This window comes from Hyla sarda, chromosome 2 (assembly GCF_029499605.1).
Source record: "Hyla sarda isolate aHylSar1 chromosome 2, aHylSar1.hap1, whole genome shotgun sequence".
NCBI classification, from domain to species: domain Eukaryota; kingdom Metazoa; phylum Chordata; class Amphibia; order Anura; family Hylidae; genus Hyla; species Hyla sarda.
In genome coordinates this window covers 258,117,491-258,261,669 of record NC_079190.1, presented here as the reverse complement: position 1 = coordinate 258,261,669, position 144,179 = coordinate 258,117,491, and the positions used below count along the sequence as shown (strand labels likewise).

Sequence of the window (144,179 nt, the reverse complement as noted above, 5' to 3'; positions counted from 1 at the left end):
GTTTACTAATATCTAATTGATATTCATTTGCATATATCATTGTGTTTATTACTCTTACTTGTTTATAATCTTATAACCAATAAGTCTGCATACTTTTATAATACCTGTGCATTATTGTATATTGCAAAACTACATCCTTAAGCATTAAAAGGGTACTCCGGCCCAAAGACATCTTATCTCCTATCCAAAGGATAGGGGATAAGATGCCTGACCGCGGGGGTCCCAACGCTGGGGACCCCCTGTGATCATGCACGCTGCACCCCGTTATAATTAGTCCCCGGGGCATGTCCGCTCCGGGACTGATTAGTGGCGATCAGGGGGGCCGGAGCATTGTGATGTCACGGCCCCACCCCCATGTGACATCACGCTCCGCCCCCTGAATGCAAGCCTATGTGAGGGGCGCAACGTCACAATGCTCCGGCCCCTGTGATCACCAGTAATCAGACCCGGAGCGAACATGGGGACTGATTATAACGGGGTGCAGCGTGCATGATCACGGGGGCCCCCAGCGGTGGGCCCCCCGCGATCAGGCATTTTATGCCCTATCCTTTGGATAGGGGATAAGATGTCTTAGCGCTGGAGTACCCCTTTAATGTCATAACGTCATAAAAAGAACTTGTTGATATCTGAGGAAATAGTCAGACTCAGATGTGAATTGTATTGATTAGCTTTGTCTACAATTCACCAGGTCATAATTTTGATATTTTTGATCATTTTCATAATTTTTTGTTTTTTATGACCATAATTCATAATTGAGTTATTACCACATGACACAACAGCTGGAGGCACCCTGTTCAGGAAACACTGATCTATGCTCTATCTATTTATCTATCTATCTAGAAGCAAGGTAGATCAGCACTTCCGAAAAGTGTCAAAGTAATATGGGTGCCACATATGAGGAAATAAACAAAACTGCTTTTCACCATAAATTGGAGTGCTGTGGGATGCTTTCTACTTGTATCTATCTATCTATCTATCTATCTATCTAACTATCTTTATCAGTGTTTGCTAACTCTGTGTTTCCCATACACCCCCCCCCCCCCCCACACACACACACACACACATACACACACCATCTCTGCCTCCCCTCTTTCCAGCACTATCCCTGTAACCACCATCCCCTTCCCACCCCTCTTCCTTACCAGGGTGCCTCCAGCTGTTGCAAAACTACAACTCCCAGCATGCTGGAGTCACCTTGGTTAGGAAACATTGATCTATGTACCATATCTATTCCCTATCTATCTATCTCATATGTCAGTGATTCCCAACCGGGGTGACTCCAGCATGCTGGGTGTTGCAGTTTTGCAACAGGTGGAGGCACCCTGTTCAGGAAAGACTGATATATGCCCTATCTATCTATCTATCTATCTATCTATCTACTTATCTATCGCAGTGAGAGATACAAGATCACTAATCCTCCATGTACCCGCATTGTTTTGATAACTGTTGCCCTTGGTTACGACCCACTATGGCGACCCACTGTGTTAACACATGCTCAGTTCACCTGCAGTCTGCTGAAGGTAATGGCAGTTTGTCTCCACTCTGCATATAAGCAAGGGGGATTGTGGGAAATTGTGTGCTCTGTTGCCTGGCAATAGGAGAGTTAGAGCTCATAGAGGAAACTAGGTAATCAGATCCATTGGGGAGAGGAACTCTACAGGGATATAAGTTATTTTCCTTAAAAACAGCATATTTGTTCCCCTTTACATATATGTATGGGACACACATCTGATTTTACCAAATTAGCTCTGTGGGACAAATTCAATGCATGCATTTCTTATTATGATTCAGTATTAATAGTCATCCTTAAAAATCCAGCATTATAATAGTGAAATATACATTATTTCAGCCAACATTTTTATTTTAGGTTATAACAGGAGGTGATGTTGAAGGTCAGAGATCTCTTATATGACTTCCCTGTTACCCCCATTAGTAGGTCACATATACTGAACATATAGGTTTGTTTTAGACATTTAGGTGCTTTTCCCTTTTTATGTATAGAAAACTATACATATAGGGGAGAATTATCAAAACCAGTGTAGAGGAAAAGTTTACCAGTTGCCCATAGCAACCAGTAAGATTGTAATAAGAAAAAAAGCTTCTAAAAACTGAAAGAAGCGATCTTATTGGTTGCTATATGCAACTGCTCCACTCTTCCTCTACACAGATTTTGATGATTCTCCCCCATAGACTTAAAGGGGTACTCCGGTGAAAACCTTTTTTCTTTTAAATCAACTGGTGGCAGAAAGTTAAACATATTTGTAAATTACTTCTATTAAAAAAAATCTTAATCCTTCCAGTACTTATTAGCTGCTGAATGCTACAGAGGAAATTCCTTTCTTTTTGGAACACTGATGACATCACAAACACAGTGCTCTCTGCTGACATCTCTGTCCATTTTAGCAACCATGCATAGCAGATGCATGCTAAGGGCAGCATGGTGGCTTAGTGGTTAGCACTGCTGCCTTGTAGTGCTGGGAACTTGAGTTCAAATCCCACTAAGGGCAACTGTTATTATAATAACGTCAGCAGAGAGAACTGTGCTTGTGATGTCATCAGAGAGCATTCCGCAAATAATGTCCTCTGTAGTATTCAGCAGTTGATTTAAAAGAAAAAAGGTTTTCACCGGAGTACCCCTTTAATATTTCCATACATTACTTACAACCCCCCAACTCTATATGTAATAGAATTGAATAAACAGTATATACTTGGTCATTTGGGAACATCAGCAAAGTGTCTAGTTAAATAATTAGATTTAATACAATTTACATTATTATATTTAATAGATATAGTCATCATTTGCAAGTCTAGTCTATCATTTGCAAGTGTATTCTGACCAATATTTAGGATTTATGTACCTCTCCTGTGTCATCTTGTCCTCTTCCTCATCTCCTGCTCTTCATGTGAGCTCCCTCTGATTACTAAGACCTGAACTGTACTAGTGTCTGGTAGAAATAGCTCCAAACACTTGATGATGTCACATGTATGATGTCATAATGGAAGATTAACAAAGAAAGCCAGTAAGGCCACTGTATGATTTTATATTGTTAGTTTTAATGGGATCTGTTAGGCTTCCATTGTGATATCTAACATTTTACAAGACAAAATATTAACCTGTTGGGGACTGAGGGTGTCCAGGTACAACCTCGCGTCCCTGTACCTAAGGACGTGAGTGTGGTGATCGGAACGGGACTACTGCTGATATCTATCAGCAGCCATTCCAGCACATCGTCTCTGGGGGTCCTGAGACCGTGATTGCCATGATCCATGGTTTTCCCAAGCCAATTGGGACTCTGGTGACCTGATGGCTCGGAAAATAAGGGTGATCGGGGGGTTCCACCTCCTCCTATCCCCTATTGTTAGTCGGTCAGGACTGATCGACCAATGACAGGAGGGAGCAGGAGGGAATAAAGTTCCTAGCAGGCGGTGGCAGACAGCAAGCAACAAATTAGAGAAGTGGCGGCAGCAGAGGAGGCTGCGGGCGACAGTGAAGGTCACCTTTCGTGAGTGATCTTCACTGTGGCCTGCTAGAAGTTACAAAACTACAACTCCCAGCATGCCTTTGGCTGACTGTTCAGGCATGCTGGGAACTGTAGTTCTGCAACATCTGAAGGTCCAGATGTTACAGAACTACAACTCCCAGCATTCCTGGACTGTCTTGGCATGCTGGGAGTTGTAGTTTTGAAACATCTGGAGGAGCACAGTTTGGAGACCACTATACAATGGTCTCTAAACTATAAATGTCCAGAGGTTGCAAAACTACAATTCCCAGCATGCCCAGACAGTCAGGCATGCTGGGAGTTGTAGTCCTGTAACATCTGGCCCTTCAGATGTTGCAGAACTAAAACTCCCAGCATGCCTGGATAGTCTTGGCATGATGGGAGTTGTAGTTTTGCAACATCTGGAGGGGCACAGTTTGGAGACCACTATACAGTGCTCTCCAAACTCTAGACCTCCAGATGTTGCAAAACTACAATTCCCAGCATGCCCAGACAGTCAGGCATGCTGGGCGTTGTAGTTCTCCAACATCTGGCCTTTCAGATGTTGTCGAACTATAACTGCCATCATGCCTGGACAGTTGTAGTAGTAGTTTTGCAACATCTGGAGGTTTACAGTTTGTAGACCAATACACAGTGCTCTCCAAACTGTTCTCCTTCAGTTGTTGCATAACTACAACTCCCAGCATGCCCTTTGGCTGTCAGTGCATGCTGGGTGTTGTAGTTTTGCAACAGCTGTAGGCACACTGTTTGGGAAACACTGAATTAGACTCTGTTTCCTAACTCCAAGTTTCCCAACTGTGTGCCTCCAGCTGTTGCAAAACTACAACTCCCAGCATGCACTGACAGACCATGCATGCTGGGAGTTGCAGTTTTGCAACAGCTGGAGGCACACTGGTGGGGAAGCACTGAGTTAGCCTGTTACCTAATTCGGTGTTTCCCCACCAGTGTGCCTATAGCTGTGGCAAAACTACAAATTGGTCTGTCAATGCATGCTAGGAGTTGTAGTTTTGTAACAGATGGAGGTTTGCGCACTAACTAACCCCTGCCCCATGTGACTGTACAGGGTGCATTCACACAGGTGGGGGTTACAGTGAGTTTCCCACCACAAGTTTGAGCTGCAACAAATTTACAGCTGCAGCTCAAACTCCCAGCGGGAAACTCGCCACCGGTGTGAATGTACCCTAAAAATACTACACTACACTTTAATTACATGAAATAAGGAGTAAAACACTACATATGCACACACCATTACACTGTCCCCCCAATGAACAGCCTCCAGCTGTTGCAAAACAACAACAACCAGCATTGCTAGACAGCCATTGACTGTCCTGGCATGCTGGCAGTTTTGCAATAGCTGGAGGCACTTTGTTTGGGAAACACTGCCGTAGGTTATTGTTGGTGAAGGAGGCAATTATAACACTTGTATCCAGGTCGGCACCTGTGCAAATCCCTAATTTAGGCCTCAAATGCACATGGCGCTCTCACTGTGGAGCCCTGTCATATTTTAAGGCAACAGTTTATTGCAACATATGGGGTATTTCCGTACTCGGGAAAAATTTAGTTACATAATTTGAGGTGCTTTTTCTCCTTTTACCCTTTATGAAAAGGAAACGTTGGGGGCTACACCAGCATGTTAGTGTAAAAAAAAAAAAAAAAAAATTTACACTAAAATGCTGGTGTTGCCCTATACTTTTTATTTTCACAAGAGGTAAAAGGAGAAAAAGACCCTAAAACTTTGTAATGCAATTTCTCCTGAGTACAGAAATATCCCATATGTGGGCGTAAAATGCTCTGCGGGCGAACAACAGGAGTGAGAGCGCACCATGTACATTTGAGGCCTAAATTGGTGATTTGCACAGGGGTGGCTGACAAACGCAAAAAAGAAAACACCCACATGTGACCCCATTTTGGAAACTACACCCATCAAGGAACATAATAAGGGGTACAGTTAGCTTAATACCCCACAGGTCTTTGATGAATTTTTGTTAAAGTTGGAAGTGAAAATGAAAATTCGATTTTTTTCACTGAAATGCTTGTGTTACCCCAAATTTTTCATTTTCACAAGGGGTAATAGATGCAAAAGCCACGCAAAATTTGTATCCCCATTTCTTCTTAGTAAGAATATACCCAATATGTGGATATAAAGTGCTCTGCGGGCACACTACAGGGCTCAGAAGAGAAGGAGCTAAATTTGTTTGTTTAAGAGAGAATTAATCTGGAGTTGTCTGTAAAAATTTAAAATTTAATTGTTCCAAAAAGATCTGTCAAATGCCAGTGGGGTGTAAATGCTTACTGCACCCCTTATTACATTCCGTCATGCCCCCTCGCATAGACTTGCATAGTGGGGGCAGGGGGTAACGCCACACGGGGGCGGAGTTGTGACGTCACGATACTCCGGCCCCGTGGTAGCCACCCGGCTGTTTGTGAGCTGGCACCACGGCATGCAGCTCAAACAGGTTGGTGGAGAATACAAGATTGCGGGGGTCCCAATTTTTAAGACCCACTGTAACAAAAAATCTGCAAACACCAATTTGGTGTTATTACTCACTCTATCCCTTGTTACGTTCCTTCAGGGTGCAGTTTCCAAAAGGGTGTCCCATGTGGGGGGTTTCTGCTGTTCTGGCACCATGGGAGCTTTGTAAAAGCCACAGGTCCCCTGACTTCAATTCCAGCCAAATCCTCTCTCCAAAATCCCAAAGTTCCTCCTTCCCTGCTGAGCCTTGTGTTGCATCCAAACAACACTTTACATCCACATATAGGGTATTTCCAGAATCGGGAAAACAAAAAACACCTGGCAAACACCTAGGGGATGTGAATACTCACTGTACCCCTTGTAACATTCTTTGAGGGTTGTAGTTTCCAAAATAATGGCTGGAATAATTAAATTCCAGCCAAATGCTCTCTCCAAAATCCCAAAGTTGCTCCTTCCCTCCTGAGCTATATTATGTGTCCTTATGACATTTTACATCCACATATGGAGTATATCCAGAATCAGGAGAAATTAGGTCGCAAATTGTTTGGTTCTTTTTCTCATTTAACCCTTTGTAAAAACAACAACATGCTAGTGTAAAAAATGCTAGGCGTTTCACAGGAATTTGCTGCTATTCCTGTGAAACACCTAAATGGTGAACAAACTTTCTGAATGTAATTTTGAATACTTTTCTTACAAAAAGCCCCCTCAAATCTACTTCCAACTGAACTAGTCCTTAAAAAATTCAGATTTTGAAATTGTCATGAAAATTTGGAAAATTTCTACAAAATTTTGAAGCCCTCTAATGTCTTCAAAAAGTAAAAACATATCTATTTTATGCTACCAACATATAAATAAATATGTCATTTATTTGGCATAACATTTTCCTTAACCCCTTAAGGACCGGGGGGTTTTCCATTTTTGCATTTTCGTTTTTTTACTCCTTGCCTTTAAAAAAATCATAACTCTTTCAATTTTGCACCTAAAAATCCATATGATGGCTTATTTTTTGCGCCACCAATTCTACTTTGTAATAACATCAGTCATTTTGCCCAAAAATCTACGGTGAAACGGAAAAAAAAATCATTGTGCGACAATGATCATTGTTTTTTGGGGGCTTCCGTTTCTACGTAGTACATTTTTCGGTAAAAATGACACCTTATCTTTATTCTGTAGGTCCATACGATTAAAATGATACCCTACTTATATAGGTTTAATTTTGTCGGACTTCTGGAAAAAATCATAACTACATGCAGGAAAATTAATACGTTTAAAATTGTCATCTTCTGACCCCTATAACTTTTTTATTTTTCCGTGTATGGGGCGGTATGAGGGCTAATTTTTTGCGCCGTGATCTGAAGTTTTTAACGGTACCATTTTTGCATTGATAGGACTTATTAAATGATATAAAAAGTGACCAAAAATGCACTATTTTGGACTTTGGAATTTTTTTGCGCGCACGCCATTGACCGAGCGGTTTAATTAATGATATATTTTTTATACTTCGGACATTTCCGCACGTGGTGATACCATATATGTTTATTTTTATTTACACTGTGTTTTTTTTATGGGAAAAGGGGGGTGATTCAAACTTTTAATAGGGGAGGAGTTAAATGATCTTTATTTTTTCACTTTTTTTTTGCAGTGTTATAGGTCCCATAGGGACCTATAACACTGCACACACTGATCTTCATCATTGATCACTGGTTTCTCATAGGAAACCAGTGATCGACGATTCTGCCGTATGACTGCTCATGCCTGGATCTCAGGCACTGAGCAGTCATTCGGCGATCGGACAGCGAGGAGGCAGGTAGGGGCCCTCCCGCTGTCCTGTAAGCTGTTCGGGATGCCGCAATTTCGCCGCGGCTATCCCGAACAGCCCACTGAGTTAACCGGCAGCTTTCACTTTCGGTTTTAGCCGCGCGGCTCAGCTCTGAGCGCACGGCTAAAGGGTTAATAGCGCGCGGTGCCGCAATCAACGCTGCACGCTATTAGCGGCGGGTCCCGGCTTCACTGTGACGCCGGGCCCGCCGTGATATGATGTGGGGTTACCGTGTAACCCCGCGTGATATCAGGAGAGCAGGACCAAGGACGTACCGGTACGTCCTTGGTCCTTAAGGGGTTAAAAGCAGAGCATTACATTTTTTTTTCAAATCAACTGGTGCCAGAAAGTTAAATAGATTTATAAATTACTTCTATTAAAACATCTTAATTAGAGATGAGCGAACTTTTGAAAAATTTGATTCGGCCGATTCGCCAAATTTTCCGAAAAAGTTTGTTTCGATACGAACTTTTTCGCTGCAAATCTATATTAAAAATGGCTATTTCTAGCCTACATACAGCCTCTATAGGGGTATAGAACACTTTGCTGTGTTCTAAAACACATATGGAGTGTGCTTTGGGCGTGAAATAATACTGTTATTCAGAATAACATGCAGATTACTGGCATCGCTTTTAGAATCACTGCCGCACAGCAGCACAATGACAGAGCCTGGTGGTGGCATCAGTGTCAGGAGACCATATAGTGACTGAATGACACAGTGTGGAGGTGTTGGCAGCATGAGGAGACCATATAGTGACTGAAAGGCACAGCGTGGAGGTGTTGACAGCATGAGGACACCATATAGTGGCTGAATGACACAGCTTGGATGAGGCTGAAGCATGAGGACACCATGTAGTGGCTGAATGACACAACGTGGAGGTGTTGGAAGCATGAGGACACCATATAGTGGATGAATGGCACAGCCCGGAGTTACCAGCAGCATGAGTAGGCACTAGGCCTTCACAATCCCTAAGAGTAAAAGATGAATTAAGAAATTTAAACTGAAGATTTTGGATAGCGGGTGCTACCTATGAGAAAATTAGAAATTCCCAGACCCAGGCCCCACAGCGGCATCAGTAAACCATATATTGCCTGAATGACACAGCCTGTAGTTGGCTGATGCATGAGTACACAGCAGGGCTTCACAATCCCCCCCCCCCCCCATAAAACACAACAATTTTAGACATTTTTCAAAGAGATTTTGGATAGTGGGTGCTACCTGTGAGAAAATTTGAAATTCCCAGACCCAGGCCCAGCAGTGCCATCAGTAAACCATATATTGCCTGAATGACACAACCTGGAGTTGGCTGATGCATGAGTACACACCAGGGCATCACAATACCCCCAAAAACACACAACAATTTTAGAAATTTATGAAGAAGATTTTGGATAGCGGGTGCTATCTAAGAGAAAATTTGAAATTCCCAGTCCCAGGCCCAGCAGCGGCATCAGTAAACCATATATTGCCTGAATGACACAGCCTGTAGTTGGCTGATGCACGAGTACACAGCAGGGCTTCACATTCCCCCCCCCCCCCCCCCCCAAAAAAAAACACAACAATTTTAGAAATTTTTTCATGCTACCTATGAGAAAATTTGAAATTCCCAGACACAGGCCCAGCAGCACCATCATTTTTTTATTTGAAATTTAAATCAAACTTTGAGTGTCCCGGACCCCAGCGTGTGGGTACGAAGGACCAAATATAACAAGCCCCCACAGGGCTCATGTGGCCGTGAGATGTAGGTGCAACGTCGCCATTGCCCTGACCGGCCATTGTTTCCAAGACTTTTCGACAAGGCAAACCATGTGAAGAACAGCGTGACACCGCCGTGCCCTGCACACATGGCATGCTGAAGGGCCACTGAGACTTGTCTGGGCATGTTGATTCGGAGGATGTTGAGGCGGAGTAGCACACTGTCACAGAACCAACGGGATGACAGAGTGTAGCAGGAAGCAGCATGGAATACACACCAGGGCTTCACAATCCCAAAGAAAAAACAACCATTTTTTAAATTTTTGAAGAAGATTTAGGACAGCGGGTGCTACCTATATGTTGCCTGAATGACACAGCCTAGAGTTGGCTGATGCATGAGTACACAGCAGGGCTTCACAATCCCCCCCAAAAAACACCACCATTTTAGAAATTTTTGAAAAAGATTTTGGATAGCGGGTGCTACCTATGAGAAAATGTTAAATTCCCAGACCCAGGCCCAGCAGCGACATCAGTAAACCATATATTGCCTGAATGACACAGCCTGGAGTTGGCTGATGCACGAGTACACAGCAGGGCTTCACAATCCCCCCCCAAAAGACACAACAATTTTAGAATTTTTTGAAAAAGATTTTTGATAGCAGGTGCTATGTATGAGAAAATTTGAAATTCCCAGACCCAGGCCCAGAAGCGGCATCAGTATACCATATATTGCCTGAATGACACAGCCTGGAGTTGGCTGATGCATGAGTACACAGCAGGGCTTCACAATCCTCCACAAAAACACCACAATTTTAGAAATTTTTGAAAAAGATTTTGGATAGCGGTTGCTACCTATGAGAAAATTTGAAATTCCCAGACCCAGGCCCAGCAGCGCCATCAGAAAACCATATATTGCCTGAATGACACAGCTTGGAGTTGGCTGATGCACGAGTACACAGCAGGGCTTCACAATTCCCCCCCAAAAACACCACAATTTTAGAATTTTTTAAAAAAGATTTTGGATAGCAGGTGCTACCTATGAGAAAATTTGAAATTCCCAGACCCAGGCCCAGCAGCGGTATCAGTAAACAATATTGCCTGAATGACACAGCTTGGAGTTGGCTGATGCATGAGTACACACCAGGGCTTCACAATCCCCCCCAAAAAAACACAACAATTGTAGAAATTTATGAAGAAGACTTTTGGATAGCCGGTGCTACCAATGAGAACATTTAAATTCCCAGACCCATGCCCAGCAGCGGCATCAGTAAACCATATATTGACTGAATGACACAGCCTGGAGTTGGCTGATGCATGAGGCGACCATTGAAATGTGTGATTTTTTCATTTGAAATTTAAATCAAACTTTGATGGTCCCGGACCCCAGCGTGTGGGTACGAAGGACAAAATCCAACAAGCCCCCACAGGGCTCATGTGCCCGTGAGATGTAGGCGCAATGTCTCCATTGCCCTGACCGGACCTTTTTTTTTTTTTTTGTACCCTTGTTTAAGAAGAAGTGCATATCCAAGATTCCAGAATACTCTATAATGCAGGACGGTGGACCACACAAAGACATTCTTCTCTAAAGTAATGTTTTCTGAAATAAAGAAGAAGAGTTCATCCATCTCCATATTATTTTTGACAATTTTAATTAAAGAATCACACACAACAAGCATTCAATGGTGTAGTGGCTATTATTCTTGAAAATTCAAGTTTATTACTGAGAAAATTATCATAAAATTTGCCAAAATTTTTACCCAAGAGGGTTTAATAACCCCATACATTGCACCATAAATGTTGAAATTTTAATTAAGCATGTATGTATCTATTTCACCAATCATAAAATTAAAGGCCCAAGTAGAAGCATCATGCCTAGAAGCATCATGAAGGCAAGTAGTTCCTGAAAGCCACAGGAGCAGTCAGGAGTAGGCATCAGCAGTACCCAAGAGGCTTTCATAACCCCTTACATTGCACGATCAATCGCAAGATCAAGCAATAACAGGTGTGTGATGCCCTCAGATGTCAGGGGCTGCACGCGCACTAGACATGTGCAATTCGGTTCGGCACGAATGTCTAAATTAACGAATTTTACCGTTTTCGTGCATTCGGACCGATCCGAATGCACGAAAACATATTTTGAACATTCCCGAATAGCCACGATAATACGAATAGTAAAGTAACGAATACATTCGTTATTTCCCGTCCACAATGCTGTAAATAACGAATGCATTCGTTATCTGTAAACGAACGTGAAGAATTCATTCTGATAACAAATATAATAAAAAGGATATAGATAGTTTGATTTTTCGGATACATTCGGTATTCGGGTACATTCGGTAAATCTTTTTATTCTTTTTTTGGACTTTAGCGATCCTAAAAAATTATGGAGATACCTTTTTTATAAAAATTTCGTAGGGTATCATAAAAAAATCATAATAAAAAAGATACAGTGGTGATGGAAAAAATTGTATCTAATGAAATGTATCTTTTTTATTATGAAATGTTTATTCATTTTTAAACAGGGATCAATTTATGTGAGCGGGTAAAGCACTAAAAATGTAGCCGACAATAATGAAAATGTAGTGTGTGCTTGTTTTTCACTTTTTTTTATAAACATTTTTTAGGTAGTACTACTACTCCCAGCATGGAACACACTCTTCCATGCTGGGAGTAGTAGTTACCTGTACTAATTGACAGATCGCAGGGGTCCCTTGCGATCCTCTTGTATAATGTATAGATGCGGCGGCTGCTCTTCTATGGTCCCCTGCACTCACGTATATGTACACATATTCATATTTCCCGCAGAGCTGTGATTGGCCAGATGGTTCCAGCCAATCACAGCTCTCTGTGAGAAATAGGAATATGTGTATATATACGGCCGTGCAGGGGACCATAGAAGAGCGGCCGCCGCATTCATACATTATACTGGAGGATTGCAGCGGGCGTCAGGAGTGATACCTGCAGTGATCTTTCCTTTACTACAAGTACTAATACTCCCAACATGGAGTACACTCTGCTCCATGCTGGGAACTGTAGTACCTGTATTAATAGACAGATCGCAGCGGTTACACTCGCTGCCATATGTCTATTAATGCAGGTACTACAGCTCCCAGCATGGAGCAGAGTGTGCTCCATGTTGGGAGTATTAGTACCTGCAGTAAGGGACAGATCCCAGGGATGTCACTTCTCCTGACACCCGCTGCGATCCTCCTGATATCAATGTCGGGATCAGCTGTTCTCAGGGCTACAGAGCCAGGAGAACAGCTGACGCTGAGCCGTAGGTATACATCGTATATCTACTGCCCAGCAAGAACTTACAGTGAGCTTGCAATGTGTATACAGTATACACATTGCTGGCTCACTTAACCCCTTGCTGAGCTGTGCGCTATGCGCAAGCCCAGCAAGGGAAGAGTTAACTTACACTGCTGGACAGTGTAGGTTAACCCTTTGGGCGGTATACACTATATACAGCTATCTATAGATAGCTGTATACAGTGTATACAGAAGACGAAGTCCAGCTTACTTCCCTCGAGTCCCGGGCGGGGTTCGTGTAGCTCCGCCCCCTAGTGATGACGTCATTAGGGGGCGGAGCTACAGAAGGGAACAAGGCTAATTAATATGAAGCTCTGTTCACATTGTACGTTTTGTATAATGTGAACAGACCCTTCTGGCAGTGTCTACCCAGACAGGGAGACTCCAGCTGTTGCTAAACTACAACTCCCAGCATGCCCAGACAGCCAAAGGCTGTCTGGGCATGCTGGGAGTTATAGTTTTGCACCAATTGGTGGCTCCCTGTTTGGGTAGACATTGCATCATGGATGCTCTCCCCAGCGGACAGCGCCAAAAATGTCATAACCAATTTTTTGTGTTTTTTTCTTCTCGTTTCAGATCCGTGTATGCAGAGGATTACTGCGGATTCGATGGATTACGGCGGATTATTTATTTTTTCCTTTAATAAAATGGTTAACGAGGGCTGTGGGGGAGTGTTTTTTTAAATAAAATAATTTTTCCAATGTGTTGTGTTTTTTTTTTTATTGAATTTTCAAGGTTAGTAGTGGACGCTGTCTTATTGACGGAATCCATTACTAGGCCAGGGCTTAGTGCTAGCCCCAAAAACAGCTAGCGCTAACCCCCAATTATTACCCCGGTACCCACCGCCACAGGGGTGCCGGGAAGAGCCGGTACCAACAGGCCCGGAGCGTCAAAAATGGCGCTCCTGGACCTAGGCGGTAACAGGCTGGCGTTATTTAGGCTGGGGAGGGCCAGTAACAATGGTCCTCACCCACCCTGGTAACGTCAGGCTGTTGCTGTTTGGTTGGTATCTGGCTGAGAATGAAAATACGGGGAACCCTATGCGTTTTTTTTTAAATTTTTTTATTTAAATTTAAAAAAAAAAACGCATAGGGTTCCCCGTATTTTCATTCTCAGCACAATACCAACCAAACAGCAACAGCCTGACGTTACCAGGGTGGGTGAGGACCATTGTTACTGGCCCTCCCCAGCCTAAATAACGCCAGCCTGTTACCGCCTAGGTCCAGGAGCGCCATTTTTGACGCTCCGGGCCTGTTGGTACCGGCTCTTCCCGGCACCCCTGTGGCGGTGGGTACCGGGGTAATAATTGGGGGTTAGCGCTAGCTGTTTTTGGGGCTAGCACTAAGCCCTGGCCTAGTAATGGATTCCGTCAATAAGACAGCTTCCGCTACTAACCCTGAAAATTCAATAAAAATAAAAAAAAAACACAACACATTGGAAAAATTATTTTATTTAAAAAAACACTCCCCCACAGCCCTCGTTAACCATTTTATTAAAGGGAAAAAAAATAATCCGCCGTAATCCATCGAATCCGCAGTAATCCTCTGCATACACGGATCTGAAACGAGAAGAAAAAAAAAACACAAAAAATTGGTTATGACATTTTTGGCGCTGTCCGCTGGGGAGAGCATCCATGATGCAATGTCTACCCAAACAGGGAGCCACCAATTGGTGCAAAACTACAACTCCCAGCATGCCCAGACAGCCTTTAGCTGTCTGGGCATGCTGGGAGTTGTAGTTTAGCAACAGCTGGAGTCTCCCTGTCTGGGTGGACACTGCCAGAAGGGTCTGTTCACATTATACAAAACGTACAATGTGAACAGAGCTTCAGATAAACTAGCCTTGTTCCCTTCTGTAGCTCCGCCCCCTAATGACGTCATCACTAGGGGGCGGAGCTACACGAACCCCGCCCGGGACTCGAGGGAAGTAAGCTGGACTTCGTCTTCTGTATACACTGTATACAGCTATCTATAGATAGCTGTATAAAGTGTATACCGCCCAAAGGGTTAACCTACACTGTCCAGCAGTGTAAGTTAACTCTTACCTTGCTGGGCTTGCGCATAGCGCACAGCTCAGCAAGGGGTTAAGTGAGCCAGCAATGTGTATACTGTATATACACATTGCAGGCTCACTGTAAGTTCTTGCTGGGCAGTAGATATACAATGTATACCTACGGCTCAGCGTCAGCTGTTCTCCCGGCTCTGTAGCCCTGAGAACAGCTGATCCCGACATTCACATCAGGAGGATCGCAGCAGGTGTCAGGAGAAGTGACATCCCTGGGATCTGTCCCTTACTGCAGGTACTAATACTCCCAACATGGAGCACACTCTGCTCCATGCTGGGAGCTGTAGTACCTGCATTAATAGACATATGGCAGCGAGTGTAACCGCTGTGATCTGTCTATTAATACAGGTACTACAGTTCCCAGCATGGAGCAGAGTGTACTCCATGTTGGGAGTATTAGTACTTGTAGTAAAGGAAAGATCACTGCAGGTATCACTCCTGACGCCCGCTGCGATCCTCCAGTATAATGTATGAATGCGGCGGCCACTCTCCTATGGTCCCCTGCACGGCCGTATATATACACATATTCCTATTTCTCACAGAGAGCTGTGATTGGCTGGAACCATCTGGCCAATCACAGCTCTGCGGGAAATATGAATATGTGTACATATACGTGAGTGCAGGGGACCATAGAAGAGCAGCCGGCGCATCTATACATTATACAAGATGATCGCAAGGGACCCCTGCGATCTGTCAATTAGTACAGGTAACTACTACTCCCATCATGGAAGAGTGTGTTCCATGCTGAGAGTAGTAGTACTACCTAAAAAATGTTTTTAAAAAAAGTGAAAAACACGCACACACTACATTTTCATTATTGTCGGCTACATTTTTAGTGCTTTACCCGCTCACATAAATTGATCCCTGTTTAAAAATGAATAAACATTTCATAATAAAAATCATACATTTCGTTAGATACAATTTTTTTCATCACCACTGTATCTTTTTTATTATGATTTTTTTATGATACCCTGCGAAATTTTAATAAAAAAGGTATCTCCATCATTTATTAGGATCGCTAAAGTCCAAAAAAAGACTAAAAAGATTTACCGAATGTACCCGAATACCGAATGTATCCGAAAAAAACAACACGAATACCCGAATACCGAATGTATCCGAAAAATCTAAACCGAAAATATTGCCGAACCGAAATTTTTTTCCAAAACGAAAAAACGAAATGAAATTAAACGAAAATTTTTCTAGTGCACAAGTCTAACGCGCACTACACTGAACGGACCAGCGTGTGTCTATCCTTCACCGACAAGTGCGGGTAACCCACTCAACCCCGTTCGTGATAGGGATCGGGAATTGCAATTATTTGCCATGAAAGAAGAATTCCAACTAAGTGCGGGTCATAAGCTCGGGTTCATTAAAGGGGTACTCCGCCCCTAGACATCTTATCCCCTATCCAAAGGATAGGGGATAAGATGTCAGATCGCCGCAGTCCCGTAGCTGGGGAGCCCTGGGATCCCCGCTGCGGCACTGCGCTATCATTACAGCACAGAGCGAGTCCGCTCTGCACGTAATGACGGGCAATACAGGGGCCGGAGCATCGTTACATCATAGCTCCGCCCCTCATGACGTCACGGCCCGCCCCTTTCAATACAAGTCTATGGGAGGGGGCGTGGCAGCCCCCTCCCATAGACTTGCATTAAGGGGACGGGCCGTGATGTCATGAGGGGCGAAGCCATGACGTCCCGCTGCTCCGTCCCCCGTATCGCCCGTCATTACGCACAGAGCGGGGATCCTGGGGCTCCGCAGCAGCGGGACCGCGGCGATCTGACATCTTATCCCCTATCCTTTGGATAGGGGATAAGATGTCTAGGGGCGGAGTACCCCTTTAAGTCCCTGGCCTTTGTACACACTGCCTGTCTCTACTACCGATTGGATGGTTTAGTGAGGTGCTCGGATCAGGCGACGGCCCTGTCAGAGCGCCGAGAATTTAAAGATCATTGTTGAAATTAGCATTAAGCATGTATTTAGCTACTGCTAAACATCCAAAAATTAAAGGGCCAAGGCCCGAAGCATCTGTGAGGCAAGTAGTTCCTGAAAGACACAGGATGAGCCAGGAGCAGGCAATCACAGTACCAAGAGGGTTTCATAACCCTAAATGATAACCCAAGAGGGTTTCATAACCATAATTGGGAAGTGTTGGTGTAGCAGCATGGTCAATCTACTCTGAGGCATCTGGCATTGGTGGCTGGAAATCCTGGCTGATCCATCACTGATTCATCTTGACAAAGATCAGTCTCTCCACATTTTTCGTGGACAGACGAGTTCGCCTTGGGGTGACTGTGGCCCCGGCCGCACTAAATACCCGCTCTGATGGCACACTACTGGCCGGGCAGGACAGCTTTTCCAGGGCAAACTCTCCTAGTTGCGGCCATAAATCAAGTTTGGCTGCCCAGAAGTCCAGCGGATCTTCAAAGTTTGTTGGCATGGCCATGTCAAGATATGCCACCACCTGCTGGTTCAGGTCCTGCTCCATGTCTACCTGCTGCTGATGAGTTGCTTCACTATGCGGGTAAAGAAAGCTACTCATCAGCGACTGTAGACTCAGGCTGCTGCTGATTGAGCTGGTACTGCTCCTGCCACCCCTCCCCTCCCCAGCAGCCATGGCAGTGGAAGGTGAGCGCAGAGGGCCCCCCGAGTCAGACCTGCAAGTGGATGGACCATGTGGCCGACTGACTACGTAGAATCTCTCTGTAGTTAGTCAGTTTGTCCTCCCTCTCAGTGGGTCTAAAAAAGGCCCACATTCTTGGACGGTAGCGATGGTCTAATAAGGTGGAGATCCAGAAGTCATCTCGCTGACGAATTTTGACAATTCGGGGGTCACTACACAAGCAACTGAGCATGCATTGTGCCATTTGCGCCAGTGACTCGGAGGGACTACCTGCCTCCATCTCCACTGCATACTGTCACGGTGTGTCTGGGTCCTCTGTCTCGCCTTCCTCATAACCCTCCAGCTCCTCTGGCTGCTCCTGCTCTTCCTCTCCTGTCCGATGACTAGAAACACCGGCCATTTCATCCAACCTAACCTGTGCTCCGCTCTGCCCCTCATCCTCCTCCTCCAGTTCAGCCCCCACAAGGCTCATGTTGTCTTGAGATGTAGGCGCAACGTCTCCATTGCCGTGACCAGCCATCGTTTCAATCATTTGTTGTAGAAAATGTAGGAGTGGAATTACGTCGTTCATGGCGTAATCCAGGCGTCTTACAAATAATGTGGCTTCCTCGGGCCTCAGCAAACGGCAGGTGTCACGTATGAGCTGCCACTCGTTCACATTGAAGTTACAAAGGGGAGTACTCCTATCTGCTTGGATCATCAAGAAATCGGTGATGGCTTGTCTTTGTTCGTATAGTCTGTCCAACATATGGAGGGTGGAATTCCAATGTGTGGCAACGTCACAAATAAGGCTATGTTGTGGGATACCGTTCTGACGCTGCAGCTCAAGGAAGGTGTGCTTGGCAGTGTACAAGTGGCTGAAGTGCATGCACAGTTGCCTTGCCATTTTCAGGATGTTTTGCAAATGGGGTGAAGACTTGAGGAAGTGCTTGACAACCAGATTAAACACGTGTGCCATGCAAGGCGCATGTTTCACACTTCCTTGTGGCAGTGCGGACACAATGTTCTTCCCGTTGTCGGTCACCATGGCTCCCAGTTCCAGATTTCGTGGAGTAAGCCATACTCGGATTTCTTTACGAATGAATTTTAGCAGTTCCTCCCCTGTGGGACTCCGTTCGCCAAGGCAAACCATGTGAAGAACAGCTTGACACCGCCGTGCCCTACACACATGGTACGATGAAGGGCCACCGAGATTTGGACGTGCAGTGGAGGCCGAGGACACGGTGGAGGATGAGGAGGCGGCGTTGCACACTGTAACAGGACCAACTGTCTGAGAGCGAGAGCATGGAGGAGGAAGCGGTGGGACCTGTCCAAATTGCTGTTGTGGCTGTGCAGGAACCACATTTACCCAGTGGGCCGTAAAAGAGAAGTATTGTCCATGCCTACAGTTACAGCTCCACACGTCGGCGCTGCCGTGCAGTTTTGAACACACCGAAAGGCTCAAGGACTGGCCCACCTTCTCTTGTACAAACTTATACAGGGCTGGTACTGCCTTCTTCGCAAAGAAATGACGGCTTGGGACTCTCCACCTCGGCTCGGCACAAGTCATCAATTCTCTGAAAGGTGCAGAGTCCACCACTTGAAAAGGGAGGGACTGCAGCACCAGCAACTTGGACAGGAGCACATTCAACTTCTGCGCAGTTGGATGAGTGGGCGCATACTGTTGTCTCTTGGACATGGCTTTGCCGATGGATTGTTGGCGGATTGGCTGAATAAAAGCGGGAAAAGCAGGAGCATCTGAAGCGACAGAAGGAGGGTTTGACACACAGCTCCCTTCGGCTGAGGTGGTGGAGCCTTGGCTGGATGAAGGAGGGAGCGGATGGCCACTGGGTGATGCAGCAGGCTAGACCACTACATCGGAGCCAAGGTTCTCCCAGGCCGCTTTATGGTGGCGAAGCATGTGTTGACGCAGGGCCGTGGTGCCGACATTGGGACCCTGGCCACGCTTCATCTTCTGCCGACAGATCTTGCATGTGGCTACGTGAACCTTCTTCGGATGCCGGATGAAAAACTTCCACACCGCCGAGTAGCTGATTTTCCCACCTACAGTCCGCACTAATTGACTGTTACTGGCGCCGTCTCCAGGAACCCCTGTTCCACTACCTCCCAGAAAGGTAGGCTGCCGCGAAGCAGGTGGTCTCCCCCGGGCACGTTTGGCTCCTGAATTTCCACTCCTGCCACCACGCTGACTGCCAACCGTGCTACCGCCTTGCTGCCTCAAGGGCAACCTGCAACTCTCTTCTCGATGAAGCCCCTTCTGCACCCTGCTCCCAATTCGGCTTCATCATCAACAGGTGTGTGCATGTCACTGATGTCCTCCTCAGGTTCCCCAACATTGTCTGCTTCAGGACCCTGAACCCTTGCAACACCGCCTCCCACGTCACTCTCCGCATCACTACTTGGCCGCCTAGCGGAGCAAGTGGTGCATGTCTCCTCCCCTTCTTGGCTGGCCAGTAGCTGCTGACTGTCCTCTATTAGATCGTCCTCAGTAAATAGTGGAGCTGAACCCACAGCATAAGATACTTCTCTAGGAGAGGCATAGGACAAAGGCAATGGGAGGACAGGGACTGCTCCCGGGCCATGCCAACTGATGGTTGTGTCTGAGGAGCCCACTGACTGTTGACTGGGGGTGTCAGATGTCACTTGTGATGATGTGGATGAGCGTTTTAACCAATCGACGACGGCAAATGGTCGAGTTGCTGGTCGAGACACGACCGCTGGCTGATAGTGGGAGCTCAGGCCTCTCGCTGCGACTCCTGCTGCCACTCGCCCCTAGTCTGCTGCCAACTCTGCCTGAACTATTTAGGCCTCTGCCACTCCTCTGTGCATGTCCTGGCACTTCTGTGCCTGACATACTTAGTGCATATATGAGGGTATTACAATACACTACACTACTCTTTAAACAGTATTGTCTAGAACAGCAGCAGGTGATTACTTACGGCTGTCCTTTCACAGTATGTAGGCCCTTGACAGTTTAACAGGTACAAGATGGTACACTACTTGGATGTACGTATGCGATATGCACTGATGAGTGCAGAAATATGGGAAACAATACGCAGAAAAAAATCTGTATTTTTCTAAAACACCAGCCGGTGAATACTATTGTTTGGACTTTGACAGTTTGTAGCCCCTTGACAGATTAACAGGTACAAAATGGTACAATACTTGGATGTACCTATGCGGTGTGCACTGATGAGGGCATTAATATGCGCAACTATATGCAGAAAAAAAATCTTTTTTTTTTTTTTTTTTTTAAACACCAGCCGGTGTTTTGGCGACATTACAGTTCAAAGCTCATGGGCAATTAAACCACTGTTGAACCCAACCTGGAGGCCATATAATGAGTGAGCTGCAGATGATGCAGCCATTTAGAGAAGGGAAGGCAGCAAGGAGAGGGTACAAGGGTCAACCACATCAGCACAACTGGAGCACCATTGCTGGACCATACCAAACCAGCCGGGAGGTCAGGATGAAATAGAAAGGACTGCATAGGGGAGGAGAAGGAAGAAAGTCGATATTTCTTAGACAAGTATCCCCACACATAACAAGACACACATACTGGGGTAGAAATAGGTGTAGGACTCCAGAGAAGGGACTTGAGATGCACAGGGGCCAACCAGAGCTTTCCAAGTTCCATCCATCTGCTATAAGCATGATAGAAGGACCATGCCACCAGATGGTGGAGGTGAGCAGCCCAATAATACTTGGTCACATCTGGGACAGCCAACTCCCCGCAGATCTATTTGCCATCATGACGGAAATACCACCTATTCTCGCTTAATTATTTCTGTACAAGTCTTCGCTTGTATCAATGTACAAAGGCAAGAGAAAGGACATCACTGCAGGCAATATGCACACCCAATCATAAATATGCAAACAAATAGATTTTATTAAGTATCCACGACATACAATAAAAGTTAAAAGCACTTAAAAGGTGCCCTGTAGAAAAGGGACACCAGGACAAACTGGAGTATGGATGTGTAACAATGAAAAAATCAATAACCGAGAAACAGGGAGAATGACATATGATAAAAAAAAATAAGGCACACATACAATGCTAAAGTATCCAATGAATATATAGAAGAGGATAAGTAAACCATGAAATAGCTGTAACATCTAGGCAGATACTAGCAGAGTGTGTGTAAAGTGCATCGTGATGAGACAAGGTACCCTGTATCTACCCAGCAGGTACAAAAAATTCCATGCTCCACCAGACCCTACGCGTTCCGTTGCTCAGGGCAACTTCCTGGCTACATTGTCTCTCCCCAGGGCCTGCAGATGGATCCAGATAAATTATCTGCAGTATTGGATTGGCCTCGTACTTCGGGCCTACGTGCTAGTCAACACTTTCTGGGATTCGCAAATTATTATCGTCAATTTATCCCACATTTTTCATCCCTGGTTGCTCCAATTGTGGCTCTCACTAAGAAGGCATCTAATCCTAAGTCTTCTTAGTCTTCTTAGCCTTCTCCCGTTTAACCAGTTTAGGACCCAGGGCGTACCTGTACGCCCATGGGAATTTCGGTCCCCGCCGCGCACTGGGTGGGGACCAGACTGGGGTGACTGCTGATAAAGATCAGCAGGCACCCCACGCAAATGCCCAGGGGTGTCAACAAACCTCCCAATGTCGGCGATCTCCGCAAATCGCCGGTGAATTCACACCAGCGATTTGCGGTGATTCTGGGTCATACAGGTCTCCGGTGACACGGTGACACGGAAAATAAGGGGGATCGGGGATGTCCAAAAATCCCACGATCCTCCTGAAGGTATAGGAGTGAGGTGGCAGGGGTGCATTAAGAAGCGAGGACCAATAGCAGATCGGGGGCGGGGGGGTTAACTTTCGGTTCCCCCAGTGTGCCCACCCACAGTAGGCTGGGCAGAATGGGGAAACCGACAGGGACCAGCGGCAGCGGGCGGTGATCGTCAACAGCTGGAGAGCTGCAGTTCGGAGATCACTGTGCAGTGGTCTCTAAACTGTGGCCCTCTAGATCTTGCAAAACTACAACTCCTAGCATGCCCACACAGTAGTTTATTATCTGGGCATGCTGGGATTTGTAGTTTTGCAACATCTGGAGGGCCACAGTTTGGAGATCACTGTGCAGTGGTCTCTAAACTGTAGCCCTCCAGATATTGCAAAACTGCTAATCCCAGCATGCCCAAACAGCAAACAGCTGTCTCGGCATGCTGGGAGTTGTAGTTGCGTACCTCCAGCTGTTGCATAACTACATCTCCCAGCATGCCCTTCAGCGATCAGTACATGCTGGGAGTTGTAGTTTTGCAACAGCTGGAGGCACACTGGTTGCTAAAATACTGAGTTAGGTAACAGAACCTAACTGAAGGTTTTCCAACCAGTGTGCCTCCAGCTGTTGCAAAAGTACAACTCCCAGCATGCACGGTATGTCAGTACATGCTGGGAGTTGTAGTTTTGAAACAGCTGGAGGTTTGCCTCCCCATGTGAATGTACAGGGTACATTCACACGGATGGGTTTACAGTAAGTTTCCTACTTGAAGTTTGAGCTGCGGCAAATTTTTCGCAGCAGTGCAAACTCCTAGCGGGAAACTCACCATTACCCCCGCCAGTGCGAGTGTACCCTAAAAACACTACACTACACAAACAAATAATAAAGGGTAAAACACTACATATACACCCCCTTATACTGCCCCCCCCCCCAATAAAAATGAAAAACGTATCGTATGCCAGAGTTTCCAAAGCGGAGCCTCCAGCAGTTGAAAAAAAATAAACTCCCAGCATTTCCAGACAGCCACTGACTGTCCAGTCATGCTGGGAGTTTAGCAACAGCTGGAGGCACCCTGTTCGGGAATCACTGGTGTAGAATACCCCTATGTCCACCCCTATGCAATCCCTAATTTAGTCCTCAAATGCACATGGCGCTCTCTCACTTCAGAGCCCTGTCGTATTTCAAGGAAACAGTTGAGGGCCACATATGGGGTATTTCCGTACTCGGGAGAAATTGAACCACAAATTATGGAGGGCTTTTTCTCCTTTTACCCCTTCAAATTTTTTTACAATAACATGCTGGTGTTGCCCCATACTTTTTATTTTCACAAGCGGTAAAAGGGAAAAAAACACCCAAAATTCTCCTGAGTACAGAAATACCCTATATGTGTGCGTAAAATGCTCTGCGGGCGCACAACAAGGCTCAGGAGTGAGAGCGCACTATGTACATTTGAGGCCGAAATTGGTGATTTGCACAGGGGTTGCTGATTTTACAGCGCTTCTGACTAGAGATGAGCGAACTTTTCAAAAATTTGTTTCGGCCGATTAACCGAATTTTCCGAAAAAGTTTGTTTCGATCCGAATTTTTTTGCGGCAAATCGATATTAAAAATGGCTATTTCTAGCCTACAGACAGCCTCAATAGGGGTATAAAACACTTTGCTGTGTTCTAAAACGCATATGGAGTGTGCTGGGGTTGTGAAATAATACTGTTATTCAGAATAACATGCAGATTACCGGCATCGCTTTTAGAATCACTGCCGCAGAGCAGCACAATGACAGAGCCTGGTGGTGGCATCAGTGTGAGAAGACCATATAGTGGTTGAATGACACAGTGTGGATGAGGCTGAAGCATGAGGACACCATATAGTGGCTGAATGACACAGCGTGGAGGTGTTGGCAGCATGAGGAGACCATATAGTGGCTGAATGGCACAGCGTGGAGGTGATAGCAGCATGAGGAGACCATATAATGGCTGAATGACACAGCTTGGAGGTGTTGGCAGCATGAGGAGACCATAAGGTGGCTGAATGACAAAGCGTGGAGGTGTTGGCAGCATGTGGACACCATATAGTGGCTGAATGACGCAGCATGGAGATGTTGGCAGCATGAGGAGACCATATAGTCGCTGAATGACACAGCTTGGATGAGGCTGAAGCATGAGGACACCCTATAGTGGCTGAATGACAAAGCGTGGAGGTGTTGGCAGCATGAGGACACCCTATAGTGGCTGAATGACACAGCATGGAGGTGTTGGCAGCATGAGGAGACCATATAGTGGCTGAATGGCACAGCGTGGAAGTGTTGGCAGCATGAGGAGACCATATGGTGGCTGAATGACACAGCGTGGAGGTGTTGGCAGCATGAGGAGACCATATCGTGGCTGAATGACAAAGCGTGGAGGTGTTGGCAGCATGAGGACACCATATAGTGGCTGAATGACACAGCGTGGAGGTGTTGGCAGCATGAGGAGACGATATAGTGGCTGAATGGCACAGCGTGGAGGTGTTGGCAGCATGAGGAAACCATATAGTGGCTGAATGACACAGCGTGGAGGTGTTGGCAGCATGAGGAGACCATATAGTGGCTGAATGACACAGCTTGGAGGTGTTGGCAGCATGGGTAGGCACTAGGCCTTCACAATCCCTAAGATTAAAAGATGAATTTCGAAATTTAAACCAAAGATTTTGGACAGCGGGTGCTACCTATAATAAAATTTGAATTTCCCAGACCCAGGCCCAGCAGCGGCATCAGTAAACCATATATTGCCTGAATGACACAGCCTGGAGTTGGCTGATGCATGAGTACACACCAGGGCTTCACAGTCCCTAAAATAAAACACAACAATTTTTGAAATTTTTGAAGAAGATTTTGGATAGCGGGTGCTACCTATGATAAAATGTGAATTTTCCAGACCAGGGCCCAGCAGCGGACAGTAAACCATATGTTGCCTGAATGACACAGCCTGGAGTTGGCTGAAGCATGAGTACACACCAGGGCTTCACATTCCCTAAAATAAAACACAACAATTTTAGAAATTTATGAAGAAGATTTTGGATAGCGGGTGCTACCTGTGATAAAATTTGAATTTCCCAGACTCAGGCGCAGCAGCGGCATCAGTAAACCATATATTGTCTGGATGACACAGCCTGGATTGGCTGATGCACGAGTACACACCAGGGCTTCACAATCCCCCACAAAAAATACAACAATTTTTGATGAAGATTTTGTTTAGCCGGTGCCTACTATGATAAAATATGTGTTTCCCAGACCCAGGCCCAGCAGCGGCATCAGTAAACCATATATTGCCTTAATGACACATACTGGAGTTGGCTGATGCATGAGTACACACCAGGGCTTCACAATACCTAAGATAAAACACTACAATATTTGAAATTTTTTGAAGAAGATTTTGGATAGCGGGTGCTACCCAGGCCCAGCAGTGGCATCAGTAAACCATATATTGCCTGAAAGACACAGCCTGGAGTTGGCTGATGCTTGAGTACACACAGGGCTTCACAATCCCTAAAATAAAACACAACAATTTTTTAAGAAGATTTTGGATATCGGGTGCTACCTATGATAAAATTTGTATTTCCCAGACCCAGGCCCAGCAGCGGCATCAGTAAACCATATATTGCCTGAATGACACAGCCTGGAGTTGGCTGATGCATGAGTACACACCAGGGCTTCACAATCCCTAAGAAAACACAACAATTTTTGAAATTTTTGAAGAAGATTTTGGATAGCGGGTGCTACCTATGATAACATTTTTATTTCCCAGACCAAGGCCCAGCAGCAGCATCAGTAAACAATATATTGCCTGAATGACACAGCCTGGAGTTGGCTGATGCATGAGTACACACCAGGGCTTCACAATCCCTAAGAAAAAACACAATTTTTGAAATTTTTTAAGAAGATTTTGGATAGCGGGTGCTACCTATGATAAAATTTGAATTTCCCAGACTCAGGCGCAGCAGCGGCATCAGTAAACCATATATTGTCTGAATGACACAGCCTGGAGTTGGCTGATGCAAGAGTACACACCAGGGCTTCACAATCCCCCCAAAAAAACACAACAATTTTTTAAGAAGATTTTGTATAGTGGGTGCTATCTATGATAAAATTTGAATTTCCCAGACCCAGGCCCAGCAGCGGCATCAGTAAACCATATATTGCCTGAATGACACAGCCTGGAGTGTGCGGATGCATGAGTACACACCAGGGCTTCACAATCCCTAAGAAAAAACACAATTTTTGAAATTTTTAAAGAAGATTTTGGATAGCGGGTGCTACCTATGATAAAATTTGAATTTGCCAGACTCAGGCGCAGCAGCGGCATCAGTAAACCATATATTGTCTGGATGACACAGCCTGGAGTTGGCTGATGCACGAGTACACACCAGGGCTTCACAATCCCCCCAGAAAAACACAACAATTTTTGAAGAAGATTTTGTATAGCGGGTGCTAACTATGATAAAATTTGAATTTCCCAGACCCAGGCCCAGCAGCAGCATCAGTAAACCATATATTGCCTTAATGACACAGCCTGGAGTTGGCTGATGCTTGAGTACACACAGGGCTTCACAATCCCCCCCAAAAAACACAACAATTTTTGAAGAAGATTTTGTATAGCGGGTGCTAACTATGATAAAATTTGAATTTCCCAGACCCAGGCCCAGCAGCGGCATCAGTAAACCATATATTGCCTTAATGACATAGCCTGGAGTTGGCTGATGCATGAGTACACACCAGGGCTTCACAATACCTAAGATAAAACACTACAATATTTGAAATTTTTTGAAGAAGATTTTGGATAGCGGGTGCTACCCAGGCCCAGCAGTGGCATCAGTAAACCATATATTGCCTGAAAGACACAGCCTGGAGTTGGCTGATGCTTGAGTACACACAGGGCTTCACAATCCCTAAAATAAAGCACAACAATTTTTGAAGAAGATTTTGGATATCGGGTGCTACCTATGATAACATTTGAATTTCCCAGATCCAGGCCCAGTAGCGGCATCAGTAAACCATATATTGCCTGAATGACACAGCCTGGAGTTGGCCGATGCATGAGTACACACCAGGGCTTCACAATCTCTAAAATAAAACACAACAATTTTTTTAATTTTTAAAGAAGATTTTGGATAGTGGGTGCTACCTATGATAAAATTTGAATTTCCCAGACCCAGGCCCAGCAGCGGCATCAGTAAACCATATATTGCCTGAATGACACAGCCTGGAGTTGGCTGATGCATGAGTGCATACCAGGGCTTCACAATCCCTAAAATAAAACACAACAATTTTTGAAATTTTTGAAGAAGATTTTGGATAGCGGGTGCTACCTATGATAAAATTTGAATTCCCAGACCCAGGCCCAGCAGCGGCATCCGTAAACCATATGCTGCCTGAATGACACAGCCTGGAGTTGGCTGAAGCATGAGGAGACCATTGAAATGTCAGATTTTTTTTATTTTAATGGCCCCAGCGTGTGGGTACAAAGGACCAAATTTAACAAGCCCCCACAGGGCTCATGTGGCCGTGAGATGTAGGCGCAACGTCTCCATTGCCCTGACCAGCCATTGTTTCCAAGACTTTTCGCCAAGGCAAAATTTAAGGCCCAAGCCCAGAAGCATCAGTAAGCCAAGTAATTCCTGAAAGACACAGGCGCAGGCATCAGCAGTACACTCGAGGGTTTCATAACCCCTTTACATTGCAAGATCAATGTTGAAATTTGCATTAAGCATGTATTTAGCTACTGCTAAACATCCAAAAATTAAGGCCCGAAGCATCAGTGAGGCAAGTAGTTCCTGAAAGAGAAACAGGATGAGTCAGGCGCAGGCATTCGCAGTACCCGAGAGGGTTTCATAACCCCTTACATTTAAAGATCAATGTTGAAATTTGCATTAAGCATGTATTTAGCTACTTCTAAAAATCCAAAAATTAAAGGCACAAGGCCAGAAGCATCAGTGGGGCAAGTAGTTCCTGAAAGAGACACCGGATGAATCAGGAGCAGGCATTCGCAGTACGCAAGAGGGTTTCATAACCGCTTACATTTAAAGATCAATGTTGAAATTTGCATTAAGCATGTATTTAGCTACTGCTAAACATCCAAAAATTAAAGGCCCAAGGCCCGAAGCATCCGTGAGGCAAGAAGTTCCTGAAAGACACCGGATGAGTCAGGAGCAGGCATTAGCAGCACCCAAGAGGCTTTCATAACCCTAATTGATAACCCAAGAGGGTTTCATAACCATAATTGGGAAGTGTTGGTGTAGCAGCATGGTCAATCTACTCTGAGGCATCTGGCATTGGGGGCTGGAAATCCTGGCTGATCCATCCCTGATTCATCTTGACAAAGGTCAGTCTCTCCACATTTTTCGTGGACACACGAGTTCGCCTTGGGGTGACAATGGCAGGACAGCTTTTCCAGGGCAAGCTGCTAGTTGCGGCCATAAATCAAGTTTGGCTGCCCAGAACTCCAGCAGATCTTCAATGTTTGTTGGCATGGCCATGTCAAGGTATGCCACTACCTGCTGGTTCAGGTCCTGCTTCATGTCTACCTGCTGCTGATGAGTTGCTTCACTTATGCGGGTGAAGAAAGCTACTCATCAGCGACTGTAGACTCAGGCTGCTGCTGATTGAGCTGGTAGAGAAAAAAGCAAAAAAGTGAAGATCAGCTCACCAAAGTCCATATGAATTAAGCATCTGTCAATGGTCCCGGAGCATGGGTGCAGGGAGCTGCCACTCCCCGTAGCATATGGAAAAGAAGTTTGTAGCAAGGGTCCAGCTCCTGGGTGTGCAAAAATCAATAAAACTTAGCCTTTAATCGTGCACATAAAAACATGGAAAAATCGCCACTCGGTGGCAAGTGACATGTCACTTAAAAGAAGGGTGAAACGCCGACACGTTTCGAGCTATTGCTCTTAGTCATGACTAAGAGCAATAGCTCGAAACGCCTCAGCGTTTCACCCTTCTCTTAAGTGACATGTGTTGTGAACAGTTAATAGGTGGAGAAATTAAACGAGAACGGTCCTTTTTAGCAACAATAGTTTTGGCTCTGTTCTCGTTTAATTTCTCCACCTATTAACTGTTCACAACACAGTCGCTCTAATTTTCAGAACAAACCGGTCATAGCACTCACTTATTCTCCCCAATTTACACAGGTCAAGAACATTATCAATAGACACCTCCATTTCCTGAGACAGGATGAAACTGTAGCAAAAATATTATCTAAAGGTTGTCACATAGTCCCAAAAAAGGCAAAAACCCTGGGAGATATTCTTTCCCCTAGCTTGGTATTGTCCAACACAGTTAATAGAAATAACTGGTTGAGTAATAGAGGATTTTTTAAATGTGGCGGTAGGATTTGTAGAACTTGTAATTATGCTAAATTATGCACACAATTTTCCAATGCAGAGCAAACCAAAAATTATCAGATAAAAGATTATATTAATTGTAACCACCACAATGTAGTCTATGTCATTGAGTGTTCGCAGTGCCAACTTAAATACGTAGGCTCCACTTCTAGGAAACTTAGGGTCAGAGCGCTGGAACATCTCAATGACATAACCAGCAATGCCGTAAGAAACCGATCGGCAGCATCTTTACATTTTAAAACTGTACATGGTGGCCACATTAACTATTTTCAAATTTATGCTATAGAACGTGTTCACATAGGACCCCGTGGTGGTTGTGTGCGGCGAAAATTGTTGGAACATGAGGCATTTTGGCAATTCACTTTGGGCACCAGTGCACCCAAAGGTCTGAATTTAAAGAGAGAATTGCTGTTCCATTATTAGCGCCGCAGTCACACACACACGTTTGTTCCATTTTCACAGCGGATTATAACTGGTGTACATTTTATGTTTTTTTTTTTCATATCACCATGTTATTTTCCTGTGTTGTACAAGCCATTTGTGCAAAATTGCATATTAGTGTATTGTTTTTAGCTTCTTGTACTTTTACTAACATTTTGTCCATGTTTTGTATTAGTATCCTCCTCTGCACTGTTGTCAGCGGTCCAAGTGTAGTTTAATTGGTGGTTAACTCTCCACCCACTACCTGGTCGGTATTTAACTGACACCTGTGCAGATGGATGACATCACTGACGAAGGGCGCATGCGCCTGAAACGCGTCTGATCTGCTGGTTGCTTTTACTGCTTTTACTGTGAGTTCTAATAAAGTCTGGATTTCTATTGACCCACGCTGGATCATCTCCTCTTCTTGTTTGAATCTATGTGCACCGGGCTGGGTGCGGATCCGTGTCGGGGGCGCATTGGTGGAGCGAGCTGGATTTTTCTGAACTATACTTGCCAAGTTCTACAGCCATTCCGTGCTCACCACCTTCCAGAGAACTTCACAGGATTATAAGCAAGGTACTGTGTGCAACCCAGTTCACTATTGCGTTTTGTAGTCATGGCTAACTTGAACCGTTCTGCCAAAGCAGCCAACTTATTTGCTGCTACAGGATCCCAGGAACCTAATCTGGTGAACCTTAAAGTATGCATGCATAATCTTGAACGCCTGCAATTCCAGGAAATGAAGTTATGGTGGGATCACACCACTCTTACGAATTATATTACTAAAGAAATTATTCCGAGAGGTCTACGGATCCGGAAAATTCCTAATGTTGTTTATTGTGATGAAATGCTGAATGAGTGGAATGAGGCTCTTACCATTTGTTCCAAAAGTATCATGAGGACTATTACTAAATTCGAGTCTCTCAGATTGGAGACCCTCACAGAGGACATTGATAAATTTAAGAGTGAAGCTGAATTGTATAAGGATTTACCTGAATATAAAGATTTCTTGGATAAAATAAATGAGCGCATTAATAAAATGGAAACCCACATCATGGAAACCAAAAAAATCAAGTTACAGCGGGACATGCGGGACTATGAAACCAATCAAGTCTATGCGTGGGGCAAATGGGAATCAAGTGAACCCAAATCCATTCTCAAAAATAAAAATAAAAATTATAGAAGTAGGAATCGCAACCGCAAACCGAAAGTTACATTCAGCTCATCTGAGTATGAAACGGAAGCCAATGGAGATAGCACAGAATCGGACACTTCACAGTCTTCAGCTGTTCCACAGCGTCATCTTTCAAAAAACTCCAAGCGCAAAGGAAACCCTCCCGGAGGGGGGGAAGAAAACACAACAGACGTGGCCACTCCCAGATTGAGGAGCCAAGTGACGAGAAATTAACAGTGTTAAATTTATCTACTAGGACACTCACTCCTGACCAAATCAGTGTCCTTAGTAGGGGAATGAATTTCTCCCCATCTAACGATTTGCAAATTTTTAAAATGTTATGTGAAATTAACAAGTTTGTACGAAATTTGACAATCAAAAAAAATTTTTTCGCAGATGTTGTTATGGATTATAATGTACCTATCTCTCGTAATAACTATGTTAACGAATTTTGTGGATTACATTTCTCGGAGCAGGTAGCCTTATGCACACTACAAGATTTAGCTGGAGAGCAATCAGATGCAGCTACCAATAGCAACCCTGCTCATAGAAATGCTAACCCTTATTTTTATCCTCTTCAATCTAGAACCAATGGTATGGATTTATTCCAAAATGCAGTGGAGGTGGATTTAATTGCATTGGGTAACAGTCGATCAGGACTGCCCAACAAACATCGCAACCTTTCGCACAGTGAAAATGCCGCTCTTAATGAACTTAGTATTGCAGATGACATAGTCATTAAAATGTCTGACAAGGGCGGCACAGTCACTGTGATGGATAAGGCGATTTATATGCAACAAATTAATGATCTACTTTTGGATACAAATGTGTACAAAAAATTGGATTTTGATCCTACCGCCAAGTTCAAAAATGAGTTGGATAAACTACTTAGTGAGGGGGTTAGTTTGGGTGTCATTTCAAACAGGGATAAGGAATACATGCTGGTGGATGAACCCATTATCCCCATCATGTATGGCCTACCCAAAACCCATAAACTAATTTTACCCCCCCCTATGAGACCGATTGTATCTTCTTGCGGCTCCCTTTCAGAAAAACTATCCATATGGACTGATCAAATGCTTCAGCCCATGGTCCAAAGGGTCCCTGGGTATCTTAAAGATTCTAGAGATGTTCTTAGAGCTTTCGAACACCTAATATGGAGGCCAGAGCATAGTTGGTTAACCTGTGATGTTGTCTCATTGTACACCAGTATTCCCTGGCATGTTGCCATGGAGGCACTGGTGTACCATTTGGACAACCACAGTGACTATACCTCTGATTTAAAAGAATTTATTAAAATGAGCACATGGTATCTTATGACACATAACTTTTTTTCTTTTGACCGCATGTTCTTCATTCAAACTAGTGGCGTTTCCATGGGCGCCAGACATTCACCCTCTTTAGCCAATCTGACTATGTCATATTGGGAATCCAAGTACCTCTTTTCCACATCCAATCCATTTGTTTCCCACGTGCAGTGGTATGGCAGATTCATAGATGATCTCCTCCTGATTTGGAGGGGTGATATGTCTGCCATACCACTGTTCCTGGAATACATTAATGACAATTCCTACAATCTTAAATTCACTCATCATTCACACCCATCTAGCATTTCCTTCCTTGACCTTGAATTCAGCTCAGTACCAGATCATATCATTTCTGTTTCAACGTTCCGCAAACCCACTGCAGGTAACACCATTCTTAGAGCTGATAGTAATCATCCGCCACATACCATCAGGGCCATTCCAGTAGGAGAATTTACACGGATTAAAAGAAATTGTAGTGGCCCCTCCACTTGCGAGTCCCAAATTAGTGAGGCTTCACGCAGGCTCGCGAATAGAGGCTACACTAAACGTACTTTATCCAGAGCCAAAACTATTGTTGCTGAAAAGGACCGTTCTCGTTTAATTTCTCCACCTATTAACTGTTCACAACACAGTCGCTCTAATTTTCAGAACAAACCGGTCATAGCACTCACTTATTCTCCCCAATTTACACAGGTCAAGAACATTATCAATAGACACCTCCATTTCCTGAGACAGGATGAAACTGTAGCAAAAATATTATCTAAAGGTTGTCACATAGTCCCAAAAAAGGCAAAAACCCTGGGAGATATTCTTTCCCCTAGCTTGGTATTGTCCAACACAGTTAATAGAAATAACTGGTTGAGTAATAGAGGATTTTTTAAATGTGGCGGTAGGATTTGTAGAACTTGTAATTATGCTAAATTATGCACACAATTTTCCAATGCAGAGCAAACCAAAAATTATCAGATAAAAGATTATATTAATTGTAACCACCACAATGTAGTCTATGTCATTGAGTGTTCGCAGTGCCAACTTAAATACGTAGGCTCCACTTCTAGGAAACTTAGGGTCAGAGCGCTGGAACATCTCAATGACATAACCAGCAATGCCGTAAGAAACCGATCGGCAGCATCTTTACATTTTAAAACTGTACATGGTGGCCACATTAACTATTTTCAAATTTATGCTATAGAACGTGTTCACATAGGACCCCGTGGTGGTTGTGTGCGGCGAAAATTGTTGGAACGTGAGGCATTTTGGCAATTCACTTTGGGCACCAGTGCACCCAAAGGTCTGAATTTAAAGAGAGAATTGCTGTTCCATTATTAGCGCCGCAGTCACACACACACGTTTGTTCCATTTTCACAGCGGATTATAACTGGTGTACATTTTATGTTTTTTTTTTTCATATCACCATGTTATTTTCCTGTGTTGTACAAGCCATTTGTGCAAAATTGCATATTAGTGTATTGTTTTTAGCTTCTTGTACTTTTACTAACATTTTGTCCATGTTTTGTATTAGTATCCTCCTCTGCACTGTTGTCAGCGGTCCAAGTGTAGTTTAATTGGTGGTTAACTCTCCACCCACTACCTGGTCGGTATTTAACTGACACCTGTGCAGATGGATGACATCACTGACGAAGGGCGCATGCGCCTGAAACGCGTCTGATCTGCTGGTTGCTTTTACTGCTTTTACTGTGAGTTCTAATAAAGTCTGGATTTCTATTGACTCACGCTGGATCATCTCCTCTTCTTGTTTGAATCTATGTGCACCGGGCTGGGTGCGGATCCGTGTCGGGGGCGCATTGGTGGAGCGAGCTGGATTTTTCTGAACTATACTTACAAACTTCTTTTCCATGATTGAGCTGGTACTGCTTCTGCCACCCCTCCCCAGCAGCCATTGCAGTGGAAGGGGCAGAGGGCCCCCGAGTCAGACCTGCGAGTGGATGGACCATGTGGCCCATAGGCATCGGCCAACTGACTATGTAGGATCTCTCTGTAGTAGGTCAGTTTGTCCTCCCTCTCAGTGGGTGTAAAAAAGGCCCCCCATTCTGGGACGGTAGCGAGGGTCTAATAAGGTGGAGATCCAGAAGTCATCCCGATGACGAATTTTGACAATTCGGGAGTCACTACGCAAGCAACTGAGCATGCATCATGCCATTTGCGCCAGTGACTCGGAGGGACTACCTGCCTCCATCTCCACTGCATACAGCCACGGTGTGTCTGGGTCCTCTGTCTCGCCTTCCTCATAACCCTCTAGCTCCTCTGCCTGCTCCTGCTCCTCCCCTCCTGTCTGATGACTAGAAACACCGGCCAACCTAAACTGTGCTCCACTCTGCCCCTCATCCTCCTCCTCCAGTTCAGCCCCCACAGGGCTCATGTAGCCTTGAGATGTAGGCGCAAAGTCTCCATTGAAGTGACCAGCCATCATTTCAATCATTTGTTGTAGCAAATGTAGGAGTGGAATTACGTCGTTCATACTGTAATCCAGGCTACTTACAAATAATGCGGCTTCCTCAGAGGGCCTCAGCAAACGACAGGTGTCACGTATGAGCTGCCACATTGAAGTTACACACGGGAGTATCATCAAGAAATCGGTGATGGCTTTTCTTTGTTCGTATAGTCTGTCCTACCTATGGAGGGTGGAATTCCAACGTGTGGCAACGTCACAAATAAGACTATGTTGTGGGATACCGTTCTGACGCTGCAATGCATGCACAGTTTCCTTGCCATTGTCAGAATGTTTTGCAAATGGGGTGAAGACTTCAGGAAGTGCTTGACAACCAGATTCCACACATGTGCCATGCAGAGCGCATGTTTCACATTTTCACAGCGCGGACACAATGTTCTTCCCGTTGTCGGTCACCATGGTTTCCATTTCCAGATTTTGTGGAGTAAGCCATACTCGGATTTCTTGCCGAATGAATTTTAGCAGTTCCACCCCTATGTGACTCAGTTAGCCAAGGCAAACCATGTGAAGAACAGCTTGACACCGCCGTGCCCTACACTGGGGGATGCAGCAGGCTAGACCACTACATCGGAGCCACGGTTCTCCCAGTCCGCTTTATGGTGGCGAAGCATGTGTTGACGCAGGGCCGTGGTGCCGACATTGGGACCCTGGCCACGCTTCACCTTTTGCCGACTTATCTTGCATGTGGCTACGTGAACCTCCTCCGGATGCCTGCTGAAAAACTTCCACACCGCCGAGTAGCTGATTTTCCCACCTACAGTCCGCACTAATTGACTGCTACTGGTGCCGTCTCCAGGAACCCCTGTTCCACTACCTCCCGGAAAGGTAGGCTGCCGCAAAGCAGGTGGTCTCCCCCGGGCACGTTTGGCTCCAGAATTTCTACTCCTGCCTCCATGCTGACTGCCAACCATGCTACCGCTTTGCTGGCTCAGCTGCTGCCTCAAGGACAACCTGCAACTCTCTTCTGCTGCTGATGATGAATCCCCTTCTGCACCCGGCTCCCAATTGCGATCGGCTTCATCATCATCAACCGGTGTCTGCATGTCACTGATGTCCTCCTCAGGTTCCCCAACAGTGTTTGCTTCAGGACCGTGAACCCTGGCAACACCGCCTCCCACGTCACTCTCCGCATCACTACTTGGCCGCCTAGTGGAGCAAGCGGCGCATGTCTCCTCATCCTCAGTGAATAGTGGAGCTAAACCCACAGCATAAGATACTTCTCTAGGAGAGGGAACAGCATAGGACAAAGGCAATGGGAGGACAGGGACTGCTCCCGGGCCATGCCAACTGAGGGTTGTGTCTGAGGAACCCACCGACTGTTGACTGGGGGTGTCAGATGTCACTTGTGATGAAGTGGATGAGCGTGTTAACCAATCGACGGCGGCAGATGGGTTGCTGGTCGAGACACGACCGCTGGCTGATAACGGGAGCTCAGGCCACTCGCCCCTAGTCTGCTGCCAACTCTGCCTGAACTATTTAGGCCTCTGCCACTCCTCTGTGCACGTCCTGGCACTTCTCTGCCTGACATACTCAGAGCGTATATGAGGGTATTACAATACGCTTCACTACTCTTTAAACAGTATTTGTCTAGAACAGCAGCAGGTGATTACTTTTGGCTGTCCTTTCACAGTATGTAGGCCATTGAAAGATTAACAGGTACAAAATGGTACACTACTTGGATGTACGTATGCGGTATGCACTGATAAAGGCACAAAATGCGCAACAATACGCAGAAAAAATCTGTATTTTTGTAAAACACCAGCCAGTGAGTACTAATGTTTGGACTTTCCCAGAATGTAGGCCCTTGACAGATTAACAGGTATAAAATGGTAAACTACTTTGATGTACGTATGCGGTATGCACTGATGAGGGCAGAAAAATGCGCAACAATACGCAGAAAAAAATCTGTATTTTTGTAAAACACCAGCCGGTGAGTACTATTGTTATCTTTCACAGTATGTAGGCCCTTGACAGATTAACAGGTACAAAATGTTACACTACTTGGATGTACGTAGCCGGTATGCACTGATGATGGCAGAAAAATGCGCAACAATACGCAGAAAAATATCAGCATTTTTGTAAAATTCCAGCCGGTGAGTACTATTGTTTGGACTTTCACAGTATGTAGGCCCTTGACAGATTAACAGGTACAAAATGGTACATTACTTGGATGTATGTATGCGGTATGCACTGATGAGTGCAGAAAAAATGTGCAACAATACGCAGAAAAAAATCTTTATTTTTGTAAAACACCAGCCGGTGAGTACTATTGTTTGGACTTTCACAGTATGTAGGCCCTTGACAGATTAACAGGTACAAAATGGTAAATTCCTTGGATGTATGTATGCGGTATGCACTGATGAGGGCAGAAAAATGCGCAAAAATCCGCAGAAAAAATCTGTAATTTTTGTAAAACACCAGCCGGTGAGTACTATTGTTTGGACTTTCACAGTATGTAGGCCCTTGACAGATTAACAGGTATAAAATGGTAAACTACTTGGATGTACGTATGCGGTATGCACTGATGAGGGCAGAAAAATGCGCAACAATACGCAGAAAAATCAGTATTTTTGTAAAACACCAGCCAGTGAGTACCATTGTTTGGACTTTCACAGTATGTAGGCCCTTGACAGATTAAAAGGTACAAAATGGTACGCTACTTGGATGTACGTTTGCGGTATGCACTGATGAGGGCAGAAAAATGCGCTTCAATGAGCCTAAAAACTCTGTAATTTTTGTAAAACACCAGTCGGTGAGTACTATTGTTTGGACTTTCACAGTATGGAGGCCCTTTACAGATTAACAGGTACAAGATGGTACACTATTTGGATGTACGTATGCGGTATGAACTGATGAGGGCAGAAAAATGTGCAACAATACGCAGAAAAAATCAGTATTTTTGTAAAACACCAGTCGGTGAGTACTATTGTTTGGACTTTCACAGTATGTAGGCCCTTGACAGATTAACAGGTACAAAATGGTACACTACTTGGATGTACGTATGCGGTATGCACTGATGAGGGCAGAAAAATGCGCAACAATACGCAGAAAAAAATCTGTATTTTTGTAAAACACCAGTCGGTGAGTACTATTGTTTGGACTTTCACAGTATGTAGGCCCTTGACAGATTAACAGGTACAAAATGGGACACTACTTGGATGTACGTATGCGGTATGCACTGATGAGGGCAGAGAAATGCGCTTCAATGAGCCTAAAAACTCTGTAATTTTTGTAAAACACCAGTCAGTGAATACTATTGTTTGAACTTTCACAGTATGTAGGCCCTTGACAGATTAACAGGTACAAAATGGTACTCTACTTGGATGTACATATGCGGTATGCACTGATGAGGGCAGAAAAATGCGCTTCAATGAGCCTAGAAACTCTGTAATTTTTGTAAAACACCAGCCGGTGAGTACTATTGTTTGGACCTTCACAGTATGTAGGCCCTTGACAGATTAACAGGAAAAAAAATTGTAAAATACTTGTATATACGTATGCGGTATGCACTGATGAGGGCAGAAAAAATGTGCAACAATACGCAGAAAAAATCAGTATTTTTGTAAAACACAAGTCGGTGAGTACTATTGTTTGGACTTTCACAGTATGTAGGCCCTTGACAGATTAACAGGTACAAAATGGTACACTACTTGGATGTACGTATGCGGTATGCACTGGTGAGGGCAAAAAAATGCGCAACAATACGCAGAAAAAAATCAGTATTTTTGTAAAACACCAGCCAATGAGTACTATTGTTTGGACTTTCACAGTATGTAGGCCCTTGACAGATTAACAGGTACAAAATGGTACACTACTTGGATTTACGTTGGCGGTATGCACTGATGAGGGCAGAAAAATGCGCAACAATACGCAGAAAACAATCTCTATTTTTGTAAAACACCAGCCGGTGATTACTTTTGCCAGGACTTTCCCTGTATCTAGACTTGTTACAGATACAAAATAGTAGACTGCTTTGATGTAGGCATGTGGTATGCACGTATGAGGGCAGACAAATGCACTACAGTCCGCTGAAAAAACCTATTTGTGAACAGCAGCAAGACACAACAGTGCAGCACCACAAAAAAAAAAAAAACATGGATTAACCCCTTAAGGACTTAGCCCTTTTTCACCTGAAGGACTCGGCCGTTTTTTGCAATTCTGACCACTGTCACTTTAAACATTAATAACTCTGGCATGCTTTTACTTATAATTCTGATTCCGAGATTATTTTTTCGTGACATATTCTACTTTAACATAGTGGTAAAATTTTATGGTAACTTGCATCCTTTCTTGGTGAAAAATCCCAAAATGTGATGAAAAAAATGAAAATTTAGCATTTTTCTAACTTTGAAGCTCTCTGCTTGTTAGGAAAATGGATATTCAAAATAATAATTTTTTGGTTCACATATACAATATGTCAACTTTATATTTGCATCATAAAATGTATGAGTTTTTACTTTTGGAAGACACCAAAGGGCTTCAAAGTTCAGCAGCAATTTTCCAATTTTTCACAAAATTTTCAAACTCAATATTTTTCAGGGACCAGTTCAGTTTTGAAGTGGATTTGAAGGGTCTTCATATTAGAAATACCCCATAAATTACCCCATTATAAAAACTACACCCCCCAAAGAATTCAAAAGGACATTCAGTCAGTGTTTTAACCCTTTAGGTGTTTCACAGGAATAGCAGCAAAGGGAAATTCAAAATCTTCATTTTTTACACTCGCATGTTCTTGTAGACCCAATTTCTTAATTTTTGCAAGTGGTAAAACGAGAAAATGTTTACTTCTATTTGTAACCCAATTTCTCTCGAGTAAGCACATACCTCATATGTCTATGTAAAGTGTTCGGTGGGCACAGTAGAGGGCTCAGAAGGGAAGGAGCGACAAGGGGATTTTGGAGAGAACATTTTTCTGAAATGGTTTTTGGGGGGCATGTCACCTTTAGGAAGCCCCTAGGGTGTCAAAACAGCAAAAAAAACAAAAAAAAAAAAAACACATGGCATACCATTTTGGAAACTAGACCCCTCGGGAAATGCAACATAGGATAAAGTGAGCCTTAATACCCCACAGGTGTTTCATGACTTTTGCAAATGTAAAAAAAAAAAAATTTACCTAAAATGCTTGTTTTCCCAAAAATTTTACATTTTTAAAAAGAGTAATAGCAGAAAATACCCCCCAAAATTTGAAGCCCAATTTCTCCTGATTCAGAAAACACCCCATATGGGGGTGAAAAGTGCTATGCTGGCGCACTAGAGGTCTCAGAAGAGGAGTAGTCACATTTTGCTTTTTGGAAGCAAATATTGCTCGGGGGGCATGTTGCATTTAGGAAGCCCCTATGGTGCCAGGACAGCAAAAAAAAAAAAAAAACACATGGCATACTATTTTGGAAACTAGACCCCGTAATAAGGGGTTAAGTGAACCTTTATACCCCACAGGTATTTCACGACTTTTGCATATGTAAAAGAAAAATAATTTTTTTTACCTAAAATGCTTGTTTTCCCAAGAATTTAACATTTTTAAAAAGGGTAAAAGCAGAAAATACCCCCAAAAAATTGTAACACAATTTCTCCCGAGTACGGCGATACCCCATATGTGACCCTAAACTGTTGCCTTGAAATACGACAGGGCTCCAAGGTGAGAGCGCCATGCCGATTTGAGGCCTAAATTAGGGATTGCATAGGGGTGGACATAGGGGTATTCTACGTCAGTGATTCCCAAACAGGGTGCCTCCAGCTGTTGTAAAACTCCCAGCATGCCTGGACTGTCAGTGGCTGTCTGGTAATACTGGGAGTAGTTGATTTGAAACAGCTGGAGGCTCCGTTTTGGAAACAGTGGCGTACCAGACGTTTTTCATTTTTATTGGGGAGGGGAGGGGGGCTGTGTAGGAGTGTATATGTAGTGTTTTTTTTACTTTTTATTTAATTTTGTGTTAGTGTAGTGTTTTTAGGGTACAGTCACATGGGCAGGAGTTCACAGTAGTTTCTCGCTGGCAGTTTGAGCTGCGGCAGAAAATTTGCCGCAGCTCAAACTTGCAGCCGGATACTTACTGTAAACCTCCGGCCATGTGAGTGTACCCTGTACGTTCACATTGGGGAGGGGGGGGGGAACATCCAGCTGTTGCAAAACTACAACTCCCAGCATGCGCTGACAGACTGTACATGCTGAGAGTTTTAGTTTTGCAACAGCTGTAGGCACACTGGTTATGTATCACTGAGTTTGTGACCTAACTCAGTGTTTCACAACCAGTGTGCCTTAAGCCGTTGCAAAACTACAACTCCCAGCATGTACGGTGCATGCTGGGAGTTGTAGTTTGCAACAGCTGGAGGCACACCGGTCATGAAACACTGAGTTAGGTAAAAAAAAACTCTGAGTTTCACAACCAGTGTGCCTTCAGCTGTTGCTAAACTACAACTCTCAGCAGTCACCGACAGCCAACGGGCATGCTGGGAGTTGTAGTTATGCAACCAGCAGATGCACCACTACAACTCCCAGCATGCACTTTAGCTGTTTGTGCAAGCTGGGAGTTGTAGTTATACAACAGCTGAAGGTACACTTTTCCATAGAAAAAATGTGCCTCCAGCTGTTGCAAATAAGGGAATGCTGGGAGTTGTGGTGGTCTGCCTCCTGCTGTTGCATAACTACAGCTACCAGCATGCCCTTTTTGCATGCTGGGAGCTGTTGCTAAGCAACAGCAGGAGGCTGTCAATCATCTCCAACTGCTACTCCACGCCGCCGTACACAGGTCAGTCCCTCGCCGCCGCCGCTCCTGGGACCCCGATCCAAACAGGGACGCCGGGTATCGGGGTCCCCAGCTGCCGGGGTCCTCTTCCCGCACCCGATCACGTCCTCCGGAAGAGGGGCATAGCGGGTTGCGGGAGTGACACCCGCAGCAGGTGCCCTGATTGGTCGGCCGGTAAACCAGCCGACGAATCAGGGCGATCGTGAGGTGGCACCAGTGCCACCTCACCCCTGCTGGCTATGGCTGTTCGGGGCCGTCAGAGCCAGTAATTCCGGGTCACCGGGTCACTGGAGACTCGATTGACCCGGAATCGCCGCAGATCGCTGGGCTGAATTGTCCAGCGATCTGCGGGGGGACATAATGACCCCCCTGGGCGATATGCCGCGATGCCTGCTGAACGATTTCAGCAGGCATCCGGCTCCGGTCCCCAACCGGCTAGCGGTGGGGACTGGAATTCCCACGGGCGTATGGATACGCCCTGCGTCCTTAAGGACTCGGAATGCAGGGCGTATCCATACGCCCTGCGTCCTGAAGAGGTTAAACCCTAATTTGCACTCTGTCACAGAGTGTTAAGAATGGTGTACACAGGTTTTTATACAGTCTACACACAATTCTAAGCAGCAAATGATTTGTGGAGCAGCAAATGATTTGAAGTGGATTTGAAGGGCTTTCTTATTAAAAAATACCCCATAAATGACCTCATTATATAGACTGCACCCCTCAAAGTATTCAAAATGACATTCAGTAAGTGTGTTAACCCTTTAGGTGTTTCACAGGAATAGCAGTAAAGTGAAGGAGAAAATTCCAAATAATAATTTTTTACACTCGCATGTTCTTGTTGACATAGTTTTTTAATTTTTACAAGGGTTAAAAGTCCTCTCAAAATTTGTAACCCAATTTCTCTCAAGTAAGGAAATACCTCATATGTGTATGTGAAGTGCTCTGTGGGTGCACGAGAGGGCTCAGAAGGGAAGAAGCGACAATGAGTTTTTCTGAAATGGTTTTTGGAGGGCATGTCACATTTAGGAAGCCCCTATGGTGCCAGAACAGCAGAAAACCCCTACATGGCATAGTATTTTGGAAACTAGAACCCTCAAGACACGTAACAAGGGGTCCAGTGAGCCTTAACACCCACAGGTGTTTGACGACTTTTCGTTAAAATCGGATGTGTAAATGAAAAAAAAGAATTTCCACTAAAGTGCAGTTTTTTTTCCAAAATTTACCATTTTTACAAAGGATAATGGAAGAAAATGAAAATGCCCCCCAAAACTTGTAACCCCATCTCTTCTGAGTATGGAAATACCCCATGATAGGACGTAAAATGCTCTGCGGGCAAACTACAATGCTCAGAAGAGGAGTCCCATTTGGCTTTTGGAAAGCAAATTTTGCTGAAAAGGTTTTTGGGGGGCATGTCGCATTTAGGAAGCCCCTATGGTTCCAGAACAGTAAATAAAAACCACATGGCATACTATTTTGGAAACTATACCCCTCAAGGAACGTAACAAGGGGTACATTGAGCCTTAACACCTCACAGGTGTTTGATGACTTTTTGCTAAAGTTGGATGTGTAAATGAAAGAAAATTTCACTAAAATAGTGGTTTTTCCCAAAATTTTAAATTTTTACAAGGGGTAATAGGAGAAAATTACCCCCAAAATTTGTAACCCCATTTCTTCTGAGTATGGAAATACCCCATGTGTGGACGTCAAGTGCTCTGCTGGTGCACTACAATGCTCAGAAGAGGAGGAGTCACATTGAGCTTTTGGAAAAAGAATTTGTTTGGATTGGAAGTCAGGGGCCATTTGCATTTACAAAGCCCGCCGTTGTGCCACAACAGTGGACCCCCCCCACATGTGACCCCATTTTGGAAATTACACCCCTCACAGAATTTATTAAGGGGTGCAGTGAGTATTTACACCCCACTGGTGTTTGACAGATCTTTGGAACAGTGGGCTGTGCAAATGAAAAATGTAATTTTTCATTTTCACGGACCACTGTTACAAAAATATGTCAGATACCTGTGGGGTGTAAATGCTCACTGTACCGCTTATTACATTACATGAGGGGTGTAGTTTCCAAAAGGGCGGTCACATGTGGGAGGGGGGGTCCATTGTTCTGGCACTATGGGGGCTTTGTAAACACACGTGGCCTTCAATTCCGGACAAATTTTCTCTCCAAAAGCCCAATGGTGCTCCCTCTCATCTGAGCATTGTAGTGCACCCACAGAGCACTTTACATCCACATATGGGGTATGTTCTTACTCAGAAGATATGGGATTACAAATTTTGGGGGGCTTTTTTCCTATTTTCCCTTGTGAAAATGAAAAATTTAGGGTAACACCAGCATTTTAGTGAAATTTTTTTTTTTTCATTTTCCCATCCAACTTTAATGAAAATTCGTCAAACACCTGTGGGGTGTTAAGGCTCACTATACCGCTTGTTACATTCCGTGAGGGGTATAGTTGCCAAAATGGGGTCACATGTGGGTATTTATTTTTTTGCGTTTATGTCAGAACCGCTGTAAAATCAGCCACCCCTGTGCAAATCACCAATTTAGGCCTCAAATGTACATAGTGCGCTCTCAGTCCTGAGCCTTGTTGTGCGCCCGCAGAGCATTTTATGCCCACAGATGGGGTATTTCTGTACTCCAGAAGAGAAATTGTGTTCAAAATTTTGGGGGTATTCTTTTCCTTTTACCTCTTGTGAAAATAAAAAGTATGGGGCAACACCAGCTTGTCAGTGTAAATTTTTTTTATTTTGTTACACTAACAGGCTGGTGTAGCCCCCAACTTTTCCTTTTCAGAAGCGGAAAATGAGAAAAATCCCCCCAAAATTTTTAGTGCAATTTCTCCCGAGTCCGGAAATACCCCATATGTGGCCCTAAACTGTTTCCTTGAGATACGACAGGGCTCCGAAGTGAGAGAGCGCCAGGACTAAATTAGGGATTGCAAAGGGGTGGACATAGGGGTATTCTACGCCAGGGATTCCCAAAACAGGGTGCCTCCAGCTGTTGCTAAACTCCCAGCATGCCTGGACAGTCAGTGGCTGTCCAGAAATGCTGGGAGTTGTTGTTTTGCAACAGCTGGAGTCTCCGTTTTGGAAACACTGCTGTACGATACGTTTTCATTTTTATTCGGGGGGGGGGGGGGACACAGTGTAAGGGGGTGTATATGTAGTGTTTTGCCCTTTATTATGTGTTAGTGTAGTGTAGTGTTTTCAGGGTACATTCACACTGGCGGAGGTTTACAGTGAGTTTCCCGCTAGGAGTTTGCACTGTGGCGAAAAATTTGCCGCAGCTCAAACTTCAAGTGGGAAACTCACTGTAAACCTGCCCATGTGAATGTACCCTGTACATTCACATGGGGGGGGGGGGGAAACCTCCAGCTGTTTCAAAACTACAACTCCCAGCATGCTCTGACAGACTGTGCATGCTGGGAGATGTACTTTTGCAACAGCTGGAGGCACACTGGTTGGAAAACCGTTAGTTAGGTTATGTTACCTAACTCAGTATTTTCCAACCAGCGTGCCTCCAGCTGGTGCAAAACTACAACTCCCAGCATGTACTGATCGCCAAAGGACATGCTGGGAGATGTAGTTATGCAACAGCTGGAGGTATGCAACTACATCTCCCAGCATGCCGAGACAGCTGTTTGCTGTTTGGGCATGCTGGGATTTGCAGTTTTGCAACATCTGGAGGGCTACAGTTTAGAGACCACTGCACAGTGATCTCCAAACTGTGACCCTCCAGCTGATGCAAAACTACAAATCCTAGCATGCCCACACAGGTTCAGCTGTCTGGGCATGCTGGGAGTTGTCATTTTGCCACATCTGGAGGGCTACAGTTTAGAGACTACTGTATAATGGTCTCAGACTGTAGCCCTCCAGATGTTGCTAGGCAACTCACCGGCTTCCATAGGATCCAGGGAGCCGTATCACCGTCCTCTTCTGCCGCCGATCACCGCCGATGGGTAAGTGGACTTCGGTGCCTGTCCCTTTCGGTTTCCGCGTTCTTCCCAGCCTATTGTGGGTGGGCAGAACAGGGAAACCGAAAATTAACCCTCCCGCTCCCAATCTGCTATTGGTCGTCGCTTCTTGACGACCAATAGCAGGGATAGGAGGGGTGGCACCCCACTCCTATCCCTTCAGGGGGATTGGGGGTGTCTTGGATAACCCAGATCCCCCTTATTTTCCGGGTCACCGGAGACCCGTGTGACCTGGAATCGCGCAAATCGCCGACATGTGGGGGTCTGATGACCCCCCTAGGCATTTGCACGGGGTGCCTGCTGATCGATATTAGCAGTCATCCCGGTCCGGTCCCCACCCGGTGCGCGGCAGGGACCGAAATTCCCACAGACGTGTACGTCATGGGTCCTTAAAGGGGTAGTCCAGTGGTGAAAAACGTATCCCCTATCCTAAGGATAGGGGATAAGTTTGAGATCGCGGGGGGTCCGACCGCTGGGGCCCCCTGCGATCTCTCTGTACGGGCCCCGGCTCTCCGCCGAGATAGCGGGTGTCGACCCCCGCACGAGGCGGCGGCCGACACGCCCCCTCAATACATCTCTATGGCAGAGCCGGAGATTGCCGAAGGCAGCGCTTCGGCTCTGCCATAGAGTTGTATTGAGGGGGCGTGTCGGCCGCCGCCTCGTGCGGAGGTCGACACGCCCCCTTCCCGCGGGCTGTCGGGGCTCCGTACAGGAGATCGCAGGGGGCCCCAGGATAGGGGATAAGTTGCTCACCACTGAATCACCACTGGACTACTCCTTTAACTACCAGGTAGTTAGGATGTACGCGTACGTCCTTGGTCCTTAAGGGGTTAAGGCAAATGGAATACAGGCACTGCAGTTTTTGAGCCAAAGCCAGAAGTGTATTCAAAAGGAATAGGACATATAAAGGAAGGACTTCTCCTTTCTTATGGATCCACTTCTGACTTTGGCTCAAAAACTGCAGTGGCAGTATTCCAAAAACTGCCAGAAAAAAAAACAAGTGGAAAATTAGCCTAAGGGGTTAATTGATCACCGATAAAACAATTGGCCAACTTATCAATCATAAAAATTAAAAAAAAATCCTTAGTTGGAGCCCTATAATTATTGGTGGAAAAGATGAACCCTAGCAACAGTAGTAAATGCCATGTATTTTTGGGGAAATGGTGGACACGTGACGTCATGGGGCCCCCATCAGAATTCATGACAACAATGGAGTTGCTATAATCCTCTATAGCAGTGTTTCCCAACCAGGATGACTCAAGCTGTTGCGAAATTACAACTCCCAGCATGCCCGGACAGCCAAAGGCTGTCCGGGCATGCTGGGAGTTGTAGTTTTGCAACAGCTGTAGACACCCTGGTTGGGAAACAGTGTAGGCTCTAGCCATTCTCGTACTACGTATCCCATGAGCCATTGCGCGCCACCGCCCTTCCCAATCGGAACCAATCAGAGAGCACGGTGCGCCTTATAAAAAGCCGGAGGGCGCTGTTGGGTGTTCTCTTTGTGCTCGGACATGGCGGCGATGTGTAGCCTGCTGTGTGGTGCAATCCCCGTCCATCCTCCCACGCTGGATGCCGGTGTCCCTCGAACGCCTCCCGGAGCCCTCCGGTGACTTATCCCGGAGATGACCCGGTGGGTATTAGTCGGGGTTGTTGTGCACAGGCCCTGATCGAAGCCGGGTCAGAAGCTCCTGTATCTGACGCGGTCAAACAGAGGCCAATATAAAGGTTTTCTTCCGACGGTCGCTGCTCCGGCTCCGGTGCTGGTGCTGGCAACACTTATGGGGAAATACAGCTGCAGTGTAGTGCTAGCCGGGTGTGTGCACGGTGCTAATGTCTACTGTTGTCTTCTAGGTGGAAACCGAAGGGCCCAGACCCCTGGCGGGAAGCCTCCGGAAGTATCGCGGTAAGTGGCAGCGTGAATGGGATTCCTGCGGCTCTAATCCAAGCTGTGACAGCCCCCACTCATGGGTGTCACGGTTATTCCGAGCCCAGAGAGACGGCTCCTGACGGTCGCTCTTCAGGCTTATACTTCTGCCTAATAGCAACATAATGGGAGCCGACATGTGCCCTCTTCTAGGGGGCGCTGTTTCTTCATAGACCTTCTTAATTTTTATGAACTGGTGCTAGAATGTTAAATTACTTCCCTTCAAAAATCACAATGGTTTCAGTACTTATTAGCAGCTGTTTGCTACAGAAGACATTCTTTTTCTCTTTGAATGTCTGTGTTTTCCACAGTGATCTCCGCTGATGCCTGTATCAGGAACTTTCCAGGGTAGTATAGGTTTGCAATGGGGATTTTCTCCTGCTCTGGACAGTTCCTGATATGGGTGTCTGCAGAGAGCACTGGACAAGACAAAGTGTTTTCTGTAGCATACAGCTGCTAATAAGTACTGGATGGGTAAAGATTTAATAGAAGTAATTTACAAATCCTGTAAACTTTCTGGCACCGGTCTTGAGTTTTCCACTGTATTACCCCGGGGGGGGGGGGGGTAGTGAGGGGCCTGGGCAGAACCACCAATGTTGCAGTATAACTGTCCTTGGTACTTAATCATACTGCATTGTGGTGCAGCTCCATTCTCTTCCCCAAGTCTCCTTTCTACAACATGGCGTCCTATGGGGAGCATGTGACATCAGCACTCTGCTTTCTCATAGCAGTACACTGGTCAGAGTGCAGGGATGGAAAGGTCACTTGCTCTTTCATATGGGGCCAGTGGAGCCACAACATTTTAGAGAACAGGGATAAAGTTCAGTGTATACATGTTAGGGGGCTGCTGATATCTAGGTGTTGGAATGGCTCCCTTATGACCTAGCTATAGGATATTAGGTTGGGGTCTGGTATTGGGAACCCTCTGATCAGCTGGTTAGGGTACATAGGTTTGAACACTGCCCTCTATGTATCATACACAGCTCTGCACATTCAATGTCTGCCTTTAGTCACAGCTTTTTCTGTGGGATGAACCCCATACCAGGTGCAGCCACTAGCACTGCAGAGGTGTCTGTTAAATAGACTGCATTGCTCACAATGTGGCATTCAGTCAACCCCTCCATCAGTGTGATATTGATTACACAACTTATCAGACATGTATTCCCTATCCACAGGACTCAATCCTAGGGTGCTGATGGGTCACATTCAGCTGAAGGCCTCAGTACCTGCCATAGGGAGATTTAGTTCTGGCTGCCTATATATTTTAATGTCAAAGAACATCAGTTTTAATGAACAAAAAACGACATCCCTTAAAGAGTAACTTCAGTACAGAACATGTTAATCCCGATCATTGATCCTGTTGATGGGGGGAGAAGTGTCTGACTGCTGGTACCCTGGCACACTCTATGCATGGAGTGGCCTCTGCTCTGACATGGCATAAAGCAGTGGCTGACACTCCCGTATGTGGGAGAGCCAGATACACAAATGCTGTTTGTACCATGCATGAGAGCCAGGGTGCCAGGCAGAAGGTCACAGAGTTACAGCCATCAGACCCCTTGTGATCAGTCACTTATCCCATATCTACAGGATCCTGTGGCTAGGGGACATGTTCTGGATCAGTTCCCCTTTAAGCTGCATAATTTTTCAAATTTAGCTATATTGTATTGCAGTACCTTTTAAGGTAAAAACAAAGGGTATTGTAGCTCTGTAGGTTAAAAAGTTGTGGCTCTCCTAAGAGGGGTGCAAATATGAAATTGCTGACTAGGAAAGGTGGTAATGTTCATATCTAGTGGTCGGCCAGAAGGGGAAATAAGACAAAGTACAAGACTTCTTAAAAAGTTTTTTGTTTAGCCTTGTTGGACTCTATAATTCCTTTCATTGTTTCTTTTTTTTTTTTTTAATCAGGTATGGGATGTGAAGATAAAGTAACCCTTTCAAGGTAACTATTTTGATAGCTTCATCTTTTTTAAAGCCTGCTGCATGTTTTGGACACAGATCAATTTCATGGCTCAGGTTATTGAAGACTGTACATACTTGGCTTACCTGAACAGATGTTCTCTTCATGACATCCTGTTTTACAATCTCTTTATTGGGTTTTTCAAAACAAACAGAACAGACCTTTATAACAGAGTTAAACAGTCATGACATCTCTTACATGGGGGATCCGTCACATAATATAATATACATGCATATTACAAGGCTATTGCAAGATTATGCGTATGTGACAATCAACCCTTCAATAGTAAGTTATGTAGAACAAGGAACTATTGAGTCTAAGGTAGGACTAGAGTAATGATGGAAACATAGGGTCGTAGCATTGCACTTTTTTTTTTTAGCAGTCATCATATTTTACTTCAGTAAAGCTGCCTCTATGCATTAATTTTAACTTTGTCATGTGTCACCAGACCACCAAAATTCCTGTAATGCTTCTTAGGCTACATGACAGTATAGGTGTCGGTGTAATGTTTGCTTTAATGTATAGGTTCTGAAGCATGCTAACCGAGGGCTGCAGCTAGCATTGTAGCAGCAGCTTCTCCAACAGCATGCAACAAAAACTGAGGGGCTTTGACAGGTTGGGTCTTCCACCTGGTGCCACAAGCTGTCACTCAACCCTCTTACAAAGCTGCATGGCCATTATCTTGTCTATTACACTGGATGAGCAGTTGGCAGTGCAAGTCAAGGAAAATGTCTATTCATGGGTGCTTTGGTGTATTTACATGGACTGTTTCCCCCAAATCTTTTAGCTAATGATTGATCTCTATTTCAGGAGTGCCTCCAGAAGAATTAATAACCAGTGGCTGAATGTCACTTGAATGGTAAGGGCTCTTAAAATTGTAAATTTAGATTGCTTTTCTGTAAATCTATTTGTTGGTGTAGTGGGCGTTAGCTGGTCTGTGATGAATCTTATATTTGGAGACTGTTGGATGACTCCTGCGGATATGGGACTGAGGCCAGTGAAGGTCAATCCCTAAAGGACATTGTGGGAGGTTTATCAAACTGTCAAGAGGAAAATTTGCTGAGTTGCCCATAGCAACCAATTAGCCTTTGTTTTAAAAAGGCCAGCAAGTTTTCCTAGGGATAGATCTCCCCAATGGGTATACTTTAGGGTCAGCATCTCTTCATAATGGGGTTACAAGAAATGTTTGGGTCCTACTAGAACTAACAGTACAGACATGTGGATCACGTGCCTTGATCGCAGATTAAAACTTGATCATGGGACATTGCTGTACAATAAAGGAGCCTCCTGAATTGGGAGAACTGTCCTGGACTCTTTAATCAGGAATTGTTGCTTATAGTCAACATGTAAAGAGGGCCTGTAAGACCACAAGGGTAAATTCACACAGTGGAAATGCTGCAGGATTTGCACATGTAAAATGAAATCTTATAGCCCTACAAATGTTTCAGTATATTGAAGATAATTTTATGGTATGTGGATTTTTAATTGGAAAAATGTGTAGCTTTAAAGGGGTTGTCCAGAAATAGAGAACTAGAGACAAATTTAAAGACACCCCTGTACTTTGTGGTGGTGCAGCTGTCTTATTGAAGTCATTCATTGGAGAAGTTCTAATACCACACACTACCTGGAGACAGGTGGTGTGGGTTTTGAAAATCTTTAGTTTTCTATTCCTTAACACTTCACAAGCTCAATACTTACACTAGTTACTAATGTGGTTACTGACCACTGCCTTGTCTTTGAAAAACCAAATGGCACTTTAAAATTTCTAAGTGGCTTTACTAACAAAGGAAATTTAAATTTTTCAGGCAAACCTCACACAGCCTTCGGAAATGATGGTAAGCTAAAGAAATGTAACCATTTAACTGTTGCATTTATATAGGGATGCACAACCAAAAACTACCCTTAAATAAGGTTCTCTCCCTTCCTGAATACTGAGGGTTTTAAATTGAATGTGGTGCATTCCCCCTATTGCTTGAAAGGACTTGATGGTGATTACCAGGATACATGATGAAAACTAAACAAAATAGCTGGAATTACCGGCTGAAACTTCTTGTTGAGAACTGTTTTCTGACAACATCCTGGCTATAGACTAAGGCACTGTACTAAAAGCAATCTGCAAAACTAACCTGTGCAATGTTTTCACTTTCAGGGACAATGTGTTATCAGGCTGGGAGTCCTGCACGCACTAGGTATGTGTTGGTTATGCATCTGAGTGAGTGCTACATGCTGGACTGTAATATGATGAGACTCTGGAATAGGAAGTGCCGTCAGATGCGATAACTGACGATAACATTCCACTCTGACTTGCAGTCTCTGGTCACACTACTTCTAGAATATTCATAATCTACTAGCCAAGAGCTTTGTTCTGTGAGCAGACCTGTATTAGAGCAGAGATTAAGTATGTTAATGTATTGGTAACACTTTTTAGTCCTTAAGGCGTTAAACTTTTACACTATCAACTTTGATAGCGGCATATAAAGTGTTAATGTCGGACATCAGCCTGATTGGTGATGTCTGGCATTAGCCGAGGGTTCTAGCTAATTTATAAAGCAGTGGGAGCAGGCACTGTGCGTACACATACGCCTTGTGTCCTTACGTCTCATTTACACTGCGGATCCCCCGACAATGGACCCTACAGTGCAGCCTCCATCTGTGCCTGCTCAAAACATCAATCCTCCGCTACGAGCAGACACGCTTTGATCTGTATACTCGCACACATCACAGCTGCTCTCGGCCTAGCTCAGACCAGGAGGAGCGGCCATGATGTGTGCGAGTATACACATCAAAGCGTGTCTGCTCGTAGTGGCGGATTGCCGTTATGAGCAGGCACAGATGGAGGCAGCACTGTAGGGTCCATTGTCGGTGGATCTGCAGCATAAAATACACTGTGGATCCACCCCTGAATGAGCCCTTAGGGTACGTTCACACGTACAGGATCTGCTGTATATTTTCTGCAGCTGATTTTATTACCTAAAATCGGCTGCACAAAATATGCAGCAGATCCTGTACATGTGAATGTACCCTTGAGGGGTTAATGATAAACTAGCAGTGTTCACATGTTGTCCTTCCAGAGGGGTCACTTTCCCTCCTCCAGTGTCCACATGTCACATTACCAGAACAATTTATGGAAAAATTGCTGCAAAAATTGTGCTGTTTACGCAAGTTACAAAAAATCGCAGTAAAAGCGCACAATTCTTCCCAAAAAATTGTTGTGATAATGTGGCCTGTTGGTGACCTGTGGACACTGGTGGAGGGAAAGTGACCCCTCTGGACTGCTACCATACACATTATACTGCTGATCAGGGGGGAGAGGGAGGACACGGACATCACTCGCCTCACATGAAGTGGCCGCTCTGCTGTGTGATCTGTCAGCTCTCGGCCTGTCCTCTCCTGTGCTGGGGGCAGAGCCATCAATGTATCAGGACATCCCTATTCTAAATTGGGGGGCACGGCCTGATCTAGGGGGGCCATGGCCCCCTCTGGCCTCCTAGTGACGCCACTGAGGGTGGAATGGAAAATACAGTGCCACTCCACCTTGTTTTTATGGCATGCATACATTTCAGACTTCACTGGCACAGCAATAGTGTTATATAAACTAGATTTTATTTTAATCTGCCATTGCTTGGCACCTGGCAGAAATGCAATGGGTATTATGATTATGTGACAGACCACCGTATTGATGAGGGGAGAGACACCACAGCCCAAAGGACTGAGTAAAGAGTCCACTTTTTAACCCTCACTGCAATTAATTAAAAAACTTTTAATAAATTATAAATAAACGTGAGCTGTAGGTGAACTAAAAACCCAGCACATTGTGCACTGATGTCTTAACGTGAATTAGCATCCTCCAGGACTGCCTTAACTTTAATGGCACATCTGCAGTGTCTGTGCTGTATTAAACTCTTCACAGAGCCCCCCCTAACATGTCTCATCACAGATGTGGCTTCTTCAGAGGTTATGGGGCAAAAAACGACCACCATATTTATCACAAACTGGCATCAAAGGGGCTTAATGGCCAGGCTCAAGGCTTTCTGGTTACAGCTAATTGGGTAAAGATCTAGTTTGCTTAGGTGTGGGATGTAAGTGGACAACTGCCTTTAGTAAAGGTACATGTGTGGTCATGGGACTGGGACACTATCCTGCTACTAGGTTAAGCATCAGTGTCTATAAATCTGGTTCTTTTAACTCAAAGTTGCCACTAGAGTTGTCTCAATTTGCAGTTCCATACAGTAAAATGAACTTTTTATTTTGCGCAGGTCTGACTACGCATGGACTACTCAGGTGAGTTAGTGTCACCCTTACATCTGACATTAGAGTGCATTCACACCTTTCTGCAATACAGTTCCTGGATCAGGTTTAACTGGATTCCTCCAAACCAGAAACTATCAATACGTGTACAAATGTGAACCCATATACGGCTTGAAAAATGTCCAGTTGCATCAGTATAAAAAATAAGCATTAACTTCATTATGAATAGTTTCACTTGTTTGAAATTTCAAGGAAACTGCAGTCAAAAACCATATGGTGCAAACTGGGTGGAACTGTTAGAACTAGAGATGAGCGAACTTAGAGTGAATTCGATTCGTCACAAACTTCTCAGCTCAGCAGTTTTCTTTTCCTGCATAAATTAGTTCAGCCTTCAGGTGCTCCGGTGGGCTGGAAAAGGTGTATACAATCCTAGGAGACTCTTTCCTAGTAATGTATCCACCTTTTCCAGCCCACCAGAGCACCTGAAGGCTGAACTAATTTACGCAGGAAAAGTCAACTGCTGAGCCAAGAAGCTCGTGACGAATCAAATTTACTGTAAGTTTGCTCATCTCTAGTAAGAACATATGGTTCCCAATGACTCCCATGTTAAAGTGTACAGTTTTTCACCTGGACCAAAAAAACAGTGGTAGACTACAGTTTTGGGTACAGGAAAACTGGACAAAACCATAAGACTCAAAACAGATGCATTGTTTGACATACAGATTTCAATGGAGTCAATGCATACATACAGTTTACAATATGGTTCTCACATTGGAAACATACAGGAACTGTATTGCAGAAACTTGGCATGACTGCTGCCTTAGAATGGTCAGTGATGATGCCATAATTAGTCATGGACAGAGTGGATGAGAGCTGCGGATATGGGACTGAGACCAGCCATGTCATGTGATCATTCGTGTAAATACAACTTTATATATAAAAAAAAAAAATGTTTTTTGTTTTTTAGCTTGAATGGAGGATGCTCATCTCGGTGCATGGTGACAAGAGGAAAGTGCTGTCAGATGGAATTATTTTGTGATAAGACTCAATACTTCTATGAAGTTTGGATAACTCCCTTTAACTAGCTAAAAGCTCTGTATTGACTAAGTTTCATATTTACTGTAACTTAAGTGACCTAACACACCTGGCAAACTGCTGTAAATAAAGGAAACTACTGTTTATCTGCTTACTTTGTTTCCCATCTGGTTTCTATTTGCCAAATAAACAGCAAACTGGGTATTATGCCAACTGTACAGCTCTGTATCTGAAATGCTTCCTGTCACAATATCAACCAATGCTGTGTACACCACATGGTCTTAGGCTTTAAACTGGCTCTACTGTAAATGTACAGCACTCTAATCCCTTGCAGACAGAACACATTATGACCCTAAGGACAGGAGATTTTTCATGACATTCTAATTTGATAGTGTAAACTTTCCTCTATTTGCATTTCTTGGTGAAAAAATTCAAAAATTTCTGGAAAACTAAGCATTTTTCTAACTTTGAAGCACTCTGCTTGTCAGGAAAAGACATGTCAAATTACACATTGCTTCATATATACTATATTAACTTTATGTTGGCATCATAAAGTTGACATGTTTTTCTTTATGAAGAAATCAGAATTCCCAGTGTGCCTACATCTGTTGCAAAACTACAACTCCCAGCATGCACTGACAGCCAAAAGGCATGCTAGCATTTGTAGTTATGCAACAACTGGGGAAGAAAAGTTTGGAGACCGAAGTAGTGGTCTCCAAACTGTAGCCCTCCAGATGTGGCAAAACTACAACTCCAAGCATACCGACTGTCCAGGCATGCTGGGAGTTGTAGTTCTGCAAAATCTGTAGAGCCAGATATTGCAGAACTACACTGCCCAGCATCCCTGACTGGGCATGCTGGGAGTTGTAGTTTTGCAACTTTTAGGCCACATTGAAGATTACTTACCAGCGATCTTCACTGCGGCCTCCTTCACTGCCACACTTTCCAGCCACACTCCTCCTGCCGCCTCAGGTAAGCTGGCCATTTTACTTATGAATTTGATTCCGAGTTTTTTTTGTGACATATTCTACTTTGACATAGTGGAAAATTTTCATGGATACTTGCATAATTTCTTGGTAAATTACCAAAATGTCATGAAAATATAGCATTTTTCTAACTTTGAAACTCTGCTTGAAAGGAAAATAGACATTCCAAATTATATTAATTCACATACAATATGTCTACTTTATGTTGGCATCATAAAGTTGACATGTTTTTACTTTTTGAAGATATCAGGGCTTAAAATTCTAGCAATTTTTCAGGAAAATTTCAAAATGGGAATTTTTCAAGAACCAGTTCAGTTTTGAAGTGAATTTTAGGGTCTTTTTGTTAAAAATACCCCATAATGCACCCCTCAAAGTATTCAAAATGTTTGTTAACCCTTTAGGTGTTTCGCAGGAATAGCAGCAAAGTAGAGGAGAAAATTCAAAATCAGATTTTTTTTTTTATACTAACATGTTCTTGTAGCCCTACTTTTTTCATTTTTACAAGGGATAAAAAGGTGAGAAAGAACCCCCAAAATTTGTAAAACCAATTCATCTCAAGTAAGGAAATATCTCATATGTGGATGTAAAGTGATCTGCGAGTGCACTACAGGGCTCAGAAGGGAAGGAGTGACAATGGGATTTTGGAGAGCAAATTTTGCTGAAATAGTTTTTGGGGGGCATGTCGCATTTAGCAAGCCCCCATGGTTCAAGAACAGCAAAAAAAAACACATGGAGGAACGTAACAAGGGGTACAGTGAGCCTTAACATCCCACAGGTGATTGATGAGCTGTTTTAAGTGGGACGTGAGAATGAAAAAAAAAAATTTCACAAAAATGCTGTTACCCTAAATGTTTAATTTTCATAAGGGGTAAGAGGAGAAAAAGCCCCCCAAAATTTGTAACCCCATTCCTTCTGAATAAGAACATACCCCATATGTGGATGTAAAGTGCTCGGTGGGCAAACTACATTGCTCAAAGTGAAGGACCGCCATTGGGCTTTTGAAGAGAGAATTTGGTTGGAATGGAAGTCAGGGGCCATGTGCTTTGCAAAGCCCCCTGTGGTGCCAGAACAGTGGACCCCCCCCCCCCACATGTGACCCCCATTTCGGAAACGACACCCCTCACGAAATGTAATAAGTGGTGCAGTGAGCATTTACACCCCACTGGCGTTTAAGAGATCTTTGGAACAAGTGGGCTGTGCAAATGAGTATTTATTTTTTCATTTTTACGGACCACTGTTCCAAAAATTTGTCAGACACATGTGGGGTGTAAATAATCACTGCCCCCCTTATTACATTCCATGAGGGGTGCAGTTTCCAAAATGGGGTCACATGTGGGAGGTTCACTGTTCTGGCACCATGGGGCTTTGTAAACGCACATGGCCTTCAATTCCAGACAAATTCTCTCTCAAAAAAACTATTTTGCTCCTTCTCTTATGAGCATTGAAATTCACCCACAGAGCACTTTACATCCACATATGGGGTATGTTCTTACTCAGAAGGAATGGGATTACAAATTTTGGTGGGGAATTTTCTTCTATCTCTTGTAAAAATGAAACATTTGGGGTAACACCAGCATTTTAGTGAACAAAAATCAAATTTTTCATTTTCGCGTCCAACTTTAACGACAACTTGTCAATCACCTGTGGGGTGTAAATTCTTACTGTAACCCTTATTACGTTCCTTGAGGGGCGTTGTTTCCAAAATGGGGTCACATGTGGGTGTTTTTTTTTTTTTTTTTTGCGTTTGTCAGAATCGCTGTAACTATGAACCAACCCTGTGCAAACCACCAATTTAGGCCTCAAATGTACATGGTGCGCTCTCACTCCTGAGCCATGTTGTGGGCTCGCAGAGCACTTTGCGTCCACATATGGGCTATTTCTGTACTCAGCAGAAATTGTGTTACAAATTTTGGGGGTCTTTTCTCCTTTTACCTCTTGTGAGAATGAAAAGTAAGGGGCAAAACCAGCATGTTGGTGTAAAAAAAATTTTTTTTTTTACACCAACATGCTGGTGTAGACCCCAACTTTTTCTTAAGGGGTAAAAGGAGAAAAAGCCCCTCCAAAATTAGTAACATAATTTCTCCTGAGTACAGAAATACCCCATATGTGGCCCCTAACTGTTGATTTGAAATACGACAGGGCTCTGGAGTGAGAGCGCCATGTGCATTTAAGGGCCTAAATTAGGGATTTGCATTGGTGCGGACCCGGATGTTTCCCAAACAGGGTGCCTCCAGTTCTTGCAAAACTCCCAGCATGCCTGGGCAGTCAATGTCTGTCTGACAATACTGGGAGGCACAGTTTTGAAAACGGTGCCGTACTTGACGTTTATCATTTTTTTTTTTTTTTTTTTTTTTTTTTTTGGGGGGGGGGGGGGGGGGGGTGTCACTGTGTAGGGGTATGTGTATCTGTAGTGGTTTACCCTTTAAACTCACTGTAGACCTGCCTGTGTGAATGTACCCTGTACATACACATGGGGGGGGCAAACCTCCAGCTGTTGCAAAACTACAACTCCCAGCATGCACGGACCATGCATGCTAGGAGTTGTCGTTTTGCAACAGCTTAAGGCACACAGGTTCTCAGTGTGCCTCTACTAGTGTGCCTCCGTCTGTTGCAAAACTACAACTCCCAGCATGTGCTGACAGCTGAAGGGCATACTGGGAGTTGTAGTTATGCAACAGATGGAGGCACACTAGTGGGAAAACACTGAGAGCCCGTGTGTCTTCAGCTGTTGCAAAACTAGAACTCCCAGCATGCCCAGACTTTCTAGGCATGCTAGAAATTGTAGTTTTGCAACATCTGGAGGGTCACAGTTTGGAGATCACTGTTTAGCGGTCTCCAAACTGTGTGCCCGGACCACAATTGGTGGGCAGAGTGGGGGAGCTAACCTTTGAACCCCCCCCATCAGCTATTGGTCGGTCACTTGCGACCGACCAATGGCAGGGGATAGGAGGAGGTGGCACCCCTGCCACCTAGCTCCTATCCTTCAGGATGATCATCCTTATTTTTTGGGCGATCGGGTCACCAGAGACCCGATCAGCCCAGAAAAACAATGATTTGCCGGTCAGACCCCACCCTAGGCATTGCCATGGGATGTCTGCTGAATGATTTCAGCAGGCATCCCGTTCGGATCACCGTCCAGCAAGCAGCAGTGATCGGAAATACGGAGGCCGTACAGGTACGCCCTCCGTCCTTAAAGTGTAGCTCCCACCAAGTTATATATAATCTAATATGTCCCTACCTATTAGTAATCTAGCCCTAACCCCCTATCTGGCTTTAAAAACATTTTAAATCGCTTTAATAGAGCAGATTTAGTGCTTCTAAATCTGCTCTATCAAGCAGGGCAGGAAGCAGCGCTTCCCAGCAGGCACGACGTCACTGATGCCTTGCCGGGCGCTTGCTTCCGCCCTCAGATCGTCTATGCAGCGCTCCTGTCAGGAGCGCGCATAGATGATCTACCAATAGCACGGCAGGCAGCTCCGGGGTCTCCTCCTCCCTGTTTAGCTGTGCATGTGCTATCCAGGGAGGAGGAGTAGAGGAGCAACGCCGGCCTGCCGTGCACGATAATACTGCCGGCTAATATAAGACTTCAGATCAGACTTACCCATCCGGAGGATCAGCGCAGCAATGAGTGCTCGCGCTGCCTCCGGACAGGGTAACGGGGGCGGGCGGGGCCGCGCGCAAGGCCAGTGTTGCTGGCCAATGCGCGCAGCCCCAGCTATCAGCGTGCTCGTTCTTGCCTGTTTGATTGACAGGCGGGAGCGAGCACAGCAGTGCCTGAATTTCGACTCATTGCCAGGCTGAAATGAGTCGAAATTCAGTGGTGACGTCACCGCTGAATGCATTCGGCCACTAGGAGGGCGACCCCTAGTGGCCGAATTTAAAAGTAATTTTAAACTTGATTTTAAACTAGTACTTAAGTACTACAACATATCAATTTTTGTACTTCATGACAGTGCCCATTTAAGTACCGAGACGCGAGGGTGTAACTATACGCCCTCCGTCCCCAACAGGTTAAGAGGTTAATAAAACCCTATCCTCTGCATTGCGGCCACCATCTTGGAGAGAAAGCAGTGTGTGCAGATGAACTACTGATCCCAGAAAGCCTTCACAAATCCAAAAGAAAGCAAGCAAAACCTGTTACCTGCATTGCTGTATACAGTGCGCTGCAAATATCAGCAGTCTGACCGCAGAACAAGCCCCCCCCCCCCCCCCCAATACATAGGAAATTAACCTCTTCAGGACGCAGGGCGTATACATACACCTTGCATCCTGAGTCCTTAAGGGCCTGTGGGAATTTCGGTCGGGGACCGGACCGGGATGCCCCCCGATGTCGGCAATCGCAGGTCAATTCAGACCGGTGATCTGCGGCGATTACGTGTTTCCGGTGACTCGGAAAATAAGGGGGATCAGGGGTGCCACCCCTCCTATCCCTGCTATTGGTCAGAAGTGAATGACCAATAGCAGATCGGGGGCGGGGGGGGGTTAAAGTTCGGTTCCCCCCCTCTGCTCCTACCCATTGTAGTCCGGGCAGAGCAGGGGAACCGTGATGTGAGCGGTGGTGAAGGTCCCTTGCCGGGCGGCAGTGGGCGCGATCCTCCAGCTTGCGCGGCGATCCGATCCTGACTGACTACGGCAGTCGGTGAGTTGTTGCCTATGCAGGGGTCTCTAAACTGTAGCCCTCCAGATGCTGCAAAACTACAACTCCCAGCATGCCCAGACAGCTGTTTGTTGTTTGGGCATGCTGGGATTTGTAGTTTTGAAAGATTTAGAGGGGTACAGTTTGGAGATCACTGTGCAGTGGTCTCTAAACTGTGGCCCCCTAGATCTTGCAAAAACTACAACTACCAGCATGCCCACACAGCAGTTTGCTGTCTGGGCATGCTGGGATTTGTAGTTTTGCAACATCTGGAGCCACAGTTTGGAGATCACTGTGCAGTGGTCTCTAAACCGTGGCCCTCTAAATCTTGCAAAACTACAACACCCAGCATGCGCAAACAGCAGAGGGCTGTCTCGGCATGCTGGGAGTTGTAGTTGCGTGCCTCCAGCTGTTGCATAACTATAACTCCCAGCATGCCCTTTGGTGATCAGTACATGCTGGGTTTTGCAACAGCTGGAGGCACACTGTTTGGAAAATACTGAGTTAGGTAACAGAACCTAACTGAAGGTTTTCCAACCAGTGTGTCTCCAGCTGTTGCAAAAGTGCAACTCCCAGCATGCACAGTCTGTCAGTGCATGCTGGGAGTTGTAGTTTTGCAACAGCTGGAGGTTTGCCCCCCAATGTGAATGTTCAGGGTACATTCACATGAGCGGGTTTCCTGCTTCAATTTTTAGCTGCCGCAAATTTTCTGCCGTAGTGCAAACTCACCGTAAACCCCAGCTTATGCGATTGTACCCAAAAAACACTACAGTAACCCATAATAAAGGGTAAAACACTACATATACACCCCCTTGCACTGTCCCCCCCAATGAAAATGAAAAACGTATCGTACGGCAATTTCCAAAACAGCCTCCAGCTGTTGCAAAACAACAACTTCCAGCATTTCCGGACAGCCACTGACTGTCCAGGCATGCTGGGAATTTAGCAACAGCTGGAGGCACCCCGTTCGGGTATCACTGGCGTAGAATATTTTAGATAGCGGAGCCAATTGTAACGCTTGCATCCGAGTCCACCCCTATGCAATCCCTAATTTAGGCCTCAAATGCACATGGCGCTCTCTCAATTTGGAGCCCTGTCGTATTTCAAGGAAACAGTTTAGGGCCTCATATGGGCTATTTCCCTACTCGGAAGCAATTGTGTTACAAATTTTGGAGAGCTTTTTCTCTTTTTACCCCATATGAAAATGAAAAGTTGAGGTCTACACCAGCCTGTTAGTGTAAAAAAATATATATATTTTTACGCTAACATGCTGGTGTTGCCCCATACTTTTCATTTTCATAAGAGGTAAAAGGAAAACAAAGACCCCCAAAATCTGTAACGCAAATGAGTACGGAAATACCCCATATGTGGGCGTAAAATGCTCTGCAGGCGCACAACAAGGCTCAGGAGTGAGAGCGCCATGTACATTTGAGGCGTAAATTGGTGATTTGTACAGGGGGGGTTGATTTTACAGCCATTCTGACATAAACACAAAAAATTTATATCCACATGTGACCCCACTTTGGAAACTACACCCCTCACGGAATGTAACAAGGAGTATAGTGAGCCTTAAACCTCACAGGTGTTTGATGAATTTTTGTTAAAGTTGGATGGGAAAATGAAAAAATAATTTTCACTAAAATGCTGATGTTACCCTTTTTCATGAAATGAAAAAAAATATATATTTTCACTAGGGAAAATAGGAAAAAAGCCCCCCAGAATTTGTATCCCCATTTCTTCTGAGTAAGAACATACCCCATATGTGGATATAAAGTGCTCTGCGGGGGAATTACAATGCTCAGAAGAGAAGGAGCGCCATTGGGCTTTTGGAGAGAAAATTTGTCTGGAATTGAAGGCCACATGTGTTTACAAAGCCCCCATGGTGCAAGAACAATGCCCCCCCCCCCCCACGTGACCCCATTTTGGAAACTGCAACCCTCACGTAATGTAATAAGGGGTGCAGTGAGCATTTATGCCCCACAGGTGTATGACAGATTTTTGGAACAGTGGTCCGTGAACATGAAAAATGTACTTTTTCATTTGCACAGTCCACTGTTCCAAAGATCTGTCAAACGCCAGTGGGGTGTAAATGCTCACTGCACCCCTTATTAAATTCTGTGAGGGGTGTAGTTTCTAAAATGGGGTCACATGTGGGGGGGGGGGGTCCACTGTTCTGGCACCAATGGGGGCTTTGTAAATGCACATGACCCCTGACTTCAATTCCAAACAAATTCTCTCTCCAAAAGCCCAATGGTGCTCCTTCTCTTCTGAGCATTGTAGTGCGCCAGCAGAACACTTGACATCCACACATGGGGTATTTCCATACTCAGAAGAAATGGGGTTACAAATTTTGGGGGGCATTTTCTCCTATTACCCCTTGTAAAAATGTGAAACTTGTGGAAAAACCAGCATTTTAGTGAAAAAAAATTAATTTACACATCCGAATTTAAGGAAAATTTGTTAAAAACACCTGTGGGGTGTTAAGGCTCACTGTACCCCTTGTTACATTCGTCGAGGGGTGTAGTTTCCAAAATAGTGTGCCATGTGTGTTTTTTTTTTTGTTTTTTTTGCTGTTTTGGCACCATAGGGGCTTCCTAAATGCGACATGCCCCCCAAAAACCATTTCAGCAAAATTCACTCTCCAAAATCCCATTGTCGCTCCTTCCCTTCTGAGCCTGGTAGCGCACCCACGGAGCACTTTACATCTACATATGAGGTATTTTCTTACTCGAGAGAAATGGGGTTACAAATTTTCAGGGGATTTCTCTCCTTTTACCCCTTGTAAAAATTTAAAAAAATGGTTCTACAAGAACATCCGAGTGTAAAAAATGAAGATTTTGAATTTTCTCCTTCACTTTGCTGCTATTCCTGTGAAACACCTAAAGGATTAACAAACTTTCTGAATGTCATTTTGAATACTTTGAGGGGTGCAGCATTTATAATGGGGTATTTATGGTGTATTTCTAACATGAAAGCCCCTCAAATCCACTTCAAATTGAACTGGTCCCTGAAAAATTCCAATTTCGAAATTTTCGTGAAAAATGTGAAAATTGCTGCTGAACTTTGAAGCCCTCTAATGTTTTCAAACTGTAAAAACATGCCAACTTTATGATGCCAACAGAATGTATATTTGAATCAATATATAATGTATTTGGAATATCCATTTTCCTTACAAGCAGAGAGTTTCAAAGTTAGAAAAATGCTACATTTTCATAAAATTTTTTGATTTTTCACCAAGAAAGGATGCAAGTAACAACAAAAATTTAACACTATGTTAAAGTAGAATAGTCACGAAAAAACTATCTCGGGATCAGAATGAAAGGTAAAAGCATCCCAGAGTTATTAATATATAAAGTGACAGTGGTCAGAGTTGCAAAAAAGAGTCCTTAAGGTGAAAATAAGCTGTGTGCTTAAGGGGTTAAGCAACACAGTCGGCTGACCTGTATTTTAACATAAATACACATTAACCCCTTAAGGACTCAGGGTTTTTCCGTTTTTGCACTTTCGTTTTTTCCTCCTTACCTTTTAAAAATCATAACCCTTTCAATTTTCCACCTAAAAATCCATATTCTGGCTTATTTTTTGCGTCGCCAATTCTACTTTGCAGTGACATTAGTCATTTTACCCAAAAATGCACGGCGAAACGGAAAAAAAAATCATTGTGCGACAAAGTCGAAAAAAAACACGCCAATTTGTAACTTTTGGGGGCTTCCGTTTCTACGCAGTGCATATTTCGGTAAAAATTACACCTTATCATTATTCTGTAGGTCCATACGGTTAAAAGGATACCCTACTTATATAGGTTTGATTTTGTCGCACTTCTGGAAAAAAAAATAACTACATGCAGGAAAATTTATACGTTTAAAAATGTCATCTTCTGACCCCTATAACTTTTTTATTTTTCCACGTACGGGGCGGTATGAGGACTCATTTTTTGCGCCGTGATCTGAAGTTTTTATTGGTATGATTTTTGTTTTGATCTGACTTTTTGATCACTTTTTATTCATTTTTTAATGTTATAAATAGTTACCAAAATACGCTTTTTTGGACTTTGGAATTTTTTTGCGCGTACGCCATTGACCGTACGGCTTAATTAATGATATATTTTTATAGTTCGGACATTTATGCACGCGGCGATACCACATATGTTTATTTTTTTTTTTTTTTACACAGTTTTTTTTTTTTTATGGGAAAAGGGGGGTGATTCAAACTTTTATTAGGGAAGGGGTTAAATGACCTTTATAGGTCCCATAGGGACCTATAACACTGCACACACTGATCTCTCATCCTGATCACAGGCATGTATTAACACGCCTGTGATCAGCATTATCGGCGCTTGACTGCTCCTGTCTGGATCTCAGGCACGGAGCAGTCATTCGTCGATCGGACACCGAGGAGGCAGGTAAGAGCCCTCCCGGTGTCCGATCAGCTGTTCGGGACGCCGCGATTTCACAGCGGCGGTCCCGAACAGCCCGACTGAGCAGCCGGGATACTTTCAGTTTCACTTTAGAAGCGGCGGTCAGCTTTGACCGCCGCTTCTAAAGGGTTAATACCGCACATCGCCGCGATCGGCGATGTGTGGTATTAGCCGCGGGTCCCGGCCGTTGATTAGCGCCGGGACCGACGCGATATGATGCGGGATCGCGGCGCGATCCCGCTTCATATCGCGGGAGCCGGCGCAGGACGTAAATATATGTCCTGCGTCGTTAAGGGGTTAAAGGGGTTATCCAGGCAAAAACTTTATTTTTACATATCAACTGGCTCCAGAAAGTTAAACAGATTTGTAAATTACTTCTATAAAAAATTCTTCATCCTTTCAGTACTTATGAGCTTCTGAAGTTGAGTTGTTCTTTTCTGTCTAAGTTCTCTCTGATGACACGTGCCTCGGAAACCACCCAGTTTAGAAACAGATCCCCATAGCAAACCTCTTCTACTCTGTGCAGTTCTCGAGACAAGCAGAGATGTCAGCAGAGAGCACTGTTGCCAGACAGAAAACAACAACTTAACTTCAGCAGCTGATAATTATTGAAGGGATTAAGATTTTTTAATAGAAGTAATTTACAAATCTGTTTAACTTTCTGGAGCCAGTTGATATAAAGTTTTTTCCTGGAATAGCCCTTTAAGAATGAACACAGAATAGGCACCTATAGCGAAGTTATGTTTATTTTCTGTGTTTGTTTAAACGTTGCATTTTTACCTGGGTTTAACATAAACATGCTTTAGTGTGCATTCACACGGGCGTATTTGTCAGCGGATCCGCAGCTGCGGATCCGCTGACAAAGGCCCCTAAAGTGCTGCCCTCTTTGTGCCTGCCAATAGCGGCAATCCGCCGCTACCAGCAGACACACTGCGATGTGTGCGAGTTATCCTGCAGTGTACTCACACACATCGCGGCCGCTCTCTGTGTAGCTCAGGGAGCCGGGGGAGCGTGCGGGATGTGCGGCTACACTGCGACTCGTACTTCACAGTGTGTCTGCTGGTAGCGGTGGATTGTCGCTATTAGCAGGCATAAAGAGGGCAGTAATTTAGGGGCCTTTGTCAGCGGATCTGCAGCTGCGGATCCACTGACAAATACGCCCGGGTGAATGCACCCTTAAAAGCGCTGAGAGCGAAGGTGAAATAGATATCTAAGGCCAAGTTAAGTGTATTTTTTGAGTTTAACCCTTCAAGGACAGGGTTTTTCCATTTTTGCACTTTAGTTTTTTCCTCATCACCTTCTAAAAATCATAATGCTTTCAATTTTGCACATACATACCCATATGAGGGCTTTTTTATTGCGACACCAATTGTACTTTATAATGACATTATTTATGGCGAAACCAGAAAAAAAGATATTTGTGGGGCAAGATTGGGAAAAAAAATGCCATTTTGTAACTTTTGGGGCTTCTTTGCAGTGCACTTTTCAGTAAAAATGACACCATATTGTTATTCTGTAGGTCCATATGGTTACAAGGATACCTAAGTTTTATAGGCTTTGTTTAATTTTACTACTTTAAACAAATTATAACTGCCGTATTCTTCGCTCCATAAGACGCACTTTTTCCTCCCCCAAATATGGGAATGAAATGTTTGTGGTCTTATGGAGCAAATATGTGTGCCGAAGTGCAGGGAAGGCTGCAGAGGGGAGGCTGCTAAGCTTACCTGCTCCTGGGTCTGTACGGCGAAGTGCTCCGCTGCCTCTGATTCACGCCGCTGCCGCAGTCCTGTTCTCCTGTCCGCATAATGGAGTGACGTCCGGAGGAAGCAGAGTGACGTGTGTGTCACATGCTCCTCCATAGACTCCATTATGCGGACGACAGAACAGGGCAGCGGTAGTGATAAGTACCGGTAAGCAACTACAAGGGGGATCCTGCTGGCCACAAGGGGGGTTTGGTTCAGAATATTGGTTCAGAATATTTTTTTTTCTTGTTCTCCTCCTGTAAAACCTAGGTGCGTCTTATGGTCAGGTGCGTCTTATGTACAGGTGCGTCTTATGGTCAGGTGCGTCTTATGGAGTGAAAAATACGGTACATGCTTGCACAACCATATGTACTTTGTAATGACACCTTTCATTTTACAATAAAATGTATGGCAAACCCAAAAAAAAATTTCAGTGAGGAAGTTTAAATGAAAACCGCAATTTAGCAAATTTTTACGCTGTACACTTTACGGTAAAAATGACATGTTTTCTTTATTCTGTGGGCTTAAAATGATACCCTTGATTATATACTTTTTTATTATTGTGCCACTTTAAAAAAAGCTCAAACTTTTTTTTACCAAATCAGTATGTTTAAAATCACCCTATTTTGACCACCTATAACTTTTTAATTTTTCTTTGTATGGGAATGTGTGAGGGCAAATTTTTTGCATCATGATCTGTAGTTTTATTTAGTACCACATTTGTGTATATGTGACTATTTGATCACTTTTTATAAATGATTTTTGTGAATGTGAAGTGACCCAAAATATTTTTTTTAAGCTTTTTGAGTAAAGTGGGGAAAATGGTGATTAAAATTTTAATTGGTGGAGGGGATTTTTCAAATTAGTTTTTTTTTTACTTTTTTTTTACTTTTATTTGTAACCTATTATGTCCCAATAGGGGACTATCTATAGCAACCATTAGACTGCTAATACTGTTCAGTATTATCGGTGAACTTCTGTTCTGGTCTGCCTTAAGGCAGATTAGTGCAGAAGACCCCGGGAGAGCGGCGGAAGCAGGTGAGGGGACTTCTGGCCATCACCTTAGCCGATTTGATCCCCACGGCCGTGCCGCGGGTGATCAGTTCAGCTATTACAATAGGCACAGATGCTGTGATCTGTATTGATCATTGCATATGAGGGGTTAATGGAAGACATCAGCACGATCGCTGATGTCCGCCATTAACGGCGGGTCCCCGGCTGCTCATAGCAGCCAGGACCTGCAGTGCATGATGCAAGCACCGTTCCTGTGCTCGCTTTCATGTACAGGACGTAAATGTACGTCCTGGTGCAGTAAGTACCAGCGGACCAGGATGTACATTTACATCCATTGTCATTAAGGGGTTAAAAAGTACAATTGGTCAAGCAAAAAACTAGCCATAATAAGGCTCTGTAGATGGAAAAATAAGAGTTATGTCTCTTAAAAGGCAAGAAGGAAAAAAAGAAAAATGCAAATATGAAAATTGGCTGTGTCCTCAAGGCCAAAATGGGCTGTGTCCTTAACCCATTTATGACCCGGGGTTTTTCCATTTGTGCACTTTCGTTTTTTCCTCCTTACCATTAAAAAATCATAACTCTTTAAATTTTGTACCTAAAAATCCATATGATGGCTTATTTTTTTTGCGCCACCAATTCTACTTTGTAATGACATCAGACATTTTACCCAAAAATCTACGGCGAACCAGGAAAAAAAATCAATGTGCGACAAAATTGAAGAAAAAAAACCTATTTTGTAAATTTTGGGGGCTTTCATTTCTGCGCAGTACATTTGTCGGTAAAAATGACACCTTCTCTTTATTTTGTAGGTCCATATGATTAAAATGATACCCTACTTATATAGGTTTGATTTTGTCGTACTTCTGGAATAAATCATAACTACATGCAGGAAAATTTATATGTTTAAAATTGTCATCTTCTGACCCCTATAACTTTTATTTTTCCTTGTATGGGGCGGTATGAGGGCTCATTTTTTGTGCCATGATCTGAAGTTTTTAGCAGTACCATTTTTGTATTGATTGGACTTTTTGATAGTTTTTTAACTTATTTTTTCATGATTTAAAAAGTGACAAAAAATACGCTATTTTGGACTTTTGCAATTTTTTTGCACGTACACCATTGACTGTGCGGTTTAATTAATGGTATATTTTTAGAATTTGGAAATTTCCGCATGCGACGATACCACATATGTTTATTTTTATTTTCACTGTTTTTGTTTTTAAATGGAAAAGGAGGGTGATTCTTACTTTTATTAGGGAAGGGGTTAAATGATCTTTATAAAGGTTTTTTTTTCACTTTTTTGGGGGGGAATGTTATAGCCCCCATAGGGGACTATAACATGCAGTACATTGATCTCTCATACTGTTCAATGCTATGCCATAACATAGCATTGATCAGTGTTTCTGTCGCTTAACTTCTCATGCCTGGATCTCAGGCACAGAGCAGTCATTCGGCAATCGGACACTGAAGAGGAAGGTAAGGCACCCTCCTCGTGTCCTCCAGCTGTTCGGGATGCCGCAATTTCACCACGGCGGTCCCTAACAGCCCAGTGAGCTAACCGGCACTGATTAGCTTTCACTTAAGAAGTGGTAATCAACTTTGAACGCCGCGTCTAAAGGGTTAATAGCAAGCTGCACAGCGATCAGTGCCACGTGCTATTAGCCATGGGACCTGGCTGTGGCTAGGTGCCAGGCCCAACCCACTATGACGGAAGGATTAAGATAAAAAAAATATATATAATTTACAAATCTGTTTAACTTTCTGGCACTAGTTGATTTAAAAAAAAAAAAAAAGTTTTCCATCTAAGTACCCCTTTAAAAGGATTCTCCACCATAAGGTGATTTTAGTACGTACCTGACAGACAGTAATGGACATGCTTAGGAAGGATCTGCGCTTGTCTTGGGGCTAAATGGCTATGTTGTGAGATTACCATAACACTGTGGCTAGCTTTTTGTGAACTGGTATTTCCTGTTTGACTTTTCTTCTTTACCTACAAATCCCACAATTCCATTTTCCTCCCTCCCACACATCAGCCACCCCACCCATTGAAACATAAATGAGCTGCATCCATCAAAAGACCTGTGGTTTTCAATCAGGGTGCATACAGCTGTTGCATTAGTTGAAGATTGATCTCTCTCTCACCAAGCGATCGCTCCACCCACTGAAGCAGACAGGTTCCCTGTCATCAGCTGACTAGTGATGTCAGATCTCGGCCACGTTGCAACCTGGGAAAAATCTGAGACAACAGTAATTTTATATGCTGTTAAAAATAAATATTAGAGTGAAAATCACAGAAGAATCATCACACACAGGTACAAACACTATATTATGAACTACACTAACTTTACAGCCCCTGTAGCATAGTCAAATAAAAAACAATTCCTGGAATACCCCTTTAAGGGGTTAGCCATCTATATTATAAAGTAATCCTGAAATCTTGCAGTTTTATTCTGGCCACTAAGCCTAAAACTAAGCTGAGAATTCCTATTTTGTTAATGATGATAATGAGGAGGTTGATGGAAAGTGATCAGTACAGAATGACAGTGAAAGGTGGCAACGGTATGTAGATGAGACAAAATAAGGTCAGCCTCCCCCACTCTGCACAGGTCACAGAGCATGCTTACATATATGACCCATACACAGAATAGGGTTGGGAGAGTTTCACTACACCTATGCCAGTGGTGTGCCACTATAGTGAGTAGTGGCAGAGCCACGGGTGTTGCAGTGAGTGGTGGGATCAGATGTTATTAACCCTGGGGGTCAGACGGTATTAACCCCTATGTGTTCGTGACGCCAGTGTGGTTTTTGGGTCCGGAACACCACATGCCTGGATTCTCCGCTATCCCACGGGCTAGTAGTGAATAAAGAGTCCACAACCAGTTGTAGGTAAACGGAGGCTTTACTGAACTGAAGACAGTTGTAATTATCTTCACTGCTATGGCCAGATTGTCCCAGAGATGTGACCAGTACCCAGAGGACCTCGCAGCTTGCTGAACTAATACTTGACTGGCTAGACTAGACTTGACTGTTATTAGACTGGACTTGACTATGTGCAGGACTTGACTAAATTCCGTGACAGCAGACATAGACTTGACTTACTGGGGAGTTTTAGCTTTGTGGTACTCCAGATGCTGAAAACTGTCCTGAGATTCTCTGGTAGTTGCTTCAGCAAAGGCTTTGATGTTGTAGCTATGAGCACATAACTCAAAGAGAGTGAATTAAAGATGGCTGCCCCTTATATAGTGAGGGGGCTGGACTATAGCCCATTGGTCAAGCTGTGGGTCATAGGTTAAACCTGGTGATCTCTGGGAGTACATGTTGCAACAAATCCTATAACAGTATAACATAACATTTGATCAGGCACATAGACGAAAGCGAACAGCAGTCTTCTTCCCTCCCAATTCAACACCTTCCTTATGTACTTTTGAGTTTAACACTTCTACCTTCAACCCTTTGTGTATTAACACACTTACCCCTCTAGAATAACAAGTATGTGTTGAGTGAAATTGCGTTGCAATCCACCTTCTCTGTAAAATCTGAATTTTATCCTTTATTAAATGTGTCTATAATAGACAAATAATACTTGGTAGATGTTTATCTATTACTTTAGACCGCCGTCCGCCTCACCCTATCCGACAGCCGCCAAACTAATACTCATTCGAGTATTAGGAGAGAAGAAAAAAAAAAACTCTACCCCCTTCTGCAATCCCCCCCCCCTCCCTTGAAATTGCCAAAAACATTTTCAGACAATTCATCTATCTCGAGCACCCCACACGGCCAGCGATCTTATCCATTTCTCCCCTTAAATTACATCAGTATATTTAATTATTTATTTACAGAGGAGATTAGTTTATTACATTTTACCTGATCCCTTCCTTTTCCAGCCCCTCATTTACTTCCTATACTGAGGCAAAAAAACATGACATATCTTTATATACCACCCTAAGTTTGGAAATAATAATGAATACCTGATATTTGCTTCTCTTAACCTCTTTTTGACATGTATAAAATGTAAGCTCGCCTGCTGTGTTGCCCTTGAATAGTCTGCATATAACATTATTTTATTACCATCAATTTCTTTATCTGCTCCTCTGGCTGCCCTCAAAATTACATCTGCCGCTGATAGCAACCTGACTAGAATTGTTCTCGGATGGGCCCCTGGTGGAGGAGGTTTTGACGGCACCCTGTGCGCCCTTTCTACTTCAAATAGATTAGATAGACTTTGTTTATCAACATTTTTCAATATCCAGCGTTTAACAAACCCTCAGCAATCTTCTAATTTTTCTGGGATCCCAACTATCCTTACATTTGAGCATCTTCCTCTATCCTCTAGATCTCTCACTTTGGCATTCAGTTCCTGACACATCCCTGACAATCTGCCCACCTCTCTCTCTAGCTCATCTGTCTTGTGTTCTATCCCTTTGGCTTTATCTTCTACCTCATTCAACCTTTCTCTACTTTTTTTTTGGAAGTCCTGTCTTAATATTACAGTGTCCTGCCTTACTTCCCCTATCTGGTTTTGAACCTCCCTTATTGCTTCATTTGTTTTTTCTACCCCCTCAAATATTTTACTGAGCATTGCCTTAGTTCCTTCTTCTTCCTGATTATCTTCTTCTATCTCTTCTTCAGAATTTTCCACTACTATTATTTTTCCTTTCCAACTCTTGTTGATTCACTTTCCCCCCTTAATCCCTGGAGATCTAAAGGATTTTTCCATTGAGCCTCCGCCCACCGCGCCATCTCCCTTCTCCTTCTGACGGGTCAATGTCCAACCCCCTGACATGCAGTTGGGTGCCAGGTCATCTTTCCCTGCGTTTTTTTTTGCCCCCCCTCATTCTTTTGTTCACCATAACCCGTTGTTGTTAGATAACCCGTTAGATAATAGAGCACAGAAGATAAAGCAGGTTATTAAAAATGAGAACGCAGTTCCAGGGTTAATAGGTGGTTAAAGTACTTAAAAAATATTATAGCCAAGAAGTAGAAGGTTGATATTAGGGCATGTTAGGGAACAAAAAATATAATATTGTATGAAAGAGCAAAAAAAAAAAAAACACAAAAGTTCAGCTGTTGGTTTGAGGCCCTTACTCAGATGTTAACTACTATAACCAAGCAATAAAAGATGGATGTTAGAGCCCCATAACCTGATATTGACTATTAAAGCGTTTTGCGCCATGATCTGTACTTTTTTTTGATACCACATTTGCATATAAAAAACTTTTAATACATTTTTTATAATTTTTTTTTTAATAAAATGTATTAAAAAAGTAGGAATTTTGGACTTTTTATTTTTTTTTTTCGTCCACGCCGTTAACCGTACGGGATCATTAACATTTTATTTTAATAGTTCGGACATTTACGCACGCGGCGATACCAAATATGTCTATAAAAAATTTTTTTACGCTTTTTGGGGGTAAAATAGGAAAAAACGGACGTTTTACTTTTTTTATTGGGGGAGGGGATTTTTCACTTTTTTTTTACTTTTACTTTTACATTTTTTTACATTTTTTTTTACACTTGAATAGTCCCCATAGGGGACTATTCATAGCAATTCCATGATTGCTAATACTGATCTGTTCTATGTATAGGACATAGAACAGATCAGTTTTTTCGGTCATCTTCTGCTCTGGTCTGCTCGATCACAGACCAGAGCAGGAGACGCCGGGAGCCGCACGGAGGAAGGAGAGGGGACCTCCGTGCGGCGTTATGAATGATCGGATCCCCGCAGCAGCGCTGCGGGCGATCCGATCATTCATTCAAATCGCGCACTGCCGCAGATGCCGGGATCTGTATTGATCCCGGCACCTGAGGGGTTAATGGCGGACGCCCGCGAGATCGCGGGCGTCGGCCATTGCCGGCGGGTCCCTGGCTGCGATTAGCAGCCGGGATCAGCCGCGCATGACACGGGCATCGCTCCGATGCCCGCGGTTATGCTTAGGACGTAAATGTACGTCCTGGTGCGTTAAGTACCACCGCACCAGGACGTACATTTACGTCCTGCGTCCTTAAGGGGTTAATACTTATTTGTCCCACTGATTCTTAACTGTTTATATAATGCAGTCTGGAGCTCTGCTCCTCTCACCACCACCGCCCCTGTCGCTCCGCTCCATCTCTCCACTCCCCAAAGCTGGTGTCCCATGTGGATCACAGCTTCCTCTCACTCCTCACACCGCGGCTTCACCGATGCTCCTTCACGTGCCCCCATTGAACTCTCCATGGTCCGGCCTCTCACCCTCCACCTCCATCGGGGCCTTGCTCACTCGATCCCGAGACTCTGCAACATCCACGGCAACACCACAACAGCAGGCGCTCTCCACCTCAAGTACTCAAAATACATGGTATCTTCTGACCGGTCGAAGGCTGTGCTGGGTGGTTAGAGCAGTGTCTCATGCGCACGCCGTTCACATGCTCCTCCCCCTCTTCACCATGCCCCAATTACATTGTGCTGCATGCAGCTATAATCACTTAATGCTTTTAAACAACTAACTAAACAAGATTTAAAAAAAACTTAAATAAATAAACCTTTACAATCAAAAAATAGAAACAAATTAGAAACAAAAATGTATCAGTATCTGGCTCTGAGTAAGAAAAAAAATAGGTGACACATTCATTTTAATGGCATTCCTTTCTTCTTACTGAGGACAGTCATGGTAATAGTATGCCACAATAACAGATAAACTTCCATGACCTGACTAATAATTATGTAACACAACAGGTTACAGGATTTAAGGACACAATAACAATGGGAAGAGATGAGTAAGGCAAACACGTGATGATAAGCTTCCTAGAAGGCTTCAGCATACCCAAACATCACTTGGGATTATCTTTGGTACTTCCCTCTACAACCAGGCAACCTGCAGCACTTGGAAATTGTATTTCTAGGAACAGGTTCATGTTAAATCACGGTTTCAACTCAAATACACAGGTATTGTACACCAGATTCTGAGAGCCATCATTTTTGTACATTTTTTTTTCAATATAATGTGATGCTCAGATTTTGTAAGGCATCTTGAATTTTTTTAATATTTTCTTTTTTTTAGGATACAAATAATGTTTTTAATTTAAAAAAATATACTTTCTGAGGGGGATAAAAAATACCCTGCAATTTCACAAATGTATGGGGGAGGGAGGGAGGGTTTGTTTATGTAACTTTCACCCTGCAGTATAAATGAACTTTATTGTACAATTCCGATACCACATTTTTATTGTTTTGTTTTTTTTTCATTGATACAGCTGTGTGAGAGCTTGTTTTTATTGGTAACTTTTTGGGTTGTATACATTTTTCTATCACTTTTTATTTCCATCTTTTTATGCCAAATAAACAATTTTGGCATTTTTTTGTTATTGTGTTCATAAAATCAGATTGGTACTGACATGGAAATATTGCAAGTTTCATTCACAGAGTTCCGCTTCCTTGTACTTTGAATCTTTTTAAATTTATATATTTTATTTAACCTCTTAAGGACAAAGCTTATTTTGTCCTTGAAGACACTTGCATTTTAGTTTTTTCCTCCTCACCTTTTTAAGAGCCAAAAATTCCTTTTTTTCCCCATCTACAGACCCATATGAGGGCTTGTTTTTTGCAAGACCAATTGTACTTTGTACTGACACCTTTTCATTTACCATAAAAAGTATGGTGGAACAAAAAATTTGTTGCGGGAAATTGAAAAGAAAACTATTTTTACAACTTTTAAACATATTGCTTGTAGAAAGAAATAAGCATAACTACTTACCAGTGGATCTCCTTCACTTATCTTTATTGTTGTGATCCATAGGAACAACAAACATTAAGGCTGACATACTCACTTGTGACTGCTGTCTGCGCATCCACACCATGAAATACGCTTCAGATGTGCTTCGTGTGACCCTATACTTTATGTATTTTTTTTTTACATTTTTCTTTTTTATTAATTTATTTAATAAATTTATCTTTTTATTTTATTTAGTTTTTACCCTTTTTTTTTAAATGCTTTGGAATACTTAGTATTCCAAAGCATTGCAGTAATACAGTATGTGGCCTGTCAGACACTGACAGGCAGCATATTGCTGGCATTTACCTGAGGCAGAGCTGGGGGCATTTGAAATATCCCCGGCTGGCCAGGTAAGCAGCAGCACCCCGGGATCGTTGCGTGGTGCTGCTAGGGAGAGACAGAGGGAGCCCCCTCCGTCTGTCAAACTCCTTAAGCTCGTTGTTGCTTCCGACCATGGCTGTAAGGGTTAAACTGCTGGGACCAAAGTTTACTTTTTGTCTCTGCAGTATGGCAGGCTCCAGCCTGCCGGGGATCAGACGCAGCCCCCCTCGCGATCGCGTCACGGGGTGCTGCAGCAGAGACCACTTATAGCTTGCTGTCGCTTCCGACCATGGCTGTAAAGGTTAAACTGCCAGGAACGATGTTTACTTCAGTCCTTGCAGTGCGGCAGGGTCCCGGCTGTGTGTTACAGCTGAGTATCCATGAGATCCATGGAAGTGTTTACACAGGGCTGTATGGGGGCTCATTTTTGGCGCCTTAATCTGTAGATTTTATTAGTAACACATTTGTGCATATTATATATGACTTTTTGATCACTTTTTATTCCATTAAGCAATTTTGGACATTAAGCATTTTTTGGTAGTTTTTTTTATAGGGTTTAGGCCATTCATCGTACGGGATCATGAAGACTATGGGGGAGATTTATCAAAACCTGTCCAGAGGAAAAGTTGCTGAGTCGCCCATAGCAACCAATCAGATGGCTTCTTTAATTTTCCAGAGACCTTTTTAACCCCTTAAGGACCGAGCCCTTTTTCACCTTAAGGACCGGAGCGTTTTTTGCAATTCTGACCACTGTCACTTTAAACATTAATAACTCTGGAATGCTTTTAGTTATCATTCTGATTCCGAGATTGTTTTTTCGTGACATATTCTACTTTAACTTAGTGGTAAAATTTTATGGTAACTTGCATCCTTTCTTGGTGAAAAATCACCAAATTTTATGAAAAAAATGAAAATTTTGCATTTTTCTAACTTTGAAGCTCTCTGCTTGTAAGAAAAATGGATATTCAAAATATATTTTTTTTGGGTTCACATATACAATATGTCTACTTTATGTTTGCATCATAAAATTTATGAGTTTTTACTTTTGGAAGACACCAGAGGGCTTCAAAGTTCAGCAGCAATTTTGACATTTTTCACAAAATTTTCAAACTCGCTATTTTTCATGGACCAGTTCACGTTTGAAGTGGATTTGAAGGGCCTTCATATTAGAAATGCCCCATAAAAGACCCCATTATAAAAACTACACCCCCCAAAGTATTCAAAATGACATTCAGTAAGTGTATTAACCCTTTAGGTGTTTCACAGGAATAGCAGCAAAGTGAAGGAGAAAATTCAAAATCTTCATTTTTTACACTCGCATTTTCTTGTAGACCCAATTTTTTAATTTTTACAAGGGGTAAAAGGACAAAATTTTTACTTGTATTTGTAGCCCAATTTCTCTCGAGTAAGGACATACCTCATATGTCTATGTTAATTGTTCAGCGGGCGCAGTAGAGGGCTCAGAAGGGAAGGAGCGTCAAATGGTTTTTGGGGGGCATGTCACCTTTAGGAAGCCCCTATGGTGCCAGAACAGCAAAAACACACACATGGCATACCATTTTGGAAACTAGACTCCTCAGGGAACGTAACAAGGGGTAAAGTGAACCTTAATACCCCACAGGTGTTTCACGACTTTAGCATATGTAAAAAAAATTATATTTTTTTTACCTAAAATGCTTGGTTTCCCAAAAATTTTACATTTTTAAAAAGTGTAATAGCAGAAAATACCCCCCAAAATTTGAAACCCAATTTCTCCCGATTCAGAAAACACCCCATATGGGGGTGAAAATTGCTCTGCTGGCGCACTACAGGTCTCAGAAGAGAAGGAGTCACATTTGGCTTTTTGAAAGCAAATTTTGCTCTGGGTGCATGTCGCATTTAGGAAGCCCCTATGGTGCCAGAACAGCAAAAAAAAACACATGGCATACCATTTTGGAAACTAGACCCCTCGGGGAACGTAACAAGGGGTAATGTGAACCTTAATACCCTACAGGTGTTTCACGACTTTTGCATATGTAAAAAATTTTTTTTATTTTTTACCTAATATGCTTGGTTTCCCAAAATGTTAACATTTTTAAAAAGGGTAATAGCAGGAAATACCCCTCAAAATTTGAAGCCCAATTTCTCCCGATTCAGAAAACACCCCATATGGGGGTGAAAATTGCTCTGCTGGCGCACTACAGGTCTCAGAAGAGAAGGAGTCACATTTGGCTTTTTGAAAGCAAATTTTGCTCTGGGGGCATGTCGCATTTAGGAAGCCCCTATGGTGCCAGAACAGCAAAAAAAAAAAACACATGGCATACCATTTTGGAAACTAGACCCCTCGGGGAACGTAACAAGGGGTAATGTGAACCTTAATACCCTACAGGTGTTTCACGACTTTTGCATATGTGAACATTTATTTATTTTTTTTACCTAAAATGCTTGGTTTCCCAAAATGTTTACATTTTTAAAAAGGGTAATAGCAGAAAACACCCCCCAAAATTTGAAGCCCAATTTCTCCCGATTCAGAAAACACCCCATATGGGGGTGAAAAGTGCTCTGCTGGCGCACTACAGGTCTCAGAAGAGAAGGAGTCACGTTTGGCTTTTTGAAAGCAAATTTTGCTCTGGGGGCATGCCGCATTTAGGAAGCCCCTATGGTGCCAGGACAGCAAAAAAAAAAACACATGGCATACCATTTTGGAAACTAGACCCCTCGGGGAACGTAACAAGGGGTTAAGTGAACCTTTATACCCCAAAGGTGTTTTATGACTTTTGTATATGTAAAAAAAAAATTATTTTTTTTACCTAAAATGCTTGTTTTCCCAAAAATTTTACATTTTTAAAAGGGGTAATAGCAAAAAATACCCCACAAAATTTGAAGCCCAATTTCTCCCGAGTACGGCGATACCCCATATGTGGCCCTAAACTGTTGCCTTGAAATACGACAGGGCTCCAAAGTGAGAGTGCCATGCGCATTTGAGGCCTAAATTAGGGATTGCATAGGGGTGGACATAGGGGTATTCTGCGCCAGTGATTCCCAAACAGGGGGCCTCCAGCTGTTGTAAAACTCCCAGCATGCCTGGACAGTCAGTGGCTATCTGGCAATACTGGGAGTAGTTGTTTTGCAACAGCTGGAGGCTCCGTTCTGGAAACAGTGGCGTACCAGACGTTTTTCATTTTTATTGGGGAGGGGAGGGGGGCTGTGTAGGGGTATGTGTATATGTAGTGTTTTTTTACTTTTTATTTTATTTTGTGTTAGTGTAGTGTAGTGTTTTTGGGGGAAAGTCACACGAGCGGGGGTTCACAGTAGTTTCTCGCTGGCAGTTTGAGCTGCGGCAGAAAATTTGACGCAGCTCAAACTTGCAGCCGGATACTTACTGTAATCCTCCGCCCATGTGAGTGTACCCTGTACGTTCACATTGGGGGGGGGGGAACATCCAGCTGTTGCAAAACTACAACTCCCAGCATGGACGGTCTATCAGTGCATGCTGGGAGTTGTAGTTTTGCAACCGCTGGAGGCTCCGTTTTGGAAACAGTGACGTACCAGACGTTTTTCATTTTTATTGGGGAGGGGAGGGGGGCTGTGTAGGGGTATGTGTATATGTAGTGTTTTTTACTTTTTATTTTATTGTGTGTTAGTGTAGTGTAGTGTTTTTAGGGTACAGTCGCATGGGCGGGGGGTTCACAGTAGTTTCTCGCTGGCAGTTTGAGCTGCGACAGAAAATTTGCCACAGCTCAAACTTGCAGCCGGATACTTACTGTAATCCTCCGCCCATGTGAGTGTACCCTGTACATTCACATTGGGGGGGAAACATCCAGCTGTTGCAAAACTACAACTCCCAGCATGTACGGTCTATCAGTGCATGCTGGGAGTTGTAGTTTTGCAACAGCTGGAGACACACAGGTTGTGAAACACCGAGTTTGGTAACAAACTCAGTGATTTGCAACCAGTGTGCCTTCAGCTGTTGCAAAAGCTACAACCCCCAGCATGTACGGACAGCGGAAGGGCATGCTGGGTCTTGTAGTTATGCAACAGCCGGAGGCATACTACATTGGCTGGGGATGCTGGGGATTGTAGTTATGCAACAGCTGGAGACACACTGGTTTACTACTTAACTCAGTGTGCCTTCAGCTGTTGCAAAACTACAACTCTCAGCAGTCACCGACAGCCAACGGGCATGCTGGGAGTTGTAGTTATGCAACCACCAGATGCACCACTACAACTCCCAGCATGTACTTTAGCTGATTGTTCAAGCTGGGAGTTGTAGTTACACAACAGCTGAAGGTACACTTTTACAAAGAAAGAATGTGCCTTCAGCTGTTGCAAAACTACAAGTCCCAGCATGCCCATAAGGGCATGCTGGGAGTTGTGGTGGTCTGCCTCCTGCTGTTGCATAACTACAGCTCCCAGCATGCCCTTGTTGCATGCTGGGAGCTGTTGCTAAGCAACAGCAGGAGGCTGTCACTCACCTCCAACGATCCAGCAGCACAGGTCAGTCCCTCGTCGTCTCCGCCGCCGCCGCTGCTCCTGGGGCCCCGATCCCAACAGGGACGCCGGGGATCGGGGTCCCCAGCACCGGGGGTCGTCTTCCCGCTCACGTCCTCCGGAAGAGGGGCGGAGCGGGTTGCGGGAGTGACACCCGCAGCAGGCGCCCTGATTGGTCGGCCGGTAATCCGGCGGACGAATCAGGGCGATCGTGAGGTGGCACCAGTGCCACCTCACCCCTGCAGGCAATGGCTGTTCGGGGCCGTCTCTGACGGCCCCGATCAGCCAGTAATTCCGGGTCATCGGGTCACTGGAGACCCGATTGACCCGGAATCTGCCGCAGATCGCTGGACTGAATTGTCCAGCGATCTGCGGCAATCGCCGACATGGGGGGACATAATGACCCCCCTGGGCGATATGCCGGGATGCCTGCTGAACGATTTCAGCAGGCATCCGGCTCCGGCTCCCCTCCGGCTAGCGGTGGGGGCCGGAAATGCTCAGGGCGTATCCATACGCCCTCGGTCCTTAAGGACTTGGAAACGGGGGCGTATGGATACGCCCTATGTCCTTAAGGGGTTAAAAAATAAAAGAGGTGAGCTGATTGGTTGCTATGGGCAACTCAGCAACTTTTCCTCTGGACAGGTTTTGATAAATCTCCCCCTATGTTTTAATAGGTCGGACATTTCCGCATGAGATTACAGAGGCGGCTCTAGACTTTGTGAGGCACGCCAGCCTGCAAACTTAAGAGAATGGCAGCACATACAGTGTACTCATCGCCGTTCACCAGGGGCGCACGCAGGATTTTCTCTCAGGTTGGCATTTAAAAACATAAAATAATACCTTCAAACCAGGACAACATATTACTCCTACTGTTATTATATAAAAACCACTATAGACAGACCAATATTACCACTATACAAGGAATAAATAATTGACCCACACCATGACTACACATTACCACCAAATACTGACGGGATAATACTACCATAATGACACTGAATAACACCGCTATACACAGACCAGTATCTGTGCCCCCTCATATATTTATACTGCCCCCCTGCCCCTACATAAATGTATTCTGCCCTCTGTACTCCCACATATCTATAATACCGCCACATGTATTTATAACACCAACATATTCCCACACATATATTTGCAATGCCCCACATATATTTATAATACCCCCTTGTGACGTCACGGCCCACCTCTTAATGCAATGCTGCCACACTCCCTCCCATAGACTTGCATTGAGAGGGCGGAACATGATGTCATGAGGGGGCGGAGTCGTGATGTCACGATGCTCCAGCCCCTGTATTGCCCGTCATCAGGCACAGAGTGAGTTCGCTCTGTGCAGTGATGACGGCGGGGTGCCGCAGCCGAGATCGCGGGGGTCCCCAGTGGCAGGCCCCAGGTGATCAGACATCTTATCCCTTATCCTTTGGATAGGGGATAAGATGTATAGGGGCAGAGTACCCCTTTAAGTCACCACAGAAGACTTTTACCTGCAATGTTAGGATTCCTTACACTAAATACTGCTACGCTTTCTCATAGCATTACTTAGTGGAATCGTCACTTTATTAATAGAGCATTCTAAGCAGTCTCTAACAGCAAATTAGAGCAGGGCCCACACAGAGCAGATGAGAGGATCTCCGGCAGGTCTGTAACCTATGCTTAAGTTCCCTCATCGCTATTGATCACGGCACTTAAGGAGTTACTGACAGAGACTGACGGGCCAACATTCATAGTCTATGAAGTGAGTGCAGCTCCTGCCGCTTAGGATGTAAATATATGTCCTGGTACGTTAAGTACCAGGGCACAGGACATACATTGTACTAAAGGAGTTAAACATTTGTGAAAAAATGGTCATGACTTTGGTCAAAAGTTTGGCTAAAAATACTGTTTTAAATGAAAGGGGTACTTAACAAAAAGTTAAACAGACTTGTAAATTACTTTTATTAAAAAATCTTCCAGTACTTATCAGCTGCTGTATGATCCACAGGAAGTTCTTTTCTTTTTGAATTTCCTTTCTGCCTGACCACAGTGCTCTCTGCTGACACCTCTGTCCATTTTAGGAACTGTCAAGAGTAGGAGCAAATCCCCCCAAAAACCTATCCTGCTCTGGACAGTTCCTGACATGGACAGTGGTGTCAGCAGAGAGTACTGTGGTCAGGCAGAAAGGAAATTCAAAAAGAAAAAACTTCCTGTGGATCATACAGCAGCTGATAAGTACTGGGAGGATTAAGATTTATTAATAGAAGTAATTTACAAATCTGGTTAACTTTCTGGCACCAGTTGATTTAAAAAAAAAAAATGTTTTCCAGTGGGGTACCCCTTTAAGACGGCCAAGACGTGGTGTTAAGAAGATAAAAGTGTCTAAGGCTAGGTCCACACCATGTTAATTGCTTCCATTACAGGTATCTCAGCAGTTTGTCGGCATAATGTCAAGAAGGGGATGCAAGCCTATACTGTGGCAGAGAGCAGCTAATGCCACTCATTTCAGTGACACCAACTAGGTCATCTAGTGACTCCATTCAGACCACTATTTTAAGTGGACTGGATGACACACCAAATCCCTATTTTGAGTCTGCTTAATACAGTGTATATGGTGACTCTGTTTGGGCCATTGAAATGAATAGCATCTTCTGCTCTTGCCAAAATAAACATTGGCATCCCGTCCTCAGCAGTATACCAATGGATACCTGTGATGGAAGCATTAAATGCAGTGTGAACCTAGCTGAACATGTCTGTTAAGATGTGCCAAATCTGTCTCACAGCATGCACCACTGGGACACTCTTGGTGCACCTTCTGTCTTTTTTTTAAACTGTCTCCTACATCATAAAAATAATTGATGAATCTGCCCAATTGCCTTTGGGTATATACATACTACAGAATCTCCGCCTGGAGATATTCCAGGTAGGAGATTCCGTCTAAAGCATTGGCTGCTGAAACGCGGACCTGCACCATCACCATTGACGGCAATGCATTCAACACATAACATGTTCATCCTTTCTAAAATCCTGAATTCCCTGAACTTGAAATGCTGCAGTGTGAATGAGTCAAAGGAAAATCAGTGTTAGATTCATGCAGCGGGATTCCTGAGCACGATTCAGCACAGAGATTCCTGAGGCCATGTTCACACGGTGGAATACTGAGACTAAGTTTCTACTTGTTTTTTTTTGTGGCCCAAAAAAAACGCAAGAAAAAAACGCCACAGCATTTTCCTTTGTTTGGCGTTTTTTTATTGGGTTTTTTTCTGGCGTTTTTGCATTTGAGTGGAAATTGCATTTTTGGCCCCTATCGCGCTTTTTTTGGTACCCAAAATTTGTACCAAAAAAAAAAATGGTGATGGAAAAAAATGTATTTAATGATATTTTAATTTTTTATAACAACATTTTTATTATTTTTTAATAAAGTGTGTGTGTGTTTCACTTTTTTTCTCTCTATTTTTTTTTTACATTTTTAGGTAGTACTACTAAACCCAGCATGGAACAGACTGTTCCATGATGGGAGTAGTAGTACCTGTACTCATAGACATATCGCCCCGGGTGTCAGATGTGGAGCTGCTCTATACAGCACTCGCATCTCTGCACTATACTCCGGCCGCCAAGTGATGTGAATAGAAATTCACATCACTCATTCATATTTTCCGTCCGGAGTGGTGATTGGCCGGATGGTGGCAGCCAATCCCCGCTCTCAGTGGGAAATATGAATAAGTGATGTTCTATTCATATCACTGGCCGGCCGGAGTACAGAGCAGAGATCTCTGCAATAGATAGGTCGATCACATCGGGTGTCTGGAGTGACACCTGCTGTGATCTTTCCTTAACTGCAGGTACTACTACTCCCAACATGGAGCACACTCTGCTCCATGCTGTGAGTTGTAGTACCTGCATTAATAAACAGATTGCAGTGAATGTAACTTCTGGCACCTGTTGCGATCTGTCTATTAATGCAGGTACTACAGCTCCCAGCATGGAGCAGAGTGTGTTCCATGTTGGGAGTAGTAGTACCTGCAGTTAAGGAAAGATCACAGCGTATGTCACTCCTGACACCCGCTGTGATCCTCCTGTATAATGTATAGATGCAGCCGGCCGCTCTTCTATGGTCCCCTGCACTGACGTATATATACACATATTCATATTTCCCGCAGAGAGTTGTGAGTGGCTGGAACCATCTGGCCAATCACAGCTCTCTGTGGGAAATATGAATAGGTGTATATATACGGCAGTGCAGGGCACCATAGAAGAGCGGCCGGCCACATCTATACATTATACAGGAGGATCATAACGGACCTGGGGCGATCTGTCAATTAGTACAGGTATTACTACTCCCATCATGGAACAGTGTGTTCCATGCTGGGAGTAGTAGTACTTAGAGATGAGCGAAGTTACAGTGATTCGATTCGTCACAAACTTCAGTTGCTCTTGCTTACTTTAGCCTGCATAAATTAGTTCAGCTTTCAAGTGCTCCGGTGGGCTGGAAAAGGTGGATACAGTCCTAGGACTGTATCCACCTTTTCCAGCCCACCAGAAAGCTGAACTAATTTATGCAGGCTGAAGTAAGAAACCGTCGAGCTGTGAAGTTCGTGAATTTTTTTTTTTACTCCCATAGACTTCTATGGGAGAAAAACGCCACGATTTCAGGGGAAAAAAACTCCATTGGCTCAACATGCTGCATTGATAGATGGTTTGTCACACATTTGCTTCACGTGCCTCATTTAGTCATTGTCCAGGGATGTGTGGAGCTCAATCATAGTCATAGTTGGATCATGTGATGTTGGGTGGAGTCAGGTAAACATGCTTCGGACAGAAAACTGTCAGAAAAGTTTGAGCAAAGGTAAGACAATAGTGGCAGTGGACTAACTGGTTTCTCTAGCTCTCTACAGAGGAGTGTCCTGACAAAAGTCTGAGCCCTCGGCTGCAGTGTTTGTGTCTCTCTGGTAAGTGGGTTTCACATGTTTCTGTTTTTTGTTTTTAAAGTTTAACATGTTATATACATATAAAGGAATGGGAATGATACGACTCTACCATTGTAGATAGTTATTATTTCATTGTCAAATTACTAGTCTTGATGTATAATGCAATATTCAGCCTTCCTCAGGGATACTATAGTCTATACTACGGTACTTATATTCACATGTTGATGATATATTAGAAAACTGAATAGGATGTTGAAAGAATATAATGTAACATCATTTGTTATTAAACATATGAAAATGATCTCTAGCGAAAGGTTTGTTTTTAGATATGTCTACATATGTTCTATGCTCTTGAGGGTGTTGGTTTAGAGACTATGAAAATGAGTTTTGCTCTAGGCTGTAATATGCAGCCATGACTTGTTAATAGTGTTGAGCGGCATAGGCCATATTCGAATTCGCGAATATTCGCGAATATATGGACGAATATTCGTCATATATTCGCATATTCGTTATATTCTCGTTTTATTTTCGCATATGCGAAATTCGCATATGCGCAAATTAAGATATGTGAATATTAGCATACACAAAATTAGTACACGCGAAAATTCGCATATACGAAAATTCGCATATGCTAATTTTCGCATATGCGAATTTTCGCACGCCAGTCTCACACAGTAGTATTACAGCCTTCTTTACACCACACAAGCTGGAAGCAGAGAGGGGTGATCACTGTGATGTGTACTGTGAGAAAAAAAAAAAAAAAAAAAAACAACGAATATTCGTAATTACGAATATATAGCGCTATATTCGCGAAATTCGCGAATTCGCGAATATGCGATATTCGCGAATAATATTCGAATTGCGAATATTCGTGAGCAACACTACTTGTTAAGCCTCTAATCTTTATACAGCTTCTTCAGAGCGGATACCAAGTATTTGTAATGCTTTTAAAAGAAGTGATCACGGCTAATGCTGTTTATTTTTTATTTTAAAGATAAGACAGAAAATGATGTATACACCAATTTTTTTTTTTTAGTTTGTTTGAACCTGGCTAGTTATTTGTTGTCTCTGAAGTTTAGGATATATGTTAGATAGGATTTCTTCCCCAGAGACAAAGGCTGTATTCACACCAGGTTGTACTGTATGATTGCTGTATATCCTGAATGTGGTCATAGCTCATTATTGGCTTGTCTTTTTGTTATATGTTCAAGTGATCTATGTCCCCATACCCTTTTTGACTCGAATTTAAAGCAAAGTCAAGTAAACTTCTCACTACGAACAGATCCCACCAAAAAGTATATTGTGCAGGAAATGTTTATATAATTGAAGTCAAGGGTGACGGAGCCAATGTATTACAGGAGCCTTTTGGCAGCCGATCCTTAGCCTTTTTATTTTTTCCACAGTGTTCTTTAGATTGGTTTCACACACAGCAATTTGCACAGTTTTTTGTGCGATATTTATTTTATTTATTTATTATTATGGGCTAAATAAAACAGAATGGTCAGATATTAGTTGAAAGCTTACATTAGTTGAAAGCCAACATTACCAACATTAAAATATAGAGATATCTCAGTGGTCCTGACTTACTAAGTGTTTTGTAGTTTTTTCTGTGGGGTTTTTATTCCCTACAATTTTTTTTCCATGGTATTTACTACCATTTCCCAACATTTAGCACATTTCCCTACATTTTTTTCTTATTTTTATTTTTTTATTTTTACAACTGCTCTGAGTTTTCGGGTTTTCCAGAGTTCAAATCCACCACGTTTTTTGTGGAAACCTTAGTAAATATGTTGGGATATTTTTTATTTTTTTTAATTTGCAGGACATGCCACCTTTTTCAGGTTTTGTGAGTAAAATGGAGAGTTGGTCGGGTTTTTACATTTTTTTTTTTTATTTTTTTATTTTTTTAGCGCAAATTCTGGCGCAGGCACAATTTGTGGCACAGTGTGCCAAATTCTGGCAAACAGCCCAACAAAAGTTCGTGTTTACAATAGTAAATCAGGGCCAGTGTTTTTTCCCATATAGAGCTTTTTTCCCATATAGAGCTTAAGATTGCCATAAAAACACATATAAATATATAATGAATAGTTAAAAAAAACTGTACAAAAAAGAGAGGATCTATGTAAGGCTATGTTCACACACCTGAAATTCCGCCTGATTACACAGAACACAAAAGCACTTAAAAGTGCTTTGATTTATTTTAATAAAATTTTGCGCTAATTCTGCACGATATTTGCATTTAGCAGAAAAAGAGAGTCCCATTGACTTCAATGGGCTTCCACAGGAGAATTCCGCAAAAATTTAAGACATTACTTTTATTTTGCGGAATTTTCACAGCGAAAATTCTGCAATGTGAATGGGATTGCAGAATCCCATTGAAGTTAATAAGGCTATTAACACATGCAGAATTTCAATGCCGAAATCCTGCTGTATGAAAATAAGGATGAGTTCACATAGATTGCAGAATCCATCCTGCAGCTCTCGATGGGTTCAGCATTTGTTTTGTTCTTTTTATGTTTAATGGTACGGTCCCACATAGCATATTTGATGTTGTGTATTTGATGCAGCTACATATTTGCTGCTGCTGCATATATATGCTACCCATTGCCTTCAATGGATAGGAAAATATGCATCTGTATCTAATACGCAGCTGCATCAAATATGCTCCATGGGACCCTACCCTAACGCTAAGTTTCTACTTGTTTCGTTTTTTTTTTTTTGTTTTTTTTTTGTGGCCCAAAAAAATGCCAGAAAAAAACGCCTCAGCATTTTCCTGTGTTTGGAATTTTTTTCTTGCGTTTTTTGCCTTTGAGTGGATATTGCATTTTTTGGCCCTTTGACGTTTTTTTCAAAATTTGTTGGGTACCAAAAAATAAAAAATAAATAAATGCAGTATTCATATTTTTTATGCTGAAATTTTTATTGTTCCATGCTGGGAGTAGTATTACTACCTAAAAAATAAAACACACACACACTACATTTTTATTATTGTCAGCTAAATTTTAGTGCCCTGCCCACCCACATAAATTGATCTGTTTTAAAAATGAATAAAAACATTTGTTATAAAAGATACATTTTGTTAGATACAATTTTTTACACCACTACTGTATCTTTTTTATTTTTTTTTAATTTTTTTATGGTACCCTACGAAATTTTATTAAAAAAAGGTATCTCCACTTTTTTGGATCGCTAAAGTTCAAAAAGAGTAAAAACTGCCTGCAAAAATGCCAAAGTTAAAACCCACATGTTGTTTTTCTTGGCATTTCTTTACTCCTATAGACCTCCATGGGAGAAAAACGCCACGCTTTGAGGGGAAAAAAATGCCATAGGCTCAACATGCTGCAACTTTGCAAAACTGCCAAGGAGCTGAAAAACATCAAAAAAGAGTGAAAAAAAACCTCCAAAAGGATAAAAAAAAACGCCAAACTGAAAAACTCAGTGGAAAAATAATTGGAAATGCACCAAAAAAAAAAAAACAAGTAGAAACTTAGCCTAAAATGGATATTCCGAGTTGACGTTACTTATCCCTAAGTGTAAGATAGCTGTATGGGAGCTACCAAAGGGAGTGGAGTGTTTTACTTTAATTTTACGGCTGTATTTGTATGGCAAGGTTCAGACTGCAATTGGACTTCCGACGGCATACCACCAAATACGGGATGCCCACATATTCTGTAATGGAGGGCAATGGATGCCAGTCATTTGAAAGGCCCAATGGAGTCACCATTTGCTCAAAATAGTGCATATCAAAGACTGGGCACTGTTTTGGACTCTTTTAGTTATAAAATGGAAAAAAAATTGTTGTCTACACTTAGCCTTACAATTTTCAGTTTGAGATTGAAAACTGATTTCTTATATTCTGTCACAAGCTTTCAGAAGCATGCTTTACACCTTCTAGCCATACATTGTAGATGACATGTAAGGCTTTATGGAGCATGCTCCAACATTTCGACGTTGTACAACAAGCACAGGTGTATTTGTTATTAAAGCAGCTTAGAACATGGCTGGTCAGAGTCCCAGATAAGGAGAGGCCTAGCCATATAGCAGGAGCTGGAGGGACAGATCGAGGTTAGTGCAGGTAAAACGGATGACAGATTTCCTTTTAAGCTATTGAAAAATGGACTGTGTAGTGTCCTAGAACTGTATTTAGAGTTGTAAAATAGTTGCTTTATGTCTCAAAAAGACACTTTTTCTTTCTAATTAAATTCTATGGGAAGACATATTTTAGTTACCACTCAGTAAAACTTTTGTTCTGTTATGAAATTAAAATGAAGGGCAAGAGACTCCTTTCGGTCCATTTACATGTACAGTACAAACATATTTTGGTGCATAACGTCTCAAAAAAATTCAAATTTGCAAAAGGCTGTGTTTTTTGGACTATAGCTTTTGTTGTGGCCCAACAGAAATGCTCAAAAAAAATGCAACAAACGGAGTTTCAGCCCCAAAATGTGGCAAATAAAAACCCCCAAAACAGGGTGGGTATTGTAGCTGCAGCTCTGTGTGCCATGCTGTAAGCGATTGAAGATTTTAGCTACAGTTGAGATAAAGTTTAAGCTGTTTATGACCTAACATACATCCCAAATTTTCTGCTAAAACTTGGCCATATTGTGGCATGTAAATGGCAATAGCCACAATCTCCAGAAGCCCACATATTACACTCTTTCAACCCACAACAATTAAAGGGGTATCCAAGGCCAAAACCTTTTTTTATATTTCAACTGGCTCCGGAAAGTTAAACAGATTTGTAAATTACTTCTATTAAAAAATCTTAATCCTTCCAATAGTTATTAGCTTCTGAAGTTGAGTTGCTGTTTTCTGTCTAACTGCTCTCTGATGACTCACGTCCCAGGAGCTGTGCAGCTCCTATGGGGATATTTTCCCATCATGCACAGCTCCTGGGGTGTGACATCATCATTAAGCAGTTAGACAGAAAACTTCAGAAGCTAATAACTATTGGAAGCATTAAGATTTTTTAATAGAAGTTTTTTTACCAATCTGTTTAACTTTCCGGAGCCAGTTGATATATATTAAAAAAAAAAATTTTTGCCTGGAATACCGCTTTAATTCTTACACAAACCAAAAAGAGTGTGAGCATGTAACCATCGAGTTGTGTAAAGCTAAAATCGAATTGAGTACTTGGATTTTGAAATGGGGTCTTTTATGGGGTATTTCTAAGATGAAGACCCTTCAAATCCACTTCAAACCTGAACTGGTCCATGAAAAATAGCGAGTTTGAAAATTTTGTGAAAAATGTCAAAATTGCTGCTGAACTTTGAAGCCCTCTGGTGTCTTCCAAAAGTAAAAACTCATAAATTTTATGATGCAAACATAAAGTAGACATATTGTATATGTGAACCCAAAAAAATTTATTTTGAATATCCATTTTCCTTACAAGTAGAGAGCTTCAAAGTTAGAAAAATGCAAAATTTTCATTTTTTTCATCAAATTTGGGGATTTTTCACCAAGAAAGGATGCAAGTTACCATAAAATGTTACCACTAAGTTAAAGTACAATATATGTCACGAAAAAACAATATCGGAATCAGAATGATAACTAAAAGCATTCCAGAGTTATAAATGTTTAAAGTGACAGTGGTCAGAATTGCAAAAAACGCTCCGGTCCTTAAGGTGAAAAAGGGCTCGGTCCTTAAGGTGTTAAAAAAAATCTTCATTCTTCCAGTACTTATCAGCTGCTATATGCTCCACAGGAAGTTCTTTTCTTATTTAATTTTTTCTGTCTGACCACAGTACTCTCTGCTGACACCTCTGTTCATATCGGGAACTGTCCAGAGCAGGAGAGGTTTGTTATGGGGATGTGCTTCTAAGCTGGATAGTTCCTAAAATGGACAGAGGTGTCAGCAGAGAGCACTCTGGTCAGACAGGAAGTAAATTCAAAAAGAAAAGAACTTCCTGTGGAGCATATAACAGCTGAGAAGTACTGGAAGGATTAAGATTTTTAAATAGAAGCAATTTACAAATCTGTTTAACTTTCTGGCACCAGTTTATTTAGAAAAAATGTTTTCCAGTGGAGTACTCCTTTATTCCTCCAGTTATTTTGGGGAACCTCCTTGACATATTCAGCAAGAATGTTCTTAAGGACATTAAAGCCCTTGTGTACCCCACCTCTATTTCTACTTTGACTAGACATATCCGCAGGCCTTAAAAAACTTAATGTCCAACCCAACATATTGGCATCTAAGGCTGACAAGGGGGGAGCTGTTTTAACTTTGTATCAGAAGCATCATGTATTTTGAAGCGGAAAAACAATTAAGTGGTACGGTTTATGAAAGTCTTTCCCAAAACCCCACACACAATCATAGAAAAATGATGAGTCCTTTTACATAGACATGTGGATAAGGGAGTATTATCTGAAAAAATGACAGAAAAACTAGTCCCTCCTCAACTGAAATTCCCATACTGGTATATCTTACCCAAAATCAATGAGCCGACCCCAGGTCGACCTATAGTGGCGGGGATCGGCTCATTGACAGAAGTCATTTCCAGTTATCTCAACTGGTTAATGTCTCCCATATTGAAAGAAATCCAGTCCTTCCAAAGAGATAAAGGCAATTTGATCCAATGTTTGGAAGAGTTTGAATGGAATCCACAATACTCCCTGGCTTCATTAGATTTTTAAAGCCTGTATACCCGCTTCCCCCAAGATGCGGGTACACAGGCCATGGAAGCGTGTTTACGGTACACAGATAAGTCAGAGGAATTTATTTCCTTTTTCAAAGATGCACTGGAATTTTTTCTAAAAAATAATGCATTTCAGTAGAATAAAACAAGTGGTTTAAACAACAAGGGGGTGCTATGGGGACCCCAGTTTCCTTTGTTTATGCCAATGTATTTTTATGTTTGAAAGCAAATTCATCTTCACCTCCAGTAATTCCTTTTGTAAGACACATTAAATTATTCCTTCATTTTGCTGATGACATTTTTGTGGTCTGGGATGGAGGTGAAGATGAATTTGCTCAGTTTGTAGAATATCTTAACAAGATGAATGATGTCAACATGATATTCAAAGAACTTTTGACCCTGGGAAGCCCAGGGTCACTGAAACCCTTATTATCTCCCACCCCTAAAATTTAACCTTTATTCATATGTTATTAAAAGAATTTATAAGGTGAGTATGTAACTTAAAAACTACGGGCTTGTGTGTGCTTAATAGTGTTGTTTGTATTTCATCCAGTAATCACTGGTAAATGAATTGATACATATGTGGACTGCAGTTCCACAGTATATTGCACGCACAAGCACATCAGTTTTGGGGAAAACAGTTGGAATTTTTAGATGTTCAAATCTTGGCAACAGATGATACCTTGGTCACGACTTTGTTTCATAAAAGCACCTATTCACACCCTATTCATACCAAAAGGAGCATTCCATACAGTCAATTTGTCCGAAATAAACGTATCAATAACAATAAATATCTTCAGGAAGCAGAAGATTTAACTAATCGGTTGCTAGCATGGGGGTACCCAAAGAAAATAGTGTCTAAAGCCTTTGAGAAAGTAAAGTAAAAAACCTCACAAGAATTACTAAGTTCCAAACCTAAAAAGAAAGAAAATGCTGAACAAAGGTTTATGGTTGCATTTAAATATTCTCCCATGAATCACACAATTTAGCAATATTATTAAAATAATTGGTTTATTTTGCAGAAAGATACAGACCTTAACCTGTCAAGGACCCATGACATATGGGTACGTCCTGGGTCCCGGTCCTGCAATAAAACGCGGTGTCACGCGGTGACCCCGCATCATATCGCGGCGGGCCCGGCGTCATAGTGAAGCCAGGACCTGCCGCTAATAGCGCGCGGCACTGATCGCGGTGCCGCGTGCTATTAACCCTTTAGCCGCGCGCTCAAAGTTGAAAGCTAAAGTGAAAGTTGCCGGTTAGCTCAGGGAGCTGTTCGGGATCGCCGCGGCATCCCGAACAGCTGTAGCACAGGAGGAGGTCTTCTTACCTTCTCCTGCGCTGTCCGATTGCCGAATGAATGCTTCAAGCCTGAGATCCAGGCTTGCGCATTCAATCGCCGAAAACACTGATTGATCCATTCCTATGGAGATGCATCAATCAGTATTAAAGATCAGTAAATGCAATGTTATAGCCCCCAGGGGCCAAACAGCTGCAAAAGCAGAGTACAGGGAGTTGAACGGAGTACAGGGAGTTGCCATAAAAAAAAAACTCAAAGATGCAGTTTTTGTGGTGGTTTTTTCATAAATACCGTATTTATCGGCGTATAACACGCACTTTTAAAACTTAAATTTAAGGCAAAAAGTCTGCCTGCGTGTTATACGCTGATAAGTCTTCTGGTCATTGATTTAAAGCGGTCGCAGCAGCTTAAGTATTAACTGCACGGCCGCGGCCACTTTTAATCAGTGACCAACGGCGTCTCCTCCCCGCACTGTCACTTGTTTTCTCCCGCACTATCCACAGGTACTGGTGTAATGGATAGTGCAGGAGACGCTGATTAAAATGAGCCCTACATTGCCCGGATCTGCCCGGCCTTTTAATCAGCGTCTCCCGCACAATCCACCAGTACCTGTGGATCTTGCGGGAGACAAGTGAGTTTTACTTTTCATTTTACCTCCCTCCCTCATCATTCCCCCTTTCCCAGCTTTTTATAGTTTTGTTTCTTTTCCTTACCTGCCTGTGCTTCTGCAGGTCAGGTCAGGCGGAGGGTCTTGCGGGGTCAGTGAAGCAGATGAGTTACGTCCTCTGCCGGCTTCTCTGTGCGGCATCACTTCATTTCCTGTAGTCGCCGCCGAAAAGTGACATCCGTGATGCCGCACAGAGAAGCCGGGAGAGGACATAACTCACTGCTTCACTGACCCCGCAAGACAGCCGAAGCGCAGACAAGTAAGGAAAGGGGAAGAGTGGTCAACCTCCAGATGTTGCAAAACTACAACTCCCAGCATGCCCGGACAGCAGTTGGCTAGGGGGAATGATGGGGGGACATGATGAGACAGGGTGGGGGAATGATGGGGGACATGATGAGACAGGGTCGGGGGATGATGAGGGGGAATGATGGGGGACATGATGAGACAGGGTGGGGGATGATGAGGGACATGATGAGACAGGGTGGGGGGATGATGAGGGGGGAATCATGGGGGACATGATGAGACGGGGAAATGATGGTGGGGGAGGCACTAAATGTCTGTATGCTTAATGTCTGTATGGCTAGTGGTGGTCTATGACAGGGGGAAATGATGAGACATGGGGGGATGATTAGACATTGGGGGTGGCGATGAGAGGGGTAAATGTGGCACAGGGACTGATAAAAGGGAAGGAATGATGTGGCACTGGAGGGGACAGGACCAAACTGAGGTGCAGAAGAAAACAAAGTTGGGGCGATGATGTGGCATTTAGTCCAAGTCATTTATTTTACATTTATTTTTTTTTAACTCAAATTTCCATGTTAAAATGGGGGTGCGTGTTATACGCCAGTGCGTGTTATACGCCGATAAATACGGTAGTTGGTTTTAGTCTTGGCATTTAACTTTCTCCAGCATTTTTATCATAAGTCATGTGATTCACAGATTTCTATTGAAGGAATGTTGGGGGGGTTAGGAGAAATATGCAAACCCACATGGCATCATTTGCACCCATGGACTACTATGGGAAAGAAATGCCCAAAAAATATGCCATAGTGGTGTCAACCTGCTGTGATTTTGGAAAACTCTGCCACTGAGCCCGAAAGCGCAAAAAAACGCCCAAGAGGAGTTAAAAAGCGGCAAGTGAGTTTGGCGTTACAAATATCCCTACCGATTTTTAGCTAAAATCTGGATGTGATGTTTTTTATTTTTTGTTTTTTTTTAACCAAAAAATGCTGTGTGCCGTTAATGGCGTTTTTTTGGGGGACATCTTTGCAAAAAAAAATTTATAAAAAAAATATCAAAATAAAAAACGAAACTTAGCTTTAAGCTCATTTGCCACTATTTTTTTGGGCAGAAAATAAAAAAATGCCAAAGCTACAGTTTTTTTTAATGTGGCTAAACTTTGCCTGCAGCTATACAGCTGCAGGTACAGCTTAGGCTGGGCAGGAGGTATTGTATATCTCCTGTCCAGCAGAAACATACAGTAAAACAGCGATCTGTATAGAATGCTGCTTTAATGTAACCTCTTGCGGGGCTGAGCGCTAAGTTGCGCTGCTGAGAATTGTGAGTTCACTTCTTGGGAGGCATTAATTATACAGCCGGTTTGGGAACACATTGATTTATGCACTTTAAAGAGCCTGAGCTGTATCCGCAGCTGTATAGTTGTGGGAACAGCTCAGCCCCATTAGGAGCAGGGACAGTATACAGCACTGTACTGTCAGCTGAGGTAAGCTGTGATGCTATGCATCAATACTTACCACTTTACACATTGATGCTTTAAAAAAAGGAAAAAAAAAATTATTATAGTGCTTGGGCTGTGGTAAATAGAAAAAAGTTTGCAAAAAGATCCTAAAGGACTCTGGGGGAAATGTATTAAAGCCTGTGAAGAGGAAGAGTGGTGCATTTATCAATAGCAACCAATCAGATTGCTTCTTACATTTTTCAGAGGTCTTATTAAAAAAAAAAAGCAATCTGGTTGCTATGGGCAACTGGTCAACTTTTCCTATGAGCAGGTTTTGATAAATTTCCTTCCCTGATTTTCTGGTCTGAGGAATCAAAGATTCTAAGGCTGTGGCAGCATCATGCTGTTGTGTTTTTTTTATTTATTTTTTATTGGCCTGGACAGGGAAGACTGGCCAACGTTGAGGGGAAGCTGAATGGAATAAAGTGCAGAGATGAGTGGTTATGAAATTCTCTATCACTGCCACATTGTTAGGGAAAATTGATAGGGTTTTTATTTTTTCGTTACTGTCATTAGTGGTAAAGTCTCCAAAAAGGCTCCAGCTGGTGTAGAAATTAGTAAAAAAAGGAAAGAGAATTATACCATAACCTCGAGGCCAATATCAGATTTGTTGATACATGATGAATAATTCAGGGAACCGTGCTTCAAATTTATGATGAAAGTAATAGATATATTAAAATACATATAATGTGGTATATTGTGTAGTAAAAATCTGCTGAGGAGATAAATGCAATAGATAATTGTTAAAATATAGAAGATAAAACCGCACCACTGTGTGCAATAGACGGAGGTATAGTCCGTTAAGCCGACATTTGCTAGTTCAGAATATAAGATTATCACAGTCCGCAAATGAAGATAATGGTGTATGTGGACTCGGGTCCATGCATTGAATGACAGTAGAATATATTTACCTGCTAGATGGATTAGCCAGATGAATCTTTCCAAAGAGTTGGTGCCGGCAAGCACCCATCTAAAACTGGGTCTGGATGCGCTGTGTGTGGGTGCTGGCGTGCGCTACTGCAGCTGGTCTGCCTGCCACAGACCTGATGGAAGCCTCTATTGATGGCAAGAAGAAACACAGCTTACAGACATTTGATGGTCAAACCTCATGGAATTACTTGGAGTCTGACGTTAGTCAGGTAGGAAGGCTGGATAGATGTAAAATGCGGGTGTTGTAGGAAAGCGATGTTGGACTTGTAGTAGCGGAGATGTTTGTTGATGTTCCAAATAACAGTGGTAAATTAGTAATGTGTTAATTCAAGCTTCTAGATGCATTTCAGGGTACGTTGTAATAACGACCCTTTCCTCAGTAGAAGTATATAACAGTGAAGACAATGGTTCCTTTTATACATATGTAGTAACAATTTGGACAAATAGAAACAGGTTGTTTCATTGTGAGACACAAAACAGAAATGGATTCTATATAAATTGTTAAAGATATTTTGTAACTTAGTATACATTCACTGTGGTATAGTTAACTAATGTATATAAATTTAAGGAGAAACATTAGAATCAATACATGGGTAAACGCTTAAAGGTGAAACACTAGTAAAATATAATGGATAAAATAAATATGAATATGATGCAAATACCAACACTATTTGTACATGAGTAGATAGCAAGATAGCATACACAGCAAAATGATAAAAAATGACAAATGAACACAGATCTAAATATGACATGTGAAAATAAAATGAAAATAGTAATAGAATAGAAATAAAAATAAAAATAACAATAGAAAGAAAATTAAAAAAATGTAAATATAAACATGAAAATAGATAATGAATAATACGGTAGAATAGAACATATGAGATCAGAAAAGAAGGAAAAACAAAAGATGTAAAACGTGATATTTATCTACCTTGACACAAGGAATAATGTCAGCAAATCTGATATTGGCCTCGAGGTTATGGTATAACTAATTTTTTTTATTTTTTTTACAAATTTATATCACACCTAAGGTGTAGCCATATTGCACCTCGGCTAATCAATTGTGAGCTGCAAATATTATTATTATTATTTTTCTATTCTAGTGTACAAATTAGCCTTAAATCAATTTTGCACATTAATATCAATATATTATGTTAAATACCTTATTTTCTTCTCTATAGGGCTGCTCACCCCTTTTTAGACAGTAACGCTGCTCACTAATTTAAAGTGGCCACGGTGATGGGCTGCCAGTTTAAGGTCAGGCAGCATAGCATAGTCCCGTGGCCACTTAAGAACAATGACCAGTGGCTGCTGCTATGGGATGGTCCCGCGACACTCCTGGGGACTGCCGCTGACACACTTATGTGTCGTGACACCCAGTTTGGAAAGCACTGGGGAGCTTGCTCCTTTCTCTAACCCCTCCCTTTCCCATGTCATGTTCACAGTATAGGGTACAAGTCCACAAGAGATCCATTCATTTTTTGCCTTTAGAGAAACATATGAGTAAAATGTATTGATAATGTAGTTTATATTGGCGGTCTCTGTGCCTGGAAATCACTGTCCTACTCTGAATGTGCTCTCACATGGTACAGCTGCCACTGTTGAGGTTAGTAAGTCATTGAAGTGAGCAGAACAGGGAGATAACCCTGTTAGGGCTGATCAGACTAGGAGACCAGGGCTGGATGACAAAATTAAAGAGACAGAGACACCAAGTGACCTTTTTTAATTTTTTTCCCATCTATTTTAATAAAGTATATTAAGAAAAGGCAGTCATTACATTTTTATTAAAGTGTTACTGTTGTTAGAAAAGAGAACTTTTTTTTTTTTGTGTAACTGTAAGTATTGAAAGTACATGAAGAAATTGTGCTACTTACACATTAATTCCTAACCTGTTCTTAAGGTTAGGGATTCATGTGTAAGAGAATAAATAAAACGGGCAAGACAAGTTCCAGATGTGTTGCCCTATTTTTTTGCACCGTTTCGATTTTTGTCTATATAGCTTTTGTTTTGTACTGTCACTCTTTTATAATATTGTTGCTTAGTATTGTTTTACGTTACCTTTTATTAATATTATCTTATACCTCCTTTTTCTTTAGAAAATCTAAAGAAGAATGAAGCCACCATCCAGGAACTTTGCAAACAAGCATGAACCTCTCCTATGTCAGAGACCTGACAACACCTCATTCACTCAGCAGAGACTTCCAGCCTGGCAGCCTTTTCTCTCTGCCAGTATAGTCATCCCATGTTTCTTCTTTATAGGATTATCCTTTATAGGAATTGGTATTGGATTATATTATTCATCGGACAGTATAAAAGAACATGAAGTAAGTTTTTCATAAAACCTCTTTCAACGCCTTCTTGCCTCAGTTATTCTTTTTGGATCATGCCGCTCAAAGAACATTTCACTCTAAATAAGAAAGGGAGAAAATATGTATATATTATGATACAAACACCTGAGATTTTTACTTGTGTGATGTCATTTTAAAGAGTACCTATCATGTACTAAACTTTCTCTAATTACACCCCCCCCCCCCCAGCTGTCCCTGACTCACTTTCACGGACTCTATCCCTGTCTTTATTTTATGTGAGAACAGCTAAATACCTTTTATTCTGGTATCCCTGCTGCTCATTCTTGTTTCCCTCCGTGAGTGAGGAAGGAGGAGTGGCCAAGCAGGCACAACGTCATCTGAAGCCTGCCTGGGCACACTTCAGTCCTTCCTCCCTTCTAATGTAACTTACTTCCAGAGCTATAGAAGACCTCGATCAGGCTAGGGGAAGGCAGACCCTATCCTCCTCTTCAAGCAAAGCAGCGCTGCACTGACATTTGGCCAGCGTGTGTCTGCTCTCCTTCTCAGGGCGGAGCCTGATGACACGGCCGGCCATGTCAGGAGCTCGCTCTGCTGCGGGCACAACGATCGCTCCCGCCTGTCTGACAGGCTGGGAGCAGCGCTGTGCGCGTCACGTGTCCCGGGTGCAGTCTGAGAATACGGACTCATGCCAGGTCCTAGTGGTGGATATATATATATATATATATATATATATATATATATATATATATATATATATATATATATATATATGTGTATTATGATAAAAAAAAATCTGACAGGTACTCTTTTTAGCTATGTCTGAGTTATTGATGTTTCCTCCTGGATGAAAATGTTTGACAACTGCTAATGGCTTCCCCTGTAGGCTGTAACCAACATACCCTGCAGAATTACTTGTCATACAGTGGAGATTTGGCCTAAAAAAAAAAAAATTACACAAGGGAATGTATCCACAGCTATTTATTAATATAGGATCAGACTGATCATCGGACCTGTAATGGACATTTCCAATATTTAGTACTTATACATGGGTCAACATGTTTATGGGTTGACCTATAAACAACATCTAACACCTATCCACAGGGTAGGTGATAAATATGACTGCTGGTACCCCTACCTATTATAGCAATGGTGGTCCGGAGTCCTCTAGTTTAAATATTAGAGTGATCATGCGTTTGTGCTGGTACCAGTGCTTGGATCCCCCAGCAATCATACATTTATCACTTTCCATATGTAGGACAAACCTTTTAAGAAATTGCTGTGCATGTACTCAATGGGGGAGATATTCAAAACCTACTGTGATTTCTGGTACAGCGATATTAAATACTTTTTTTTTTTCTCCTGACATTTTCAAAAGTCTCTTGTATTGCTTTGAAAATGTGAGTTTATTTTCGTGCCAAAATTGCCAAATTTGGTGGGCAGTTATTTTTTGTCGCCATATTGGTTTTTATTTGCGTCTAAATTGCTGAATTCAGTGCAAAAAATTCTGTCCGAAGCATCTCATGATTACTAGTGCTCAGACAAGCAATATCTGTATAAATAAAACATTTCTAGGTCCTAAGTGTGAGTTCAGATGCAGTGACCACGGAAAGAAAAAAAAATCGTCTATTTCCAATAATAATTTTATTTATTTTTCAATAATTGATTAAATAACACCTTTTCCCAAAAAAACTAAAGAGAAAACAAGCAAACTACAACCATTTGTGTGGTGTGAAATTTTTTGTCAAATTGACTCTCGCCCAAGAAAATATCATGTATAACATGAAATTTACATAACCACGCCTACTTTTGCCAAACTGGTGGGACTAGTGTAAACCTTGGATCATTCTAATGTAAAACACTTTGACTATATGATGTAAACTTTTTCGTGCCAAAATATAGATGTGAAATGCAAAGTTTTTGATATTTTTTTTTTTTATTCCAATATGACCCCCAATGTATGTAAAAGAAAGGGATTTGAATTTCAAAGTTACACATCAAGGATGGGTCTGAATAAGGTTACAGCCTCCCATGTACTATCCACTACTTCCATTCTTACCTGTAGTGTTACATAGGACTTCAGGTAACACATACTACATTATCTGAAAGTCTTATACTATCTGTGAAATTACATGGGACTGCAACTAGTAGCTGGACTCTGGATACTGAATAGAATACAAACCCCTGGCACAAGCTCTACCAGCTGGGTAGTAGTGAGGCCCGATTCTGCAGCTCTAGGCTCTCTGTAGGATGTCTGGCATTGACCTAAAAGCCAGGGATGGTGGGGGACACACATTATGGTGTTTACCCCTTTTTTCTTTTCTTTTTTGTGTGTGTAAATTAGTCCCTAAAAAAAAAAAAAAAAAAAAAGTTGCACTGTACTATAAGCACTTTATACACACCACTGCGTTTGTGTGTACCATAACCTTTCTTTCCACAGGTCATTCATTTATCATTTGCAACTTTTGTTAAAAGTGGCTAATTTAGTGGCTACTTCCTCCTCCTGCAGGTTTCAACTGTAGAAAAAGAGGCAAAGCTAAACCACTCCACTCCTCTGCTGAGTAGCCAGTTAAGCTATGTTCACTTGGTGGAATGTCTGCACTGAAAATTTCATGCCGAGGCTAGGACTGCTTGAAAAATGCATTTCCGTGTGGACTCCGCAGAAAGAATTAACATGTTTAGTCTTTCTGCGGACACCGGAATTAGGATTTCTGCCATGTGCACAGTGCAGCAGAATCCCATTGATATCATTGGGACTCTGCTGCAGCGGAATGTCCATGCGTAATTCTTCTACGGAATTCCGCACAATGATTCCATCGTGTGAACATAGCCTTACAGTAAAACCTTTTTGAGAAAACCACTCAAACTAAAAAGTGGGCTTCTATTGGGGCAGCTATGTCAAAGAAAATTAACTCTATGAATAATGTATGGTAACTGAAAATCCATTATATAAAATCTGGTCTGGATGATGGGTGCTCTTTTTGAGAAGATAACTAACTATGCACATAACTGTCCCATTCCCGAGTCTTTTCCTATGTCAGTTTCAACTTGCCCTACTACTACTACCTTTTCTCAGGCAAATATTGGCCCTGCCAAGAGTTTAGAAAAAGCCATTTAAGTGCATACAGAAAACATCATTGTGCCATGCTTATTTCATATTTGTGGAACAAAACAATGTGATTTAGCAATAACAATTTCAGAAAACAATTCCACATAACCAGCAAAGGTAACTACACCCTTACAAGGAAGTACATTAACTACTCTTTAAAGCCACACATGGATCAATTTGCATTGCTTGTCAGAATTATGGCCTTCCATACAATACTGTATAAACACACTCTCAACTTTTTATTTTCTTTAGTACGATTACACAGGAGCGCAAGAAGGTGACCCCTGTAACTATTGTGCTGTAAGTGCCTCAAGACCCTGCTACTGTAACATTACTTTTAATATAACAGAATCCTTACAGGTAAGTTCAATTTTTCTATATGCCATTTTGAAAGGGGTTTTCTTGCTGTGGTGCTGGGGTTAGCCCGACACATTGCTGCTTAGCCATTGTACTCATGCAAAATTACTACAGTTAATGAGGAAGTAATTTAGAAGCAGGATGAAGACTGGCACCAACAAGAATGAACATTACAAACGGAGACACATTTTTCCTAACAAATTAAATATTACAATATCTACAATGCTGTGCCATAACAGAGCATTGATCAGTGTTATTGGTGCTCCATTGCTCGAGCCTGCTTGCAGGATTGGAGCACCAAATGGACTGCAGGAAAGAAGTTAAGAGACTTCCCTCCGTCCGTCCCCGACGGCACATACCTCACAACAATAACACCTGCATCTAACATACTTTTATACCGTGATAGTGCACCCTGACGAACCAATTGACTGCTCTAAAAGATCAATGTAATACTTTCTGCAATGACCTCGACTGACCATAGTGAAAGTTTAAAAGGCCAAAGCCCATTTGTGCTAGTAGGTGCCAGGATGGACTCAATAGACAAAGGAACCCCTTGTCCGTAATTCAACAAACCTAGACATGTCAGTAACAATAACTCCCCTGATTGCTGTGAAACAAGCCCAAAGGCAACAAACCAATCCAAGTGAAAAATAAGCAATGTCGTTGCCCACCTAAAATATGTGCCAGGTCTAACAAATGAGCAACGTCCCCAAACATAACCATCTACCCTGACAAAAATACACGAACAGCAGTGTCCTCTCCAACCTGAACAATGACAGGTTATGACCGTAATCGACCTGTAGTCGTGACAGGTCTTGCCAAACCAAACTACCCATGCCTTACTTATGACCCTCACATCCAACAAGTATCCATAACTAAAAACATTGTCGCCAACCTGAAGCAATGTCAGGCTGTAACCATGATTGACCTGTAGACGTGACAGGCCTAGTGAAGAACAAAGCAACATATCCAGCAATCATGACCATTATACCCAATAAACATATAATTACTAATATCGAGGTCAACCTGTAGCAGTGTCAGGTTGCAACCATGATTGACCTGTAGATGTGACAGGCCTAGCCAACAACAAAACGACATATCCAGTAATCATGACCATGATACGCAACAAATATATGACTATTAATACCGTGGTCAACCTGAAGTTGTGACAGGTTGTAATAATGATTGACTAGCTGATGTGACAAGTCTCAACAGAAAAACCAGCTATATCCCCATTTGGACGAATAGTAAATAATGTGCTGACCTACCGAATTAGGTGCTAAAACGTAGGACCAGACTAAATACTATAGCGTGTGTCCAGACTAAAAAATGCTACAAACATATATGCACAGAGAAACCCCTAACCTATGCACCAGACAATGACTTAAGCACAGGATAAATGTTATAGGTGTGCATGCCGATTAACACGACACAATGAGACACATGAGAAGTGTCAACGATATGAATGTACCATATGAACACAATAAGGTATGCAGCGAAAAACATCATGGAATGTATGTACCCTGTAAGATGAACGTGTACTGCGAATGAGCGTAATGAAGTATGCACAGCAAACTCCCTAACACTTAGGCAGAGCATGACGATATGAACGTGTGCCGAGCATAACCGTATGCCCAAAACAAACTGCATGACCTTATGCAGAGAACAACTAGATGACCATATGCATAGAGCGTACTAATATGAGCGCATGCACAAAACAAAGTATGCACTGAACCGGCTATAAGCGTATACATGTATGAGCATATACCCAGAACAAACTATATGAGAGCGTATGCCCCACACAAACTATGTTAGCATATGCCCAGGACAACTATATAAACGAATGCCCGGAACAACTAATATGAGTGTGCGCATGAACAAACTATGATGATCATATGCACAGAACATACTATACGAGTGAACGCCCAGAACCAACAATATGAATTTACACACTGAACAAAGTATATGAGCCATCGCCCAGAAACAAAACTACAAGAGCGTATGCACAGAACAAACTTATATGAGCATATACTGAACAAACTAAAGCGTATGCCTAGAACAAACTGAGCGTATGCAGACCAAACTATATGAGCCAATGCCCAAAACAAGCTATATTAGCGTATGCAAACAACTATAAGCGTATGCACAAAACAGACTTTATGAGCGCATGCCCAGAACAAATCATATGAGCGTATGCATATTAAAAACCATTAACAACGTTTAATAAGAATGCATAGCAACAATGCTATGGTAACCTGCGTCAAACTAAGGTAATCTGTGCGTAACAACACCACTATATTGGCGTATGGCCAGAATGACCATATAAGTGGATGTCAAGGACAACCTATGACCGTATGAACAGAACAGACCACATGATTGCATGCACAGAATAACTATAAGCGTATACACAGGACAAACTATAAGCATATGCACAAAACAAATTATCTGAGCATATGCACATGACAAACTATCAACATATGCCCAGAATAACTCAAAGAACATATGTGCAAAACTCAATATATGAGTGCATGCTCAGGACAACTATACCCCTGCAGAAGCACTACCATGGCATATGCACAGAACAAACTATGTGAGCTAATGAACAGAATAAACTATTTAAGAATACTGAAGAAACAATGCGTAGTGAGAATGTGTAGCAACAATGCTATGGTAACCGGAGTGTGGTAACAATGTCATGGCAACATACACCTAGTACCAAAAGGCATGGTAACAACGTTATGGTAACACTCATAAAACAAATGCTATGACAACGCATGCACAATGCAAGTGCTGGTGCTAGGCAGGAAAGGTACCAGGTTCTATAGCGCAATCCACCACTCAGGCAAATTCTGCTCGGGGCTCCGGTGCGGCTCTGGCAGGGCAGAATTTGCAGAATTTGCCTGAGTGGTGGATTGCGCTATAGAACCTGGTACCTTTCCTGCCTAGCACCAGCACTTGCATCAAATACCTCGGACAGGTTTCACCTGCTGCAGATTCCAGGAAGCTGCTCCACCATCACTTTGAACCACGCGCTTATTGCTGTTGTGTCTATATACACAACAGTACAAGGTGAGCGAGACTACTTGTTTTACAGCCTCACCATATACATATTTACATTGTTCCAAACGTATTGCCCTATGAGGAGCTCTGCTCTATCTTTTTCTCCATAGAATACATTCAACGCATGCACAATAACATGTGTAGGGACAACGCTATTGAAATATTTGCGTAATACCAATGCTATAGGAACATGTAAAGGAATATTTTGTGTAGTACTATAGCTATAACAGCATATGTGCACGCATGTGTAGTGACAGTGCCACCGTAAGATATGTGCAGTAACTATACCACAGTAACAATGCTTTAGTAACACGTGCGATAAACAATGCCATAGGAACAAACGCTCATCACTTTATAATCATAAGCATGTATACTGTATGAAAAACATAAGCGTGTAATATTAAAAAGGCAACATAAGCGTTTCATGTGGCCACAACAAACTATATGAACTATGAGCGAAACAAACTGAGCGTATGTACCGAACAAACTGTGAGCCTGTGCACAAAACAAACTGAGCGTATGCTCAGAACAAACTACAAGTGTGTATGTACAGAACAAAGTAAATGTGTGCACAGAAACTATATGAGCGTGTGAACAGAAAAACGATATGAGCGTATCACAGAACAAACTGTGAGCGTATGTATGGAGCAAACTATATGAGCATATTCACAAACTATAAAATTGACTGCCCAAACAACCTGTATAAGAGTATGCCCAGAACAACTACATAAGCAAATGCAAAGAACAAACTATATGAGCATATGCATACAAAAAAACTATATAAGCCCATGCCTACAGCCACTGAGAGCATATGCACAGAACAAACTATTTAAGCGTATGCACAAAATAAACTATATATGCAAGTGCACAGAACAACTATATGACCGTCTGCACAGAACAAACTATAAGCGCGTGCACAAAACACATCATGTGTACAGAGCTAACTATATGACCGTGTGTACAGTTTAAACTATAATAACATGTACACAGGATAACCGAAATGAACGTATGCGCAGAATGCATGACGTGACTTGTGTCATATAACCGATATGAATGTATTCAAATGATATGTCAGTATGCACGGTATGAAATATGTGAAGGAGGACTGAGCTATTCTGATTCATTCCGGCTACCACTACTCAAAACCTGAAGCGAACGTAACCCTTACTGGGCCGGGTCCTGTAGCCATACGCATGCAGGAGGGCAGTGGGACACACAGCCAGAACTGCCTCCAACTATGCCACTGTGGTACAGCAACACAACGCCCGCTGGGAGCTGACACCTACCCCCATGTACCCCGTACCTCCATCATGCCAACGCCAATCCACCAAGGCTGACAAGAGACCCCCGACTACCAGCCTGAACAGTATAGCCTCCAACTGCCCCATCACTTAACTCCTGGGTCCTGCCACCACTGCAGGTAGAGCAGGCAACCTTACCTGGTAGCAAGAGAAAGACTATCAGGCTTCTGAACTCGCCACCGCTGCTCGCAGAATCAGTGGCACCTACCTACTCCCCTGCATACAGAAAGTAATCAGAACTGACCGTGACATACAGGCTTAAACCATGAGGCTCCGGCAGAGTGACCGACCACTGTAGTCCCGAAATTGGCACACAGGTAGAGCATCAAACTGCTATAGCCCCACCACCCAAGCACAAGCGCCTCGACAAAATACACTATGGTTGCACCCCGCACGGGCCAGGACATGGCTAGGGGAAAGGGGCCACATACTCAACGGCATACATGGAACTCAGGCGGCAGGCAGTTGCGGACTTGATGAGAGCCGGCATCTCCTTCTTTCTCCCCTGCGCTCCGGGGGCAGGGATTTAGGAGATGGGTCTGTACGGTGGCACGCTCCCAGCCCTAGCATCTGCTCTTTTAAGAGGCAGAGAGGGGCTCAGAGTGGCCGCAGCTCTTCTATTATATGTATAAAAGTACTGGCACTCGTAAAAATATCTGGTAACTGAACCATCCCTACTTAGGTTGACCAATTAGATGTATAATCACACATATTAACAAGGCTATCTATGCATATGTTTACTGGACCATAAAGACCAAATACAACAAAAAAGAGGGTACCAGTGCAAAACTTATGATCAAACATGAATGAACTTTTATTGAGAAAAAATTGACATTTTAAAACAATATAAAATGAAGGATTACAGGCAATATAATGAGAAATACAGGATATAAGGTCACAGTGGCAGGTAATCATGAAATGCAGGCACAGTAGATGTTTGATTAAAAATGTATTAGATTGCACAAGCCAAATATGAAAATAGCCGCAAGTAATACCTATATAGAAGCATAAAATAGATTCAGAGCATGTGCATAGTACTGGGGACAATACATCAGACTATAAGCATAACAGAGTAGAAAGCCTAACTCAAACCAATGCAAAAATATCAAAGTATACCTGCCATGTACCCTAGCAGATACGAATTCACCTACAACCCAAACGCGCGTTTTGCATATAAGCTTCATGAAGCCGTGTTGGGATTGTAGGTTACTCTGTATCTGCTAGGGTATATGGCAGGTATACTTTGATATTTTTGCATTGGTTTGAGTTGGGCTACTTTCACACTGCCATTGTGACCCGCCCGTAACAGGTCCGTTAGGCTTTTTTAGTCTTTAACGGACATTTTCGGGATGGGTCACCACGGGCACGGCTGCTTTCCATTGATTATAATGGGGTCCTTTTTTTGTTTTATAGGAGTATAGTAGGAACAAAAGACCGTGCATGCACTAATTTTTCTCCCACTATACTCCCGTTGTTTTGCATTGGCCGGTGTACTGCTCAGTCACAGCAGCATTGTGAAAGTAGCCTTAGGCTTTCTACTGTTATGCATAAAGTCTGCTGTATAGTCCCCAGGACTATGCACATGCTCTGAATCTATTTTATGCTTCTATATATGTGTTACGTGCTGCTATTTTCATACTGGGCTTGTGCAATATAATATTTTTAATCAGACATCTACTGTGCCTGTATTCCTTGATTACCTATCTGCCATAGCCACCTTATTTCCTGTATTTCTCATTTATAGTGGCAATAATCCTTCATTTAACATTTGGTTTTAAATGTATGTCTAAATTATATGTAAAGTGCATCTCTAAGAGAACCTGAAATATCCCAAGACCTTCTGATATGAGAATCGGTGTAAACAATTTGCTCATTCCGAAAAGTACATTGCATTAAGATGTGCAGCCATACCCATAGTTTGTTTTAAAAATAAGTTGGGATCAAAGATAATTTATTCCATCTTGTGATTTTTTTTTTCAGTGTGTCTGTCTGATATGTTATGATTTTTTTTTTATGTAGCTTTTTATTTTAACTCAAAATTTCCATTGTGTTTATTTAAAAAAATAATAATTTTAGTATCTTGGTTGATACATGTTTTATACCTGTATATTTATGTTCATAAAATCTTTATATTCCAGGGACCTGTTTTTATGTACTATGAATTATCAAACTTCTACCAAAACAACTATCGATATATGATATCTAGGGATAATACACAGTTAAGTGGAGACCTTGATAGCCTAAAGGTAGGTATGGACTTTGATACTTAGGTTCACACAGCTTCAAACACTGGTTAATAAAAAAAAAAATATATATATAATATAAAATGTGTGTGTATATAAAGTTTTATTACATATTTAGAAAAACATACATAAAATATGCATAGTAAAATGTCTGATATAATGGGGCATATTTTATGCCCAATATTATAGTTTTTGACATGGTGGCTTTTCTATATGCCTATTGCTTTTAGGTGAAAACTATTCTCTGGTCTTACGTTGATACCAATACAGTTCTTTACTTCACATTTGTCATTCACACATGTTTTTCATATTCCTGTGATGACTACAGTGTGGATACAAGGCTGTGGTGCCACTAATGAGGGTGTAAGATAAAGTTCATGATGCCAGGGCACAGTTAACCTACATGGTCTGAGGATGAGAGCTTCTCCTGGGCCAGGCACAGAGTAATACACCGATGCAAGGTTACGGATAACTAGCTTAACTGTCGCTGAGATTACTGAATCCTTAGCAGTATAAGCTTTAGTGAAGATGAATGTGCAGAGTGTGATTTGGGGAATCTGTTGCCTTACTGGGAGTTGTAGTTGCTTTTACTACAGCTTACAGATTATCAACAGCCCACGCTGACTTTAGAGATTTAACTTGACTGACTGAAGACGTGGTTTTCCCCAATAGCTTTGCTTACCCCCAGGCTTTGACCTGTCCGCCAGGGTAGGGCTGGGCGGTATACCGGTTCATACCGAATACCGAAATTTTTGGGCTCCACGATATGAATTTTTCCCATACCGCAATACCGGTTTTATCAGCCCAGCGCTGCGCTGTCCCTATCGGGGAACTAATCATATGTGACCCGCCAGCGCTGTTCTGCTCCCCCCCCCCCCCCCAATAATTTATCAGCCCAGCGGGGTACTACTCACATATATCACCCGCAAGCACTGCCTTCCTCCTCTTTGTTAGGGGCCGCCGACGCTGGAACTCACTGCACGCTAGTGGTCTCCAACCTGCGGACCTCCAGATGTTGCAAAACTACAACTCCCAGCATGCCCGTTGTAGTTTTGCAACAGCTGGAGGTCCGCAGGTTTGAGACCACTGCTGTACGCTGTATCCCAATGCCCGGGCTGCAAAAGATAAAGAAAATAAACTTTAACTTGCTTACATTGGCCTTACGCTGGGGACGGAAATGTCGGACAGCCGTCAGCCTATCACCAGCCGGAGCGATGTCCCACCCCGGCCAGTGATAGGCTGAGCCCACTGTCATGTAAGAAGCCGGCTTCTTACATGACAGTGGGCTCAGCCTATCACTGGCCAGGGCGGGAGATCGCTCCGGCCGGTGATAGGCTGACGACTGTCCGACGTTCCAGTCCCCAGCATAATGCCAACGTAGGTAAGTTAAAGTTTATTTTCTTTATCTTCTGCAGCCCGGGCATAGGGATAAAGCGTACAGCAGTGGTCTCCAACCTGCGGACCTCCAGATGTTGCAAGCTGTTGCAGCCGTTGGCTGTCCGGGCATGCTGGGAGTTGTAGTTTTGCAACATCTGGAGGTCCGCAGGTTGGAGACCACTGGCGTGCAGTGAGTTCCAGCGCCGGCGACCCCTAACAGAGGAGGAGGGCAGTGCTTGCGGGTGACACATGTGAGTAGTACCCCGCTGGGCTGATCATTAATTGGGGGGGAGCAGAAAACTCCTCTCTATCAACTCTATACAACCACTCAACACTCCTCCCCCCCTCCCCCAACACACACACACACACACACACACACACACACACTACATAAGGGCTAGGTTTGGGGGTCCCCTGTTGGGGCATCAGGGTCACCTGGTCACTTTGCCACAATCCCTTAAAGGCACAGATCATAAATTAATACATAACATATATAACAAAAATAAGTCACAGTATAGCAGGTCAGACAATGGAGCAGTGGGCCCAAATTAGAGACAGTAGGGATGCCCCAATAAATTGATATGGATTTTATCAGTAACCTAGTAAATATCTGCTCCCCCATCCTAATTCGTTATTTCGTTATCAGATTGAGTGCATGCACATAAGTTATCAGATTGAGTGCATGATTGAGTGAATCACACACACATTGTCGATGGTAACATACTTCTACCCTTTATTTGGCAGTCATCCAGTAATATAGACATTGCAATTTGCATAAGTTCCCACCCTCACTAGGGGCGTGTGTAAGGTATGCCTTTCCTCTTAGATAGATATTTAGAAAGGCTATAGGCGTTGGCCAGAACAGGAAATTCCTCTTACACGAAGGAAGGGGGGAAAACAAGGAGCAGAGCAGCATGGAGGATGGGCTTTGTCAAATAGTCATTTTATACTGAAAATATATACACACACACACATATATACATCAATTACAATCCCCCCTTAAGGACCAAGCCCATTTTGACCTTAAGGACCAGGCCAATTTTATTTTTGCCTAGCCTTCTAAAATCCATAACTCTTTTATATTTCCATCTACAGACCAAAAAAATATTTTTTTAGGAAGGACATTTAAATGAAAACCACAATTTTGCACATTTTGGAGAGTTTCATTTTCACATTGCACAATTTACGGTAAAAATGATGTGTTCTTTATTCTGTGAGTCATTACGATTAAAATGATACCCATGGCTAGATACTTATATATTTTTGCACCGCTTAAAAAAACCTAAAACTTTTTGTACAAAATCAGTAATCTAAAATCCCTCTATTTTGACCACCTATAACTTTTTTCATTTTTCCGTATATAGGGCAGTATGAGGGCTCATTTTTTCCGCCGTCATCTGTACTTTTTATCGATACCACATTTGCATATATAAAAGTTTTAGATGATTAAAAATTTTTTTGGGGGGGAATAAAATGGGACAAAAAGCAGCATTTTTGTGACTTTTTTTTATTTTTTACGTTTACGTCGTTCACCGTACGGGATCATTAACATTATATTTTGATAGCGCGAGCATAAGTGTCTGAACTAATACCAAATATGGTTTTAACAAAAAAAATTACGCTTTTTGGGGGTAAAAATGGGAAAAACTGACAATTTTCATTTTTAGTGGGGAGGAGGATTTTTTTATTTATTTATTTATTTTTTTACATATTTTTTCAGTGCTATGCATAGGACATAGCCAATAATACTGATCAGTGCTATCTCCTGCTCTGGTCTGCTCCATCTCAGACCAGAGCAGGAGACGGACTGAGGCAGGTGAGGGGACCTCTGTTTGCCATTACAAATGATCGGATCGCCGCGGCAGCGCTGCAGGCGATCCGATCATCTCTTTTAACGTGCTCATTGCCGCAGATGCCGTGATCTGTACTGGTCACGGCATCTGAAGGGTTAATGGCGGACATCCAAACGCAATCGCAGATGTCGACCGATGCTCACGGTCATACACATGACGTAAATGTATGTCCTGGTGCGTGAAGTACTGCCAAACCAGAACGTACATTTATGTCCGTGGTTGTTAAGAGATTAAAATGACTATTTTACCTTTCCCTAATTTTCATCATCCTAACTCATCTGCCCCAATGTGTTCTCTAAAACGCTTCACTGTACTTTAGACGACCCATGGCTTGTCCATGAACCCCCTTAGCCTCAGACTTTACACATATAGGGCCTCATTTACTAAGCTGAAACCGACCTGTTTGTCTGGTTATTTTGGCGCAGAGTGTCTGAGACATGTCTGCGCCAGTTTGCAACAGTGTGCGCCTGAAAAATCCAACAAACCCGACATTGCACTGTGAAAAGCCGAAAAGGGGGCGTGGTCTGCCCAAAAAGGGGCGTAGTTTCACAACCCGACCGATTTACTATTGAATTCACAGAAAATCCTGTGGGTAAATGGCTGGAAATATCGACCTAGAAAAAGCTGGTCAGAAAATGTTCCCGACTTTTCCCAATAGTAAATGGAGAGGAATCCTGCAAGTCTGAAACAACTTTTCCCACTAGTAAAAACCCGAAACTCTTAGTAAATGAGGCCCATAGAGTCAGATGCTGTCCCTATGGTTTACATGTTTTATAGATGGCATTGAGGCTCTGTAATGGGGTATAGGCTTCATCAGTAGTCCCAAAGTCCAAATTCATCATCACTGGTGTGGAATTCTCTATATATAGCCTTCTCACACATCTTCTTTAACCCCTTAAGGACTCAGCGTTTTTCCGTTTTTGCATTTTCATTTTTTCCTCATCACCTTCTAAAAATCATAATGCTTTCGATTTTGCACCTAAAAATCCATATGATGGCTTATTTTTTGCGCCACCAATTCTACTTTATAGTGACATTAGTCATTTTACCAAAAAAATCCACGGCGAAACGGAAAAAAAAATCATTGTGCGACAAAATTGAAGAGAAAATTTCATTTTGTAACTTTTGGGGGCTTCCGTTTCTATGCAGTGCATTTTTTGTATAAATAACACCTTATCTTTATTCTGTAGGTCCATACGGTTAAAATGATACCCTACTTATATAGGTTGGATATTGTCGTACTTCGGAAAAAAATCATATCTACATGCAGGAAAATTTATATGTTAAAAATTCTCATCTTCTAACCCCTATAACTTAGAGTATGGGCCGGTATGAGGGCACATTTTTTGTGCCGTGTTCTGAAGTTTTTATTGGTACCATTTTTGTATTGATCGGACTTTTTGATCGCTTTTTATTCATTTTTTCATGATATAAAAAGTGACCAAAAATACACTATTCTGGACTTTGGATTTTTTTTTTCCGCGCACGCCATTGACCGTGCAATTTAATTAACAATATATTTTTATAGTTCGGACATTTTTGCACGCGGCGATACCACATATGTTTTTATTTTTATTTACACAGGTTTTTTTTTATGGGAAAAGGGGGGTGATTCAAACTTTTAATAGGGGAGGGGTTAAATGACCTTTAGCATAGGGACCTATAGCACTGCGCACACTGATCTCCTATGCTGATCCCTGCAAAGCCATAGCTTTGCACGGATCAGTCAGATAGGCGGTCAATTGCTCAAGCCTGTAGCTCAGGCTTGGAGCAATCAATCGACGATCGGACGCTTCGGAGAGAGGTAAGGAGACCTCCGCCTGTGTCCCAGCTGATCGGAACATCGCGATTTTATTGCGATGTCCCGATCAGCCCGACTGAGCTGCCGGGAACCGTTTACTTTAGTTTTCAGACACAGCGGTCAACTTTGATCGCCGCGTCTGAAGGGTTAAAAGCGCGGCACAACGATCAGGGCCGCACGCTGTTAGCCCAGGGTCCCGGGATCGACCCGGTGTGATGCGGGGTCACGGCGTGACCCCGTTTTTCACACCGGGACCGGGCTTAGGGCGTACAGGTACGCCCTAAGTCCTTTAAGAGGTTAAGCAAGGCAAAACACAACACACAATAAAAACAAGGATTATCAGGATTAGAAGTATGGTTATTCCTATTTGGGCCAAAGTCTTTTTCAACCCCCTCCCCCCCATGCAATCATAGTATTGATCCCAAGGGTCTAAAATTCCAGAATTCTTTTTAAGTTCTACTGATAGGTCTTCTAGTTTCTTCATGGCTATGGTTACTTTACCATTGGGTCCTGTATTAGCTGGGATATATGTGCAACAGGTCTCCCCAAACATTTTACATATTCCCCCCCCCCCCCCCCCTTTTTCCGCTAACACCATATCTAATGCCATACGATTTTGGAATGTCCTAGTGGATGTTGCACTTAGTTGTACGGCATGACCTTTGAGAGCATCCACTGAAAAATGTTATGAATCTCTGCTGGTTGTACTAGATATAATTAATCAAACCTACATTCTTGTTTATGGAAATCTGGGGTATTATAGACTCAAATCCGGCTTTTACTTGATCTCTAGCTTTAAATTCATCTGGAACCCCCCTTGAGACTCCTATAGCATCAATATACACATGGGGGGGGTCATAAGCCATGGTTTCAATAAAAAGGATATAACATTTTCCTATGAAGTATAGTGGAAAGGTTAATGTTTTGTCTATATTTACAACATATAAATAGTTTTTGAATTTGACAGTGCCTATTTAACGTCTTGACAATGGACGTAAATGGACGTCATGGTGACCTGGTACTTAACGCACCATGACATACATTTACATGCCGCCATGATCGCGAGCACCGGAGCGGTGCTCGCATCATGCCTGGCAGGTCCCGGCTGCTATCAGCAGCCAGGGGCCCGCCGGTAATGGCGGACATCCGCGATCGCGTGGATTTCCGCCATTAACCACTCAGATGCGGTGATCAATACAGATCACGGCATCTGCGGCAGTGCAGTACTTTGCACGGATGATCCGCGGCGATCCGATCATCCAGCATGGCGGCCGGAGGTCACCTCACCTGGCTCCGGCTGTCTCCTGGGGTCTTCTGCTCTGGTCTGAGATTGAGCAGACCAGAGCAGAAGATGACCGATACAGACACAGGTGTCAGCAGTGAGCACTGTGAGCAGAAAAAAAAATCCCAAAACAAAATGACTTTCTGTGTAATATACAGCCGCTAATAAGTACTGGATGATTACGATTTTTTAATAGAAGTGATTTACAAATCTGTTTAACTTTCTGGCACCAGTTGATTAAAAAAAAGTTTACCACCAGAGTACCCATTTAACATGCTGCATTATTGATATGCTCCATCCCAGGTGTGTATGCCTATTCTTATGTGTGCAATGACTACTAAGTGCATCCTGATAGGGCTTTCACGATATCAATCATTGCTAGGATCATACTGACTGGTTTACAATTTAGATATATACTCCTTCAGACCAAAAGTTAGCCACACCGCATGAGGTAGTGAAGAAAGTGAAAGGTACTTATATTCCACTTTTATTTCTGTGTGTGTAATGTAGTGCTTTATCTACATATGTTTTACTGTGCATATTTTATGTATGTTTTTCTTGATATGTAATAAAAACATTTTTGTATTAACCAGTGTTGTCGAAACTTCTTATTCGAGGTTTATGTTTTGATTTAGCTTAGCAACCCTTTGTGGCATTGTCTTCAGTTTGTAGTACAATGAACACATTGTAACCTGAAAACAAAAAAACTGCAGAAAATTTGTTAGAATTTGGAAGTCGCCTTAATAATTGAAATTACTGTAATATTATTGTGATATTGGCCACTATGATTTCTTCAAAAGAAAATCAATGTTGTAATACAAAGCAAAATTGGATACAAAAACTTAAAATTACATGGAAAGCAATATATTTCAGTATTTAACCCCTTAACGACCACTGACATAAATGTACGTCCTGGTTTGGCGGTACTTCGCGCACCAGGACGTACATTTACGTCCTGTGTATGACCGCGAGCATCAGAACGGTGCTCGCGTCATACACGGCAGGGACCCGCCCGTAATGGCCGACATCTGCGATCGCGAGGATGTCTGCCGTTAAGCCCTCAGATGCTGTGATCAATACAGATCACAGCATCTGCGGCAGTATGGTGATCCGATCATCCAGCATGGCGGCCGGAGGTCCCCTCACCTGGCTCCGGACGTCTCCTGGGGTCTTCTGCTCTGGTCTGCGGTCGAGTAGACCAGAGCAGAAGATGACCAATAATACTGATCAGTGCTATGTCCTATACATAGCACAGAACAGTATTAGCAATCAAAGGATTGTGATAGATAGTCCCTTACGGGGACATAAAGTGTAAAATAAAAGTTGAAAAATGTAGAAATATAAAGTTTAAAAAAAAGTGAAAAATCCCCTCCCCCAATAAAAATGAAAATTCTGTTTTTCCCATTTTACCCCCCCCCCCAAAAAGCGTAAACTTGTTTTTTTTAATATAGATGTTTGGTATTGCAGCGTGCATAAATGTCCGAACTAACAAAATATAATTTTAATGATCCCGTACAGTGAATAGCGTAAACATAAAAAAATTTAAGTCCAAAAATTCTGCTTTTTTGTAGCATTTTATAAAAAAAAAATTAATGATCTAAATTTTATATATGCAAATGTGGTATCGATAAAAAGTACAGATGACGGCGCAAAAACTGAGCCCTCATACCACCCCATATACGCAAAAATGAAAAAGTTATACGTGGTCAAAATAGGCCGATTTTAGATTACTGATTTTGTACAAATTATTTTTTTTTTTTTTTAAGCAGTACAAAAATATAAAAGTATCTAGCCATGGGTATCAGTTTAATCGTATTGACCCACAGAATAAAGAACACAAGTCATTTTTACCGTAAAGTGTACAGTGTGAAAACAAAACCCTCCAAAATGTGCAAAATTGTGGTTTTCCTTTAAATTTCCTCCCTAAAAATTTTTTTTGGGGTTCGTCGTACATTTTATGGTAAAATGAGAGGTTTCATTACAAAGTACAATTGGTCACGCAAAAAAAACAAGCCCTTATATGGGTCTGTAGATGGAAATATAAAGGAGTTATGGATTTTAGAAGGCGAGGAGGAAAAAACGAAAATGCAAACATAAAATTGGCCTGGTCCTTAAGGTTAAAATGGGCTTGGTCCTTAAGGGGTTAATGTAAAAACATATATGAAATGCTTATGGAGTATGTTGGTCTTGATTTCACTCACACTGGAGGAAATTTTTCAAAATCTGTGTAGAGGAAGAGCAGTGCAGTAGCCTATTAACAACCAATCATATTCTTTAATTTCTAAAAAGGCCTCTGAAACTGATTTTGATAAATCTCCCCCTCTAGCCTTACACGTTGATTGGAAGGAGGCCATGAGGTGTCAAGTATCACAGTTAAGCTATACACATTTTCTATTTCGAAGTTGACAAGCAATAGAAGTCTGTATCCGGTACTCCGTGTGTACTTTTAACAATGTATTGCATTACGACGCATTTCCAGGACCGTCCTCTTTGTCTTCGTCAGATATACCTGAAGAGGAGGTCGGACTGACCTGGAAACGCATAGCTGTAATGCAATATGTTTAAAAATATGCAAAAGCTGCAATCGGATTCTATATATCACGCTGTCATCAGAGTTGTGCCTGGAATCGCATAACAATATCCGATTAGCTCCCATTGTTCTATTTGCATAGGGATCCTGCACCATGGAGGGTATTTTTGGTTTAATGTAATAGAAGTTGACAAGAAGTATGGGAATTGCACAGTTTAACTTGCTGGTAAAGGTTTAAATTTAGGTTGTCTATTCACATTGTTGTAGTGTGTGCTGCTGCAAAATTGCAGTTTAATTGTGGGGTGTTTTAAACACATGGTTTGTATAGCTAAAACGTTTGGAAACTTGCATACTTGCATAGTGTGTGGTTTTCCTACACGTATCATTGCTGATATGCCTATGGGCACTCCTATATTTACATGGTGAGGTCGTATTGCATTTTTTTAATGCAATTTTTCTACAGTCACACTATGACAGCAACCAGTAAATGTATTATTAAAGGGAAATATACCCTTTATGGTAAAGTAAAAAAAAAAAAATGTTTTCCCTTTCTATGTAGAATCCTTCCAATGAGTGTGCCCCGTATAGAGTGAATTCTGACCAAAAGCCTATAGCTCCATGTGGTGCTGTGGCAAACAGCATGTTTAACGGTAAGTGTAATACAAAACACTATTCTAAACTGCTCCAGCACAATTGCATAACATGTAAAAACAATTCCTTCCTCCCCGTATTGAAATTGTATAATAATGGTGTATACGGATGATGGTCCATTCATGAAGGAAACCATATTTTCACACTGTGCATAGAATATAAAAAGCTTCTTGCTGTAATCCTCCCCAGATAAAATCTGATTTCAATAGAAATGCATCAAAACAATCTACAGCTTATTGTGATCCCTGCTGTAAATACATGATAGGATCATCAGGACCAAGGATTAGATAGGCTAGCACTTAATCATCATTATTATCTTCATCATATATCTGATAGCAGGTAAGTACACTGCTCAAGAAAATAAAGTGAACCCTAAGATACATCCTAGGATTCCTAGATCTGAATGAATGAACTAATCGAATGAAATACTTTCATCTTTACATAGCTGAATGTGCTGACAACAATATCACACACAAATTATAAATGGAAATCAAATGTATCAACCCAAGGGGAAAACCACACTACAGGCTGATCCAACTTTCATGTAATGTCCTTTAAAATAAGTCAAAATGAGGCTCAGTAGTGTGTGGCCTCCATGTGCCCGTATGACCTTCCTACAATGCCTGGGCATGCTCCTGATGAGGTGGTGGATGGTCTCCTGAGGGATGACCTCCCAGACCTGGACTAAAGCATTCACCAACTCCTGGACAGTCTGTGGTGCAACGCGGCGTTGGTGGATGGAGCGAGACATGATGTCCCAGATGTGCTCAATTGGATTAAGGTCTGGGGAACGGGTGGGCCAGTCCACAGCATCAATTCCTTCCTCTTGCAGGAACTGCTGACACACTCCAGCTATATGAGGTCTAGCATTGTCTTGCATTAGGAGGAATCCAGGGCCAACCACCAGCATATGTTCTCACAAGGGGTCTAAGGATCTCATCTTGGTACCTAATGGCAGTCAGACTACCACTGGCAGGCTGTGCGGCCCCCCCATAGAAATGCCACCCCACACCATTACTTACCCACTTCCAAACCGGTCATGCTGGAGGATGCTGGAGGCAGCAGAATGTTCTCCACAGCGTCTCCAGACTCTGTCACGTCTGTCACATGTGTTCAGTGTGAACCTGCTTTCATCTGTGAAGAGCACAGGGCGCCAGTGGCGAATTTTCCAATCTTGGTGTTCTCTGGCAAATGCCAAACGTCCTACACGGTGTTGAGCTGTAAGCAAAACCCCCACCTGTGGACGTCGGGGCCTCATATCACCCTCATGGAGTCCGTTTCTGACCGTTTGAGTGGACACATGCACATTTGTGGCCTGCCGGAGGTCATTTCGCAGGGCTCTGGCAGTGCTCCTCCTTGCACAAAGGCGGAGGTAGCAGTCCTGCTGCTGGGTTGTTGCACTCCTACGACCTCCTCCACGTCTCCTGTAGTGTTGCTCACGAATATTCGCAATTCGAATATTCGTTGCGAATATCGCATATTCGCGAATTCGCAAATATTACGAATTTTGCAATAAAAATTTGCTATTTCGAATATTCATCTATTTTTTCAAACTGTTTTAAAAACTGAGCACATTGTAGTGATCTCCTTCGACTGATGAATGCAATGCTTGTATCATTTAAAGACCTAGGGATGAAACTGTGAGGCGAAAGGTTTATGCATGCGAATATTCGCATTGCGAATATTCGCAATACGAATATTTGTGGAAATTCCGCCCTACTTATGCCTGTGAGCCAATGAGAGTCCTGCAAGCAGAGTTGTCAGAGCTTAGCAACGTCCCCAGCAACGTGCTATAGCGCACATGCGCAGACGAGCTAAATTTCGCTATTTCGCATTCGCAATAGTGAAATTTCGCAATTCAAAAAAGTCACGAATATAACGAATATTAGAATTTCACGAATATGGGAGGAATATTCATCCGCTTATTCGCAAAATATCACAAATTCGAATATGGCATATGCCGCTCATCACTAGTCTCCTGATGTACTGGCCTGTCTCCTGGTAGCGTCTCCATGCTCTGGATACTATGCTGACAGACACCGCAAACGCATTGATGTGCCATCCTGAGCCACTTGGGTTGTAGACTCCGTCTCATGCTACCACTAGAGTGAAAGCACCGCCAGCATTTAAGTGACCAAAACATCAGCCAGGAAGCATAGGAACTGAGAAGTGGTCTGTGGTCACACCCTGCAGAAGCACTCCTTTATTGGGGATGTCTTGCTAATTGCCTATAATTTCCACCTGTTGCCTGTTCCATTTGCACAACAGCATGTGAAATTGTCAATCAGTGTTTCTTCCTGTGTGGACAGTGTGATTGACTTGGAGTTACATTGTGTTGTTTAAAGGGGTATTTCAGGGAAAAATAATTTTTTTTTTAGATCAACTGGCTCCAGAAAGTTACAGATTTGTAAATTACTTCTATTAAAAAAATCTTAATCGTTTTAATAATTATCAGCTGCTAAAGTTGAGTTGTTGTTTTCTGTCTGGCAACAGTGCTCTCTGCTGACATCTCTGCTTGTCTCGGGAACTGCACAGAGTAGAAGAGGTTTGCTATGGGGATTTGCTTCTAAACTGGGCGGTTCCCGAGACATGTGTCATCAGAGAGCACTTAGACAGAAAAGAACAACTCAACTTCAGAAGCTCATAAGTACTGAAAGGATTAAGATTTTTTAATAGAAGTCATTTACAAATCTGTTAAACTTTCTGGAGCCAGTATATATATATATATATAAAAACACTTTTCCTGGATAACCCCTTTAAGTGTTCCCTTTTATTTTTTTGAGCAGTGTATAACAAAGAACACCCTGGGAAAAGCTGTCTGTCACATGGTACATCTAGTCTACCCTAATTTTTATTTTTTTATTTTCTATTTCAGGATAGATGTTTTATCCCTAACAGGTTTACATTCACCTACTGTGGATTTATGAACCACATCTGCTGGAAGTTTGTTCTAACCACCTACTACTCTCAGTAAAATAAAATTTCTCTATCGGCTCCATTGGGAGACACAGACCTTGGGTGTATGCTGCTGTCACTAGGAGGCTTGACACTATGGCAACAATAAGTCTGCTCCTCCCAGCAGGATATACCCGCCCACAGGCACCTGAGCTAATCAGTTTTAGCTTGGTGTCAAAGGAGGTAGACACTGGTCTGGAGTTCTCTCCAGACCAGGTCTTATGTTTTATTATTTTCCTAGATTAGGGACGTGTTAGTTTTTTTTATTCTGTTTCTTTTCTGTTTTCAGTTGGGGACTCAGGAATTGCGGCTCACTGTTTCCCCATTGCGATTGAGGGGGCACAGACATTGTGTATATGTACTGTCAACCCCCTCTCGCCAACAGTCAGCGCCTGGGGTTGTACCTCATGGGTCCGGGTCCCCCTATTCCCTGCTCGCACATGGTAGCTCAGCGTGATGCAGGTGACAGAAAGCTGACTGAAGACCCTACAGAAGACTCCATTAGGCAAGTTCTTCTGACTGAGGTGAGTATACTTCCCTTTCTCCCTTGGGTGCAGACTTGCAACCTCTGGAGACCCTCAGTTTTTGGCCCACCTTTCAGGGTCTAATGGGCTGGCCTGGACAGGGGGCTTTATTTCTGGGGTGAGCAGTGGCATTTTCGATGGGGCACAGTTTATTCACATGCATTGAAGGATGTGAGTGTATGTATGTGTTTTACTTTAAGCAGCTGACAGCCGCGGCATTCTTCTATGCGGGTGCACAAAGCGCCGGTTTACTTTTTCTTTCAGCAGCAGACTGCTGCCGGCGGCATCTCGCCCGCTCACTTCACCGCGAGCGCATATGCGCTTGACGTGCGCTCGGGGCAAGGAGCGGGCGCCATTACTGTATTTCTTGTCGGAACTTCGGCGGCCGGGGCGCTTTAGCTCCGCCCACCCAGTACCGCCGGAACTTCTAGGGGCGCGAACTGACCACCAATCAGCAGTGCCCCTGCTTCTGGCACGCCCCTCTCCTGCTATTGGCTGGCATTTCTCCCTTCTCTATCTACACTAGAGTGGAGTTCTCTTCACAGCAGCTGCCCTGGGGACGCAGACATGGGTGAGAGATTTCTTTTTTCACTATATCCATGCCCAGAACTGTTCCTCCCCTAAACAGACATCTGGAGCGTTAGTTTCCCATTTTGTCTGTAAAAGCTGTAACTCCAAAATGCCTGGTTCTGCTGAACCCACTTGCTCTGCCTGCTCCACTGCTCCCCCAGACCCCCCTGCTATTCTACCCTGGTTGTCTTCCAGACCCAGTGGGTTCGGCCACCCCTCCAGCCTGGGTTCCCTCCCTCTCCCAGTCTATATATACGACTTGGCTCAGGTCTCCCATTATGTGGTGACTGCATTGGAGAGGCCCTCCCGGCCCTCCGGAGGGTCCCGTTCTCCCCCTATACTGACGCTCGCAGTGTCATAGGGGTGTGTTTCATTTGACTCATCCTCCGAGTTTTCTGGCAGGCACGGGCGCTCCCCTCACAGGCATCGCCCCGTTACTCCGCCCTGTAGCAAGCGTTGCTCCCCTAGAGGACGCTCCCACGGTCGCCGCTCTGGCTCTCCAGACCCGCGTACCTGGTCAGTCTCCCCCTCTTCCAGGGCCGCCTCACACATTCCCATTCACCCGGAGAACTTGTGGACGAACTCAGAGGACCGCACGGATATGCCTGATGTGGTGTACTCATTGGTTTCAGCCATAAGAGACACCTTCCAGCTAAAGGACCCAGGAACTTTGGACGCGGTCCAGAAGTTTCCTCGCATAGTGCCCGACCTCTTCCAGGGCTGCCTCGCCTCGCTTCCATTCACCTGGGGAACTTGTGGGCGAGGTTTCTGATTCAGCCTCTGACTCAAAGGAAAGCACGGATGCCTGATGTGGTGTACTCATTGGTTCGGCCATAAGGGACGCCTTCCATCTAAAGGACCCAGGAACTTCAGACGTGGCTCCAGAAGTCTCTTTTTTTTCGTGCCTGACCGGCACCCAAGACCTTCAGCTCTCAAGCTGAATTGGACACCCTGCTGGTATACGCCTGGAGGCACCCTGACGAGAAGTTTCAGGAAACTAAGAAGGTTCAAGCGCGGTATCCCTTCGCCAAGAACATCATTGCTCGGTGGACCTCCTCTCCAACTTTCGTTCCTCGGTGGATATCAAGGACGTCTGCCTCCACATTTGTTTCCCGGTCATCAGCGGTACCTCCGCTTTGCGGTTCCGGACGGTCATTTTCTATTGTGGCTCTCCATTTCGGTCTGACCACTTCTCCGCGGACCTTTACCAAAGTCCTGGCGCCTGTGATGGCCCTTTTACGGACAACAGTTGTTTCCGTGATTCCTTACTTGGATGACCTCCTGATCAGAGCTCCAGCCAGGGCCCAGATCCTGGAGAGTCTTAGTCTCAACCTCCAGACCTTGTCTCACATGTTGGATGGTCAATTGGGACAAGTCCAACCACTCTCCTGGGGCTTCAGTTCGACGCGGCCTCTGCCCGCTTTCGACTCTGCCGACCAATCGGCTGACTCTCTTATCAAGAGTCCGATGACTTCGGCACCCTGCTCCAGTTTCCATTCGCATGGATGTCCTGGGTCGGTTACCGGCAGCCGTGGAGGCCGTGCCATTTGCCCAGTTTCACTACCGACCTCTTTAACTGGTGATTCTCTTCCGGAGGGACAGGTCTCCATTGTCTCTCGACCGCAAGATCGTTCTCTCTCGACAGTCTTGTTGGTCCCTTCTATGGTGGCTTCGTTTCCCCCCCTGCCTTTTCGGGGGCGCTCCTTCCTGTCTCTCCCTGCCAGTCTGTCGGACTGGGGAGGTGTTTTCAAGGACCGGCCGTTCTGGGGCCTTGGTCCCTCGAGAAGCCCTTTTCCCCTTCAACATGTTGGGGCCTATGGCAATCCTTTCTTTGCTTGCTTCTTGGGAAATTCCCTTCTGGGCGGAACTCAGGTTTCCGGCCATCTCAGCGCTCTTCATTCCGGGCGTCTCTGGGATATGGTCTTTCTCAGCCGGTCGTCAGCCGTCCAAGGAGGTGTTTGCAGTGATCTGCAACCTCTGGGGCGCTCCAGGCATGGACCTCTGCACGTCCCGCCACAACTAAGCGTTCCTCTCTCTTGGTCAGGCTTTGCCCTACCTTATCTGTTTATTGGTCGGGCTTTGCCCTACCTTATCTGTGTCCTCCCTTTCCTCTCTTTTCTAGGTCCTGAGGAAACTCGCAGCAGAGGGCATTCTCGTGGCCCAGACTGGCCCCGGAGGGCGTGGTACATCGTCGTGGTCAGGCTCCTCACCTACTTACCACTACACCTATCGTCCAGACCTCCTATATCAGGTCTCCTCTGCCACCCCTATTTACCGTCTCTGCTTTTGCTGGCGTGGCGGTTGAGACAGCGGTTCTGAGGACCCGCGGTTTCTCTTCCCAAGTGGTTCGCACCATGCTGAGGGCTTACAAGCCTTCTTCTGCAAGATTTACCACCATACCTGGCGGTCTTGTTTTCGTTGTGTGAAACTCAGCCTTTTTCTCCAGTCGGGGCTGGCCCAAGGCTTGGCTTTCAGCTCCCTTAAGGGTCAAGGTTCGGTCCTTTCCATTCTTTTTCAACGTCCTCTGGCATTCTATTATCATGTCCGAACCTGGTTCAGGGAGTGGCACACGCTGCCCCTCCTCATCGGTCCCCTTCTTTCCCTTGGGACTTACACTTGATCTTAGGTGCACTGCAAGGTGCCCCTTTTGACCCTCTCAGGGACATTTCTCTTTGCTTCCTTCCCCGGAAGGTGGCGTTTCTTATTGCCCTTACCTCTGTTAGGAGGGTGTCAGAGCTGGTAGCTCTCTCCTGCCGTTCTCTCTTCCTGGTTGTATACCAGGACAAGTTGTTTTCCGTCCAGGTCCGTCCTTCTTACCTGAGATGGTTTTTGATTTTATTTATTTTTTTTCATCTCAATGAGAACCTCATCCTACCGTCCTTTTGTCTGGCCCCTTCTCATCCCTGGAAGCGTTTGTTCCACAACCTGGTTGTGGTGTGGGCTGTTCGGACTTATATCTCACCCTTTAGGAGTTTGGCTCATTCCACCCGCTTTTCGGGGCATCCTGGGCCCTCCGCTACGTGGCTTCGGCCTTGCAGTTCTGTAAGGCGTCCGCGAGGTAGTCTTTGCATGCTTTCTCAAGATGCTACCAGATTCATACCTTCGCATCAATTGATGCTACTCTGGGCTGTAAGACGTTGCAGATGGCGGTGGTCCAACCATCCCCCTGTCTGACTCCTTACCCACCCAAGGGACGGCTTTGGTATGTCCCATGGTCTGTGTCCCCCAATGGAGCCGATAGAGAAAAGGAGATTTTTTTTTTAATGCTTACCGTAAAATCTTTCTCGAAGGATCCATTGGGGGGACACAGCTTTTTTTCTGATGTTCCTATTTGTTACCTGTCCGAAGGTGTGTTCTTTTGCCTTTTCTTCTGATTGCTCGGACAGTTTGCGGTTTTCTCTTGACCTGTCGGTCTTCTCCTATTGCTCTGGGACTAAAACTGATTAGTTCAGGTGCCTGTGGGCGGGTATATCCTGGGAGGAGCCAACTTTTCTTGTTGCCATAGTGTCAAGCCTCCTAGTGACAGCAGCATACACCCATGGTCTGTGTCCCCAATGGATCCTTCGAGAAAGAGATTTTACGGTAAGCATAAAAAATCGCACAACATTTTTTTTTTGCACAATTCTATAAACAAATGTTTTCAAATTTTGCCTTGCATATATTTTTTTTCTGGCTCTGTAATACATTCTATGATAAAATAAAGTATTCCTATGAAAAGTACAACTTGCCCCACAAAAAATAAGCCCTAGTACAACTATGTCTGTAGAAAATTTTTAAAGTTATGTATCTTTAGAATGTGAGAGAGAAAAAAAAAGGGCAAAAAATCACTGGGTTATGAAGGGGTTAAATCATGTTTGTATGTTAACCAGTTTTTTTTTCTTTTGATGATGATTCTAATTTTGCATTTTACAATCTAATTTAAAATAAGCATGAAATCTTGCAGTTTTCATTCTGGCCACTAGGGCTATAACTTTAAACGGAGACTTCCTGTTCTGTACAGGTAATTTCCGAATACCTTTCTCAGAGTAGACAAGGAGTACAGTGAAAGGGGACACCAGTATATAGATAACACTGGATCCACACCCATTCACAGCAGAGATCAGTATCCCCGCCCCCTGTAGAATGACCTCTGAAAAATTCCCAGAAAATGCTTTTCAGCATTTCCTTTTTGTCATTAGAGACAGAATTACAGTGAGAGGTAATATCTGTACACCATTATACTAACAATGGCTGATTGACACAGATCACCTCCTTGACCTCTGCACAGGTCATACATACAGCATGCAGTTAACAGCAGCTAAGGAAGATGGCTGATCATGTACAAAATTTAGACAAAAATCTTCAATCATTTAAATAATAAAACCATATACAGACATTTTTTCTAATCTATTTTTAAGAAAAAATAGAAGTGTATTTCCTTTAACCCATCAATGGGCATATATTTTTTTTGACATCTGGTTGTATATATTGTATGCATATATTTTAATTACAGGACTACAAAGAAATGCACACTAGTAAACTAAATTTGGTCTACTAAAGCCTATGGTGAGAATTTCTCATTGGCTTGTGTATATGCTGTTGTTATAATGGATACTGTCACGATGCCGGCTGGCAGGAGGTGGATCCTCTGTGCCAGAGAGGGATTGGCGTGGACCGTGCTAGTGGACCGGTTCTAAGTCACTACTGGTTTTCACCAGAGCCCGCCGCAAAGCGGGATGGTCTTGCTGCGGCGGTAGTGACCAGGCCGTATCCACTAGCAACGGCTCAACCTCTCTGGCTGCTGAAGATAGGCGCGGTACAAGGGAGTAGACAGAAGCAAGGTCGGACGTAGCAGAAGGTCGGGGCAGGCAGCAAGGATCGTAGTCAGGGGCAACGGCAGGAGGTCTGGAACACAGGCTAGGAACACACAAGGAAACGCTTTCACTGGCACAATGGCAACAAGATCCGGCGAGGGAGTGCAGGGGAAGTGAGGTATACATAGGGAGTGCACAGGTGAACACACTAATTAGAACCACTTGCGCCAATCAGCGGCGCAGTGGCCCTTTAAATCGCAGAGACCCGGCGCGCGCGCGCCCTAGGGAGCGGGGCCGCGCGCGCCGGGACAGGACCGACGGAGAGCGAGTCAGGTACGGGAGCCGGGGTGCGCATCGCGAGCGGGCGCCACCCGCATCGCGAATCGCATCCCGGCTGGAGGCGGTATCGCAGCGCACCGGGTCAGTGGATCTGACCGGAGCGCTGCAGTAGCGAGAGTGTAGCGAGCGCTCCGGGGAGGAGCGGGGACCCGGAGCGCTCGGCGTAACAGATACGACTAATTGTGGCTTGTGTACGGAAGACAAATTAAAGGAGTACTCTGCTGAAAAATGGCTTATCCCCTATCCCCAGAATAGGGGATAAGTAGCCGATTAGGCGGGTCTTTGAGGAGTGCATGTTGTGTACCGGTAGGCGGCATGCTCGCCATTCATTTCTAAGGGAGCGCCAATGATGACAGAGTGCTGCACTCGGGTCTTTTTGGCCGACTGCAGCACACGCTCGTCACTGAGCGACTGGTCCCGTCCTGGTGATTACGGGGGCGCCAAGCGGTCGACTAAGTTATTTTTTGCCGGAGATAATTTTTAAATGGGCACTGTCAGATGCAAAAACTTTTGATATGTGGTAAAGCATGCAAAACCAATAGGTTTTGCAATTGCTTTAATTAGATAATTTTCTGAAAAAGCCAGTGAAACAACTGTCCCCCCCCCCCCCCCCCCCCCCCCCCGCCTGCTTGGACACATACTAGTCGCTCTGTGTCCATGCATCATCACCTACATCATGGACACACTTCCTTGATTGACAGCTGTGAGCGCAGGGCTCACAGCTGGAGGAACAATCCTCCCACTGTCAGCTTGTGTCCCGCTACTGTCAGTGAGGACAAGCTGGGAGTTGTAGTTTTGCTAATGCTTGAAGAGGTAAGCAGACAGCATACTGAGGGAGGGGGCGAAGACCTGCACAGTGAGGCCCTTTGAGAGGAGTTCAGACTAGTGAGCTAAATTAAAAGTGTAATAAAAAGATAAAGGTGGTAGACACAAAAATGAGATGTACATGGTCAGGATTTGGTACTGAGTGATATATAATGAAAATAAAGTTTTTTGTTGGATAGGACGGGTACGCTTTAATGGTACATGTTGTATAATTTGATTGTGAATCAATTGTCTAATGTGTACAGTGATTGCCTCAGATGGTTTGCAGATATGTTAGCTTCTAGGATTGCTGGACTCAACTAGTGCAAAAATATGCTTCTTTTTTTAGAAAACAAAATAGCATTGTATAAATCTTGCATATATAAACATATACTTTAAAGTAAGGTGCTGTAAAGGGAATTCTTGTGGAGCGTATTAACAAAAGTCACAAATTCGTGCAAAAAATTGTAACAATTTCCTGTCTGACCTTGATTGGACAGCATTGATAAATTCCCCCCGATCAGTGCACTATGGTGTACTTTTTGGAAAACTTTTTTTTTGTAGGCATTTCTATGAATGCTGCCAACATAGCCCTAGAATGTGACACAAACAGAGCCTACCTACTGAAATTTAGAAAAACAATAACAAACCTGCTTCTTTTCTTCAGATACTATTACACTGTTTTACTATAATAGTGGAACATATGATGAAGTGCCACTAAATGGAACAGGGATATCCTGGTGGACGGATTACAACATTAAATTCCAGAACCCAACTAATGGCAATCTGACCTTAGCCGAGATCTTCGAAGGTAACTATTAAGCATGTTGCTTGCAATAGTAAATTTACACCATTGTCTTTCAGGATGTATTGGAAAACAGCAAAACTGTGAAACCTGTGTGGTGCCCCGGTACTGGACCTGGTCCCGTACATTAGTCGTAGGTCCCCATAGTCAGAGTTCCTCCGTGCTGATAGGGTTCTCATGGTGGGTTAACCCCTAGTCGCCTCATAATGTCTTTAAAAATGTATATAATATATTTTCTAATGGTATAAGTAATGTACAGGACCTTATGTCATATGATATTTAATAATTCCACTATGCGAAGGTTAAGGACCTTTTGGGTCATGTGATGAGGTCATGTGATGTAACCAGAATCCTTTGTACTAGGACTGACAGGTTTGGGGAACCAATAAGCTTTGATCCTGCCCCTTGAGATATAAGGGAGGTGTTAGCCAATAATCGCTCTCTTTGCTCTCTTGTTCCTGTGCTGAAAAAGCAGTAACAGCTCCGTACAATTCTCCAAGACAATCTAGGCCTGAAGCCTACCAATTCCGCACCTTCCTAAACCGTGAGTTTAATCCAACTCCATCCTGCTAATCCTACATGACTGCTGGACCTAAACATACCCCTAAATTCTGTAGAACAGTGTAGGAAATAAGCTTTGATTCCTTTCTATACGAAGTCCCAGCCAACCTGTGAGGAGCCTAAATCCCGGTCCTCTTGTAAAGACTGTTGTTAATTGCATCCTGCATAAAATCTGCAGTTAAGTTATTTCAAGTTTATTACAATTCCGTCTGTGGACAATCCTTTTATCCCTCCCTATCGTTCCTGGGATGGGTGGCGGTAGGATATATACACACACACACACACACACACACACACACACACAGAGGAACCCGCACCCTGGAGTCACGACAATCAAGAGTTAATGCTAGACCCTGCAATAATACTTAGCATCACCCCTGTTCACCCAACACCCCCCCAAGCTACCACATCTGAAACATGAAGGAGATAAATAAAAAAAATGTAACTGTAAAAATCCAGACTTTCAGCCCCAGAGGCAAGTTTTTTAGGTGAACATGTAAGGATAAGTGAAGTGTAGTCTATACATCAATTAGCCAGAACACTAAACCACCTGCTTAATATTGTGTAGCTCCCGTTTATGCTGCTAAAACAGTTCTGTCGCATTGAGGCATGGACTCCACAAGTTCTCTGAAGGTGTCCTGTGGTAGCTGCCTCTAAGTAGTGATGAGCGGCTGGGGCCATATTCGAATTTGCAATATTTCGCGAATATATGGATGAATATTTGTCCTATGTTTGCGCAATTCATTGTCTGTTCTCTTATTTTTTCCATGTAAAAATTCGTTATGATATTTGCATAGTGCGCATGCGCAGTTATATCTTTCACCTAAAAGAAGGGAGGGATCAGTGTCCTCTGACTGGAAGTGCCGATGTTCGCGAATATTTGCATATTTGCGAATATTCGCAAAAAACTAATATTTGTCATTACGAACATATATCACTATATTCTAAATATTCGTGAAATTGCAGTAAAAATTTGCACTTCAAATATTCGCGCTCAACACTACCACTAAGACATTAAAAACAAGTCCTTTTAGATCCTGTAAGTTATGAGGTAGGTTCTCCATAGATTTTACTTAGGTTTTTCCAGCAGGTTCTCCAAATGCTTAATTGAAATGAAAAATCTGGGCAACAAACACTTATAAAACGTTTGTCATGTTCCTCATTGAGTAGGGGCAGGGTATAGTAACCTGCTGGAAGAGGGAACTGCCATTAAATGGGCACTGTCACCAACTTTATTTTTTGATATGTTGTAGTAGTTATGTACTACAACATATCTCTAATATACTTTTATTTATTTTTTTTCATTAAAAAGGTTTAATTTACATTTACAAACCGGCCACTAAAAAAGGACTGATTTTGGAGTGGCAATCAGTCCTTTTTCAGTTAGGCTGCACTCGCTCCCTGCCTGTCAATCAGACAGGCGGGAGTGAGCGCATTGGCTCCCCGGCCACTGGCTGGGAGGCCACTCCTCCCGCACATCGCCGCCGCCTCGTTGCCGCCGCTGTTCCTGCATGCCCGCTGCCGGACTCTGCAGTAACTGCAAGTGTAATGAGGGAACGGGGTATGCGGGGCAGGGGGGGGGGGGAGAGGAGGGAACGGGCTAGTGCCGTAGCGGGGGGGGGGCTACGGGCTAGCAAAAAATTAAAAATAGGATGGTGGGAGCTACCCTTTAAGGAATACAGTTTTCATGAAGGGATGTACTTTGACATTTACCACCTGCCTAAACATTGTTGCAACAAAATATAATTTCCCTTATTTCTTGCTTCCAACACCTCAACTTCAAGGACTGGCTGTTTTACTTGCTTTTAAATATACCCCACTATCTGATAGATTCCAGATGTCAGGCAAAAGGAAAAGGGGAGGGGGAAGGTAGGATGGAAAAAAAGAGGGGGGGGGGGGGGGGGGAGATTGAGAATGTAATGGCAGAAAGTGTGACTCAAGTTTAAAAGCAAGCCATACCATCAAAAGTGTATAGCTCAAGTAAGCGACAAAGATAAGAAAGCCAGGAAGGTGACATAGAACTCGGGACATGGGTCTACAGGACTCTACTGATAAATACTAGGCCGTTCTAAGCATACAGTCGAAGGGCAACCATATTGGCCCTGATTTACTAAGAGTATAGTGTAGTTTTGCTTATGGGTTTTAATTCCCTACATGTATTTTTCTATGGTACTTACTATTGTTTCTCTACATTTTGCACTTTTCCCCACATTTATGTTTATTTTTAAACATGCTCTGAACTGTTGGTTTTTTTTTCAGCGCGCAAATCCACCACATTTTCTGAGGAAACCATAGTAAATGTGTTGGGATTATTGTATTTTTTGGGGACATGCCCCCTTTTTGGCAGCTACGCCCCCTTTCCCAGAGGCCAGAACCTTTTTTTTCTGAGTAAAAATAGAGAGTTGGTCGGGTTTTTAAATTTTTTATTTTAATTTTTTTATTTTTTTGGTGCAAATTCTGGTGCAATGACTCGACAAAACAGGTCGGGTTCACAATAGTAAATTAGGGCCTTTATTATACAAATGAGAACATCCAAATACATCATCTTTTCTGTCCATGACTTTTTTAATTTTTTTATTTCCCCTCATGGTTTCAGGGACAGCGAAACCTACCAACTGGCAAAATGGAACATACAACCTGTCTGAGTCTGGATTTAAAAATGAGGACTTCATTGTATGGATGAGAGCTGCAGCATTACCAACATTTCGAAAATTATACAGAAGAATAGGGAACCTAACTGAAGGAACATATCAGCTAAGATTTGAGTACAGTATCCTTTTACTTATATTTTCACCTTGTAAGTACGGAGAAGACAGCTTGGGGTTAGGTAGTGGCTGGTTTTGGCCTAAATCATAGGAGACGGGAAGATTGGTACTGAGAATGGATAAAAAATTATAGGAGAAAAGATGTCTGATCGCAGGGGTCCAGCCACTGGTGACCCCCGCAATCTTGGCTGCTGCACCCCAGACATCCGCTGCACGGAGCAAACTTCGCTCATGCCGGATGACTTGGGTTGCGGGCTCGAGGCTCTTGATGTCACGGCAACACCCTGCTTGTGACATCACAGCCTTGCCCCCTCAATGCAAGTCTATGGGAGGGGCATGATGCCCGCCACTCCCCATCCCATAGACTTGTATTGAGGGTGTGTGGCCATGACGTCACAAGCAGGGCGTGGCAGTGATGTCACGAGCCTCCGGCGCTCTAAACTAATGCTGGGTGCAGCAGTGAGATCGCGGGGGTCCCCAACAGCGGAACCCCAGCGATCAGACATCTTATCCCCTATCCTTTGGATAGGGGATAAGATGTCTAGGGGCGGAGTACCCCTTTGAAATAATCCTCTTCCTTTTTTTTTTTTTTTTTTAAAGTTTATACCGATGATCAACCTTAACTACGGCTCAACAGATTACCCAGTTAGTAGTTTTCAAGGAACGAAAAAAATAGTTTTCAGCAGTATATCCTGGATGGGAGGAAAGAATCCATTCCTTGGAATTGCATATCTTGTTTTTGGTTCTTTATGTACTGTCTTTGCGATCATTATGCTCATTGTATTCATAAAGTACCAAGGGAAAATAGATGATGACCTCTAGTGTCTAAAATTATTTATAAAGTTGCCAGTTTCCACAATGTTTACATTAAATAGCAATATCTGTAGCAAGAAGCGATGATGTACATTTCTTTATGAAAAACACAAAAACAAATAATAATAATTTGACTGCTCTTTAGTCTCTTTGGTCTAAGGGTGCATTCCCACGTGGCGTATACGCAGCATATTTCACGCTGCCCAAAATTTGCAGCAGCAGCGGGAAATATGCTGCGTATTCTTACTCGCTATACACACAGGGCTTCCCGGCGACAGCCCTATGCGTCTAGTGAGTTTTGAAGGCGGAGCCGCGCGTCAGTCACGCCGTCACACGGCCCCGCCTCCAAAACTCACTACACGCATAGGGCTGCCGCCGGAAAGCCATGTGTGTATAGTGAGCGAAGAATACGCAGCATATTTCCCGCTGCTGCCCCAAATTTTGCACAGCGTGAAATACGCTGCGTATATGCCACGTGGGAACGCACCCAAACATAAATTTAGCAAGGATATACGCATTATTTTATGTAATTGTATACCAATACTTTGTTTATAGTTTATATGTATACACTGACTTTTACATTTTGCTCATTAAAATAAAAAATTTTATGTGTGATATCTGGTACAAAATTTTTAAACCTGTGCTTTTCAGTGTCTATTTGGACTTCACTTTTAATATAGTGTAGTCTTCAACAGTTATAAAAATCAAAAATGGGGTGGCAAGTAAGCTCTGGTTACGAATTAAGATTTCAACTTCTTTTTTAAAAGGGGATAAATAATGTATAAACTGGGTTTACTGCTTTATTATAGTTTATATGATGTTTTTATACATTACACTAGCATTATATCCCTTTATTTTTTGATCAGAGTACTGTGGATGCCATTTTTTTTTGTTATGCTGATTGTTTTTTTTTACTTTTTATTTTATTTTGTGTTCGTGTAGTGTTTTTAGGGTACAGTCACATGGGCGGGGGTTCACAGTAGTTTCTCGCAGGCAGTTTGAGCTGCGGCAGAAAATTTGCTGCAGCTCAAACTTGCAGCCGGATACTTACTGTAAACCTACGCCCATGTGAGTGTACCCTGTACATTCACATTGGGGGGGAACATCCAGCTGTTGCAAAACTACAACTCCCAGCATGCGCTGACAGACTGTACATGCTGAGAGTTTTAGTTTTGCAACAGCTGTAGGCACACTGGTTATGTATCACCGAGTTTGTGACCTAACTCAGTGTTTCACAACCAGTGTGCCTCCAGCTGTTGCAAAACTACAACTCCCAGCATGTACGGTGCATGCTGGGAGTTGTAGTTTGCAACAGCTGGAGGCACACCGGTCGTGAAACACTGAGTTAGGTATAAAAAAAAAACTGAGTTTCACAACCAGTGTGCCTTCAGCTGTTGCAAAACTACAACTCCCAGCAGTCACAGACAGCCAACGGGCATGATGGGAGTTGTAGTTATGCAACCAGCAGATGTACCACTACAACTCCCAGCATGCACTTTAGCTGTTTTTGTAAGCTGGGAGTTATAGTTTTGCAACAGCTGGAGGCACATTTTTTCTATGGAAAAGTGTACCTTCAGCTGTTGTATAACTACAAGTCCCAGCATGCCCATAAGGGAATGCTGGGAGTTGTGGTGGTCTGCCTCCTGCTGTTGCATAACTGCAGCTCCCAGCATGCCCTTTTTGCATGATGGGAGCTGTTGCTAAGCAACAGCAGTAGGCTGTCACTCAGCTCCAACTGCTGCTCCCCAGGTCAGTCCCTCGCCGCCGCCGCACCTGGGGACCCCGATCCCAACAGGGACGCTGGGGATCGGGGTCCCCAGCTCCCGGGGTCTTCTTCCCGCACCCGCTCATGTCCTCCGGAAGAGGGGTGGAGCGGGGCGATCGTGAGGTGGCACCAGTGCCACCTCACCCCTGCTGGCTATGGCTGTTCGGGGCTGTCAGAGACCGGCTAGCGGTGGGGACCGGATTTCCCACGGGCATATGGATACGCCCTGTGTCCTTCAGTACTCTGAATGCAGAGCGTATCCATACGCCCTGTGTCCTGAAGAGGTTAACCCTTTAGGTGTTTCACAGGAATAGCAGCAAAGTGAAGGAGAAAAATAAAAATCTCTATTTTTTTTTTTTTTTTGTACACTAACATGTTCATGTAGCCCAATTTTTTTTTTCATTTTTACAAGGGTTATAAGATGAAAAAGCCCACAAAATTTGTAGCCCAATTTCTCTCGAGTAAGGAAATACCTCATATGTTGATGTAAAGTGCTCTTCAGGCACGCAACATGGCTCAAGAGGGAAAGGGCAACTGTGGGATTTTGGAGGGCGAATTTTGCTGAAATGTTTTTTTTTTTTGCACTTAGGAAGCCCCCATGATGCCAGAAATGCACAAAAAAAAAAAAAAAAAAAACACATGGCACACTATTTGGGAAACTACATCCCTCAAGAAAAGTAACAGGGAGTAAAGTGAGCCTTAACACCTCACAGGAGTTTGACAGGTTTGCGTTGATGTTGGACGTTGAAATGAAAAAAAAAAATAGATTTTTAACACTAAAATGGTGTTACTCCAAATTTGTCATTTTCACAAGGGGTAATAGGAGAAAATGGACCCCAAAATTTGAAGCCCAATCTCTCCCGAGTAAGGAAATACCACATATGTGGACATAAAGTGCTCTGCTGGTGCACTACAGAGAATTTGGATGGAATAGAAATCGTGGGCCATGTGCGTTTACAAAGCCCCCATGGTGCCATAACAGTGGACCCCCCCCCCCCCACATGTGACTTTTTCAGAAACTACACCCCTCATGGAATGTAATAAGGGGTGCGGTGAGCATTTACACCCCACTGGCGTTTGACAGATCTTTGGAACAGTGGGCTGTGCCAATGAAAAATTACATTTTTCTTTTCATGGATCACTGTTCAAAAAATCTGTCAGACACCTGTGGGGCGTAAATGCTCACTGTACCCCTTTTTACATTCCGTGAGGGGTGTAGTTTCCAAAATGGGGTCAAATGGGGGGGGGGGGGCACTGTTTTGGCACCATGGGGGCTTTGTAAACGCACATGGCCTTCAATTCCAGCAAATTCTCTCTCCAAAAGCCCAATGGCGCTCCTTCTCTTCTGAGCCCTGTAGTTCACCTGAAGAGCACTTTACATCCACATATGGGGTATTTCCATCCTCAGACGAAATGGGGTTACAAAATTTGGGGGGCTTTTTCTCCTATTACCCCTTTTGAAAATGAAATATTTGGGATAACACCAACATTTTAGTGAAAAAAAAAAATCACATTTTTCATTTTCACATCCAACTTTAATGAAAGTTTGTCAAACTAAAACTCTCAGCATGCACTGGCAGACTGTGTATGCTGGGAGTTGTAGTTTTGTAACAGCTGGAGGCACACAGGTGGGGAAGCACTGAGTTTGTCCGTTAGCCAACTCGGTGTTTCCTCACCAGTGTGCCTCCAGCTGTGGCAAAACTACAACTCCCAGCATGCACAGTCTGTAAGTGCATGCTGAGGGTTGTAGTTTTGCAACAGATGGAGAGGTTTGTGCATCCCCCCCCCCCCCCCCCTCCAAATGACCAGGGTACATTCACACGGGTGGGGGTTTAAAGTGAGTTTTCTGCTGCAAGTTTGAGCTGCGGCAAATATTCCACCGCAGCTCAAACTCCAAACCCTAAAAACACTACACTGCACAAACGCAAAATAAAGAGTAAAGTACTACATATACACATACCCTTACACAGTCGTCCCCCCCCCCACCCATAAGAATTAAAGATGTCTTGTACAGCAGTGTTTCCAAAAAGGAGCCTCCAACTCCCAGTATTGCCAGATTGCCATTGACTGTCCAGGCATGCTGGGAGTTTTGCAACAGCTGGAGGCACCCTGTTTGGAGTTGTAGTTATGCAACATCTGGAGCGCCACAGTTAAGAGACCACTGCACAGTGATCTCCAAACTGTGGCCATCCAGATGTTTCAAAACTACATATCCCAGCACGCCCCCACAGCCATTTGCTGTCTGGGCATGCTGGGATTTGTAATTTTGCAAGATCTGAAGGGCCACAGCTTAGACTCTAAACTGTGGACCTCCAGGCCACTTGCCCAGATCGCCGCCGCTGAAGTTCTGCGCCGCCATCGCCATGACATCAGGATCCCCGCTGCCGCCTTGAACTGGATCGGGTGCAGAACAGGGGAACTGAACTTTAACCCCCTCCCCCCATTCTGCGATTGGTTGGTCACTTCTGACCGATCAATCCCAGGGATAGGAGTGGCACCCCTGCCAGCTCACTCCTATCCCTTCAGGGGGACCAGGGCTGTGTCAGACAGCCCCAATCTCCCTTATTTTCCCAGTCACCGGAGACCCAGAATCGCTGCAAATCGCTAGTCTGAATTGACCAGCGATTTGATCGCCGATGTGGGGGGTCTCGGGACCCCTCTCGGCGATGTCACAGGATGTCTGCTGAATGATTTCAGCAGGCATCCCGGTCCGGTCCCCGACTCTCCACCATTAGTACTTATCTTTGATCAGTATATCAAAAGAATAGGAAGCCTTAAGATGTAAACCATACATTGGACCCCAGTTAGGGAATAATGACCCTATCACTGCACTAAACAACCAGGAATTTGGACATTATCATTTGCCTTACCTGGACTAACTAGTTTTAGTTTTAACTTTTTTTTTTTTTTACAGTTCTAGAGTACCAAGGATGTTGACTTGCCTTAACCCCTTAAGGACCAGGGTTTTTTTCACTTTCCTTTTTTTCTCCTTACCTTAAAGTCATAACTCTTTCAATTTTGCACCTAAAAATCCATATGATGGCTTATTTTTTGCGCCACCAATTCTACTTTTGTAATGACATCGGTCATTTTACCCAAAAATCAACGGCGGAACGGGAAAAAAAAATAGAGACAAAATTGAAGAAAAAAAAAAAAAACGCCATTTGGTTTCTTTTGGGGGCTTCTGTTTCTACATAGTAAATTTTTCGGTAAAAATGACACACTCTTTATTCTGTAGGTCCATACGATTAAAATGATACCCTACTTATATAGGTTTGATTTTGTCGTACTTCTGAAAAAAATCATAACTACATGCAGGAAAACGTATACGTTAAATTGTCATCTTCTGACCCCTATAACTTTATTTTTCCGCATATGGGGCAGTATGAGGGTTCATTTTTTGCGCCGTGATCTGAAGTCTTTAGCGGTACCATTTTTGTATTTATCAAACTTGTTGTTTGCTTTTTATTCATTTTTTCATGATCTAAAAAGTGACCAAAAATACACTATTTTGGACTTTGGAATTTTTTTGCACGTACACCATTGACTGTGCGGTTTAATTAAATTTATATTTTTACAATTCGGACACTTCCGCACGTGGCGAGACCACATATGTTCATTTTTATTTACACTGTTTTTTTTTTTTATGGGAAAAGGGGGGTGATTCAAACTTTTATTAGGGAAGGGGTTAAATGATCTTTATTCACTTTTTGATCTTTATTCCCATAGGGGGCTATAACACTGCACACACTGATCTTTTACATTGATCACTGGTTTCTCATAGGAAACCAGTGATCAATGATTCTGCCGCTTGACTGCTCATGCCTGGATCTCAGGCATGAGCAGTCATTCGGCGATCGGACACCAGGAGGCAAGGTAGGAGACCCTCCCTGTGTCTAACAGCTGTTCGCGATGCTGCGATTTCGCCGCGGACATCCCAAACAGCCCCCTGAGCTAACCGGCAGTGATTTACTTTCACTTTAGACGCAACGTTCAACTTTGAACGCCGCATCTAAAGGGTTAATAGCGCATGGCACCGCGATCAATGGGTCCTGGCCATTCTTAGAGGCTGGGCCCAACCCGCTATGACACGCCGTGGCCCCGCATTATAGAAAGGGAAAGGACTCGGGATGTACCGGTAGGTCCTTGGTCATTAAGGATGCAGGGCGTACCTGCACTCGCGTCATATCGGGTCGGTCCCGGTGGCTAACAGTAGCCGGGACCCGGAGATAATACCAGACATCACTGCAAATCAAAGTTGATCGCCGCGTATAAAGTAAAGTAAAAAAAAAAAGCATTCCTGGCTGCTCGGGAGCACCGTACTGTTAAGCCTTGAAGCATATTGCCTGTTATCGGCGTTTTGTCAACAATATTTTTATGGTGTGGTCTGACACTGAAGATACTTTTGAGTTTGTGACACAGCTTAATACGGTAAATAATATGAATCTGAGGTTTACCTGGAAAGTGGGCCCAAAAAGCCTTGAATTCTTAGATGTTCTAGTTATACTAGAAGAAAAGTTATTAACCCATGAATATCTTAAACCCACAGCCTGTAATGCACTTTTACATTTTAGTAGCTACCATCGTGAACACACAAAGGCAGCAGTCCCCTAAGGACAATTTTTAAGATTAAAAAGAATAAAAATAGTAGGGAATACGATTATCTAATACAAGCAGAAGAAATTAAACAAAGATTATTGGTAAGAGGTTACCCAATGTATGTCCTAAAAGAAGCAATGAGAAAAGCAGGAAAAACAGTAGGGATCTGTTGCGGAAAAATATAAAACTAAGAAATCAAGCATCAAAATGGGTCCCCACAAAAGTCCAATAACAAAAAAGAGGATAGTCCCCGCTTTTGTTTTCCATTTATATACAGCCCTATGGCTGAACAAATAAAAGAATCCATAAAGAAAAACTGGTTCCTATTACAGAGTGATACAGATCTGAAAGATTTTGCAAACTGTGACCCACTAGTAGCGTTTAAAAAATGCAAAAACATTAAAGACGCACTAGTAACAAGTAAACTTAAAGGAGATCTGTAGTGCTCAGAACTTTATCCCCTACCCGCATGACACGGCAGCCGGCACGCCCTCAATGTATTTCTATGGGATTCATGGAGGGGCGTGCCGGCTGCCACTTCACGCAGAGACTGAACGCCCCCTTTCCTGTACATTGCCGCAGCCCCGTACAGGAGATCGCCGGGGGCCCCAGTGCTTGGGCCCCTCGCGATCTAAAACTTATCCCCAATCCGAAGGATAGGGGATAAAGTTTAGAGCACTACAGATCTCCTTGAAAGAAGACACCAAGAAAGAAACATGGTTAGGAAAGAGCGTGAGCCCATGGAATTACAGGTGTGGAACCTGCAACTGGTGCTCCTACCTCTGTACAGACAAACATGTTAGTCTAGGGGGAAAGGTAGTGTGCTTTAAAGACAATGGGGGGTATTTATCAATTTTGCCTGTTGACAGTTTCTTTTTACCCTTTTTTTTTTTTTTCTGTGGACATGCACCAAATTCACCATTTGGTGCACGTTGTTAATAATTTTGGCGCAAATGTTGAAAGCAGCTGTTCACAGAGCCTTTAACACAGAACTTTCCGCCACAGAGGACAGCGTATTTTACCCTGTAGAGCAGCCATTTCGGAGTCCCTCCTGCAGTATATCAGCAAGCAACGGAAGTAATTTTCTTTTGTGGGCTTTATAGCCACCATGTGAAATGGATTTAATTTTTTATTTATTTTTTTGGTTACTTTAGTGCTTACCTTTCCTGTACCTTTTTAATGTATTTTGATGCCTTTAAATTTTCTGACATTGCGATGTGTGTTTTCCATGTACAACATTTATTGGCGGTGAATTGCGCCAAAAAAAAAAACTAAAAGCGCAAAATTGCGCCAAAGATCAATTGGTGGAAATTATGATTTACTGACCAAAGTAAAAATCACACACAGGACTGTGTGAATTTGAGAGAGTTTAAAAAATGACAGTGGAAAGAATGCACCAAACTTTGGCGCAAAAAGACACTGCGCCAAAGAATTGCGCCAAAGTTTAAAAAAAACACATAAATCCTTTGATAAGTACCCCCAATATGTGCTTTAGAAGTAACTATGTAGTTTACGCTATAGTTTGCAATTGCAAACTATTTTACAAAGGATGCACAATAAGAGCTCTTAAAGGGGTTGTGCGCTGCCCTGCCTTTCGGCGCTCCGCATGCAGCGTCCGGAAGTTCATTACTCCGAATGCTGTGTGCAGGCTTCCGTGTTCGCGGCCACCGGGCGTGACGTCACGCCCGCCCCCTCTACAAAAGTCTATGGGAAGGGGGCGAGACAGCGGTCGCGCCCCCTTCCCATAGACTTTCGTTGAGGGGGCCGCGAACACGGAAGCCCGCACACAGCGTTCGGAGTAATGAACTTCCGGACGCTGCGTGCGGAGCTCCGAAAGGCAGGGCAGCGCAGCGCACAAGCCCTTTAACATAAGATTCAGGGGAACATGTTAATTCGATAAGAACAAACTAAGGATCCCTGAGGTTAATCGAACACACAAGAAAGGAACACAACTGTAATGTGAAGGATATGTCGTTTCTGGGACTCGAGAAAACTGAGTTCAAAAGAGGGATTGACAGGAGGAAAGCTCTGTTACAACAGGAAGGCAAATTGATTATTAGAACTAAAGCGCAGGGAAGTTTCGGTCTAAATGACCGCTTAGACATGAGCGCTTTTATATAATCCCTTGTACCCTATTGTTATATTATTCTATCATTAGAATTGCTGCTGCATTAGGATTTTTACCTACATGTTTCATGCATGTTTTGTTTGCATTTAAACACGCAAGGGTTAAATTCCCTTTGACTATGGTAAACGTCTCTAGTGATGTAGCTTACCAGCAGGTATTTTACCTGGTCAACGTCACAGGCTTTTTCATTATGAAATACAGAACATATTCTAATGAGAGCAATTGCAAAACCTATTGGTTTAGCATGCTTTACAACATATCAAAAGTTTTTGTATCTGACAGTGCCCATTTAAAGGGTTAAACTCATTAACTGCCCTAGACAACTTTGAATGGTGCAAGTAACAATTTCTCTGCTAAAGACTACCAGATATGCTATTATTAACCCCTTCAAATGCCTTAGACCAGGGGTCGGCAACCCGCGGCTCCGGAGCTGCATGCGGCTCTTTTACTCCTTTGCCGCGGCTCCGCGAGTCTGTCCCGGTCACCCTCATTCCGGGACAATGAGGTGTCCCGGAATGATCTGAGCCCGTGAGCCGCCGTCACGGCGTCATCTGTTTACTTACCTGCCCTGGTGCCATCGGAGCGGAGTCTCTTCTTCCGGGGCCGCGCGGATCCTCACTGTCATGTGACAATGTAACGTCACATGACCGTGACGTCGCTGGCCTGAGCCTCAGTCAAAGAGCGCCGCCGGGAGAGGAAGGCTCCACTTGAGGAGCTGGTGAGTATGTAAAGTACATTACTCACTTGACAGCGGGGCGTTAACCCCTCACCCCGCGGCAGCGTTATCACTGGTGAGGGGTTAACGCTACCGCTGCCATGGGGTGAGGGGTAACTTAACCCCTCACCCCATGGCAGCGGCAGCCTTATCGCTACCGTGGGGTGAGAGGTTAACGCTGCCGCTGCCATGGGGTGAGGGGTTAAGTTACCCCTCACCCCATGGCAGCGGTAGCGTTAACCCCTCACCCCGCGGCAGCATTAACCCCCCCCTCTTCCCAAAAATGGTACCAATAAAAATTAGAGATCACGTCGCAGAAAATGAGCCCTTATATAGCCCCATATATGTACAAAAAGTTAGAATTTTTTAAAAGTTGTAAAATAAAACAAAACCTATACCAAATGGAATTTTTTTTTTTCAGTTTTGCCCCAGAAATAGTTTTTGAGGGTTTTATAAACCATTTTTGTGGTAAAATGAGTGGTGATGTCAAGTACAATTGGAGCAAACAACAAACCCTCATATGGCCCTATAGGTGGAAAATTGAAATTATTGTGGCTATTAGAAGGTGAGGAGGAAAAAAAAAGTGTAAAAATTAAAAATCGCTGCATCCATGTGTTGTGTTTTTCTTATTTTTTTGGTTATGTGGACAGTGTTGTGCGGCTTTCAGAAATGGCTAGAGTTCTTGTAGATTGGTTTCTGATAGTTCAGCAGAATCTGGATATCACAACCCAGTCAGAAGTGTTTGTCGGGCCACGTGTGAAGGAAGAAGTTATCAACCTCTTGAGATGTGATTTTACCTTCAGTAAAGATACTTATTGTAAATTAAAAGTATTGTGTGGCTCATTTTTTCATTCAATAGTCTCCCTTACAAGGAAAAATACCCCCTGCATAAATAAAAAGGAAATGGAGTATACTTTTATTTTTTTAAATGCTCTAGGAAACCGGGGACCTACCATGTTACAGTAAACCTTTTTGATTTTGTGAAAAGCTCAAAATAATTTTTAAATACAGTGATCCCTCGACTTACAATGGCCTCAACATACAATGGTCTTTTCTGGACCATTGTAAGTTGAAACCAGACTCAACATACAATGCTGCAGACAGTCCAGATCTGTAAAACATGTCAATGGCCGGAAGAACTGACCAATCGGAATGGGCATTTTACTGGTAAAACCCCTGTATTACTGAAGTGCATGCACTGACTGGTGTCTGGTAGCGCCCCTACAGTACAGGGAGGTATTACACATTCTGTACACTTTACCTGTACCAGGGTTATCTGCTCCTTTGGACACCAGGTGAGGGTGACTCCATGTTACTTTTTTAGGACATTGCCTGTACTGTACAGGACCCCAAAGAAGATCCTGTCCTCTACATAGACCAGTGTTTCCCAAGCAGAGTGCCCCCAGCTGTTGCAAAACTACAACTCCCATCATGCCCGGACAGCCTTTGGCTGTCCGGGCATGATGGAAATTGTAGTTTTGCAACAGCTGGAGGCTCCCTGGGAAACACTGACATAGACAGTGATTTACAGCTCCCAGCAGGTTTTTCTTACTTTTATATGTAAGGATTTGCTTTATCTATATTAGTTATCTACTTATTTTTCTTTAATTCTCACTTTTTCCAATTTTTGGATGACATTTTGGTGCCTTTAGAACTAATTACCAGGTTTCCATAGAGTTCTGGTCTCAACATACAATGGTCGTCCTAGAACCAATCAATATTGTAACTTGAGGGACCACTGTAGTACCTGCGGCCCTCTCAATTCTTATTTGACCCGGGCTTGATACTGTATTTTGGC

The 144,179-nt window shown here is 43.3% G+C and overlaps 1 protein-coding gene, 1 long non-coding RNA gene and 6 other non-coding genes across 11 annotated transcripts; all 8 read left to right on the top strand.

The window, feature by feature from the left end:
- The first annotated feature begins 47,165 nt into the window (after positions 1-47,165).
- On the top strand, positions 47,166-55,065 carry LOC130356021 (uncharacterized). Its single transcript, XR_008888742.1, has 8 exons — positions 47,166-47,321; positions 47,543-47,594; positions 49,521-49,554; positions 50,383-50,431; positions 51,378-51,407; positions 51,722-51,761; positions 53,829-53,853; positions 54,788-55,065. It is a non-coding gene; the product is annotated as an uncharacterized LOC130356021 (long non-coding RNA).
- Positions 47,348-47,485, top strand: LOC130359742 (small nucleolar RNA SNORA16B/SNORA16A family). The gene has a single exon (XR_008890426.1). It is a non-coding gene; the product is annotated as a small nucleolar RNA SNORA16B/SNORA16A family (small nucleolar RNA).
- On the top strand, positions 47,621-47,756 carry LOC130359743 (small nucleolar RNA SNORA16B/SNORA16A family). The gene has a single exon (XR_008890427.1). It is a non-coding gene; the product is annotated as a small nucleolar RNA SNORA16B/SNORA16A family (small nucleolar RNA).
- LOC130359760 (small nucleolar RNA SNORA44) lies at positions 50,104-50,238 on the top strand. Its single transcript, XR_008890442.1, has one exon. It is a non-coding gene; the product is annotated as a small nucleolar RNA SNORA44 (small nucleolar RNA).
- Positions 50,502-50,572, top strand: LOC130359785 (small nucleolar RNA SNORD99). The gene has a single exon (XR_008890464.1). It is a non-coding gene; the product is annotated as a small nucleolar RNA SNORD99 (small nucleolar RNA).
- LOC130359782 (small nucleolar RNA SNORD65) lies at positions 51,575-51,645 on the top strand. The gene has a single exon (XR_008890462.1). It is a non-coding gene; the product is annotated as a small nucleolar RNA SNORD65 (small nucleolar RNA).
- On the top strand, positions 51,807-51,877 carry LOC130359750 (small nucleolar RNA SNORD49). The gene has a single exon (XR_008890433.1). It is a non-coding gene; the product is annotated as a small nucleolar RNA SNORD49 (small nucleolar RNA).
- Positions 55,066-74,450: 19,385 nt separating the features above from the next.
- On the top strand, positions 74,451-133,334 carry LOC130356020 (cell cycle control protein 50B-like). 4 transcript variants are annotated; one of them, XM_056557018.1, is made up of 8 exons: positions 74,451-74,572; positions 98,472-98,699; positions 102,043-102,150; positions 108,647-108,754; positions 118,154-118,244; positions 128,898-129,041; positions 132,193-132,366; positions 132,999-133,334. In XM_056557018.1, exons 2-8 carry the CDS (start codon positions 98,487-98,489, stop codon positions 133,181-133,183), a joined length of 1,023 nt encoding a protein of 340 aa, XP_056412993.1. In that variant the 5' UTR covers positions 74,451-74,572; positions 98,472-98,486; the 3' UTR covers positions 133,184-133,334. The 4 variants fall into 4 exon arrangements, with proteins under 4 accessions (XP_056412993.1, XP_056412992.1, XP_056412990.1 ...); XM_056557017.1 differs by lacking the exon at positions 74,451-74,572 and adding an exon at positions 80,866-81,001; XM_056557015.1 differs by lacking the exon at positions 74,451-74,572 and adding an exon at positions 85,028-85,129.
- The last annotated feature ends 10,845 nt before the right edge of the window (positions 133,335-144,179 follow it).

Coding starts and splice junctions, on each gene's coding strand:
- LOC130356020 (XM_056557018.1), top strand. CDS start 98,487: ATGAAGCCACCATCCAGGAACTTTGCAAACAAGCATGAACCTCTCCTA. Junction 108,755..118,153: donor GAGACCTTGATAGCCTAAAG/GTAGGTATGGAC, acceptor CTTTCTATGTAG/AATCCTTCCAATGAGTGTGC. Junction 132,367..132,998: donor TCAGCTAAGATTTGAGTACA/GTATCCTTTTAC, acceptor ACGGCTCAACAG/ATTACCCAGTTAGTAGTTTT.